This window comes from Pelmatolapia mariae, linkage group LG1 (assembly GCF_036321145.2).
Source record: "Pelmatolapia mariae isolate MD_Pm_ZW linkage group LG1, Pm_UMD_F_2, whole genome shotgun sequence".
Taxonomy (NCBI): Eukaryota; Metazoa; Chordata; class Actinopteri; order Cichliformes; family Cichlidae; genus Pelmatolapia; species Pelmatolapia mariae.
The window spans coordinates 7,850,995-7,995,173 of NC_086227.1; the positions used below are offsets into that span (position 1 = coordinate 7,850,995).

General features: G+C 41.8%; 3 protein-coding genes across 5 annotated transcripts in view; 2 read left to right on the plus strand and 1 right to left on the minus strand.

Moving 5' to 3' along the window:
• The first annotated feature begins 8,478 nt into the window (after window positions 1-8,478).
• On the plus strand, window positions 8,479-108,234 carry nav2a (neuron navigator 2a). Of its 3 annotated transcripts, XM_063471029.1 has the most exons (40): window positions 8,479-9,030; window positions 34,554-34,671; window positions 38,263-38,315; window positions 46,663-46,735; window positions 47,748-47,991; window positions 48,180-48,236; window positions 50,909-51,042; window positions 58,788-60,018; window positions 62,050-62,159; window positions 62,260-62,368; window positions 63,043-63,465; window positions 70,150-70,272; window positions 81,970-82,099; window positions 83,842-84,160; window positions 84,351-85,074; window positions 86,387-86,606; window positions 88,131-88,414; window positions 89,457-89,522; window positions 90,232-90,276; window positions 90,844-91,004; window positions 91,135-91,317; window positions 93,635-93,687; window positions 95,600-95,623; window positions 96,011-96,085; window positions 97,659-97,742; window positions 97,856-97,979; window positions 98,168-98,349; window positions 99,813-99,985; window positions 100,088-100,241; window positions 100,468-100,654; window positions 100,828-100,925; window positions 101,025-101,120; window positions 101,309-101,483; window positions 102,010-102,245; window positions 102,641-102,792; window positions 103,078-103,149; window positions 104,324-104,520; window positions 104,601-104,719; window positions 104,997-105,197; window positions 105,338-108,234. In XM_063471029.1, exons 1-40 carry the CDS (start codon window positions 8,812-8,814, stop codon window positions 105,461-105,463), a joined length of 7,554 nt encoding a protein of 2,517 aa, XP_063327099.1. In that variant the 5' UTR covers window positions 8,479-8,811; the 3' UTR covers window positions 105,464-108,234. The 3 variants fall into 3 exon arrangements, with proteins under 3 accessions (XP_063327099.1, XP_063327108.1, XP_063327118.1); XM_063471038.1 differs by lacking the exons at window positions 8,479-9,030; window positions 34,554-34,671; window positions 38,263-38,315; ... (2 more) ...; window positions 48,180-48,236; window positions 50,909-51,042 and adding an exon at window positions 54,172-54,251; XM_063471048.1 differs by lacking the exons at window positions 8,479-9,030; window positions 34,554-34,671; window positions 38,263-38,315; ... (7 more) ...; window positions 63,043-63,465; window positions 70,150-70,272 and adding an exon at window positions 79,918-80,334.
• A 468-nt stretch (window positions 108,235-108,702) lies between these two features.
• On the minus strand, window positions 108,703-111,471 carry dbx1a (developing brain homeobox 1a). The gene is made up of 4 exons (XM_063481095.2): window positions 111,108-111,471; window positions 110,889-110,990; window positions 109,122-109,324; window positions 108,703-108,996 (listed from the first exon to the last, which is right to left on the minus strand). The coding sequence occupies exons 1-4, from the start codon at window positions 111,469-111,471 to the stop codon at window positions 108,703-108,705; spliced, it is 963 nt and encodes a 320-aa protein (XP_063337165.1).
• A 31,571-nt stretch (window positions 111,472-143,042) lies between these two features.
• Window positions 143,043-144,179, plus strand: part of htatip2 (HIV-1 Tat interactive protein 2) — a 3,641-nt gene continuing 2,504 nt past the window's right edge. The window contains exons 1-4 of the mRNA XM_063481213.1: window positions 143,043-143,079; window positions 143,184-143,407; window positions 143,758-143,947; window positions 144,034-144,141. Coding sequence (XP_063337283.1) covers window positions 143,283-143,407; window positions 143,758-143,947; window positions 144,034-144,141 — 423 coding nt within the window. The 5' untranslated portion in view covers window positions 143,043-143,079; window positions 143,184-143,282. The remainder of the gene's footprint in view (window positions 143,080-143,183; window positions 143,408-143,757; window positions 143,948-144,033; window positions 144,142-144,179) is intronic.

The following is a 144,179-nucleotide window of genomic DNA, read 5'->3' on the forward strand; positions in this document are numbered from 1 at the left end:
CATAAAAGGTTAAACATGGTCAACAACAACTATGGTGTTTTAATGATGCTCATTTGATACTAAGGGATAGGGGCAGGGCAATATGGCCAAAAATATTTATCACAATATATGTTTGAAAATCTGCGAGAACAATATAACTGATGATATAATTAACGCAAGACAAAATACTTTACAACTCCACAACCTTATTAGTGCAAACCCCCCCCCCCCCCACACACACACACACAAATAAAATGTATTTTCCCTTAAACAAGCAGCTGTTTTTTATGTGCATTAAAGTTATATAAAAATTTACAGTGCAAATGCAAATTCCTTGCTGACAGTTTAACCAAAAGGCATTTCCAGTGGAAATTGGCCGACATATCCTCAGCATAACCATGTATAATATCCACAAAACTTAAAAAGAGGTTATACACACACAATACGGTAATATTATGTTGAAGCACAGTACGTATTACTCCGCGAGGCTCCTGACTACGGTAGCCGTAATGCTCCGACAATCCATCAAGTGGTGCGGCTTTGTAGCTTACGGAAGTTGTACTAAAACATTTTTTGACAGACTTTTGAGCGCCGTGTACCACATAAGATCGGTTCGGGGTCAGTAAGCACAACCAGAATTCATACATAAAGTGCACCGGATTATAAGGGGCACTGTCAATTTTTCAGAAAAATCAAAGGATTGATTTTAAGTGTGCCTTATTTTCCAAAAAACACGGTAATAATGACGGCCCGCTAGTATGTTCTACCAAAAATAGTGCTTTGTTGTGTATCTGATGGACGAAAGCCAAACCAGTTCCACACCACTGAAGTTGCAGCATTTTTACAAACCAATTCTGGTTCATCTGTTTCATACAACGATCCGCTTTCGCCCTTCTCATTCTCCCTCGCCGTATGAAAACAAAGGCACTGCGCATGCGCGTTTTACCCATATTCTATCGCAATATTTCATTTTCTTATCATTGCCTAACATTATACCGGTATTACCGTGAATGGTATGATATGGCCCAGCCCTACTAAGGGGACCAAATGAGTCAAGAAAATAACTGAATTCTAGATACAAGGCAGGATGGATCCATGCTTTCATGCTGTTTACACCAAATTCTGAACCTACCGACTGAGTGTTGCAACAAAAATCCAGACTCATCAGCTCAGGCAACCTTTTTCCTGTCTTCTCTTGTCCACTTTTGGTGATCCCCTGCAAATTGTAGCCTGAGTTTCCAGTTCTTAGTATGGTCTCCTGTTGCTGTAGTCTATTTACTTCAAAGTTCAAATTGTTGTATGTTCAGATATGCTCTTCTGCATCGGATGTTCTAACAACTGCTTGTTTGGGTTACTGTTGGCTTCCTTTTCACTCTAACACGTTTGGCCATTCTCCTCTGACCTCTGGCATTTTCACCCAAAAAACTGCAGCTCACTGGATATTTTCTCTTTTTCAGACCTTTTTCTGTACACTCTAGAGATGTTGTGTGGGAAAATCGCAGTAGATCAGCAGTTTCTGAAATACTCAGACCAGTCCATCAAGACCAACAACCATACCACATTCAAAGCTACAGAAGTACAACCTAAGTTAAAATATGTAGGACTTTTTCTTTTAACTTATTGAACTTGACTTGAGGCCAGATGACTTGTTAAGAGTACAAGTGTGTGTGCGTATGTTTGAAGCTCCTTCTGAATAGACAGAATCCTGCTCAGAGTGATGATTTGTGTAGGTGTCATGTGACAGGAAAGTGACAGGATGCCCCAAAGACACATACATACAAAGATTTACATACACACCACCACATGCGTGCATGAACACACACATGTTTTCACACACGTGTTACAGCTGTAGCTGGGCAAGGGCACAAACACACTCAGCAGGATCCGGACTGATGCACACACCCTTCCCTGTCAGGTGACTCTTTATTGCATTATCTGTGCTGTGTATCCTGGACTTGTTTCATGTTTCCAAAGCAAACAGTGCTTCTCTCTCCTCTTCCGAGCTGGCTTAGCTCATTCTCTTAAACAAATTTGTATAAATAGGTTTGATATTCTGAGTGTTGTTTATTTGTGTGTGATTGGCCTGACGCTGTGTGTTGTGTCACTCGAGACATGCCAGGACCCTGCTGGGCTTCATGGAGTCAGCTCCTCTTACCCCTGTGATCCGACCTTACAGAACTGCCACTGTTCATTATTGTAACTAACTCTGTGTGTGTGTGTGTGTGTGTGTGTGTGTGTGTGTGTGTGTGTGTGTGTGTGTGTGTGTGTGTGAGAGAGAGAGAGAGAGAGAGAGGAAATAGTCCAGTGTGTAGGTCAAGTTGTAGATTGTGTGCTGTCATGGTGGAAATGTCAGGCCGTTGCTCCAGTTAGTGCAGCTCCTGTCAGTGAGAGCCTACTGTACTTGTTCTGCTCTGCTAACTCTGCTAATGAAAAATAAAATCAGCAAAGGACGGGTATAAAGTGTGTGTGTGTGTGTCAATGCGTGTGTGCAATTTTCTTTCATTTACAATGCAGAAATATTTAAATAGATATGAAGTTGTTTGGTTGGAGATTCTGGGAGTGGATTGCTGCCAGTCTGTGACTTAAATTTGTTATACTTCACTATAGAATGATGGGTGCAGCACCCTTTCAAGAATAGCCTGCTCAGTAAGGCCAACCGAAGTGACAGGAGGAATGGGGTGTGTTCAGCAAACAGACAGCTGTTTCTAGTCAACATTTCACTGCAGCAATTCAAAAGCAGTGGTCTATGACTCCAATCCAGACAAATTAGATTATTTGGAGTGATACATAGTAACATTAATTTTGCACAGTTTGTACTGTGGGTGTGTAATGCACTAATAAGCAAAAGTTGAATAACAGAATGCACTGATATTGAGGGGAGCATGTTTGTAATTCCTTATAAGATCTGCAGTGAGCGTGAGGAGCAGATCAAAGTTAACCCATGGTAGCCATTGCTAGCAAAAAATTTGGTACGTTTGTCAAAACCATGACTGTGGGATAGCAGAAATTGTAGTTGTGTACAGTTTGAGTTTAAAATGAGATGGTGTTGTCTATCATGTAGCCCATTTATAAACTGAATACCAATACACAGGAAAATGTGCAACACCATTTTGATGAATGAAAGGGGGGAATGCATGATTAGGAGACTTAAAAAAATTTGTAAAAAGTTAAAGATTAGGTCAATAGTGGCTTGTACAAATGCATTCAGGTACAACTGTGTTTATTTCCTGTGATTTTGGTGGTTTCTATCTATTTGCTGGTAGAGTTTTCACAGCTTCAGTCTACAAACAAATAACACTTTGGAGACACAAATAATTGTGTTAACCTGTTACATTAACACTGTCCAATAATGTTAGACCAAGGCTGATAGCATTTGCTGCCTAGCTCCCAAATTAACATTACTATTACTATAAAAAGAAAGTTGACACTTGTGAGACTTTATCAAAGGTGTAAGCATCACAGCAGATGCCTTTGTGTCAAAGTAGCTGAGGATAAAACACAGAAAAACATGAAGGCGATTTTCCTGGCCTGAGATTTTATAAAAAATATTCTGTAGTAGATCAAAAATGCTGCTGAAGTGAAGCAGAGCAAACTTATAGAGGTTTTATTAGAGACGCAGCTAAGCGTTTTGCAATTTTGCATAATTTTAAAAAGTTTAAATTTGTTCAGTAGCCTATTGAACAGAAATGAGGCTTTCTTTTCAGAAGTAAGTAAAAGGGAAAAAAAACAGCGGCCGACAGCGCTATAAACAACGGTAGACTTGTGCGTAATAAGCAAGTTAATAATGCAGAAAACAGAGTTTTAGACGGGAAACTGTTCTTGAAGTACAGAGAGAGAGAGAGCTGTGCATGAAGTGTGATTTTTATCGCTGGGAAGCAAAACAGCAAAAGTAAGAGGGAATTCATGACGATGTTTATGTGAAGCGTAGTTTGGATCTTCTTTTGCTGCTGGTTCAGTCAATATTGTTTGGAGAGAGATAAAACCTGCAGCTTCAGAATCTAGTGCAAAAAGGACGTAAACACAAAGCGCGGACCCGCCAACGGATCAGAATCAGTGAGCTGTCGGCTTTCAGCCGTGTCCGTGCCGTCGGGTGAGAAAGGCGACTTCTTACTGATTCTGATCTGTCGGCGGGTCCACACTTTGCGTTTATGTCTTTGTGCAGAATCCGTGTACCTGCTCTCATTTCCTGTTTTAGCTCTTTGGTTGTTGTTGAAATTTTGTGAGGTTTAACTTGAGATTCTGGCATTTCGGGCAAAATAAATTTATATTAAAAAATCGATTCAGGATTTTAATGAATCGATATCACGTTATCCAAGCTAGAATCGATTTTAATCGATAAATCGATAAGCAAAACCCACCCCTACATGTAACTACGACGGTGTTTGCTAATTCACCTTACGTGCATTAATTTAATAACGTGGTTAGCCTACTCAACGTAAATTACACACGAACAACATTAAGCTACTGACTCAGAGAAGAACGGCTGCTGCTACCATCATCATCCGTCATCATTTCTGCTACCTTGGCAGGGCTAGGGGCCAGGACTCCACTCTTCGGGTTCTTGGGGGATGTTGCTAACTCCGGGTCCGATAACAGGCACCACACCCACAGTAGATGTGCTCAGTGTGAGCCCTTGCAGGAAGCTATCAAATACGGTGCATTTCTCGGCTTTTGAAAAAACGCTATGCGTCGCCAGGTGTTTCATCAGATTCGAGGTGTTACCTCCTTTGACAGTATCACAGTATCAGCTTAAAGCACTTGTTGCAGGCTGCTGAGTTTGCATCTTTTGCTGTGATGTACAGCCAGACTTTTGACCGCTTCGCTTTGGGCGTTTTTAATCTGTAGCTCTGCTCTAAAAGAACGTACGTATCTGGGCCCGCCTACTATCCTTGGAAATGTCATACACTTTGATTGGCTAGAATCCAAAGTGTATGACATCTCAAGAAAAAAAAAAAAAGCACCGAAATAAAGCACAGAAATGTGCGCTGCTTTTCGGTCTGGTTACTACTGTTAGAACCGGTGCCATAATGGCACCGGATACCGGTACCCATCCCTACTAAAGAGTGGAGCGGCTGTATGCCTGCTGCCTTCGGTATTGAAAAACAGGTTCCTTCACATTTTCAGAATTTTGGCATAGAAAGGTAATGTTTCGGTTGTGGCGACATCCCTAGTTAGAATTTCATTACGTGTTTGGTAGGTTTACTCTTTTGTCAACTTGACAGAGAATATTCATTGGATACTAACTGATTCATCTCTAAACTAAAACACTAGAGCCAACTTTAAATCTTGTTTTTTCCAACTGGAGCATAAACACAACTACTGGAATAACACAACATTTGCAGAGAAAGAGGTCATTATTTGTAACAATAGGCTTTGTTTAGACAGACAATAGCTCAGGTATATAAAAAAAATGCTGCCTCCTTATCTATGTCAGTGAAACCATTAAAATAAGAGTGAATGTTCCGGCACACAGTGGTTTGATAGAAAAATACATGTTCATAGCAATAAAGTTGGGCGTGTGCCAGATTTTGCTGCAATCTACCTGCTGATTACCAGGACAGAGGTTAGCATCATTTGTCCTGTGACACAATTTCAAATGTCTGTGCTGCTTTTTGGGATGTGGTAAGGTAACATGTCCTGATTAAATGTATACCCTTTAAATTCCTTTAAAACGCTGTGCATTGAGTGTGAACAAGTCATTGTGGATTTGCACAGAGCTACAAACAGCGTATTCTTGGAATTATAACTGTCAGATATTGATGATTTACATCACGCATGAGTTCATAGATGATCTCTGACATTAAACTCTCTCAGCTATAGGGCTCTCAGCAAATGCCCACCATCTACCCCACACAACTGTTTATTATTCTAAGAAGAAATACTGTATAAACACACAGCAGAGCAATGCAGTGGGTGTCCTAGTTATTACTGTCAATACCGCCCATTTACTGCCAAACGGGCTCTATTATTAGACTCCACTGGACTGTCATCAGGTATCTTCAAAGGTTGTTGCATAAATCAAATATGACTCCTTTTTTGTTTCTCCTCTGCGAAGTGCTGCAGTGTGATCTGTGAGGGACTGGAACGTGTTTAGTATCACAGAGGATAGTAGGAAAATAATGGAAGTTTCCCCTCTAACTCTACATGCTGTATGTTTTTCTTCTTTCCTCATTTTCCAATTGAGTGGATGACGTGAGACAAGCAGGGTGGAGTAAATGTATTTTCCTTTATGTTTCAAAGAAGTCCTGTGATGTCCGGATATGGTTGTTTTTAATCATGGAGGCCCTCTGCATTTTCACTCACCACCACTTACAGCTGTAGTTGACAAGGTAGGGTAACTGAGACCTGCGGGTAGTGATTGCAAGGCTACATACAAATGGGTGAAACTCACTGAAGCCAGTTAGAAACATTCAAGACAAATACAGTGTACAGGGTTTCAGGTTTCACGGGGTATAAAAAAATAAATAATAATTTCACCTACAACCGCACCCCTCTCTACGTACACCACCATGACACAAATTTATAATCTGATATTGGTATTTGCATAATTTAGAATTAATGTAACAGGATTAAGATTAACATACTAAGCACACCCTTCCTTTGGATTAAATCGTGCTCTTGCAAAAGTCCAGTATGTGTGTGTGTGTGTGCGCATGTGTGTGGCAGGGGTGTTACTGTTCTGAGAGTTACTAGAAATGAGAGAGTGTATAGTTAATGTCTGACCCTTTCACATCCGAATGGAATAGAGGTGCGCTCAATTTAGAGACATAAACTTTCACATGTTTCTAATGTTGGTCAGTCTATTTTATTTATTTTTATTTAGATTGTTTATTTTAAGTAATTACTGCATTAGACTATTATTTAAAGTAAACAGTGGTTTCAAACTAAAAGACCTGGGAAGCTGTAGAGTAGACCTGGGGCAAGATTTTTGGCTTTTTTTTGTTTTAGTCAGAAATAGTTGAACAACCACTGAAAAGATTTCCATGGGATCATGTGGAGACATTAACAGTTCATAAAGGATGGCTGGTTCCTGATGGTGCCATCAGTAGTCAGGGAAATCTTGCCACTGCTAGTTTTTTGTTGGAGAGAAAATATTTTTCCATCAAAACATAGTTGAGAATACAGTTATATACAACTCTTGATTCAAATACAGATTACTCTGTACATTCTTAAATTAACTACGGTAGTTATAGGTGACTGGGGAGGGGCGTAAATCCTTCTCTTGAGTAAATCTCTTTTTTCCCCTCCTTACTGTAGCAGGATCTCAGCAGCTTGACTAAGCCTGCTGGGAGTTAGGCTGATCTGACACTAGTCCACTAATTGGCCATCCTCATATTTAAAAAGTGGAAGCTTAACAGACAGAAGAGGGAAAGAATACAGAAAAGAGAGTCTGTTAATCAGTACAACATTATATAGGAATGTCTATACCAAAATTAATGACTGTGTATTGATTTGTTGTCAAGATATTTCACTCAGTATCAAAAATTCAACCTGATGGTGGCACTAGAGATAAAATCTGCATCACCAAAGCCATTAATTTGGATGACAACTCCTGAAATGACCAGAACAAGCAGGCTTACATTCATGTGGAACACAAACGTGTGCAAAAAACTGAGTCCATGTAATATTTGTTGCTGGAAATTCTACTTTTCATGAAATAGCGTCAAAGCAGGTTAATAGTATTGTTGTTTTCCATTAAAACCACATGATTTTATGCAACCCGTGTTGAGTGGGCTGGGATGATTTGCCACATTTTAAGACCATGGGCATACCTTATCCCGCATATTAAAATGCAAGTGGAACTAGCAAGTTATTATTTTTAATGAATATTATTTTGTATCAGTGGTTAACATGTAGCATCGTGGTGGAATCTTTATGTGAGAGGCAGACTCGCTGTGTGAGAGAAACCCACTGTGTAGATATGTTGAGCTTTTCACATATGTCAGTCCTGATCTAAGCCACACCTGCTGCTAACCACGGACTTACCAGTGAGGGAGAGAGAGAGAGAGGCAGTAGAGGAAAGCGCAGTTTGTTTCAGGCTGTGTAGTCACAGGCTGAGCAGTCGCTGAAGTGAGCGGTCGATGTGTCGCTGCTGCCTTTTGCTTTCCCCCCCCCCTTCCTCTCCATCTCCTCGTTTCTACTACTCTCTCTGCTCTTCCTCAAAAAAGGGGTTTCTTGCTGTCTTCCTGAAGCCACGGTGTAATTAATTACCAGGGCTCTGTGGGAGTGGAGCTGCTCTGCTTCCAATTGGATCCTTGGCCATTTGCTGACTCTCACTCATTGCTGGAAATAAATGGAAGGGAACACTCACTCTACCACGAGGCAACTGGGGATTCCTTTTGGTGTGAAGTGGGATTTTTGATCTTCTTTCTTGGACTTTGCAGAGTGAATTTTCATCAGGATACCTTTTTTTTTTTTTTTTTTTTTTTTGTAACCAAAAAACTCTGAGGCCAAATTATTCTTGCATGAAATGACAAGCTGATCCAACTTAGTAACAGGTGCAGGTGGGATTCTGTGGGTTTTAAACCATTCCACTGCATGTTGGGGAGCTCAGGTCAACCCCCACCCCACCTCCTGCTAAGAATCAGTAGGAGAAGCTAAGACTGGGACATGAACAGACTGCACACTTCAATCAGGCGTTGGATCAGGTGCAACCTCAATATGTGTGCCGTGTTTTTTTTCCTTTCTTTTTTTTTTTTCCTCCAGTCTGGTAACCCATTCACAAACAGAAAAGTAGCTTGATTGCAGAGAATTCCTGCTTACCGGTGACAGGATTTCCATCTCAGTGTGACGGGGAGGGGAGCTTGCAGTCATCTGGTCGCTGGGGAAAAGATGCCAGCCATCCTAGTGGCCTCAAATATGAAGTCGGGACTCCCCAAACCCAAACCTGTGCACAGTGCCCTACCTATCCCCCAGACCCCCAGCAGGACGTCACCTCTAGCTCTACCTCCGGCACCTCTCAAGACACACATTCCCTCATTGGGCCAGCAGGTGGGCTCAAGACCCCCAAGAAACAACGCAGCAGAGTCAGAGGTTGGCAGAAACACTCAGGTCAGGATGTAAAACAGTCATCTCCAAACCCAGATCCTAAGTGTTATTCTGCTAATACTGCTTTATAATGAATTTTATAGCAATGTTGTGGAGATGAGCTGCAAGGAGAATACATGGTTGATTATTTGTGTAGAATATTTTTTTAATTATTAATTCTTATTAGTACTCACTGATTTAAAACTCTAAAAGAAAAAAAATCCCAAGTAATTATAGTTTATAAGCAGTTTGAGGGCCTTTTTTCCCCGTGGAGGACAATAAAGCATTTATAAAAGAAATATAATAGAAAGATATTCTGTTCTTCAGTTGTCAGCTGTAAATCGACAAACTCAGTATCATCACTTTATTTGGCTCAGTGTAGCATAACAGAAACACAGAGCCAGATTCAGTGAGTTCCTGGAAGGACATGGAGCAGGCTGTGTCTCTGCTGTCCAGGATGGCAGCGTAGCAGGATATCAGGGTGGCTGTTTTGCTGTGTTTGTGAAATATTGGCTGCGCTTAGCAACCCCACGCAACGCAAAGGGCTGCAACGGCAAGAGGGATCGCTCCAGCACCATGTAAGGCAGTGAGGGGAAGAAGGTGTCTGTGTGGGTTTGTGTGTATTGGTGAGGCAGCAAGTCCATGCTTGCCAGTCTGTCTGTACAGTGTGGGCTCAGTAAGCTTTAGCAGTTATTTGGGAAATCTGAATCCAGCGTGAGGAACTGATACAGTACACCACTTCTCTCGCACATGGCACGAGTTTGCTGCTGGTGTCATTTGTGTAGTGGCTAATCATGTTTTCTGACTGACCTACTTTCTGTGACTTTCTTGCTCTCTCCTGTCTGCCCTCCTTTCTCTTCCTCTCTTTATCCCCGTGGTGCTGATGATGCAGCCATCTTCACTCTCAGCTGGGTTAACCCTTGACCTCCATGACCAGGAGCAATGTTATTGCACTCATATCCTGAAATCTTTCAAATCCATGTGTATGTAGGTGACAGAGAGATGGGGGATTTCTATCTAAAGCCATGTTTGGTAGAATACCCTTATTAGTCCAGCAAAGTAGTGTTTGTTCATACATTAGCTTTATTGCCCTTATTTCAGCCTTGTGTCTGCTGGGCTTCACCCAGGGAAATGACTGAACAGATCGGAGGGCTCCGAGGCAGAATTCCTGATGAGGTTTTTGATGAGTCTTCCACATGCAGGTCAAAGCCTCAGTGGAGTACCTGCACAGAGTCCAATGGTCCTTAGCATGAACTCAATCTGCTCTGATGGCAGGGTGAGATGAGACGAGGCTGTCTGGAGACGTGGTGGCTGCCTCACCAGACACAACAGTGAGAACTTGTCTTTTGCCTAATAGTCACAAAGGATTCCAGTCATCCTAAACATTCACTCCACTGTCATTTGGTGACATTCATTTTTCTTCCTCTGGTTATGTATAAATTAAAATATGCTATGTCCAGAGCTTTGCAGCAGCTTTCATAGCAAGAAATGCTTGTGAGGTAGGGTAAGAGCTTTTTCTCCGGAGGGTCCATTTTTCACCAGATTTCATCAATACAAATGGGTGAAAAATCATCTTTAGAGAGTCAGGAGCAGATTTCAGTGCCCACAGAAGATGTAAATAGACTAGTCATAAGGGTGGGTTGAAGTTTGAGTCATTTCTCAACCATGAATACTTGCCCTTTTGCTTGTACTGTCTCTGTCATCTCTATGACTGCTGCTGCTTCTTTTTATTTGAGCATGAAGATCTCCTGAAATTCAAATCTAATTTCAAGGAAAAAAGCCCCTCCCATAACAGGTCACATCATTGCTGACCCCCCCCCCCCCCCCAATCCTTTTTATAAACGGTTGGAAATATAGGAAAAATCATAAGCAGAACCAGATGTGTTTGAATGGCAAACACCAAACACAGCATGCCCTGAACATAATGGGTACTAGCAGAGTATGCCAGTAGTTATCTGACGGATTAGTGAAGTCATACCAGAGTGTGTCTGTGGCTGTGCTCCTCCCATGCATCCAGCTTGGATGGCCCAGTTGGCACTAAACACACAAACATGTTGTGTACACCTGTAACAAAGAGTTAATCCATAATGCAGCAGGAGGCAGAGGGAGACAGGCAGGCTGTATTTACAGGCAGGGAAGAGGATAGTCCTGGATAGTACTAAGGATAGTGCTTAGTCTGTGTGTGTGCTGTGTGTGAGTGGAGTCTGGCACAATCTGCTGAATCTGATGTGAAGGTGATAGTCTGGAAATGTGTGAATGGTATTTGAAGCTGTTTTCTCTGTGTGTGTGTGTGTGTGTGTGTGTACTGTCTTTGCTTCTAATGTGTGACATCATAAGAAATGACTGCTGTTCAGCTGTTGTGACCTTTAACTTTTTCCCATACTGTTATTCCTGAGCGCCTTGCCTTGAACAGATACTCTACTGCCCTCTGGTGTTTGAGTTTTCTCCTGCGCCTTCTTCCATCCGCAGACGCTATGAATTGTGTGGGTGTGAATGTGTGTTATTCCTGTCATTGAAGGCATCTGTCATTGCTTCTCTTTTCATTATAAATGCCTCAGTTTTGACCCTGAGCACCTTCGCTCTCTACCTTCTTTGCCCCCCACCCCCATTCCCTCTTTTCCCTCTTTGCAATCTAATTGTTCATTATTGCCAGCTCATTAATTCTTAGCTACAGCTTTCAAAGGGTAAAGGTTCAAACCAAGAATTTTTGAAAGTCACACTGGCCGCAGGAGACCCTGAAAAATACAGTCTGGTACAATGTGCAGCATACGTAGTCCTTTTATAAGGCATTAAAAACACATACTCACAAACACACACAGTCACACGCTCGCTCACACAGAGAGATTTGTCTGTGTGCCAGTGTGATAAGGAGCTACTATCTTAATAAGCATCTCTCCAGATACAGGCATAAGGCAGACTGTCTGTAAAGACTGGCTTTATTAGACTCATTACAAAAGCTCATTTCAGCCTGTGAGCTGAATCCCAATCACTTCAAAACACAGTGTGGAAACAAACAACGAACTACTATTAAGACAGGCCCTCATTTTATAGGGCTGGTAATAAAGAGCTTCGTTTGGATATTAAATCATCACGGTAATAGATACATTACTAACACAGGACTCTGTTAATGTAATTCCTTCCATTCATAAAAATTTATAAATCCCTGAGATTATGATTTTCTCCAGTTTCAAAATTTAAATTGAGTCTGAGTCCATTGCATGACTGACAAACATATGTATCAAGTAAAATGTGTGTAGCAATTTAATTATTCAAAGCTAATTAAATGACCTTTAAAGGGGAGGTACTGACTGATGGTGATGAAAGTGTAGAGATTATATATGCAAGCGCACACAGACACACACACACACACACACACACACACACACACACACACACACACACACACACACACACACACATATATATATATCATCTGATTTGACTATCAGTTGTTTGTTTTCCAGATATAAAGAGTTATGCTGTTCAATTATGCTGTGTAAATGTTATTTTAGAAGATTTTCAAGCTCTTTGATTCTAAAGAAGCAACAATACTACACAGAGCTTTAAGCATGAGACAGGACAAGTGAAAGCAATCGAACAAAAGCAGAAAATATTTAATAAAAGCATTATTGGCCTGTAAATGTCAGCATCAACCTTTAAAGCCCATTTCACTTGACCCCTCTCGTACGCTGGGTCTCTCATCAGCATCCTGTGAAAGGCAGTAATGACTTTTTTTTTATGGTGCTTACATCCAACCTAAGCCTCTTTAACACACAGCCCAGCAGGTGAGAGTGAAAGGCAGAAAACTGTCATCCTGCATTGGATTGCTAATGTCTTCCTGACTGCCTGGAGCAGGTCAGATTGGGTGGGGGTGCTGGGTGACTATATTGCTTCTTTTTTATTACCATGACAAAGGGTCACACATACACATATGTCTCTACAGAAGGCACTGCAAGTGGAAGTTAAATTTAATGGATGTTTGAGTGACTCTTTGTTGTAGATTTCATTGTTCAAAAGGAATAACAGAGAATTCAACACACTGCAGGATTCAGACAATGAGTCCAGGAGAAAGGGCCATGTCTTGTTAGGTGTTGTGAGTGATCCTCATGAATTCAGGTTATACACTTTAGTTTCAGATGTCACTGTTGTCAGTCTGGAAACCGAGGTGGATTTCTTTAATTCCTGGCAGCTGACACTTTTGAGATAAGAGGTTTTCACCCAGTAGCCAATCACACATTTCATTATCACCGTGAGGGAGGAGGAAGCCAGTGTAAGAGCGGCATCACCACCTGTGTGTGTCCTGTGTCAGACAACACAGAGGCGGTCATCCTGCAGATTTATCAGGTTGAGCTGAAACAACCCAGGAGCTGTGATACCAGCAGATGCTTTAGGCACAGACTGAAAACGGTCAGATATATTGAGACTGGGATGTGTGGCTTTTATCTGAAATGAGGAGGCAGCTTGTCCTCCAATAGGTCCCTGAGCACCTTGTCAGTGTGAAATGGTGCAAAGATAAAGAACCGTGCAGTGTATGTGTTTAGGTTAAGTGCTGATTTCATTTATAATTTCATGAATATTAAATATTGTTGTCTTAATCAGAGTTTGTTTTATCTAAAAATGTTGCTTGTGGTAGCTTTTCAGGCCTGGTTTACTTGTTAGAATAAATGTGCTCATGCTTATGTACTGTATGAGAGTAAGAAGTAGAACTGTTCAGGTAAAAATCAGGAACTAAATAATCAAAAAGTCGCATTTGATGTAGAGTGTGGGAAAATGACAGACAAGACAGCAAGAAGCTGTAAAATCATCGAGCAGTTTTTGTTATCGATAAATGACCATGATGCTTTTTCAAAGCAGTTCTGTGTTTTCTTTGCAGTATTTTTTCTTAACCATATATGTGATCATGTGACAGTTGGCTACAGTTGTAATGACTTCATCTCTGCCTAATGCATCTCGATCAGATTCCACTTCCTGTGTGGTCGACCCCTGTCCTTCCTGTGTGAGGTCATGGCTGAGGACATAACCATATTAATTAAGACTGGGCATCTGCTTCTCCTGAGTCAACATCCTTCCATTGATCTCCCTCCAAGGTGCCCTCCTCACTTTGGTTTCTCTCCTTCTCTGCTTTCCTTGTGTTAGTTGTCACAAGGACCCCATTTGTGCAGACAAGCGGGTTATGGTGGGTGGCGCCGCATGGGGAATCTGCACGGCAGAGTGCTCAGACTAACACAATCAGCTTCATGTCAGTCTGGAAGCAGAAGGCGACGTAGAAAACGAAGGTAGAGGTCAGCAGGGCTGATCCAGGCCAGGCATCTTCAATGATGTTTAAAAAAACAAGAATGAGGCACAGAAGTTTGAATTTATTTTGAATTTTCTCTAATCCCCAGAGGGTCAAAGTGTTTTTGGTAACTGATTAGGTGTGTAAGTATGATTGTGAGGTGAGTGTTTCAAATGAAATGTAAAAAATGGTAGTGTACATTAAATCTCCACAAGCTCTTTTTAATCCATGCTCCTCCAGCTCTACACTGTTGGTTAAGAAAAGCTTAGAATGAATGAAGAAGGTTGCTAATAGGTTGCTTCTTTTCACATTTAGAGTCTTATGTTTGTGTTTAAGGCTGTTTTCCCCTTCAGCTCTGACTCTTCTTTCACAATCTTCACTTTTGAGATCTGGTGCTATAGTAGCGTTTGGTGCCGTTAAATGATCAAGCAAGTGGCAAACAAACAGAAAGTTTAATGTTCTATCTAACGCACTTATTTGGAAGGGATAGTTACATTTTTTGGCCAAATATTTAGATATGTAATTGTATATACTGTATTTCCTAAATGTTAAGCGTATCACCATCTGTCTGTGTGGTTCTCAGCTGTGCTCTGGGTTTGATGTGATTGTTGAGTGTAAATAGGCATAAAACAACTATGAAATATTGCCTGGCTTTCTGTAGATACCGCCTGCTTGAGAAAAGACGATAGCGTGGATTTCTCCACCCAGCTTCAGGGAGTTTCTCATGCCGTTTTATTGCTCTGATTACAACCTGGCTAGAATCACAATGAAAGTGTGAGTGTGTATGCGCTGTACTGTGTTTGTGTGTGTTGTACTGCATGTCTGGGCTCACTCAGTTGGACTGGTTTAGGCTTGCTGATAAATGCTGAATCCAAGAGCTGGGCTGTAAATCTGCCATTCAAGAAGCCTCTCCCAGATCCTTAACACTTTAAGTACCGTAACTTTGAAGACACCAGCTTCACCTGCTCCGAAGCATGCATGAATAAACCAATCTATTTTACTTAAACAGTTAACCTCCTTTCAGGGATTACATATTATTTAAGAAGATCAAATGACTTATGAACAGTTTGTGCTTTTTTTGCTGGATTGGATAACCTTTTCCAGTCTGTGAGAGGGCTGTCTGGTGTGTTTAGATGCTGTTTCATCAATAAGACATCACTAAGGTGGCCTCAGCTGGTAGCTGTGGTAGATGGGCCCAGATGGCATCCTTGGATCCAAACTGTTCTAATCAGGTTTGTAATGGGACACCAGACAACTGTAATAGCATTTTCTTTGCTTTATACGAACAGAACAAACTGAAGGTGAGTTTAACATTATGTTGAGTGCTGCACTGCGCCCAGTTAATATGTTATAAATGTAATTTTCTTATGCTTGCGTCATACACTTAAATTCAACTATTGAAAGTAGTAAATGTGTAAGATACTGTAGTTAATACTCATTTAAAGCTCGGCAGATATTACATCTGTCTGCCTGTATGGTGTCTTACTGTGGGGAGACATGGTAAATGGACTGGTTCTTATATAGATTTTCTACTCAAGCACTCAGACCACTTCACACAACATGCCTCATTCATCCATTCCTATAAACACTTTTTTCTAGTGTTTTCTATTTATCATTCATGCTGTGATGAAATCATCAGAATGTGAATCATCATAGAGCAACATGTTCAGTGTCTTTCCCAAGGATAGTTTGACATGCAAGCCGGAGCAGCCAAGGTTCGAACCTTCTGATTAATAGATGACCTGCTCCACTTCCTGAGCTACAGCCGCCCCAGCACACATGCATGCCATTTTCTGCCATCAAAGAGTTAATCTGTCCACATGACAGTGCTTTAAAAGCTGAATCTAGGTTAAAAAAAATTTTTTTAAAAAGACATTTTACTTCCTCAAATACCTTTGCTTCTGATTATATTAAGGACTTTGTTTTTGTAGCATAGGCAACTGTCTCACTGTCTTCACTTCTGAGATTTAACATTTCCAGGTGTCAAGTTGTCCACCACTCTTAGGTTGTAGTGTCCTATCTTACTCACTTATTTGCAGAAGAAGAAGAAAAAATGAATGATGAGTGATTACCTAATTTTTGGACCTGCAATAACCTTTAGGTATTTAGTTTGTTTAGACACAAGACAATGTCAAAGCTATAGAGAGAGAAAGGATATAATCTGCTGTTACTTCCACAGCTGCCTCTCCAGTAAGTCCATATGTCCCTCAATCCCTCCCACCCCCAAATCACCTCCATCCAGAACAGCACAGCCAGGCAGCAGGTCCATTCCACCCCTTCACCCCCATTATTATTGCAGTCTTCCTCCCCAGGCTTTGAAAACACAGAGGTTTGGGTCCCCCAAAACAAAGACCCTTCCATGATGGGGTTACCCCCATTGTCCCCGACACACTAAGGTTTATCTGGGACTGTGAAAGGAACCATACTCAGCCCATTCACTGTGACTTCACTTAATGAGCTTGTTGAAGACTTGGACTAAAACAGTTAAACAGAAGCACTAAATGCTGACACATTCTCCGCTTGTAGAGAATATCATTAAATCAATGCCAGTTACGTGTAGTGGGAGACTGATGTTTCAGTGGTGTGGGAGGCTGTGTTGATTGGCTTTTCTTTTGTGGTGGTTATCACTTGAACCGTAGCATAGAAAAGGCAGGATGCCTGCAGTGTTTTTGCCTGTTTAAAGAATAGGAACCATCTGATAATCAGCACTGTAGTGGTGTCATAAAAGTGCACCTTTTAGAGATGCTCAGAAAACCTCCTGGATAGAAAAAAGGAAATGCATCATCAAGCTAAAAAGCTACAAATCCAACATGAACATTTTTAACATGTTGGTGCAGCTACTTGCTAAAGTACTGTCAGTGTGTGTCCATATCCCCTAAATTCAGTTTCTTTTCTTTCATGAACAACATAAAAGCAATCAGCAACTTTCTAACAATTTGTTAGAGAAGCAACAATTCCATTTTTTTTTCGATATTCAGTTTTCTTTCTAAGAGCTAAAATTGACAGCTTTTTCTGATACAAAATTTTATTTTCATAATAAAAGAAAGTATGAAAGTTGATAATTTCCCCCAAACTGCAGTGTATTACAGGTTCTTCAGTCACTAAAATACTGAAAACAAAGTGCTCTGCTACTATTATTTTCATTGATAAATAATCAAATGAAAATGAGCCGTTGTACACCCACCTTTACCTGACATATTTGAACTTACCAAAGAAAATCTGCTACAAGTTATTAATGTAATTTTCAGTAGCTTCAGAAGACGGGACATAGACTCTGTTCAATTTTTCATTCACCTCTATAATTTTCCTCCTAAGTACTTTGACCCTTTGCTTATACCGCGGCTGCTTGCTTTTGGTTGACTCTGGATTCAAGATAGCTTTAGCGTTAGCCATTTTGCCTTTGTTAGCTAACCCATTAAGCCGGACGAGGGGATATAGATAGCTATCCTTATAGAAATACATATATTTATATGTATCTCGAGCCTTTTACTTCTATAGTAGTGGCATCATTGTGCTGCAGGCTGACTTTTGGTTTGTGAAGTCACAGTTTTAATGGCTGTTAGCATCTATATTTCTGCCTTCAAATGGTAAATATTAGCATGCTAACGCACTAAAATAAGATCATTAACTTTGTGATTTGAATAACATATTGATATTTAACTCAGTCTTTAGCTACCCTCAGGTTTATTGTCATGATTTTTCAGTTGTTGTTTTTCTTTTTTCTTTATGCACAACACTTGTGATGGGTGTCACTATCACTAGCAAGGAACAAACACAATTACAAGGTCAAGTCCAAACTTGAATCTCAATCATGTACAGAGTAATATATTTTAACTGAAAGCCACTGACAGTTGATTGTGTTGACTTAGAGTTTATGGCGCATTTGAGCTCTGAATATGAAAACATAAAATGCACATTTCCTCTCAGTCACAGAGTAGGAAACCTGCCTTGGACGGCTCTAAGTTGCATCTCTGTTCTTTTTTGGCAGTATAAAATGCTGTTGAAAAGCAAACCCTTTCTTTCATTACTTTCTACTGTCTTCATGGTTTCAGTGTTATTGTTGTTTCATAAAGCTTAAAGCATTTTGTTCCGCCTGCTGGAAGCGATCAGGCATCCCCCTACTGTGGGAACTTTCTGTAAATCTTGGGCCTTTCCCAAAATTCAAATTCAGCTTGTAATTTGTGGTCGGTGGTTGCGGCGTGTGTGCACAGGGGGTTGGAACGCGCTCAAACGCAGGGCATCCTGTACTGTGGACTCTTACATACACACTCACACATACATAAATGCTTAGGTTATGAACCCACTGTACGCATGCACATAAATAAACACATGCAGCTGCTGCAGTGTGTTGCGGGTGACGGCTGATCAGAGAGCGGACTGTTCCTTCTATGGTTGGGAAAAATAAAACTTGGCTTTAAAAAAAAAAAAATTAACAGGCAGCAGAGGAGCCGGTTAAAGAAATAATAAATAGAAAACTTACGGTTAGCATTGAGCTTTACGTGGTTTGGACTTTGGCTCTGCACTTCTCACTATTTATTCTCTCCACTGCTATCAAGGGTGCACCGATCATCCCTTTTTTGTCTTTTGTGCTCACTTTTTTGTCATGTATGGGGTAGACTGTCGGGGGAGGGGTGGTAGAAAGGTTAAGAGGTCTGTCCCTTTCTCTTGCTGTCTCCTCCCCATATGACCAATAGTCCATTGAAGAGGAATAGCACAATGTGTTGCTGTGGGCCAAGCATGAGGGGGATCCTCTCCTGCTTCTTCACCACCGCGTTTGGTTTGGCTGCCTCTCAGAGCGGCAGCAGAAGCCGCGGAGCGCCTCTTGCCTTTCACCTCCTGCCTTTATTTTTCCCTCCTCCTATGTCCCAGAGTGGGTGGAGAGAAACTGGAGGGACTGAGCTCCTTCCCCCCCCCTCAGGCATACAGAGACCTGCTGGGGCTCCAGCAAGCAGTAGCTCTTCTGTTTTCCCTGGATCTCCAACGGTGCACCCAGTCGGGATTCAAACTTGCAATTGGATTCTTTTTTAATTTGTGGATTTTTCTGTATTTTGCTACAGCTCTGCTCAGTGCAGGTTGTTCTAGACCTGCTACAAATGGCTTATATTTTGGTTTGGCTGGGCAAGCAACAGTCTTCCTCGGTGTGAGGCAGGTGTCTCTGAGGAAGGAAGCTGCACGACGTAACATGAGTGTGATGTTTTGCCGCTGGGAGCAGAACAATTTCACCATGAAACTGGTAGGGTGAACACTTCCAGATCATCACAAAGGTCAACCACCCATATGAAATCAGAAAACCATGCATTTCAGTTCTTGACTGTGCATATAGAAAAGTATGTAGGCTTCTCTCTGTTGTTGACAGCTCTTTCTATTCACGTCCTTCCCTGAAGCTGTAACATCAGAACATTTTTTTCTTCACTTTGTGTTTATGTGTCAGTAAAAGTGCTTGTCTCATCAGTCCAAAACCTTACCGCAGCTACAGTGTTAGCTTGCACGCACACAGTGGATTAGTGGCGGTCGTTTTAATATCAGAAGAAAGTGCTGAAGGCATGCATCTTGATTTCCCCTCACCTGATACTAGCTTCACTTTGATCTCTGCATGGAAAGTTAAAACAGGCTTATCTAAGGCTTTAAACTGAGTTGTGTAGCACATTTGTGTGCGCATGTGTGTGTGTGTGTGTGGTGTTTCTTCCCCTTTAAAGCATTTGGGGGGGGGGGGGAAATCAGGTTTGCTTGCTGCTTTGTTATCCTAGTGTTTGGTGTCATATAAGTATGATGGCACAGAGATGGTAAATATTCAACAGCATCTGGGACACTGAGATAAAACACAGGGCCGGTCAGGTGCAGGTGGGTCATGTGGTGCAAACAAATGGGGGGAAAAAGGGTCTGTGTAATGACTGATGTATATGATAAAAGTAGGAAGCAGCAGATTTAATAAAAGTCTGTTAGGATAATAGGCATCCTGTTGAGTTTACACGTAACTGAAGCGGACAGAACACACTCTCTTTTTCTTTTCTCTGTCTTTCTCCACGTCTCTCTCTTTTTCAGCCTTGTTCCTTATCTGGATCTCCTGTGAGCCCAGAGAGGAAGGGGAGATGGAAGCAGAGGAGGTTATTGCCAAAGCCTTGAGATGAGCTGATAAGAGGGCTAGCTTAATTACACACTGCTAACCTACACACAACTCAAATGAGGAGGGGGACTGTGTGTTTTCCATGTGCCTGTGTGAAATGGAGTGGGGCTGACAAAGGCACGCACAGCCCAACATGTGCACACACTTAGAGAAATTAAAATGACCTTTCTTTTTATTATGAAGTGTAGTCGATGTCCATAGTTCTCTCTGTTATAGAACAGGTCTATTGATTATTTGATTGTCAAGATTCTTTTGTCGATGTGTGACCCATGCAGCATAAATCAAAATGCGTGAATGATGTGCTTAATACTGATCCTGAGTCATGCCAGCATATGCAGAGGAGTAAAACCATGTTTTTGTTTTCAGTTACGCAAATAGTTGTGATGTTCTACACCGTCAAGGCTATACCCATGCATGACACACTCAAGCTCTCAATAGCACACCGCACCCATGGCATGCCATAACTACCCTTTAGTAAATTATTCTTCTCTGAAAATTCATCTAAGTAAACTCAAAGCACATCTGTCTTTTCCTTTTAAAAACTGATGTACTTAGTTGCATTTGATAAAGTCAAGTGGCTGATCCTAAGAAATCACAGGTACATGGCATGCACTGTAACCATAATGCACCCAAACATTTGGTTGAATAGAAGGATGTGAAAGCCGCAGCAATCTTTGGCCAATTTTGAACTGAAAAAGCTGTGGAATTCAACATCTGACTCAAAGGTAAAAAGATTGAAGGTTGAATATACATTATACAGGGCTTAAAAAGTCATCTTATGGTGGATAAGTGCTTTTCCAAATGCAGGAGAGTTAAAACAACAGCAGTGGTATTGTAGATTTCTGGAGCTCACACCTCAGATGCTGCATATATCTGCTGATTTTCAAGGACCACGATGAAGCTGTTTCGCTCTAACATCACTACCAAAATTGTCTTTATAACAGCTGCTGTGCCCTCATGTGCATCAGGCTGCATTTCTCAAAATTGATGTTGATTACATGTTGCGTAGCAGACACTGCTGTGCCGTCTCAGCTGTGCACGACTTTGGGGAATTTTGACGTACTCATGATTCACTTCTCTCATATCCTGGAAGAACCTTTCTGTACATTCACAGATCTCGCTGCTGGATGCAAATGCTCTTTTCTTTTTATCGATTACTGGATGATGTTTTTCAGCCCGTGGTCTTCAGATCACTTTTGACAAGTACAGGTGCCAGCACATACTCACTCCATCTCTTGGCCCTGTTTCCTATCCTCTTAACAGCACAGCTCTGGCAAAGTCGTTTGTCTACATGTGCCTAGTATGGCCTCCATGCCTCACAAAGCCACATGTCTTTCATATGCCAAACAGAGAGTAAGCAAAGACACGAGGGCTTATTTAAAGCTGGCCTGGTTCAGTTTTCTGTGGGCTAAAGCCACTTGAGAGGACAGTGTGAGTACACTGGCATGGAGTGGATCGCTGCCAAGGGCCTTACAGACCATGAACTAACCATGGTGTATCCTGCTCATGACACCAAAGAAAAAGCTGCAGCCACAGATACACTTTTAATGAAGAGGAGAGAAAAAGAAAGCAGCACAAATGCTTTTGTGCTGTTTTTGTTTGTTTTTGGTTTGGTGGGATTACTTTATGAAGAACATGCACCTCGTACTCCTTCTTTAAAACATTTATGTTTGGTTTGTCAGGACGGATGATGGGAAAGACACCCAGTAAACTTTTTCCACTGTAGCAAAGGAATGTTTAGACATTTAGAAGGCTTGTGTTTGATTGGCTTGTGTTCGGAAAGGGGAAAACTTACTGCTATTTCCAGGTAATTTTAGGGGTTGTTCATAGTATTGTCACTGCAACATGTCTGGTATATACGAATAATTCTTTTAAAAAGAAGAAATAAGATAAAGATAAATACATATAAAACTATTTGTAATATTCTAGTATTATATACTTTTTTTCTTGATTTTTCTTGAATTGCTTCACTGACTCAAGCTTGCATTCGCCTCTAGTTTTGTAGTTATAGTACATCCTAAAGTGTTGCTATGGAAAGTCTGTTTGACCACCCACTGGTCAAGCATTGAAAATCTCAGTGTTAGAGCGCAGGGCATGGCACAGCAGCTGGTAGAGCAGACTGTTGTCATTTCTGTCAGACCAGGACACCTTTGTGATGCTTGTTTTCTCAGAAGCCATCTGTTTGTGTCTGCTAGTGCTCACTGAGAGCTGTGCAGAGAATTCCCTTTGCCCAGTGCTGTGTTTCTGTTTTTTTTTAAGATGAGCAAGTTTCCTGCATTCACAGTGAATGTTGTTGAGACTGTGTGTCAGAAGTGGCAGAAAAATATGCCACTGTTGGGTAAGTAGGATGCCCCTATGTACCACTCCCACCCCTCACTTCTTGATTGCTGTGTAAGTGACTCAGTCCATCCATCATCTCCCACCAGCCATCTGCTAGCCAGCCCAGCCTGGGTCAGAGGGGATGTGTTGCCACATGTCACCCTCAGCCTGCAGCAGCACGGAGGGATGCTGAGTCCTCATCGATATGGCTCAGCATGTCTAGGCAGCATGAGGGGTCACCCACAAAAATACGTTTTCTAAGTAGCTTTTCAGGGTGTTAAAGAGGTCATCCTTTACTTTGGAAAAAGTGGGAAAGAAAAATCTTAAATGCATGTATTCATCCATGTTCTATCACTAGAGCATAATCCAGCTGCCACGGGCCAAGAGGTGGGGTACACCCTGGACAGGTCGTCTGTCTTTTGCAGGACTAACACAGAGAGACAGACGACCATTCTCACTCACATTCACACCTATGGGCAATTTAGAATACTAAGTTAACCTAACCCCACATGTATTTGGAAGAAGAATTGGCCAGATGGATGTGGATTCAAGTGCCCGACCTTCTTGCTGTGAGGCAATAGTGCTAACCACCGCGCCACCGTGCTGTCCCACAAAAAGTCTTTAATGTTAGAGAAAACTGGAGGATGTATTTGTCTTTATTTATTTTAATACAATCTAGAAGTCATCAGATTAAAAGCCCATAGGAGGCAGCACATTGCAGTGCAGATATGTGTTTTCTTGAGTAAAGCATGGAGAGTTTCTTTAGTGAAGCTGCTCTGAGACCCACACTTGAAGTTTGTATTTGTTTTAGTGACACTGTAAGGTGTGAGGTCCCTTTGTGAATGTGAAGCAGCACACTGCTGATGACATAAGATGATGGCTGGATTTAGGAAGTAGTGCAGCCCACCCCTGACACATGAGACCAACCGTATTTTTGTGTTTGTTTTTGAGTGTGTGTCTGTGTGTGTGTGTATACGCGCCTGCTGTAAAGTACAGCACCAGGTGTGCATGAGGGTCACTAAAGTGTCCTGTCATTAAGTGTGAGGAGCAAAGACATCCATCATATTTATATAATCTGTCTTCGACACAGGGAGCAACGGTGTGCTGTGAAGCACCACGTACAGTAGGAAACTTCAAAATCTGATTTCTTTCTCATTGCCTGAATCAGCACCAATTATGTTCCCCTAGTACAACAGAAGACACGGCTTAGTTGAAGAACTGTTACATGCAGGTTGGGCCACCGATAATGTAGGTAACTTATGTAGGGAAAGCCTGACAGTTAACGGTCTTTCACGCTGGAGTTTTGGGTTTTTGTCTTGTTTGTCTTTTCCAAACACAGCAATCCTCCCTAACACAGTTCTCAAGTATTAAACATAAAAGGTTCCATTTCTAAGTTAGTTTTCTTTTGACAGTCTCTCCACTCGTAGCAGAAGAAGGAACTGAGTCAAGGTGTCTGACTCAGTGAATGACAGACAGTGAGGGAGGGAGAGAGGGAGAAGGAGAGGAAGATTAAAAGAGTGTCAGACTGTCTGAGGCTTCACTATGAAGCTGACTAAAACACGGTGAGATAAGAGAGAAGTACATTTATGGAGGAATAAAGCATGCCCCTTTCCTACAAGCAAGCCAGACAGACGTTGTCACAGAGATGTGTGTGTGAGGGGGGGCACACAGCATGACCAGTTATCTGTTCCAGTGCGCACGAAGTGCTCTTATCTTTTGGTCTTTTTGAAGCTAAGGGATCTTCAAAATCTGAAGTTATCTTCACCCAGATATTCGTGTTTATCGACCTGGTGGCCCCACATGGCGGGCTACAGCGGGCTCAGGGTGCCAGCCAGAAGCTACAGCCGCTTCTCCTGTGAAGCCTACAAAGTGGTAAGAAACCAGGGAGTACTTAATGCAGTGAGACTGTCAGGGTGTTATGAATGCTTTTTTTAATACTTATCTACCTTTTGGTGAAGATAAAATAACATAAGAAATGATAGAGAGTATGCATTTACTTCGGGATTTAAGAAGGGAGACTGGGGAGAGAGTGCAAGAGGAAAGGTCAGCTTGAAATAGACATGTCAGGGGTAGAAACTGATCTCCAGGAACAGCATGGAATTATTATAGATTCCTCCTTACCGAAATGGGTATGCTACAAGTTTAATAAATGAATGGAGTCTCAGTGCTGGGATTTAGTTTTACCTTATAAACCCCTAAATAGTCGCAGGAAGAGGCCTTCAACTTAGGTTGGTCTGCGTTTGACGAGGTAGATTTCTTTTGAAAAGGTAGAAGAAAGCATTGTTATCAGAGCATGTCTTTTGTAGACTCAGCACTCAGGGCCATTACCTGAATTATAACAAGAGCTGTTTAAGTCCTGGCTCCCTATGAAAGCTTTTTGTGAGAGATAGCACTTTATGGCAGCTTTGGTCCTGCTGCGTTCTCCTTAAAGTTCTTGCTCATGTTGGTAGATTAGTTCATAATGGCGTGTTAAGCGCAGCGCTTTTTAGGTTGCTTACTGAACCCTGAAAGTAATAAGGGTAATAGTCCTGAAGTTATCAACATAATTGTTGCTGCGCCATCGACGTATGTGAGAACTGTGCTTCGAAGGACAGACCTCAGGTGTTGTGGTTTAATGCCGTGTGAAAATGTGAGAAATATTGCGGCTGGTTTGTGATTTTTACGCTTGAACTTCAGTGGAAAGACTAAATGGTCCTCGACAAGTGGAGAAAATTAACACACCTCTCGGTTATGAAACAATTCGAAAACCTTTGCGGTTGGAAAAAAAGGAAACACATCATTATCACCAAACTAAAAATATACAAATCCAAAATGCCAGGAAAACATTTTGAGCATATTGCTGAACCCATGTGGTAAAATTAGACGCTTCTGTTTTTGGAATGCGCAAATTAAACAAAAGGTACTGACAGCAAGTTTTTTAGTATGTGTGTAGGGGAAGACTGATAGCTGTGTGGTTATTTTAGTATGTTTACTGTAATTCCATTAACTCTAATATAACAATAATTTGGTATAGAATTTCGTTGATGATTGTCCATTGCTCGCTAAAATTTCCCACTGTCCTTAAACATGCAAAGACTAGAAACAAAGTTACGCTGCAACAGGCCCAGGCTACTGACAGCTTCCAATGATGCACTGAGTGTTTCTTCTTCTTCTCTCTGCATTTATACATTTATACATCACTTGCATTTACGGATGTCTGCCCCTTCCTGAGGCTGGTTCTGATGGAGAGTTTCTTGTTAAAAGGGAGTTTTTCCTTTCCACTCTTGCCAAGTGCTTGCTCAGACGGTGTTGTCTGATTGTTATGTTTTCTCTGTATTATTGTAGGGTCTTTACGTTACAGTATGTGTAGTAAAGTATGCTGAGGAGGCTGCTGTTGTAATTTGGTGCTATATAAATAAAACTGAATTCAGTTCAATTGAATATGATCAAAAAACGGTCGATAACCAAGTTTTAGGTACTTAAAAAAGTCACTTGCAGCAGAGTGAGGACAAGCATCGGAGTAGATAGAGTGCAGTGTTTGCTTTAGTGAACAAGTTATCATTTCTCAAGTGAGTGTCAGTGCAAACAACAGAGATAAAAGAGCAAAAGAAATAAAAAGTGTTTGCTCCAGCTGCGTGAGAGTTTGAAATAAGCAAACATGCCCGTACGAAGTACACAAACACATCAGTCTGTCTCCTCCTTCTGTCCTCAGCCGAGTGACATTTGCCAAACTTATGCATCTGAACTATTCAGTTTTCAGAAAGTGCCCTTCAAATTGAGGGCACACTTCCCAGTGTGAGGCTCTGGCTGCCCTCAACTTCTATTTGACAGGGCCAACTGAGCACTGCAGGGATGGCCTGTGTGCGTCATGCCCTTCTGTAGGCATCCCACACCAGCTTGGTGACTCAGCAAGCTGAGGCAGCAGGGATGCTGGATGTGAAGCAGATCTGTGCGTTTCTGTAAGAAAAAAAAGGAAAGATGCATCAGTCTGAATGACTCATCAATGTTTGTTAGAGGCTTTGAAGAACTGATGCTTTTCCAATTTTAAGCCTTAAATGGGACATTATTATTATGTGAACACGATGATGCAGTTAGGTCCAGGCTTTCATGCGGTGTGTGCTTGTGACTTGACAAAGCATGGCTCACTGTTGAAAGAATCTTTTGACTAAATGGCAAGCGATGGAGAGAAAATCTACTGTAGAAGCCATACAATTGCACACTCATACCAGACTGACTGTATAATGGCAGCATTATGTCAGGTTTCAGTGTTGGTGTGCTTTAAATGCTTTCAGTGTTGCAGCAGAAAACAAATAACTGAAGTGAGATAACTTAATCTTATTGAGTCTTATTAAAACAAATATTGACAATGCTTAACCAAGTTGAAAAAGGTGATAAATCACAGTTTGTTATTCCAATACTCAGCATGTCACAAAATGTTAAAAATTGCAATAATATCTAGAATGAAGTATCATGATAATATCGTAACATGGGGCGTCTGGTGATTACCACTTCTACGTGATGGATGGGCACAGTGTCTAAATGATTCTGACGGTTAACACTCCAACTCCAATCTCAATGCCTTTCTGTAGTTTCAAATCCAGGGTCCTTAAGCCCAGGGCAAAAACAGTAGATATCTGTAACTCTCCAAATACCATCAGACTGCACTGCTAATTGTTACTTTTATATCAAAGAAAGATGCAAACTACCGGTAGGCCCAGATTTGGTTTATGGAGGTGACATATTCCCAAAGCAAAATGTCAGTAGAATTGATAGACCACATTTTACAGTTTCTGTAAGTCCGTGACATTGTGAATGAGTCAGTGTCATGTTGCTTTCTCTGATGATGGGAACATCCCTTACCACAGCTCCAACTTACAACTCCTAAAACGACCCCCATTACCATCAGGGGGTAATGGGGGGATTTTCCATCTTAGAAGATGCAGCTGCACGTTATAATATAAGATAAGATAAGATAACCTTTATTAGTCCCACACGTGGGAAATTTGTTTTGTCACAGCAGGAAGTGGACAGTGCAAATGTTATGAAGCAAAAATTAGAATAAAATAAAATAAGAATAAATAAAGTACACAACTGTACAGAATAGAATAAAATAGAATACTATATACACTAGAATAAAATAGAATAAAATATACAATAAGATAAAAATGCTATATACAACTGAGTAAAAATACAACGATGCCAGAAAAGATTATTGCACTTAGTGTTATTGCACATTTGTGGATGTGTGTGTTTGATCAGTTAAAGTCTTTGTTGTGGAGTCTGACAGCAGTGGGGAGGAAAGACCTGCGAAATCTCTCCGTCCCACACCGTGGGTGCCGCAGTCTCCCACTGAAGGAGCTGCTCAGTGCTGTCACAGTCTCATGCATGGGGTGGGAGATGTTGTCCAGCAGGGATGACAGCTTAGCCACCATTCTCCTGTCACTCACCACCTCCACTGGGTCCAGAGGGCATCCTAGAACAGAGCTGGCCCTTCGGATCAGCCTGTCCAGTCTCTTCCTGTCCCCAGAAGAGATGCTGCCGCCCCAGCAGACCACACCATAAAAGATGGCTGAGGCCACCACAGAGTCATAGAAGGTCTTCAGGAGTGGGCCCTCCACTCCAAACGACCTGAGTCTCCGCAGCAGGTACAGCCTGCTCTGCCCTTTCCTGTAGAGGGCGTCTGAGTTATGAGTCCAGTCCAGTTTGCTGTTCAGATGAACACCAAGGTACCTGTAGCTGTCCACAGCCTCAATGTCCATACCTTGGATGTTCAGTGGTTGCAGTGGAGGATGTTTGTGCCTGCAGAAGTCTACCACCAGCTCCTTTGTTTTACTGGCATTGATCTGGAGGTAGTTCAGCTGGCACCAGTCCACAAAGTCCTGAGTCAGTCCTCTGTACTCCTTGTCGTCCCCATCAGTGATGAGGCCGACTATAGCAGAGTCATCAGAGAACTTCTGCAGGAAGCACTGGGTGGAGTTGTGGGAGAAGTCTGCAGTGTAGATGGTGAAGAGGAACGGAGCCAGAACCGTTCCCTGTGGGGCCCCCGTACTGCAGACGACACACAGCCCTGAGTCCTCACATACTGTGGTCGGTCGGTGAGGTAGTCCAAAATCCAGGTAGTGAGGTGATGGTCCACTCCTGAGTTCTCCAGCTTGTCCTTCAGAACCGAGGGAAGAATAGTGTTGAAGGCACTGGAGAAATCAAAGAACATGATTCTCACAGTGCTTCCAGCGGTCTCCAGGTGAGCGAGGGAGCGATGTAGGAGGTGAATGACGGCATCATCCGCTCCAATGCCAGGCTGGTAGGCAAACTGAAGTGGGTCCAGTGATGAGCTCACAAGGCGCCGAAACTGAGCCAGGACCAGCCGCTCCAGGGTCTTCATCAGGTGGGATGTCAGAGCCACCGGCCTGTAGCTGTTGAGGTCCTTGGGGCGTGAAGTCTTTGGCACTGGTACAACACAGGAGGTTTTCCACAGCTGTGGGACTCTTCCCAGCCTCAGGCTCAGGTTGAAGAGGTGCTCCATCACCCCACACAGTTGGTCCGCGCAGGACCTGACGACCCTCGAGCTGATGCCATCTGGGCCCGCTGCCTTCTTGCCATTAATCCTCCTCAGTTCCCTCCTAACCTGGGTGGTTGAGAGAGTCAGGTTGGAGCCTTGTGTTGATTGTGTATTGGATGCTATTGTTGGGGGTGGGGAGGAGTGAGCAGGGTGAATAGAGGAGGTGTGAAGTGTCTGAGGTGTCAGAGGTGGAACAGCAGCAGTGGGGGTGGGTGAGTCTGCAGCCGATGTTGGAGACTGCCTCATGGCTGAATCAAATCTGTTGAAGAAATGATTCAGTTCATTTGCCCACCTCACATCCCTCCCAGGCAGAGAGTTCTGATGTTTGTGGCCTGAGATGGTTCTGAGGCCTCTCCAGACTTCACCAACGTTGTTTTGCTGAAGCTGGTTCTCCATCTTCTGCCTGTAGCTGTCCTTCCCATTCCTTATCAGTCCCCTCAACTCTCTCTGCACCCTTTTCAACTCCTCTTTGTCTTTGGATTTGAAGGCCCTCCTCTTCTGCTTGAGGACGGCTTTAATTTCTGGGGTAATCCAAGGTTTGTTGTTGGAGAAACACCGTACAGTCCTGGTAGGTACGGTGTTATCCACACAGAAATCAATATAGTCAGTAATGCATGTGGTAAGGCTGTCGATGTCCTCTCCGTGGTCGTCACAGATCACCTCCCACACAGTCGACTCAAAACAATCCTTAAGAGCCTCCTCGCTCTCCTCCGACCATCTCTGCACTGTGCGGGTGGCTGGTGGCTCCCTGCGCACTAAGGGCTCATACACAGGGACAAGGTGCACCAGGTTGTGATCAGATCTGCCCAGTGGAGGGAGAGGTGATGAACTGTATGCCTCTTCAGCATTGGCATACAGTAAGTCCAGTGTTTTATTGTCTCTGGTTGGGCAGGTCACATACTGGGTGAAGGTGGGCAGTGTGGAGTCCAGTGAGGCATGATTGAAGTCCCCTGATATTATGAGGAGGGCTCTCGGAGATTGTGTTTGCAGTCTGCTGACCACTGAGTGGAGAGTGTCACAGGCTGCATCCGCGTTGGCCGAGGGGGGGGACATACGCTGTTATCGCGATAACATGCGAGAATTCCCGGGGCAGGTAGTACGGACGCATGCTAACGGCTAACAGCTCAATGTCTCTGCTGCAGAGTTGTTCTTTCACAGTGATGTGCCCAGGGTTACACCATCTGTCATTCACAAACACTGCCAGTCCCCCTCCTTTCCTCTTACCGCTCTCTCTCGTCCTGTCCGCTCGCAGCAGCTGGAATCCCGGTAGTGTCACGCTCGTGTCCGGAGTTAGCGGTGTTAGCCACGACTCCGTTAGCATCATGATGCTACATTGCCGGTACTCCCTCTGTGACCAGGTTAGCGACGTGAGCTCATCCATTTTATTGGGCAAAGACCGTACATTTCCAATAATTACAGAAGGAAGAGATGGTCGATAACGTCTCCTTCTCGGCCGACGGCGCTCCTTCCCAGCACGACACCCCCGTCTTTTCCTCCTCAGCTCGCTGGGAATGTCGAGTCTGTCCGCCGGCAGTACAGCTGCTGGACGCAGCGCTAACAGCTGATCCTTACTGTAAACAAAGGATCCCTGCTCTGGGTCCCCAGACACGGGTGAAAAAAGTAGAAAAAAAACTAAGAAAAACGACCAGAACTAGCACAAAACGGTAGAACATGGTTGGAGAGTCTAATTACTAATACGTTAGTTATAAAAAATTTACGAGAAGAAAAGATAAGAAAGAAATAAACTCAGAATGAGCAGAGCTGCTGTAACAGGCTGCCGCACACGGGGGGCGCCGGAAGTAGATGAATCCCTGTCTGCCACAGTGTTGTTGACATATGGCTGCGACGGTACTGGTGAAGAAGATAAGAGAAGTATGTTCTCCCAAGGGAAGTAAAGTTATTAACAGGATCATTTTCATCATATTAGCAGATACATGTACCAGAGATACAGAACATATAAGTCATTATGTTGGTGTAAATCCTTTCAGATTTATGGAACAGTCTCATTTGTATTTTATTTCATGATAAGTTCCTGTTTCAAGTATTATAAATGATGTATCCAGAGGACACCCAGATGAACAAGTATGAGTCATGTGGAGGTTGGTAGTAAAATAAGTGTCTTTGTTTGTACTGGCAGCATTGGGAATGATACTGGTATATGGGGATTCTAAATATCACATTATAGCTTGCATCCAAATATCATGTCATATTTGACCCCTGACCTTACAGAAGATTTTACAAGTAAAATAAAAAACATAAATGTTTAAAAATGAGAAATCAATAGTTTAGCAGATTGTTGATACTTGAAATGTTTTGTTTTCAGGTACGGTATGTGTACTGTGTGTTCAGTAACCAGCTACACACAGAAATGCCAATAATGCCACGGGACTGTCCCGTGTAATAATGTTAACTTCTTATCTTTTTATCTGCTTAGTGATTAAATTGTCTATATATTATTAACAGTGGTTTAAATTAAAGACTGAACCGGAATCTGTTGTATCTCATCTGTGTTTGATAGATGGATATTGAATCAATATGGAATTAATACTTCTCTTCACTAAGTATTCAGCCTGTTAAATTGCCTCCCAGATCTGATGTCTGCCTCTCATCACCCATCACTTTTTCTTTAAGCAACTTCCAGATCACAGAAGCTCCAATAAATGTGTGGTTTACCACACATGATTCCCATTATTGCATTCTTTCTTTTTCCTGTTTATTTCAAAGTTCCAGTTATGAGTGAGGTCTTTGATGTAGATGCATCTGAATTATGTTGACTGATTCAGTTGGACAGCAGCGGGGTGAAACTTGAAGCAAATGATGCATCACTGTGGATGGCCCTGTTATTAATGCTTAATTGAGTTTCTGTTGACATGGTGAATGTAAGTTCAGTATTCGCTATCCTTTTATCTCTGTTTTGGTCTCTCCCAGGTGGTGTTTTTGTGAAGTTGTACTGCAAGTTAGACCTTTCACATATATATTAAAATATTTATTTGCTTCAGTTCAAAATGTTCATTTTTGATCAAAATCCCTGTGGTCACTGTGAAGTTTGCTTCTTGAACGCAGCACTAAGTTGCATCAAGCCTTTCTTTAAAATGAAAATTTTTACCTGACGCATTTGAAGCTTGAGCTGCCCGAGTTGGAAACATCAGAGAAATAAAGTGTGTTTTGAAAAGTTGCCTCTTTCGGGACTTAAAAGGAACCTGTTGCTAACTTATCTCTACCCTTGCGACAAGCCCATACCCCCTTCTCCACTTGCCCTCGGGCCATTTGACCTCCCCTGTGGTTTTCAGCTCCGTGAATGACAGCTACCCATTTCACCTCGTTTTTAATTGCAATCCAAGCCCTCCATTTACCTGCCCGAAACTACTTCAAAGAGCGTTTGCACATTCACACAAAAGCGCTTCAAGATTGCACTTCCTTTTTTCCACAACCAGCTGAGAGTGTGAATGGATCGTCTAATCCGGCAGCTTAAAGGCTTTTTTTAGTTCAGCCTGTCACTCAGAACTTTTTGTTACAACTTTTTGTTGTAACTGTGCATTTGTGTTTGGGAATGCAGCCCGTGTAATTTCAAAATGTCGCTCCGAGGCGCTTTGTATTTAATGTGTGGTCGTGTGTTTGCATCGTAAACCTTTTGCGTTTGAGCTTGTGCGTGATGATGAGTGTACGGATGTGCGTGTTTATGAATCTTTTTGAAGTGCTCGCACCTGTTGTAAGACTTCATGAGGACAGTGATTCATCTGTTGAGGCAGAAAAGCTTCAGGTTTGTTTACAGTGCAAATTCAAAGAAAGAAGGGTCACAACTGTGCCACACACGTCACCTCAAGCATGTGCTTTTAGGCTTGACCTTTACAATGCCATGCACTCACTGAGGACTGACAGATAGACTTGAATTTCACAGTGAAGTGTGTACTGATGAAGTTCGCTTGCTTGTGTGTCTGGATTTTGTAAATTAATCAGTTTTGGAATTTGACATTTATGCCAGCAGAAACTGCTTTGTGTTTGAGTTGCATCCCATTATCTTAATACAAGAATCTGTCAGCCTGACTAATCATTATTTTCTTCTGTGTAAAAGAAAGATTAATCAAAAGCATAAACTTTGTACAAAGCAGAGAAGGATCATCTCTCTGAAAATCAATTTGAGGGGTACACCAAGCTGAGTTTAAGAGATGGAGGATCCAATCACTGAAGATGGATTTCTAGTTTACTTGGCAACGAAGAGTTGGAGATAAAGTGCCTGAATTTCAGGACCTGCACCACGCCTCCAAACACGCCCCTTCCGGTTCTTAGCTATATATGGATACCCCAGTTCTACAAGCTGTTTGTTCTGCCAGGCCTGGGAGTCGCCGCCAGTTCCCTCTGAGGCCTTCCCCAAACCCCAGCTCAGTTAATGTTTAAGCCATTCACCTTTATCCACTAAAAACGCTGTCAAGCCAGCTAGTGAAATGAGATTACTGCAGAAAGCTGACAGTTACTTAAACATGCTGATTGCCACTTTCCTGTCATGTCTTAGTGGACTGCAGGTCTCTGAGTTTGTATGAATGCAAGAGTGAGACATGGAGTGAGAGGTGTCTTTATTTAGAAGTACATATTTCAGATCCCTTTGGGCTCCTCTGATGTTGCACTTGTCACACAGAGACTGCGCAGTTTACAGACAAGCTGGACATTGCTGCATATCAAGATGGATTGATGACACATCCATTTCTTAAAAAAACATCTCCTTCATTTTTAGGAATAGCCTTCTGCACAACTTCCCTTCAGCCACTTCATTTTTTTTACCTCCTCAGAAAGAGAGACTCACTTCTTATGATCACAGAGTTAAAAAAGAGAGTTTGCAGCTAATTATGAGGGAAGCTATTCAGATTATTCAGATGCGTTCTCTACCAACACCCCCCTCCTCCCCCCGTGTCCTCTCCTCCCCCCCAGGCAGTGAAGGGTCTTTTCTGTCCCCAGAGAGTGATGTCAGCATGGCCCATTGAAAACAGCCGCCGTGTGCTCCGAGATGAATGCCCTGGCTGAGCACAATGGCCCCAATTTGAATACCACGCGGATATATGCCAGATCGGAGCCCCCAACAAAAGAAAAGAGGGCTACTCTGCTCCCATTCAAGCATGCTGTTATTTTATTAGTCGTAAATTTGCTTCATCCATTTATAGCTTTTGTAGTTTTTCAAGTGTTTATGGAGTTTGAAACACACGGGCGACCTGACGGGGTCGGCCCCTTTTTTTGGACAGAATTTTATTTTTGTTGGCACATAACTGAAACACCGTGCTCGTGTTTGTGTCTGACCGCAGATTTACACGGACTGGGCCAACCACTACCTCGCCAAGTCAGGACACAAGCGTCTGATCAAGGACCTGCAAACAGACGTCACGGACGGAGTGCTGCTGGCTGAGATCATACAGGTCGTAGGTAAGGAAACCAACTTCTGATTCCAGGCCCTGCTGGAAGAAGCCAGCTCTGATCAAGTGACTGCTGGAGAAAAATGCGAGCCACATCATTACTTGTTTAGATACGGGTGACCTTTACCAAATAAATGGTCGTTTGCAAACATCATCATTAACTACAAACTCTTCTTTTGTTGAGGTGATAAGATTAAACCATTTTACTCTATTATCTAATGTAATATTGAACTATAAAGTAGATTTTGCAGCTGAAGTAATTACTTCCACAAAGGGCAATAGTCAGGAGAAAAACACTATTGTTGAGGAAAACTTTTATGAATTTATAGACAGTCAGTGAACTACAGTCTGTAGACAGGGAGAATGTATAGAAGAGAAAGGAGAACAGTTAGAAGAGTGAATATAAATATAAATCAAATAAATTTAAACTTTCTGAAGTTTGTGCTTTGCTATGTCTCTACTCTTTACAAACCAATGTCTTGTATCGTGTTTGTATTGTTAAGCATGTTTTTGATTCAGTTATGTTCTCAAAGAGTCTTATGATCCTAAATCAAATTAAGAAAGCTTATAACTCAACAACAGCAGTTATACACAGTATGCAGCTGTTCAACCCACTGCTGATCGTCTGTGTTTTTGACCCATGCTCTCGTCTGTAAAATCATCATCATCATCATCATCAGTCTTGTCATCTTGTCTGGCCGTCCTCAGCCTGTCATTTCATCTGCCGGCAGCCTTGCAGCTAAAACAGGCAAACACCAGCTGACCGGTGATTCAGCATGTCAGTGACTCTGTCTGCTCCCTGCTCCTCCCCCCGTGTCTCTGACCCAGATTCTGTACATTTTATGCTATGAAGACATTTACTGTTCTCACACTACATCAGTTGTTGCATGTGATTGTGTTTTGAGTTAGGTCATGAAGTTCATGCCTTCGTCCCTGAGCCTGGTTCTGCCGGAGGTTTCATTCTGTTAAAATTTAGTTTTTCCTTCCTGCTGTCGCCCAGTGCTTGATTATAAGGCCTTGTCTGATTGTTGGGGGGGGGGTTTCTCTATTTTTCTAGGGTCTCTTACAATATTAAGCACCTTGAGGCGACTGTTGTTTTAATTTGGCACTATATAAAGCTGAATGAGCATTATAGGTCTTTTTGGGTTATACGAATCTTCGTCTGTTAGAAGGGTTCCAGCAAAATCCAGTTGTTTTCACACCTGTATGGTGACTAAAGAGCAAGGTTGGCATTATATTGCTTTGGGGATATGCACAAGCGTAAATGCTGACACAAGAATGTGGAACTGTTCTAATGCTACTTTCCAGCCTGGATGTGGTTGTGTTTTTTATGATTTATTCTTATGAAAGTTTGATGTTTTGACTGGGTAACATGGGACCATGTTGAACAGGGTCTGTCTTGCTCCTCTGTGTTTGTTCAGTTAGTATTAAATAATTCATTAGCAGTGAACCTGATTAGTCAGACTATTTTGGAGCTCAAGAAATGAAAGTTTTGCTGAATTTTATAAGTGAAAGGTGGCTCCTGAGTTTCTGCATTGTGGAAAAAGTACCTGATGTTAATGCAATCCAGGTGACAGCTGGCCACAGCTTTGCTCTCAGATTAAATCATTTCCAACCAGAGCCATCCATTCACCTGTTTTGTACCTCCTTTCTGCCTGCTGCTTCTTGTCTCCTGGGAAAACCTCATACCCACATAGTGTGATGAAACCAGAGCAGCTTGCTGGTGTTGGAACAGCCGTACAAGTTCAGAGGCCTGGCCGGATTGACACCTGTTTAGCTATTTGACCTGCTTAGATTCAAGGTCAGGGTTGACTTTCACACAAGCCTCCAGATCGATTTCATCATCAGTTGTTTTTATGAATATTTCAGAGGGTAATCTGTCTGGTTAAATTCAACCAAAATTAAGATATGGCTTTGTCCTCTGTTTCTAGTCTTCTCCAGTAATATAGCTGTTGTATAGCCCAGCTGCAGGAATGTGAGCTGTTCATTTATTTGCTCAGTATTCACAAGATAAACTGTGTGAGTATGTTTTTTATTTTTAGTTTTAAGTGTGTCCCAAAATCACACAGTACGTGTCTCTTGTGGGTGTTGGTGTCTACAGTGTGCAATTTTTAGGTAGCACACAAACCAAAGCCAACAGTAGTAGTGTTAAATCACTGATAGTCTTGTTAGCACTAAACTATTTTGGAATCGCTTCATGCCAAATTTCAATTCTCAGTATGAAAATGACGTGCTTTAAATGCACATAGAGAGAGGTAGTATCCAAATACATGCTGCAATACCAAGTTCATAAAAGTGAAAAACCCCTCGCCTTGAAGGTCATCTTGACCTCTCGAGCTCTTCCTGAGCTGCTGCTATTTCTAGATCACTTCCTATAAGTCTCCTCCTGACCACTTGTATGAGCACCCTGTGATTTCACCACAGACCTCAGACTTGGGCAGGAAACGAACATCAACTGCTCTTTAAACCTGACCAGACTTGCGGGATCGGTGTCCATCCACAAAGATCAGTAGGGCCACCAGGAGCATGCTTGCTCTTTTGGGTTTTACAACATTCATTTATCTTGCACCATGAATTTGTCCTTCAAGGTCAGACTGTCCTGGTGCTTCAGCGTGAGAACAGAAACCACGAGACCTGCAGTGGATCCTGTTGTGCGCCATTGTGTGTACAAAATATACAACATGTTAAAAACAATTTTTTTCATCACCTGCTTCTTTTCCAAAGTTAAAATTCAGGCTTAAGGGTCATCATCTTAAGAAACAGTGAAGGAGATCCATAGACCTTCAGTAAAAGGAGTCAAAGCTTGACTTCTGTGGAGCGAATAACAGCAGCACTACAAGTATAGCAGTGTTGCCCAAGGAGGACTTTAAAACGAGTATGGTTTTACATTTTTATGGGTGGACTTGTTGAAATTTCTAATTGCATGTTGACCTAATTGACCTGATAACACCACCAATTAACTAACATAAACTGAAAATTAAATCAGTTTTAATTCACAGTCCAAAGTGTATGGGAACTATTTATAAAAGCCCAGTAATCCCAGGAGTCTTCGTCATTTCCACTAAAACTGACCACATTTCTTTCATATGTGAATTGTAAAACAAAACCATCCACTTCACTGGAAGAACAGTGTTTTGTGCTGCTGTAGGGTGTAAAGGATGTGGTCCTGACATGTAGCTGCCCTCTAGTCTCCACCGTGCCTCCTGATGCAGGAGTCTGTGCTGTTAGCACAGTTGTCAGCTGTGAGCTGAGGGCTGTGTCTCAGCTGCTGTGGGCTGGGCCTTCTAATGGACGGGAGGGATTCTCGACACCACACACACACAGCAGCGCAACACTCCTGTTTGGGCCCCCAGCGGCCCCGTTCCCATTTGCTATGACCAGATAGCATTTCATGTGTCAGCGGGAGGGGATAGGAAAGGAGGAGGGGGGGGGGGGGGGATCCCAGTCACTGGCATGAACACCTCTGCTCTCTGCACTCAGCCTGTCACTGTCTGGGACACACACATCGGGATAAAGGAGAGGATTACATTAAGTGAACACGCCTGAAAAGAGGTCTCATTATCTCTTCTTTTGTCTCTCTGTCTCTTCTGTCTCTCCTCAGCCAATGAGAAGATTGGTGATATCAATGGATGTCCCAAGAGCCGTTCTCAGATGGTAAGTGACCTACCAAGTTTGTTTTGGCAGAATGTTGAGAAATTTACCTGCGTGTTTGTGTGAAACAAACCCAGCTCTTTGAAGTCCCATCTGATCAACTTAAGTGGCCCTCGCTAGAAACTGCGGCACAGAAGTCCCTGGTAAATAGTTGTAGATGTGAATAGTTAGCCCATTTATTTTTACTTTTGTGGTATGGTGTGCAGTCATCTGTGAAACCTCTGGCTCAGACTTCTGGATTTGGCTCTCAGTTAAAAGCATCGCAGGCTTTGGTTTTGGGGCCAGTTTTGCCTCTTCATGTTACACATGATACACATCCAAAGAAGTCAGCATTCCTCACATCTTCAGGGGTAAAAGCAGATGGAGAATATCAGCACTGATTTAAAAAAAAAGAAGTGTTTAGAGCCAGTTACGATGTGTTTTTGTCTGCAGTGATAGTTAGAAGGTACATAGGTGGGATTGCCTTCTTGACACTGCTGGTGGCATTTTAGCGGTTTTACAGTTTAGTGCTCTCTGTGGGAAATGAACTGAGCATCCCGAAGCAGGTCTGCCCTCCACTAAATGCGATGGGTCATAAATTGGGACAGTGTGCCAGCTGAGGGGACTATTTCTGGCCACCAGCCAGACTACTGAAGCCTACCAAAGCACCAGAGAGAGAATGATGGAGACACCCATACACACCCATATTTAACAACTGAGAAGGAGGTGGAAGCACAGCTGATCCCTGAGCGTCACTGCACACACATGCCCACAGTGGAGCCATATTACTGTACTTATGAGGGCATTCTGCTCTGACTGATTGTAGTTCTTCTTTAGCATTTGATGGTGTTTTCATTTCATTCGTTTTTTGATGGAGGTCACCTATGTCCTGCCATGTTATTACATTTATTTCAGAATTAATTATATATTAGAGAGCTTCTGTAAAATTCTGACCTTTAGTAGAGAGTGAGGTTTCACACTATGATGCTCATGGTACGCTCTGAATTTATCATTCCTGAAAACGCAGAGAAGGGGTTTGTCCACGCAAGAGCCAATTATTATTCTTCTCTTGGGGTTGCTGATCATCACTGATTTGAACGTGTTTTTCTGTCCGGCTGTGTTTGTGTGAGACAGTAAGTTCACTAGAACCAGAATCAGTGAAACACTTTATATTAAATATAATGACCTAAGAAAAACATACATTAATTGCACATTGTTTGTTGCAGTGTTTATCCTGGACAAGCATTATGGTGATGATGTAGGAACAACACCAACACAGAGTATACAAACTTTTTACATTTTTACAAGCGTTTGAAAACATTTATTAACTCCCACTGAAAATGGTCTCGACTCCATCTCCACTTCGCTATCAGTTAGGGCTTTCCCATTAGCCGTGATTACACCCCCAGTTCTCCTGTAACTGAGCATCTTGAAATTTTGGTCGCCATGGTCTGGATGTCTCTGTGGGTTTCTTATCAACATCCTGTTTAGAGCTCTTTCACATCCAGCTCATGTGACACAGCAGCTTTTTCTTTTTCAAGGCGAGAGGATTGTAGCTTACCTCTGAGACAGAACAAGTGGTTCCAAATGGATGGTGTATCTTTTACGGTGTTGTGATTCTTCATAGACTCTGTTTGCGTCAAAGGAAATGGTTTGTTTCTCTGTTTTTATAGTGTTCATTCAGTCAGTGGGAATTGTTTAATGGAAAGCAGTTGTCAAAATCTCGCTTTAACTTTGCACGCAGACCCGCAGATGTTGCAGTATGTGCGCATGTTTGTCTATGTATGTGAATGTGATTGATTCTCTGTGTATAGTCTCAGTATTTGTGTCAGCTTTAGAACCGAATCTGAAGCATTCAAACAGCGCTAAGGGTAGGCATAACCGCAGCAATTATGCAGAATGTCTGCTTTGTGTATTGTAGTGCTGTCAAAACAAACACACACAGAGGTTCTGAGAGTTTATTTAACAGAAGAGTGTTTAGAGGAGTGAGAGAGCTCTTTTTTTTAACCACACTTGATTTCATTGTTTTCAAACTCTGTTGAAAAAAAATCTGCTGCCATTCACTAGTGCTTGACTCAAGCTCGGCTTCTGAATGAATAAAAATGGAAATAAGCTCCATCAGTGGGATAAACTGTAGTGCATTCACCTCACTCACCTGCTGCCTATCCGCGCAAGTACCTGTTTTTGTAACTGTCACATTCTTGTTGAAAGAAACCCCACTGGCAGATCATCCCTTTGCCACCCAGTCAGGCTCTGTGTGTGTGTGTGTGTGTGTGTGTGTGTGTGTGTGTGTGTGTGTGTGTGCGCGTGTGTGTCGTCTGCCTGCCTGTCTGTGCAGGTTTAGTCCAGACTGAGGGTGTTGATTTGACAGTGAGCTGTTAAAACATCCCAGGATGGCCCATCACATAGGGAGACACACAGACAAGCTTACATGGGGTGTCTCATTCAGGCGCCCACCTGAATGGGACACCCCCCCTCCCCCCTCTGGTTGAAAGTAGTTTAAATTAAAAAGTAAACTGTTAGCAATTTTCAAAAGCCAGAATCACCGTATGAGATTCAAGATTCACGCGGCATGTTTCAAAACACAGATAAACCCATTTCATCCACATGATGTGTCCAAGATGTGAACACAGAGGGAGTGAAGGTGCGCTTGTGCTGTGAAAGGGTTTCTGTCTTGATTTTATCTTTTAGGGAGCTGTTCATTTCCCCCCGTCCCTCTGTTCTTCTTACTCTGTGTGCTGGACTGATTGGTTCTCACCAATCTGCCATAAAATAAAGAGGGTGAATTGAGGAAGTAGACTGACAGACAGCCACACAGGTGGTTAGAAACCAGCAGGACCAGGTGTTTAATGGACTTGATGAAGCATAGAGTGAATGTTTATGTGCTGAACTGTCTGCACAATTGAGCTTTTCTTTATAATTCACTGCGTGTTTCACCTTCAGGTGTGGTTTAAGATTGGATTGTAGCAGGCAAGAAAGCACCTTACCCTGCAGTGTCTTTATTATGTTTTATTCAATTTAAAAATGTACACAGAATTGTGCTGGTGTGTCCATGGATGCTTATTTTTGATGTTTTAGCTGGTGGAGCTTTACACAGGTACACAGGGCAAGAACCAGAAGGTGTTGGATTAATGCTTAAACAGGCTGGTTAATGTTTGATCATAAGGCGTTACACTTTCTATGTGCATTTGAGAGAGAAATCCCCGAGTGTGTCAGCTGGTCAGAGCTCAGGTGATCACATGGTGGATTGGAGAGAATGAGCAATCAGAGTTGCTGTTGCTAAGATACCAAATATACCAGAAGCCAAATAATATTTTTCAGGCAGCACAGGCTTATTCACCCTGGAGATGTTGTGTCTTCCACATGACTTCTGCTGACCCGTGGGCTGCAAAAGAAAGAGCACCTATAGCGGTGGGATAAAATAAGAGCGACGTTACCTTGAATAATGCAGTTCAGTTCAACTGTTCTCAATCAAAAGCTGCCTCCATATAATATTAACACTTTTTTCTGGTGCTGTGATAGAGAGGTAATCTTGTAATGTTCCACAAGGTATTTGTATTATATTGTCCAGCCTTTGTATATACACTGTGTTCATTTGTGGCTTAACAATTAGTCTATTCATGGGAGATATGACACAGCAGTTTTTAATGGCTTTTTTTCCCAGGAACATTTAAACTTTGAAAAATGTGGCCTTTTAAGATGAAAGCCTGGGGGAATTTCAGTTTGTGTTAGTGCAAGCCGATGTTAGCCTGAATCAAAACTGTTTCAAAGGAACAATTAAAACATAACAGTCAACTAACAATAGCACAGATATCCTGATATGACTGCCTCAACTCTCAAACACAACAGTGAGTATGTAAAAATGAATTTTCAGATGGAAGAGGGCTCAGTGTGCTCCCTGTTACACCGACGTGTGTGAAGTTGCATCATGGTGTGTCTATTCATGCTGCTGCTGCACCAGAACATTTCTGTTAAAAACTTGAGCGTACGTGGTTTTCTGTCAGAATAGAAAGAATTGCTCAGGTACGTGTCAAAGTTCTGCAAGTGGGTGGCTAGATGCAATCCATGAAATATCCTGAGTGGGTGAAAGTGTGTGTGTGTGCGCGCGTGAGGGCACACACTGATGGATTTAACAACGCACAGATACACACACATGCTGACGCAACGTGTTGGCTCACAGTCTTAACACGCAGCCAGACTCTACAAGAACCAACAGTCAAAAGGTCAAATGACACGGAGCCGTCCGGAAACAAAGCTTGTGTCATCACATAATAGGAAAAAGGTCCAATGCCTCAAGCCAATAAGGTGTTTCTCTGAAATATAACATTTTAGCCAAAAAAAAGGTTCCTGCCTAATTGAAGCAGAAAAATTTAATTTGTTAACTGCTGTTTTGCAAAAAAAATATGTGATTTCAGTTTGTTACAATTTTTTTTTTCTTTTTGTGGGAAACTGCAATGTACCCAAAAGACCAGCTTCTGGATTAACTTCGACCGTTCATAGTTAGGGGTAAAGTAGGGTATTTTATTGTATCGGGATTTTGATGCTCATAATTTCAGTTTTACTTCCAAATGAAGTGATGAAGTGTTTCAGATGAAACCGCAGCTTTAACGGCTTACGGTCTCACAGTTTCTTGCTGTAGTGATGTTGTGCTTTGTTCCCAGATCACCGCAAATAGAAAAGCATACAGGTAAATGCAGAAGCAAGACTCAAATTGTGGTAAACTATAATCCTCATCAGAAGGCAGGTGTCAGTCTTAGAGTTCTCACATTTACTGTAGTACATCAATCTGGTTAAATCTTATAGTCTAGTTTTGGTCACTCTGATCTGCTGGTGCTCTGCTTTTATTCTGACTGGAAGACTGACATGTAAACAGTAAATGTAAGAGCCATTTTGCTGCTTGTCAGTGAAATCCTGCTTCACACTCATAATACTCTTGCTCAAGCATACTCCTTCCCCTCTCTCTCTCTGTCTCTCTCTTTCTCACTCACTTGCTCTCTCTCTTGCTCTCTCACTTGCTCTCTCTCTCTGTCACTCACACACACACGCAAAAACACACACACACAATAGCAGCCCTGTGATGGGAGGAAATGTTTGTTCAGAGCACTGTTGGCCGGCTAGCCTGCACTAACGCTGCCAGGAGCCGAGCAGAGCAGGGAGGTGACAGGGGCTCGGATCGAGGTGTGAAGCTGGGCAGAGGCAAACTGCAGGAACATGTCACACCTTCAGACAGGTATGGGGCTTCCCTGCAGATTTGTTGTCTTATGCTGACAGTGAACGCTTTCTTGTTTAGAGGTGGATTTTTTTCTGGTTGTCAGTAGATTCTCTTCTGTACCATATTAAATTTTGAGGCTATAGCTTACTGCCCTTTGGCAGCGTGGGCGCTTCGTTTACACTTTTCCTTTCACTTCAGTGTGTCTGCAATCATTTATCAGCCGGTTATCTTGGTACAAAGTTTGCACAGGGCAGATTCATGAGAGCAGTGACCCAAAAAATAAAGTGGTGACAGACACAGACATTGCATTCCTCTTTCCTGTTGTTGGCAAAGTTTTGCTAATCCTGTCAACAGTACTAATGTGATCATCCATATCAGTCATCCTTTAACCAGTGCTGTTTCAGTCATTTTCTTTTAAGCTGGATGATCATGTAGTATTTAGATTCCTGGCCAGCCTTAAACTAAGTTGAACTTCTATGACATTGGAACACCCTGCCTTACAAGTGTTACAACCTTTGATCCGATTCTAACTCATGAAATATCCTGAATGGACTAATCAGTGATATACAGTAATTAGAAAATATATTTAGTGGAAGTGAGTGGTCTGAGTAGGATTTCAGGCTACAGCTGATGTTCCGCCGGCTTTACTAAATTGTTATTCCTACACGTTTTAAATAGCGGTAGAGGTTTCAGCATATTTACCCTGACCATGACACTTATGACGGGGTGTCTCACTGAAGTATACATTCTGAGGGTTACTGCTATTTAAGCTTCAACTATAAAAGGCTGCTTACAAGTTTAGGCCCAAGGTATTAAAGAAGGTTTTCAACAGGTTTATTTTTAAGGACCCTGCAGTATTCAGAGAGGACCATAACCTGCATTCCTACTGTTCCTTAGTTTACTGCTGTATTACGTTGAAGGACAGCATGTGCCAGGCCTGCTAACAGCTGTTTCCCAGGTCAGAGGTCATGGAAATGACAGCAGGGGCAGTGGTGCATTTTCAGTTAAGCCGATGACCTGAAGTCAGATGAACTCTTCACACACTGGCATGGCTCAGATATTTTTGGAGCTTGTTTCAAACACTGAAAGCAATGAAGAAATTGTTATCAAGCCAGTATTATTGAAATAATACATCCAATATTGTGTTAGAGGTTGTAACATTATTGTGAAATTCATAGTATCATAGTAGCAGGTCTATCTGCTAATAACTAATAACGTGGCTCTAAGAGCAGTATGACTGTGGGGTTAACTGATAAAGGAGTGCTAGCAAGTCCTTCAGCAAGGAGTACTTCCTGCTCAAGTCTTTTGCTGCTGACTGACAATTACAGTAGCCTGGACATTCCACCTTGATGATGTTGCCCTTGTTCACATGCAAATTGAGTGTAATGCTGATACTTTAATGACGTAAATGCTGTCCTCTACACCGTCTTTGCTATCTGAGCTACACTATTGCACTGCGTAAAACACAAGAGAAGGTAAGAAAAGAAGTGAAGTACACCACAAAAGGGAATCCAAGTATTCAAACAAGTTACTTTGTAACATGTCCCCCCAACTGCTGGTGGATGTAACTAAATGTGACATAGTACAGGATGGCAGCAATATTAGTAGTAATTCTGTGGCTTCTGTGGTTCAGTAGTGCACTCATGGATTTACCTACAACATTTGCTGTCAGACATTTTTATATTTTTACAGAGGCAGATGTAAATGAGTTCGTCACCTCATAGCCGGAGACTTCCTAGCAGGAGAAGCACAGTGGGAGCTGTAGGTCAGGTTATATTTAGTTGGTGCATATTAAGTGTAATCATGTCATTAATCATTACTGTACAGGACCCTTCTGCTTGCAGCCCACACCCAGGCTCATTTACAAAGAACACAGTTCATATGTATTTAGGTTTGAAACCACTTGCGGTATCATTGCTGTGTATCTGTGCTCCCACCCTCTGCTGTAAAGTTCTATTGAAGCTTTCAGAATGAGTTTTTTGTCAATACAGTGTTGCAGTGTTGCAGATTAGGCTCAGTGCATTAGAAATCTACTCTGTGAATAAATAGCATTCTGAAAAGATTCGGCCCCTCCCTAACCTTTGTGTACAGTTTAAAATTTCCACTTCTCAAACAGTTTTTATTGTTGATTAGTTGCTCTGCAGAGACTTCTACACAGCTAGTAACTCTGTGTGTAATATGAGAGATCAATGACTGTATAATACTGATATATCTTTTGTTGTACCCTGTTTGTTTGCTCCCCACCAACAACAACAGTTGGTACACTTTGATCGCACAGTCATTCATCAGATCTACCCTGCTTGATGACTTGTTTTATGCAGTTTACCTTACGATAAGGTGCGCCAGCCACCAGATTCTGTGTATAATGGGTCACATGGTCTCTAAACAAAGCCTGTCTGCCTATCAAATCCTCTCACAGTCCAGTGACAGCTCAGCAGTCTGCTCAGGTTGCCAAGGCTGCTGTCATAGCAACTGAGTGACTATAGATGTTTGCTTCCCCATAGATCAAGTGATGTAAGTGTGCCTGGTTTGAATTCTGCTTTGGCTATGTCACTACGTGGTCCAAATTACTTCTCTAGTATGGCACAGCAATCTCTGTACATACAGACTCTCTCTTCTCTTCTTCAGCAGCAGTTCATACTTTTATATGTGCCAGAAATCTGTGGTTTTAGTTAGTTTATTTGTTTGTTATAAATGGTGATATCCCAAATGCCACAAAACGCCTTTAAATGCAGTGCCGTGTAAACACTTAACACTCAGGTCTCATCACATAAAACTTGCCAAAAAATTGTCATGATGACTTTTTTGCACGAATCCGAAGTTGGATACAACACATTATTGAAAGATCAAAAAAAGCTTATTTCCCATCTTAACTGTTTTTGGAGTCATCCTACCTGTCAGATCAGTGATTATTAAATGATAAACGATCTGCAGTCCCAAGAGTTCTATCATTGTCATTGATATTCAGCACCTCTTTTTACTGCTTAAGATGTTATCATGCCAACCTTTGCCTTATGTTGACTCCCCCAGATTTGTTATTGTTGTGAGAGCCATGCAAAAAGCTAATCAGTGTGGGTTCTCATATTTCACCATGATGCAAATTTCAATGTAAATGTACAGTATGAAGAATCATGCAGCTGTGACTCTCTCTCTCTGTAGATTGAGAACATAGATGCCTGCCTCAGTTTCCTGGCAGCCAAAGGAGTCAACATCCAGGGTCTGTCTGCAGAAGGTAAGCTGGAACCACAGATTTATTCTTTCACATGGAACATGAGAGTTCATCCTGAATCAAGCTCAGGCTTAGTTACTAAATAGAACTGATGCCGCGAGAAAGATAAACCTCAGGATTGGTACACTGATTTTTTTTTCTTTTTTTTTTTTTTTATTAGCAAGCTCTCTCCAGGAAACTCTGTATTAATGCAAATGAAAACATTCAGGGCTGATTTCACAACACATATAACTAATGTACCAGAAAGCTTACAATGGTACATAATGATGTTTAAATGTAGCTGTTGTAAAAAAAAAAAGAAAAAAGGAAAAAAAAAAAGAAAGAAATTCACACAGGGAACTGAGAGACAATATTATTACTGGTGCTAATGCAAAGCCGAATCAAACAGCAGCATCCTATTACAGCAAGAAAGACATGGGGTCCATTCACTGTTCCGTTAGGAGAACTTTGAGGTGTATCATTTTGCAGTTCAAGAACAATCCAGAAGGAGAGCTAAAGGCAGCAGAATTAGACAGAGGAATTAGACAGAGTGTGACATATTTGAAATGCCAGTTTCAGATGGGGCTGACCATCTAAATAAGGCCCAGGGCCCAGAATCGGGCTGGCAAAGACACGCCAATGTGCCTCACTGGACAACTTTGGAAAGGAGGGCATAAATTTGGACTTTTAAATGGATTAATGCATTGTACAGCTTTATACAGCTACTGATTCATGCTACACTAAAGTAATGAAGTACTAGATAAACAATTAAATTACAAAAATGTTGCTGTTTTTCACTATCTACAGTAGAATAGAATATATGGTTTGATAAGCAATAGAGATGATCTCCATATAAGAAAACAATCAAAATGCCATGAAATCATAAAAAACCCCAGTAGCTTATTTTCCAAGCCCTAGTATGGTAAATGTGAAAAATTGTTGCAAACTTCATCCTCTATTTTCTTTTCATCTCCCCACTTTTTTTCTACTTTTCTTCTTTTAAATCATTCACCCCATCCTTGTTTCTGACCTTCAGAGATTCGGAATGGCAATCTGAAAGCCATCCTTGGCCTCTTCTTCAGCTTGTCCCGCTACAAACAGCAGCAGCAGCAGGCCCAGCGGCAAAACTCCCAGCCCACCCTCCCACTTGCTGCCCAGTCCCAGAGCACACACCCTCCACTGAGTCAGCAGATCAGCGCCCCGGCCCAGCTCAGCCACTCTCTGCATGGGACTCCTGCCATCACATCCCAGAAAGCAGCGCAGGCCGAGATGCAGTCCAGGTGAGGCTAACTGGAGTGAACAAATGTGTCCCTGTGGTGTTTACTTTCTTCACGTGCCTGCTGTTGTAATCCATCATTTTGACATTTCTATCTTCCTGTTCGCACTTTTTGTCATTTATAACTCTAAACCTGACCTGTCACTGTCTCTGTCCTCTTCCATATCTTTCCTCTCTTTTCTTCTCCTCTAGGGATGGGTGTCAAAGTAAACTACTCAAGTTTTCCCTTGGTCAGAAAAAGACCTCTAGGTCAGCTCTTGTGCCTTTCTAATTTCTTTCTCCTTCCCTTCTTTCCTCCACCACACCTCCTATTCCGTTCCATTCCTGGAAATAGGTTGAGATTGCCCCTAATCAAGGATAGCATTTCTTTCGCGCTGTAATGAGTTTAATGTTGTTTCTTTGTCTGTGATTAAGGGCAATCTCTACTACAAGCACTATCTATTATGCATGAGTGGTAGTGTTGGAGCAGATAGGAACAAAAGCTCCAGGCTCCATTTTCAGAAGGCCCTGTCTCTCTGGCAGCGTGCCTCATTTGGCAGGCCTGCTTAATGGGCTGTAGAAGACCTTTAGATAACCCTTAAGTAAATGTGTGCGTGCTTGTGTGTGTGTGCGTGTGTGCTCCTGCAATCCCCCATATAATATGACATTAATAATTAACACAGAGGAATCTGTGGCAGGTCTGTAATGAGACATGTTATATTTATCTTTGGTCTTACTAATTTTCTTTTTCAGTTACATTAGCCTCCTTATAGCATGCAGCATCATATGATGTGATAACGCACCTTGAAATTTAATGTACCATTTAGTTTTGCATGCTGCCCCATCCCAGAATTTGTTTGCATTGCACCTGCCCGGATACAGCACCTGACCAAACTAAAGAAATGCCCCCCTCTTCTGGTCAGCATGTGCAACTACAATTATTCTACATCATTTATCAAAACACTTTTTAAACTCTTTTTTAAAAAATTGATTGATCTTAATTAAGATTTAAATGACTCTCTGGCAGCATCTGATAGAAAATTTTAAAAGATTTTAAAGATGTGAATTGTTTATATTAATGCTAGCTGCTAATATTGCGGTGAGAGGTCTATTTTTCTTTGTTTTGGAATAAAAATTATTGTTAACTCAGTGTTAACATACTGAGTTAACAGCAAAACTTGGTGCTTTTGAACATAATGAGTGTGGAAGAATATAAGTGAAGAGAAGAATTGCTGTACAATTTAGTGTAAGCAGACTGTTTTTTGAAGGGTTTTCTTTTGGTAAGTTGGTTGTATCCAAGTAATGATGTGCTGTTAGCACTAGTACTTCATTTTGAGAAATATTTAAGTACTTTTCTTTGTCTGCATTGCACTTTTAAAAGTGTAGAAAGAGAAAGATTTGCGAAGTAGATTTATTCTGGAATTTCTTTTCACACTATAGCCCATATTAAAATTTAAATTTAAGAAAAAAGTGTTGCTTGTTTTTGTTTTTTTAATGTAACCACTAGATTGAATTACTTCCTGACAGACTCAGTCCAGTGGGGGAAGGTAGTAGACTTGCTGGCCCTGCTATAATTGAAATGATTTTAGACTACTCTAGCCTAAATAATGTGGTTAAAGCTATTACCTTGCCACGGCTGGATAAATAGTGGTCACTCAAAGTGAATGGCAAGACGGAAATGAGAGTTTCTATAATGCACACGAGAGCTGAGTGAGACTGCTGTAATCTGCTTATCAAGTATCCGCCTCAGTCCCAAGATGGTGATGATGTCGCCAATGGTCAATTAGCATTTCATTAGCAGTCTGTGTGCCACAGCCTGTTAGATTCCAACTCACCTTATAGATTGGCTTGCAAAATGAAATCAAGGTGTCATAACTTCCACCAAAGCTTATCTACAGTCTAATCCATGTGGGGAAAATAAGGAGGAGCACATGTAATCTGAGCTCATAGTTCTCCCAGGACCCGCTCTCAGTCTGACTGTCCACTCTGCTGCAAGCTTATCTGTCTCCATTAGCCTGGTGTAGGTGTACCCTGGGGGTGGGTCGCCGCAACGCTGCAAGAAAAGCAAACAAAAGCTAAGTTTAAAACTAAAGCTGCAATTTTAAATAGAAAACTACACATGTCAGGAATAGGTTTGGAAAAATGCCTTGTTAGAAAGGAGCCTAAAATAGTATGAAGCATTTAGAAAGACATGAAGAGGAGGGCAGTCCTATTGTGGTTACTGTAGCAATGAGGTTGAGGTATATTTGACCTTCTGGAAAGCAAACAGAGACCACTTCCCCCAGGAAATCAATACATTAGGTCAACAAGTTCATATTACAAATTAACCATGGATGTTGAGGTCCTCTACAGCCTATTGAGGGTGGTACATCAGCTTCAGTGCACATCATCACAGAGGCACGGTATAGAAAACAAAGCACGCTTGTGCAGATTTCTTTTTAAAACTCATCCTTTGTGGCAAATTGCACTCCCCTAAACAGTGAAGCATGTTTGTGTAGCACTTTCCTTTATTAAACTATTAACTATACTTAATTAATTTTGAAACTATATTAATTTTATCACTAGTTTCAAAACAAACAGAAGAAGTATGCTACTAGGATATTTTGGTATTTGCAGAATGTGGTTTTCTCTTTCAGAAATGTGATTTGTTCTACAACTGCCACTTACCCTTCTAATGTGTTTGGTTTAATCACATAAAATGCTTGGTCTAATAAATCTAATTATATTATACCCTCCCATCTTAGTTTACAGTCTGTTGCCTAGTTGTGTGCTTGTGTTATAGGCTTGCATTGACATAATGTGTCTCGGTAATGTGTGGGGGAAAATAAAACTGCTTTAGATTCATAAACTCGTGTTTGTCATAAAGCAGCTAACTTTTTTGGCCTGTTTATTCCCTCTTTTTTCTGCCTTGCTTTCTTCCTTTTCTTCTATCTATTCATCAGACTTCCTGGCCCCACAACAAGGGTGTCCACTGCTGGCAGTGACATCCCGCCGAGAGGCTCGGTCAGTGCTGCTGGGAACAGACGGAGCCAGGGCTTCAGTGACAAAACCAAAGCCAACTCACACCTGAACAAAGGTAAGCCAGAGATACAGATACAAATGGGTGCACACTGACATCTTCAGGTTGAATCTTGGATGTTGGCAAATCCCGTTAGCATGTCATCATGACATGTGTGCAAGTTTAGAGGAAGAGAAAGTAAAATTAGAGGACAGGCAGTAGCCTTGCAGCTGTAAAAAGTCTTAATGCTGTGTTTAGGATGATTTTATGGTGAATCCTTTGGGTGCTTTTTTGTTTTTGTGGGGAAAATGCAAGTTAGCTGTGCTGCTTTGAGGCTAATAGAGGATTAAAAACCATGCCAGTAATGCTTGGCCCTCAGCACGCAGTGCAGCACAGAAACAACTGTGTCTTTTAAAGAGAACAGCAACAAAGAACATAAAATCCAGAATCACATAATGACTATATGCTCACCACCTTTGGAATCAGTCTGAACATTAATGTTGCATTTTTAAAGGATGTGGAGGTTGTTCTCAGTTTGCTGTTGTTGATGCTGAATTGAATCTCAGGCTGTCCTGTGTAGTGTCTTTAAGGAAACGTGTCTTTGAAACTCTGTTCCATTACTCTTAATGTGTGGTTTCATGTAATATGAGTTAAATGTCATTGTGACCTCCATTTGCACAGACTGTATTCATCCTCACAAATGGAAAGGTCACTCAAGGTGTGGACCATTTAGAGCACTGCTCTCTACCTTTTTCCAACCTGCACAACTCAAGTGCAACAGCACAGTGAACCCTTTAGGACTTGCGAGAGGTGTTCGCCTCAGCACAAGAAGGTCCTGGCTTTGAATGGACCAGTCAGCTGGGTGGTGTGGAGGTTACATGTTCCCTGTGACTGTGTGGGTTCCGTATGGGTTCTCTGGATTCCTCTCACAGTCGCAGACGCTGTGAATGTAACAGTGTGAATAGTTGTCTGTCTTTTTGTGATGGCCCTGCGATAGACTGGCGACCCAGTCAGGGTGTGCCTCGGCTTTTGTCCTATCACAGTTGGGCTCCAGCACCTAACACCCCCCCCCCCCCCCCAACCCTCCCCCCCAACAGCTGCAGCACTGAGCTAAAAAGATCTTCGTCTCGATGCATTCTCAATCATCCAGGAAAGTAAATCTCCAAAAGTTGATTCTGTTCATCTGGACGTAGCGTTTTGTGGGAGAAACGTTTCGTCACTCATCCAAGTGACTTCTTCAGTCTCAGCTGACTGCAGGTTTCCCCAAATCTTATAAACAGTACATTTGCTAAAAAGAGTTATGAAGGGATGGATCCAAGTATTATTTTAGAGAAATAAAGTTCTGAATGAGAACGTTGGCAAACAGTTCAGTTGCTCTTCGTAAATCATTGTGCCTTTTCTTGTTTAGGAACATCAGGACCAGCTCATCATCACTTTATGTCAACTTCAATTTTTTCAGTGTGTTTTCGGTTTTTGTTTGTTTGTTTTTTAAAACATTTTTTTTTTTACAAAATCATAACACATGTGACGTGTATGTTTGCTACACAATAACATCCAAAAAATGTGTTTTTCGGGACACATTTAATGTATGAAGGTCTGAAGAACAGTGCAGGTATTCTAGGCAAAACAGTGTCATGTGTCCTCCACTCATGAGGCCTACGCTCTTGCCTAATCCAGATGGAGTGTTTCCACTAGTGGGACCCCATTTGATGGGGACTGTCTTCTTTTGTCTGCTTTATGTGAGAAAGAGAAGCAGTGGACAATGCCCCAATCAGATCCTCTCAGCATTGCATGGAGTGCTACTGTGAAGAATATGGATGGACATGAAGATCTCTGGACACCTGGAATACCTCCTCCCACCTGATTCCTTTAAGATTAAGCGGTTATGTTGAACACTGTAATTCAAACAAGGTGGGAAAGTACAAGCAGTGTGGGAGTTTAGTAGATCCAAGAACAGAGTTGTTCACTGTGATAATTTTCCTTTGGAGTCAGAACTGTATTCACACCATATTCTTCCACGGTGCTCTGACCCAGTTTAACCGCTCTACACTGTTCTGAAGCTTACAAACTCTGGGTGTTTGGCAGTACGTTTGGTTAGACCAGTGTGGAAATAGTTTCTGTCACCACTCAATGGGCCAGAGCTTTATATAGACTTTGTTAGTGTTCACAGTCTAAACTCATTACCCTGCATTAGACAGAGAATTCTGACTGCCCAGAGAAAGACAGGGCAGAAGAGTAAGGGGAGAAAAAAAAGTGTGTGTGTGTGTGTGTGTGTGTGAGAGAGAGAGAGAGGGAGCTGGAGAGGGACTGTTGTCTGTTTAAACAGTCACAAATTAACTGGGACCAACGCTGTGAGAAGCACTGTGGGGCATTTATTCTGATGCTCGGCTCCATTCGAGATGAGTGAGTTTATTAGTGTAGACTGCAGGGAGATTTGTCGGTTTGTGTGAGTGTAAAATTACCATGATTTGGAAAAAAACAACAACAGAATTTTGGGGAAATGTCCTTAAATTTGTTGATTAAATACACTTCATAACATGAAATCCTATTAGTGCTCATAGTGGGATTTCCAGTAGACACATTTGTCAATGACTTCATTGGAAGTATTTCCAAATAGCTGGATTTGGTGGAAAGAGTGTAATTTTTTTAGGCATCTTCAAAGGGACTTGAGCACCAACAGCAATTCTGCTAGAAGGCACAATCCAACCCATAGCTAATGAAAAAGCACGTGAAGATTAGATTTTATAAAAATCATCAGATACAGGGAGGTCAGGATGATCGGGGGGAGCTACGTTGGCACACAGCATTGACTTGAAAGTAACTGCAAGATGTGTGAAGTAGCTGTGATAATTTGCATGAAAACAATTGGCTCTTAATGCTCAGCTGGTATCCTGACAGCTGATATATAAAGCTCTGAGTCTGAAGCATAGATGCGTCAGCTGATGCCAGATATAAGCTATTTGCAGTATACTCTGGGTGAAATAAATGAGCACTGAAACCAGAAAAAGTACGAGCTTGCATGTCTTTCTAGGTTTGTGTGTTTGGGGCAGCAGGCCATATGATTGTCAGCAGGTAGCATGAGAAATACTGGTCAACCCCCTTCCAGGTTCCTCTTGGCCTGTTGTTGCTAAGCCCCTCCTCCTGCTGGAGGACCCACCACACTCCTCCTCCCCTCCTCCCCTCTAGATCTGTGGCCATGGTTTAGAACTCTTCCCTGATCTCTCATCCATCTCTTCCTCTCCTCTACTTCTTTCTCTGATGTCCTGGATGTCTGCAGCACCAGTGAGGTTTGTCATCTTTCACTTGTCGATTACGTCTAATAGGCTAGAGTTACAGAGGAAGAATTCGAGTTTTGCATTGAATCTTTGATTGTTGCTGCCTAAAATGTATTTCTTTTCAATAGCGCAGAAAGCAAAGGGTTTTCCTACTGTTTAATAAGCCAATTTCTTGCTCCTTTAATGTGAAATTATTGTAGATTACCTTTCCTCTTCTTACCAATTTGTCATTGAACTAAAAGCTGCTAGTAAGTATACTACACATGAAGTTATTTGTGCTTATTGCTCCTCGAGGTTCAGATAGTTACAGAAACACCTGCAGCTTCTTTTCAGAGGCCAGATCTGGTCTGTGTCAAAGGCTCTGATGCCAAAATAGAATTATGTTACTGGATGGCTGTACAATAAGCAAACACAAGTGCCTTAATATAAGGTGACAGAGTCTGGGTGTTCGCCGAGTGACACATAGCAGAGAGACAGAAAGAGTGTGGGACACCTATGGTTGTGTGTTTCTGTATGTGTGTGTTTCTGTTGCCCATGTGTCTCTTGGATTGTGTGTTGTATATGTGGCTGGTGCCCCTGCTGAATGAATAGCCTGCTGATGAGCTGTAGCGTCACTGTTTGAGTGTATTCATGTGGAGAAACTTTAAAAAGTTTCAGTCACCACACAAAAGCCGGCTGTCCCTCTCACTTTTTTGAGCACAATGACTGAGGAGCAAGAGAGAGCAGGCTTCTCAAATGTGAACACGATGAGCAGCCAAACACCTGCAGCCTCAAACTCTGTGCCAGATTTTTACATATTAAATGTCTCTGAAGGTGTCAGTGCATTGAATAAATCTAACCAGTCAGGGAGAACTGACACCGCAGGTTTGGTTCAGCACAAAGATGGTTTTACTCTGGCTACATGTGAGGGTAACTTGTGCATAAGTGTGACATTTTCAGGTCAGTAATATGGTTGTTGACCGATTGAGAGCTTAATGTCTTGTTATCAGGGCAACCGCAAGGAGCAAGGAGGGTTTGTGATGTCTAAACATTGTTAGCTGATGTACACTTTTATACATTTTGTGCATGAAATCTATCTTACATCCATGCGGACTGTGCATTGTCATAGGCTCAGTGATTTCACTGTTTATAGATGCTTAGCAGAACACAGCTAGATCAGGTGGCTCAAGCGCTTGCTCCTAGGGGCCTGCCTGGGGCTCATCTGATTGTTGGGGCTTCTCTGGATTATTGTAGGGTCTTTACTAGGGCAGGGCAATATGGCCATAAATATTTATCAGGTTATACATACACAATGCAGCACAGTACGTATTACTCCGTGAGACTCCTGACTACGGTAGCCGTAATGCTCTGACAATCCATCAAGGGGTGTGGCTTTCGTACTTTAGCAAAGTCGTACTAAAAGATTTTTTGACAGATTTTTGAGTGCCGTGTACCACATAAAATCAGTTCGGTAATAACGGTAATAAAAACGGCCCGCTAGCATGCTCTACCAAAAAATGTGCTTTGGTGTGTATCTGACGGACGAAAGCCAAACCAGTTCCACACCACTGAAGTTGGACCATTTTGACAAACCAGTTCTGGTTCATCTGTTTCATACAACGATCCGCTTTCGCCTTTCTCATTCTCCATCACCACCATGCTTTTTCCGCCATGTGCGTATGAAAACAAAGGTACTGCGGATGCGCGTTTTACCTATATTTTATCGCGATATTTAATTTTCTTGCCTAACATTATACTGGTATTACCGTGAACGGTATGATATGGCCCAGCCCTAGTCTTTGCCTTGCAAAGGCAAGGACTACAAAGGCCTTTTTTTTCTATTTTAAATCATGCTTTTTATTTGTTTTTGTTTTTTAATGTCTCTGTAAAGCACTTTGAATCACCTTGCTGTTGAATTGTGCTATATAAATAAACTTGCCTTGCCTTGCCTTGCCTTACAATATAAAGCACCTTGAGGTAGGTAAATTGAATTCTAATATATACACACACAGACATGAGTGTGGCACTCCATGAAATAAAAACTGAATTTGAAAATTACCACTTCAGCTCATTCCCGAAATTATTTGATGTAATCAAGATGCTGACCCAGAAACAGACTCGTAGAGACCGAGGCAGATTTTTTTGGCAGACAGGAAGTAGGAGGGTGGTCTGTGATCCTTGTCCCTTTGGGCTGTGCTCTTCTGTCATTTTCTGCTTTTTATTTTAACCACCAATGCTTGCAGTAATTAAGCAGTTAAGCCATGAGTACTCAAATTCTTTCAACATGTTTCCTCAAGTAGTCAGCTCAGCCAGAACAGTAAAGGGACGGCAATGAGAAGATTTAATTCCTGGACTTGGCCGGAGGCTACACAGGGGTCATAGGGTCAGTGACCCACACAGTGGGCCACGTTAAAACAATTATGTGATTATTTTTGAGGTGAAACTGCTTCCTCAAGTGCAAAAACTCCACCGCTACATGAGAACAACATAATTTGCATGTCTTCCTGTTAATTTATCATGATTGGTTCAGATTTGGACCAATTGAAAGTGATGCATACAGAACATAAAAGTCATCAGCGTTCGCTTACACATGAAGATGACATTTGCAGACATTTCTAGATTAATGGAAAGCTGTGTAGGTGTGACAGAGGATGAGGTCTTTACACCCTCTTGTGGTCACTTCATTAAGTATACAAGTGGCAGTTTTGATTTTTATTCATAGAGGAAACTCTTTATTCTTTCACTGGTATTTATTTTGCGTGTGACTGATTTATGTTTTTAATTTCAACAGCCTTTCCAGGAATTGGGTCCCAAGCTTCTTTTAAGTTGAGATTGTGTTGCAACAGTGTCTAAGTTCATCACGCTAGTGTCACGTCTGACCCAACCCGTTGAAGATTGACTGCTTTCCTTCACCCCTGACAACCTAACTGGAGCGTGTAAGCCCCGGTCACTGGGTCCAATCTTGTCAGTGACCAGCTGACCCATTGTCCAGAGCCTTTCCTTTCTTTTTTTTTTCCCCAACAAAAATCCGAGCTGACCCCATTCTTGGATACTACCGACCCTCCTGCTGGCCTATATCAAAGCTCCACTCATCTCAAACCTGCAGTGTCAATCCCCTTTATTCTCTTTGCAGTCCCCGTAATCACAGCAGGTCCCCCTCTCATTCAGCCGCTACCAATTGGAAGCCAGCTATTAGCAACCTGACCCACTTTGCTGATTGCTAACTACTAGCACATCTAATTGGGCCCTAATCACTTCCTAATGGCTGCATTGTTTCAGGCTGCTCTCACTAAATGCTAAATAGGGGTAGAAAGAAGAAGCAGTGAGTGGCCGCCTATTTGCATTTAGGGCATGAAAGGTGCTATAAAATGAAATAATCACACAGGACTAGTGTTTAATAAATTCTGACATAATGAGACCATAAGAATAACTTATGTAGTAAGTGAGTTAACATAGCTGTGTGAATTGATCAGAATACCAAGTTATCTGTATTGATTTTCATGTGTAATTGTTCCTCTGAATAGAAAAAAAATGTATTGGCATGCATTTGGAGTTTGAAATGTGTTTTCTCTTGTCTCGTCTAATGAAAAACACTTGTAATAAAAAGTAAACTCAGGAGGTTTTAGGGGTTTGTAGATGAAGAAGGACAACAGAGCAGCTGCACTATCTTTGAATTAATGTGTCACTTTTTGTGTTTGTGTCTAAGAAGTAAGCGGAGTGTGTTACAGCTAAAGTGCGATGATTCATTGCACCCAGTGCTCCCTGCACTGGCCCTCTCTCTCTCTCTCTCTCGCTGGCCGTTGGTGTTTGAATATTCAAATGTTGCTGGTCTGAGCTCCATGCTGTTAGTAGCCCTGCTGTGCGTACACACTGAGATCTTGAGCAGCACTCAGAATACTTGGGGGTTTTTTTTGTTTATTTTTATATGGGTGGTGACTTATACCTGAATTTTCAGCTCTTGCGTTGCTTCTCCAGCTCTTGGTAAGTTTGCTTGTTGAGAGTCACGTGCTGCAGATTTTCTCAGACAACTCCTTAATGAATGATGGATCTGTAGCAGGAACATGTTTGTAAAAAAAGTACTTTCTGTTCTGTTCATTTCTAATTCAAACCATATTTTTTCGTCTTGTTTCTCAGTTTAATATACAGGGGAGTGGTGTAACTAGACAGTGTTTTCTTTGTTAAGCATAGGGACCATGACCAAAATAAGTCCATATAAGTCCATGCCTTATAAGTGCAGCAGCACTGCTTCTTGACTAGGCCTTCTTGGCAAGACTTAAAAGCACTTGAGTATGGCCCTCATTGTTTTTATAAACAGTTTGTGATGGGTTCCTCTCGTTGTTAGTGCTAAGGGGTTTTTAACAGTTTTGGTGGTTAGTCCAGAGAAAAGTAATGGCATGTTTGGTTATATCAACACAGGCCACCTTCAGGGCTTATAAGGTAACTCTGTGTGGGGTCAAAGAAGCTTCTGTTTTTCCTTGTGTCCTTCAGATTCTTCGTCTGCCTGAATTTAGTATCTAAGCTTTACCTCCCTTCTTTATTGTTTAATAAATTGTCTCTTTTCTGGTACAGATTCCTCAGAGGGCCTGACCTCACAACCTTCGGTGATGACTGAGCATGCTCCATCATCTGCAGTGTCTGTCAGCTCCTCCACCAGCATCCCTGCCACTACCTCTACCCTGATTCCTCCCTTGTCCTCATCCTCCTCTTCCACAGCTATTCCCCAGCCCAACAGCAAGCCCTGGAGGGGCAAGTCAGCAAGCTCCAAGCACACCTCTTCTAATTCCTCCTCCTCGACGAGCCCCCCCTCATCTGCCATGCAGTCTGTCAAGCAGGAGAAGGACACTTCCTGTAAGACTGCTCTGACGAATGAAACTCCTCCTAAGGTGGTAACTCAAAAGTCAATGCTGGAGAAGCTTAAACTCTTCAACAGTAAAGGAGGCTCCAAGTCGTCCTCCATCTCTTCCTCCAATGGGGTAGGGCCCCAGACTGATAATGCTGCACCAACCAGGCAGCTTGGAGCGGGGCAGGTGGAGAGAGCTGAGACAGGCTCCAACACCGACCCCTTAGAGGAGAATGATGGCAATGTTCGGCCGGGACTCAACGGAACCAGCAATGGGAATTCTTGTGGAGCGGCTCCCTCTTCGGGAACTACGGTTTCTACCACCGCAAGCAGCCCCAAAATAGCTCTGAGGGGCATTGCCCAGCGAACTTTCAGCAGAGCTTTGACTGCCAAGAAAGGCTCAGTCAAAGGACCTGAAAAAGATAAGGAAAAGGGGAAGGAGAAGGAGAAAGGGAAGGAGGTAGGGAAGCGCACCTCCGTCCCCGATAAAACAGAGCTGAGGGGAGAGGAGCACAAGGAGGAAGTAGTACCTGTTGCTCTGGATGCTGACACAAATAAAAGAACCTCTAAAATTGCCAGTTTCATTCCCAAGGGAGGTAAAGTGGCCAAAAAAGAGAGTTCCACCCCTGCACAAAGCGGAATACCAAAGCCAGGAGGCAAACCCACAGGAGCTGGTGGTAAAGCTTCTTCAGTGAAGGAAGCAGGGGAGAGGCCTCGGAGCATGCGGTTAGGAGGGGGTCTCGCCATGCACCGTGGCCCCCTGGACAGAGACAGGGACAGCAGACACTCCAGCTCTACCTCCAGCCTGGCCTCCACAGAAGGAAAGACCAGCACCGCCCCTGTGGCAGGTGGTGGCACTACGCAGAGCACAGCCAGCAACACGGTCAGCGTGCAGCTACCTCAGACGCAACAGCACCATAGCCACCCCAACACAGCCACTGTTGCACCTTTCATGTACAGGTAAGATTGCACTTTCTTGGAGTAGCTTGTCTAAAGTATGTGGTAGTGAATCTCAGTTTCACCTGCCTATATCACCTATATGCAATAATGAAAGCAAGTAATGATAATTTATAGTCAAACACTATATATATAAAAAAAAATATCTCTCTCTCTCTATATATATATATATAGATATGTATATATGTATGTGTGTGTGTGTCTGTGTGTATATATGTATATATATATATATATATATATATATATATACATACACACACACATACATACATATATGTTACACTGTTAGAAAAGTAAAAAGAAACAAAATGAAGCTAGGCCTCATAAAACAATAGTATTAAAACACTGCTCATACAGTATGTTGCATATTCATTCTGTTGTATATGTGATCATGTTTCAGAACTTATTCCACATGTTTGAATGAATATGAATCGGTGTATAACCTGGCTCTATGTTTCCAGGGCTGTGTAAGATTATAAAAAAATGGAGTGTAGCCTGCAAGCTAGTTCAGACAGGCAGCTTGAGTTGCATTGCGTCATACACTCTAACATGCCTCACTTTGATTACATCGTGTACCAGATACGCCTTCACAATTTGGCGATCCATTTAAGCTGCAAACTTTCCAATCTTCCCCCCCGACAGAAAGCGCTGTCCTGTATTACACATGCTGTTTGAACCTCTCCACCACTCTAGCGTCCACATGTAGGTTCTCAGAGTGATGTTTACTTAGCCCTCCTCAGTTTTATGTGTAACATATTTGCAGGGGGGCTTGAAACCAAACTATTAACTGGACAGCGTGTGTGTACTATGTCCTGTCTGCCATCCCTTCACCCCAATTGGTCGTGGCAGATGGAAACCCCTGCCTGAGCCTGGTTCTCCTGGAGGTTTCTTTCTGTTAAAAGGGAGATTTCCTTCTCACTGTTACCAAATGCTTGTTCACAGGCGGTCATCTGATTGTTGGGTTTTTTTTTTTTGTATTATCATAGGGCCTTTACTTTATTCAGGCAATTCTCGTTGTGATTTGGCGCTATATAAATAAAATTGGATTGGATTGGATTGGTTTTTTTCACCAAATACCTGTTATGGAAAGTGCAAAGTTGTGTTTGAGTATTTGTCCATCTCTAAATTGTTAACCAGTAATCTTTAATATGTTCAGGTTCTTATATATTGCCTGCCTGTTTGTACACGTGCATCTGGGCAAATATGTGTAGATGTTGTGCGCCCCTGACCTCTGTCCTTGTCGCAGTGTGATAAGGAAGGAGGTCCCTCATGCGCTCAATAAGTCTTTTCTAACAACCACTCATTAACTTCCTGATGCTTCCTGTGCTGCTGCCCTTTCTCCCTGTGTACATTCTGACCTATAGTTAACAACCCCACCTCCAAAAAAATGCCTCCATTATCAGCACTTTGAAACTTCCTCTTTTGCTGTCAGGTACCATTACCAGCAGGATTATACCGCCTCCACCTGTCAGAAAGATTATGTTTGAAAGTAAATTAGAAGAATTAAAAACATACGATCAATGCAGATGACCATTAACTTAAAACAAAGCACACTCTGTAGAAATTAGTTCAAGGAAAAGATATGGAAATAAGCTAAAGTTTAACCCTGTATTAGGTTGGTTAGTCAGAAGGTCGAGAAGAGTTTCCATGCTGCCATTCTCTGTACAACAGTGTGAGTCTGAAGCAGTCAGTGGTTTTCATTGTCTGGTACACAGAGCGAGTAGTCAACAAGGACAAAGTCTGGAATCGGGCAAAGACCGCAGGCTGCATATGAGCGAAGCTTTCGAATGTCATCATTTCAAAACACTACCAGTGGTTCAGCTGTATCGATTTATCCTTCAAAGGCAAACTTTTCTGGTGTGTGGGGATTAGCAGGCATTCATTTCGGACTACAGTCACAAGACTTGAAACACAGCAGATTTAAATCTTAATCGGGTTTATCCCTCTTTCGTGACAATTTGCTCAATATTAGGTTCCCACTAAGTGCACAATAATTCAGAATCGATTTGATCTGTTGCACAATTTATTTTCCAGATCCCAAACAGACAGCGAGGGAACAGTGACTACTGAGACCGATTCAGGAGGCAGAGGTGGAGACATTTCCTTCACCAAGACCAGCCAGACATCCATCGAGGACCTTTCAGGTCGGCGATCAATGGAAAAATGTAATCTTTCTGGTTCAGCATAGAGAAATTATGTTCTTTAAATTTTTTTTGTTTTTTGTTTTTTTATTGTGCTACTCAGGTGAAGACCCAGAGACAAGGCGGCTGCGTACTGTCAAAAACATAGCTGACCTGCGGCAAAACTTAGAGGAGACCATGTCCAGCCTCCGAGGAACTCAGGTCTCACACAGGTACAGTGCGCTCTGGCTCATCCCACATAGTGTTTTTCTTGATATTGAGCAATTCATTTTTACTGAGCTTGTTAGGAAAACAGTGCTCGGAGGGAAGTTTATATGTGAACAAACACTTACTATCTGAACAGCAACTGAAGTTTCTTACAATGCTGTTATGGAATATACCTCCATTTTTTTGGTGGATTTGAATCAGTCACTTAACTGTCTCATGGTCAGTAGACTGTGTCTGTCTGTGTTTAACAGGTATTACCTCCTTTTTTTCTTATAGCAGTCTCATCCTTCTTTTTAGGGATCTTTTACTTTGATCGTTGGGCATGTCTTTGATGCTTCTGGCTTAGCTTTAATCACGTTCCCTCCTACAGAGTTGTGATCTGTGCTCTGGTGTTATGTGTCAGTGCTGACCCAACTGTCTACATAGTTTATACTCTGCTCTAAGGTCAATAAATCTGTTGTTCATAAATGAAATTGTGCAATTTGATGCTTTTTTTTTCTCCAGTACTTCTCTCTGTTCTATATTTCCAGATCCTAGGAAAATAATTCTTGACATTTGGTGTAGTGATTGGCCACTTGCTTACTGCTACAAAAGGCACATTTTGAATGAAATCAGAAAACATTAATGTGTGCTCTCAACTTGTCTTGCCTTTAATTATCGTTCATTGTATTCCGCTCAGCACCTTGGAAACCACCTTTGACAGCAGCATTACCACAGATATCAGCGGCGGTGGCGGCACAGGCAGTGGCAGCAGCAATAGCGGAGGTGGTCGAAGCATCCTCAGCCTTACATCTTCCCGCCCCTCACTATCCTCGTGGCGACTGGGCCAGTCTAGCCCTCGTCTTCAGGCGGGTGATGCCCCCTCTATGGGGAATGGTTACGGTGGCCGTGTGGTTGGTGGCCAGGGAGGACGCTACCTTTACCCCGGGAACCTGCGGCGACAGTTGGCTGGCAGGGGAGGAGCCCTGTGCAGCGTGGACCTGGGAGACAGAGCCGGGGAAGACGTCGACCTTGATGGAATCCCAATGGAAGTCACGGGATACATGAGCGATGGAGATGTGCTGAGCAAGAATGCTGTGCGCACTGATGATGTGACCAGTGGGTAAGTGAGTCTTTTTTAATCAGACACATGTGTTATCAATACAGAAACTTTTCGCCAATAAATCCATTAATATCCACATTGGTTAACAAGAGTATCTAGAAACTTTCACTGGTTCTAACATCTTCACCGGGAGGATTTTCAGCATTTCTCTGTTCTGTCATTGTCCATGCATCATCTTTTGTTTCTGTATTGTTGTTGGATTAAACAGGAAAAACATGAAAACCTGTTAGAAAGATTTTGCAGCATTTACTAATACTGCATTACAGTTCACAAAAAGTTGAGTTACAGTGAATCTGGGTAAGCGCAGTATTTATGTGACAATAACATATTTGCAATCTTTCCCAACCCCAAAAGATTACTGGTAAATATTCTAATAACTCTGATGTGCTCAAACATAAAAAACATATGAAAATGGATGCCATGCTTATATAATATGACTTTTATGGCTGAGATGTGACAGTTTGGTCTCTCAACAATGAGAGACTTGTCTTTAATGTAGGCTTACCACAGGAGGGCAGTAGTGTTTCTTGACTGTATGTGTGCAACCCAGCTGACAGATGGTATCTCATAGTTTAGTCTCTATAGCACAAGTATCATTTATTCTGTACAGTGAAAATCCCACAAGTTTGCAGTCTTTCAGTGTTTCGATGCTGGTTATTTTTCTCTTTGAAAGCCAGTGACCGTGTTGTAGCAGGCCCCTTGCATACCTTGGCTGACACACAATTTAAAGTACTGTTGTCATCATTATTATCAGATGAAGCCATAAAAGGCACCAAATCATCTTCAGATGGAATAGAAAGTTGGAAAACAAGAGATCAGGGTATTTGTTCAAATTCTGTGTAATGTTAATATGAATGAGATTTCATAAAAGCAGTGAAGGTGTTTTAAAAACAAAACAAAAAAAACATGCCTCTTAAAAGCTGTGTGGAAATTACTTCATCTAGCCTGCATATATCTGGGACTGAGTCACCAGCCCCGAGGCACCTTTAGAAAGCCAGAGAGCAAAGTACTGTTGAACTACTTGATATATCTGAATCTGTGACTAAGCAAACCAAGCCAGGCCACAGCCACACCTGGACAGACGAGTGACGTGTACATGTGAGCCGAGACATTATCTTATTCAAAACACTTTATATCGGTAAGAACTATGAATAAGACAAAAATTATATACCACGTTTACATTTATAATTAATAAATTATACTTTTTTTGGACAAACTGATTCATCAGTTTAGTCTTTAAACAAAGGAAATCAACATCATCCTCACGTTTTAGAAGCTGGTGCTTTTTTTATTTAGACTGGTAAATGATCATATATCCATCATTTCAAAAAACCTTTTTGTCATTTGCAAGCTAGATTGGATCAAACAGATTATGTAGACAGTAAATTGAGCTGGATTTGCTGTTTAAATGGTGCCTTTTTGTCTGTGTGAGAAACATGCTTGTGGTGTGTATTTGGTCTCAGCTGTCTGATCTCTATGGATGATGTGACGGATGACTGGCAAAATGAGCTTTTATTCAAATGAGAACATGCTGACTAGATTATATTCTTTGTGTTGGGGCGAAGGGGGTGGTGGGGATTGCAGTGTGTGTGTGTGTGTGTGTGTGTGTGTGTGTGTGTGTGTGTGTTTGTAAGAAAGGAACTGTGTAGGTACAGCCATGTGGGTGTGTGGGCAGTCTTCCTCTGGGTTAACCATTATTCTCGACATCCTCAGGCTATTTAACGATTAGCTCCATTCCAAGCATGTTAGCGTCCACAAAATAACAGGTTCTTCTGCACAAAAGTGGTATGTTTACCCAGAGAGGAGGAGCTGGCTCTTGGATTAGAGCAGTAAACTCTCACACCTCAAGTCTTTGTTACCTCTTAAATGTTAATTAAATCTGAAATCACACTTATTACAAAAGGTGCTTTTTTCCCTGTCTTATCTGTATGGCACGCAGACTCTTGGGGTTGATATTTCTCTGAGCTCCTGGCTTCCAACACAATGTCATTAAGGCTTATGGAATTTAATTTGTGGCCTTCGTGGTGGAAAAATTATTGTTTGTCCCTGTAAGAGTGAACAATCCACAAAGATCTCTCTGTAAAGTTGCCCCTAATTAATTCTATGAAGTGAGATGTTCATAGCTATGAACAACTCTGATACAATTTCTACTTCTGCAGCCAAGACAGTTAGAAACATTACTTGAACTAATTCTTTAACGCCTGTAACAATATTCAGTAGCATAAAATAGCTGTTAAATAGCAATATATAATAATTTATAACATGTTTTAATTTTCTCTTGCGTTTTTAATTAAAACATTTGTAGTGTTGGGGGAGTATGAACCAGTATAATATTCTGCAGCTGCTCTTTAGAGCTGTCCACGTCTCACATGCAGGCCAGTTAGTTTTTGGGACACCAATAACATTCCTGCTTTGAAAGGGATACCTTCACTGAACACGTGTCCCTGCTAATGAACACAAAACACATGAAGTGAACCAGAGCAGGTGAGCTAATGCTAATCCAGACATTTGCTAAGTAAGCACAGTGAAAGTCACCTTGAATTTATTATATCAATAAGTCCCCACAAACATACAAATATTTGGGGCAACCCCTAATTCTGCTAGAAGTCTCTGCTGGTTAAAAGGGAGTTCTTCCTTCCCACTGTTGCCAAAGGCTCTCTTGGTGGTCAAGAGCAATCAATGGTAAATAGCCATAACAGTAAAACAACTTATAGCGAAAATATAAAAAATAATTATTTAAAAGACATCAACCTCCACACTATATTTACTGGGGTCCAGTGACTGTATTTGTCTTTTATTTGTTTTCAAAGCCTCAGGTATTTTTTTTTCTTGCTGTTTTACATTTTATGGAAAAAATATTGCAATAATGTTGAGAGGTAAGTCAATAATGAAAACAAGTTGCAGCTCTAGAAATGTCTAAGGAATCTACATTCTTGATTGCTTAGAAACGTCTAGAGACATAACGGGTAATTTATTTAGCATACACTAAATCCTAGTAGACAGGCAGTGTGACTGACGGCACCACTTTTACTATTTACAGTGGGGGGGTTTTATCAGTCACCGATCACCCCCACCCCCTTCTTTTTTTTCCCTTTCGCTATCTCTGGTCATGGAAATGTGGGGATCTGTCTCCCCACCTCCTTGGCTCAGGGGTATGTGGCTGATATACCACTCCCCCCACTCCAATTCTTCCCTCCTCCTCCACCCTTTGCAGACAGACCCAACCTCCAGTCAGGAGAGAAAAACATGTGGAGCAGGGGAGCCAGACTGCATATCAACACTGAGTTTTCACAGAGCAGGACACACTAACAAACAGTCAGGCTGCACCTTAGTATATACATGGAGAGTTGCTGGGTGCTTTGCATTTATCTCTGATATCACCAAACAGGTTTTCACCTGGTGATACCACAGCAGATCTCACACACGCACAGGACCAGACTTAGTAACAGCAGACAGAAGAAGCCAGACAGTAAAAGACAGTTGACATTTCTTTGGAGATTTTCATCAGCAAAGATCAACACACACCTGGACTTGTTTATTTTTCTTCGGACTAACTGTTTAACCATGTTCAAGGCAGACAGGTACGTCTGAGTGGAGTAGGAGCTGTAACTCCTGTTTGTTTGTTTTTTCCGTAGTGTGACAATATGGGAGTTAACTCCTGTCTGTACCATAGTGCATGCATTGTTAGTGAGTCAAATATATCTGCAATGTCATTTACCCATGACTCTCTCTTTCTGTTAGTTGCTTGACTGTGTAAACTGTACCTGGCTGTTCAGTGTCAGCCCATAAAGTGTCTTGTTTGGACACGTTTCTCCTGCTGCAGAAGGTTACAGGTTAACAGGCATCTGAAACAAGAGGAGAGGCCCTCAGTTAGTTATTAGTGTCAAGGAGTAACTTGTCAATCAGGAGTTTTGCTTATGTATGTGAGTGATTGTGTGTCTCACCGTCAAGGTGACTTTGTGTTGTGATGACGGATGCTTCCCATAAAGGGTAGCAAATCCCCCCATCCAAGTTGGTCCTTTGTCAAAAGAGAATCCCAGTGCCTTCAGTGTCTGTCTTTTGTTGTTATGAAAATCTATTGCACTCAAATCATATCTGGGCTATGTTGTCTCTATGATTTTTTTTTTTATTCTTAAACATATCCCATTAATTTGTTTGATATTTAGTAGTCCATGGGTCATTTGGTTTAATGTTGACAGTTTTATTTATTTATTGCTCAAAAATGTTGATAGGCACCAGTTGATTTTAAATCAGTAGCATCAGCATTTTGGCCATTACCATGTTGTTGTTGTTGTTTTTTTTATCCAGGGTTAGTGCATCTGGACAAAGGGATGAAGCGCTAATTTATGAATTATGGGTAGCAAGTCTTGTTAGCAAGCAGCAGCAGGATTTGTGTGGGTGCAACTGCTAATTAACACTAATTTAAAGACTAGGAAAATACTACAATTCTACATCTTGGATAATCTTTTCCACACAGCAGACCGTTTTATTTGTCAGCTGTTATTAAAAACCAACAGAAATTAGAAGAGGTTAGACCTAGCAGCCAACAGCTCCCTTTTGGCACACCTGTCAGTTAAAGCAGTCGAACACCCAACTTTAAGCCTAAGTAGTGGATTGGATAGTAAGTACAGATGGACTGGAAATCAGAGTGAAAGAGAGAGGAAGACATGCAGCAAAGGGCCACAGGTGGGATTCAAACCTTGGCCGCTGTGTTCTAGCTATGCAGCATGTAGTTGCCTGCTCACGCACTGATCTACTTAAAAAAAAAAAAAATCCAGTTTATACCCAATAATATAATATCAGTATGTTCTCTGTGAATACTTTATGTATGTTTTTGTTTTTTAACCAGGCAGCCTTTTAATGCTGTTTAGCTGGACATGTTGACATTTGTGGCCTGCTTAGAGTGGCTCTTGAAGGAAATGCAGTTTTTGGACTTTCTGAGTTAGCTTTATTTCTCAGACCTGAAGGCTACTGCTGCATATCACTGCATTATAGCTCAAAAGGCACGGGATTTACCAATACCAGTGTTTCATGGTTACAAAATCTGATATATAGGCCAATATTTTTTTTTCTTTTATACACATGAAACATGAACAGTTTTCCTTAACATTTATGATGTGTGATTTGATTCATTACTAAGATAATATGACATTGCAGTAAAAAAAAACAAATTGTAGACAAATACTAAATGCTATTAAAGTAATAACTGATAAACACTTGGTCTATAAAGATGCATTGTCCATATCAGTGCAATTCTTCCTCTGGAAGTCTGTGGTTAAAAAATGCTAAAATTTAAGTCCCCCAACCAATGCCTGCAGATGCCGGCTGCCCTTCCCTGGGTCTGGTTCTTGTAGAGGTTTCTTCCTGTTAGAAGGGGCTTTTCCTTCCCACTGTTACCAAATTCTTGCTTGTAGGCGGGGTCGTCTGATTGTTGGTTTTCTCTGTATTAATGTACAATATGAAGTGCCTTGAGTGTTAAATACATTGAATTAGTGTATATTCAGTTTAGTTTTATCACTTGGCAATGCATAATACATTACTACCAGACAACTTTAAAAAAAGTATCCAGAGCTTGTATAATTCTCTCTTCTGGTTCAGAAAGTATAACATTTGATACTTTTCAGGTTGGTTACTTAGACACAGTTACATTTTCATGCTGCTGGGGTACAGCACACAGAATCTGCTTTCATGCTGATTCCATTTGAGTCACATACAAAGAAGCTCTGTCTGTACGAAACACTGTACTGTGTGTATACTGTATACACATTTAAGTACAAATGCGCGTTTGTCTGTGCGTGCAGGGTTTCCTCTCACCGAGATCCACATTGAGATAACGCATAACTGTTTTAGTGGTCGCACTTTTGCTAGGCTTCTTTCTCTACTCACATCACTGCATACACAGAATCATCAAAACTTCAACGTTAAACCAGCAAACATCTCATTAAATTACACCTGGGTCAAAGGAGTCAATATTTAGTTCCATTAGGAAGCTCCTCCACAGGTAAATATTTGGGGAATTAGTTAGTGTTGTTTTAGTTTGAATGGGAATGTTTATGTAAGAGCTCATGGCCTCAGCGTTAGCCACAGGCTGTAACTGCTGCTAACTGAGCCTCCGAGGCCAGCAAGCAATAAATTGAGTCCTTTCAAATATAATTTTCCGTTACGAAATGAAGTGAATGCCCTACTTAGCCTGCACATATAAATACAGTACAAGTATTTTTAGCTTCTTCTAATGCTTAGTTACTCAGTCAATCATAATATTCCAGTCTGGTGCACTGATGGTCTCAGTATTGGTGATGAAAAATTTGCAATGTGCTTCCTGTAGACATAAAGAGCAAACTGTCTTCTGAGCAGTTTTTTCTTTTAAAGGCCACTGTTGTTGAACACTAGCCACATGAGAGAAATGTCCCCTTAGTTAGTTTGCTGTCTCCAGTGTTGATGTGGGAGGTTTTTGCTCCATTTAAGCCTGACTGATGAGAGCTTCACCTCAGCCAGAGAACTACATGGATGTGGCTTCCTGCTCAGTAAGACATTTATAACAAAAGCAGCCCCAGCAAGAAGACAAGTGTCTGTTAACTCGTCCCACTATCTCAAACAAAGTGACCTCAAATCATCCTCTTTGAGGTCTGTAATTATATATGTCAGAGTTACTTATTTCTAATACATTTTGGTTGTCTCTTGCAGCTACATGACTGATGGAGGTTTGGGATTGTACACTCGGCGCCTTAACCGCCTTCCCGACAGCATGGCTGCCGTTCGAGAGACGCTCCATCGAAACGCGTCATCGGGACAGGGAGATGCTGACAGGTAGGTCTGAAATATCTTTAAATCTTGCCTGCTTCTTCTCTTAAACTGGAACAGTTTCATTTGAGGAGATTTTTTTTTGGTGCTGTGTTGCAGCTTAATATCTTCAAGTGATCAGTTCAACTGAGTTTCCAATCTATAGGCTCCATTTCTCAGGAGGCCTTTATACACCTACTATCGAATGCACTGAGCTTGATGTGTTTGTCCAAATGAAAGACACATAAATATAACTAGCCAGTCACTTGGCTCATGTCTCTGGTTGCAATGCTTTTTGCTTGTTTCCTGCTGTCACTGTAGAAAATGTAAATTTATCATCCTGCAAGTGAAGGTGGCATGTAGAGATATTGTGTTGTTCTGGGACAGGGAAATATTCAATGAGGTCATCCTGAGGTGTGGCACAAAAACAGTGCGTGTGAATGAAATTGCGAAACTTCTTGACCATGGGCTAAACAAGGTATTTTTACAGATGCAGGTAGAAAATGTCTGCTTTTACCCATATTAATGATAAATAAAAACACACAGAGTGATGCACATTTTCGGGTGGATTTGATTATACTCGTTCAACTACACAGGACATAATGCAGCGAGCTTTGCGGACACCACACCGCTAATGTACGTAAACTCATCCTAAACGCAAGTTTCTGTGTTATTGGGATATGTGGGCCACAACATGTAGTAAAATGAGAATATCGCTTGAATATTTTTATATCTGCGGGACTTTCTGAAGCGTCTCGTTTCAGTGCAAGTAATTTGGTGAGACGTTGCCGTCTTTGTCCTGTCATCGAGCCGGAGAAGGATTTTTGTTTTCTGGCAAGTTGACAGAAGGAAATGAATGAAGGCTGAGCTGAAACCATGTTACCAGATAGTGATGGGGGTGGTGGAAAGAAAGAGAAATAGGTTGGGGGGATGGAATGAGCTTGTTATGAAGATGAACTGCAGAATGGATGAAGGTGGTAATGAGAGTAAGGGATAAATCGTGTGTGACAAAGGGGACTATACTATAGCTTAAGATGCGGCATTGGTCTTCTCAACAGTATCCCTTTGTCAACTTGTGAGGAAAATGTCTATATTTGTGCTTCGGTGAAGTGTAGAAAACAAAAGCTTTTAAACCTTTTTAATTTCTTCACTCTTAAGTGGATGTGTTGTGTTGCTTTGAGGGTTTCAAGTAGTCTTTGTCCATAAATCCTCAGGTGTGGCTAATTTCCTGTCTGCCAGACTTTTGACCTTCGCCCCCTTGCTACCTTTTACTCTGTATACACACACACACACACACACACACACACACACACACACACACACACACACACACACACACACACACACACAAATACACTGTCCTTCACATTAAACTGCTCCAGCCCTCAGGTGGGCCTTAAAACAAACTGTCCTCCTTCTCACCTTTCATCTGTCCTCTCCCTATCATCCTCCTCCTTCTCTCTTTACTCCATCTCTCCTCTCACCTCTTATTTTTCCTCTTCTAAGTTGTTTTGATTAGAGTGCAGCAATGAGAAGAAACTTAAAAGCAATAAAAAAGATAAGTCAGGGGGTTTCCCTTTTGTTTCCATTTGATTTTGCGCTTTAATGTTTCCAGCCTAATTTTTAGGTTCAAAAGATTAGAGAAAAATTCAGATGGTGGGCTTTCAAGAGGAGATGAGGTGACTGCACTCCTCCCAACCACACCTCCTCGCCCCTGAAGCTTTGCCTGATAAATGTGCTTACCACTTTTACTTTGAGATTAATTAAGAGAGCTGAAGAAGCAGCTCATGAAATATATTAGCATAATAAACAGAAACTAGTGGAGCTGCAGGATAAAGAAGGGTGACTGGTTTTCTCTTGTATAAGATAAAGCCAGTTTAATTCACAAAAGGAGGGTTAACAGTGCAATTTGGGGCTGGTGAAGGAGAACCAGCACCTTACTGTCTCTGCGTGTGCTTTGTACAGTTTATTTGCGAGCGTCATAGTTGAACATGTGATCTTAGAGGTATGTTTATCTATATTTATTTACTGGGTATGGTTGCCACCAGGCTGTAGTTGCCTTTAATGCATTTTCTGGTTTACAATGCAGCCGAGCCTCCCAGAGGAAGTCGGGCTGGGGGTAGGTGTCTAGTGTTGTTGTGGCACCGGGGCAAAATGCTTGTGACCCCAGAACGAAGAGGTCACAAGCTTCAAAGGCCCGAGGTTCACAGTTAAGAGCGTTCCAAACGTCTTTAAGCTTTTGCGCTAAAACCCTCCAGATCAGGCCAGTGCCGGGCTAATAAGAAGTGAAGGATGCTGGAAAACACGGTATTGAACCGCATATTCTGACAACAGGGAAACCACACAAAGTAATTATGAGAGCGTCAGTTGTGGTCTGGCTGTTGGAAGTGCAAAAACTAGTTTGACCAACTGTCAGATGTATGCAAAGGAGAACATGGAAACAAAATGACTCATGGGAGAACGGGGCCTACTATCCTGAGTGTATAGACAAAGAAAATAGAGGCTAGAAGGTGTGTGTGTGTGTGTCAATGTGTGTGTCAATGTGTGTGTGTGCGCGCGCGCGCGCGTGCGTGTGTGTGTGTGTGTGTGTGTGTGTGTCTGAGCATGCTTATCCCTGTCATTTATCTCTGTGGCCGGAGAAAGAGGAAGCTATCCATAATGGCCTGTCTTCTGCTTTGGCTTCTCTTTGTTAAAGCAGACAAAGGGATGAGGTCTTTGTGGTGTGAAAATGCTGTAGCAGTGAGTGTTACAGAGACTAACCCTGTGATTCCTGCATACAGGCGTTGGGGATATCATTACTCTATCCCAAATGAGGACGTGACAAAAAGAAAAAAAAACAAAGGATCACCACACATAACTCAGTTTGAGACAGTTTTCACACGAATCAGTATAATGTGGAGTCAGAATCCTGTTAATGATTTAGGGTTCTGCGAATAGGCTCTATATTTGTCTTGATGGTGTCTACACAAATCGCCGTGGAAAACAGACACGATAATACATAAAGTCTCCATTTTTATTGATATATTATTTGTTTGATAGCTGAGAAAAATGAATTTATATTGAAATAGACCAAAGTATGTCAAAAACTAAAACATTGCTTGTAAGTACAAGCACAAGTGCTGTTTCTTGGCTGGGTCAGATCACTCAGATCATCATTGTCAAAGTGTCTTTCAATAAGCGCCTTTCCTAAAAGGTTTTAAATCAAGATCAGCGACTTGGTAGACTTCCAAAGACTTCAGAGAGTATGTGTATATGAGTTATAGATACAAGTACTTACAGGGAAAAGCAAACAGGGTTGTCTTGTGATGAAATATAATTTGGATTACAGACTATTCCAACGACAAAGACGCTGTAGTCCCGAGGTAACATAAAGAACAGGAACAAAGAAAGTACTTGTTTTTTTTTTAAATGTCTGTGTATGTTTTACAGGCTTTGTGTGATGCTTCTTAAGAGAAGGATTACACTCATGTTTCAGAAGCTGTTTCTCAGTCTGTTATCTTTCATTGTAGATTTGTTTCCTTAGTAAAGTATTTTGCATTACCCTAATAAACTAAAATAAACTTACCATCTTTGACTAAGCCTTTATGCCTTTCAAGATATTCAGATCATTGTTAGAAGTACATCTAAATACTCCGCATTTATTGCAGTAATGCTTCAATAGGGCTCAATAATGCAAAGAAACACAGGAAGGCCTTGGTTCAATTTTTAGCACAGACTATGATGGACTGGATTGGCAAATTCCCACATTCCTGGAACATCACTCTGCAGCGTGAATTGTGTAAGTCCACTGTGATAACTTGCCAGAGCTGTAAAATCCCTTCTCTTGTTAAGCTATTGTGCAGTCTCTCAACATCTGTAACCCAGCCCGGTTGTTAAATGTTGCTGTTCTAGTTTCTGTCAGTATAGACTACCTGCAGCTACCTGGTCATTGGTAGCTCCTCTGATTTGCTCTTAATTGTTTATCCAGGGGGCCGAAGCTCATGTCAGCTCTCACAGGGTGAGAAGCAGGACACACCCTGGACAGGTCACCAATCTATTACAGTGGTAGCACAGAAGAACTCAGCAGTTCATATTTGTCTTGAAAGTGTGGGAGGAAGCTGGAGTAACTGGAGAGAACACATGAGAGCTCTCTGGGCTTGAGCAGGTTCCCTGTTGGCCTGCTGAGCACAGTTGTGAGGCAACCACTGCTGCCTCTTCCAAAGTCTTGTTTAATTCAATATTTAAATTATTATGATGCGTTTTCAAATGACTTTATCTGCAACCCTATCATGCAAAAACAAATGTGCGTATCATGGACTTTGATACTTAGGAAATCTCTGATGATTTTATTTGTCAGAAAATTGGTGCCTATGTTTATTGAAAGCACATTTGCTGGTTTCCAGTTTGTCTCACTGCGCTTCAGTCCCACCTGCATGAGAGCTGAAGTTGTTTAGAACATGCCCCGAGCCCCAATATCTTATCTCTCCTGTCTAGACTTGAGTAGGTTCCCTGTTGGCCTGAGGTAGGGGAAGAAAGAGCTTCGACTTATACCTCATAAGCTCCTTTCCTCAGCTACCAACAGCTGGCATGCCATGTGTCTCACGCTTTACCTGTCTATCTCTGTCTGCCCTCTGTAACCCCACCTCCACCTGCTCTCACTGGCTTAGCTAAGTGAATGTGTGTGGAAGATTTCCAAGCTCTGACTAAAATAATTGCTAGATCAGTTTTTACCTTTCCTTTATGACCCATGTTCCCTGAAACCAGGAGTATATGTTAACAGACATACATGGGCACAACTGCATCTGGTCATACTCTATACTGTCCTTTCTTGGTCCTGCTTGTTGGCGTCATCAGCCTGTCACTGCTGAACACAGCTGCTGTTTATCAAGACTTAACTAACAGTAACCCATTAGTTTTTGTGTGTTTGTGTGTATGTTGGACCTCAGCTCCACTCTAGATTATCAGAAGGCCTTGGTTAATGATGGCAAACGGGTGCAGGTTGCAGCAGTGATAGATTATCAGGATTAGGGAGAAAATGCTGCATGATTTTTTTTTTATGCCATTATGTAAAATGTTGTGTTTGGAATTAAGTTAAAGTGCATTTTTTGTGAAAACAGTCTGCTTTGAGAGCTGAATTTGAGCTGCAAAGCTTATATAAAGAATTATACATGAATTCCACCAATTCCAACGTTATTAGAGCTTTTTCATCTTCATCCTTCTCATTCTTTGTTTCTGTTGATCGTGCAAGATTTTCATGCACCGCTTAACCCTGTAATGCCAGGTGTTACAGGGTTCCAGGTGTACAGGGTTAAGCTATCATGTTTGTTACCTCTGCATCATCAGTGTGATTTTTTTTTTTTTTAAACCTAATGGTTTTATTTGTTTAAGGTAAAGATACTGTGAGCAATAAATTGAACAAAAAACCCAGATGTAGCAGAAATGATTCAAATAAAAACTCATATATGCAAATTAATATTTAATTTCTCAACACACAAAACACTTCAGGTTTTTTTTTGGTTTTTGGTTTTCAATTTTCTCCTTCAGGCCTTACAGGGTTAACATCTTTGACCCATTGGTGGTGCTAAAGTGCCCCAAGTGCCGAACATGAACCTTGGAGAAAAGAATCAGGAATGTCCCCAGTGAGATTTTTTTTTACTGTATGGTTCTAGACTGTAATTAAACAAAAGAATGAAAAGGTATCTGTAACTGCACACATTCACCCCGTGAGTTAAAAAGCCTCTCCTTTGTCTGCTCTATCCTTCTACAAACGCTCACTCATAGCACACAATAAGCAGCCAAATATTTTTCTCTCCAAATGTCCAGACTCTCACAAAGCCTTCGACTCCCCCTCGATTGCTAAATGCTATAACTGCCTCCCAGCTACAGTCATGCTAAAAGCTGTGCCCTCCCAAGGGGGCAGGGGCTGCTCAAACCATGCAGGCCAGGCATTGCGAGGCTTCTGGGAGCCGTCTGAATCTGAAGCTGTTCGATGGAAGATGTGAGGTCAACTGTGTTTCCAAGTTAATGATACTCCCACACACATGCTGCAGCTGGCATAAGATGCTCTTCCGCCCACATGAAAAAAAAAAATCTCTATTTTAGTCAGTTCAGTTGCATGTTCTTTTTTTCCCTAAAAGTAAGACCTCTTCTTGACAGTTATTGTAGCTCACATCCTTAATTTTTAGTTTGTGTTAGGGGGTGAAATTGATAAATGTTGAGGGTCAATCGATGGGGAAGAGCAACATAATATGAGAAGAAAGAAACCCACAGAGACAGAGTCTTAAGAGAACTGATGTTTTTGTTGCTATGGATACTGCATCAGTAGAACACCAAACACCTACCTGCTGGGCACACTGACAAACACTAAAGAGGGCGGGGCTGCTACTCAGGTAAATTTAAGTGTTCTCTTTTTGTCAAACATTGCAGCTCTAACAGCCACAATCGTTCTTTCCCCATCCTTCCACCCACTTTTTTTTAAAGTACTAATGACCCATAGAGGGCAAAACAAAAAGTTTAATATGGGATAAAAGTTGCTGCCACAGGCAGCTGAACAAGCTACAAGTCCAGTCGTGGTTTTTTTTAAGGAAAACAAAGAAGCCAGAGATGGTCCCTTGTCTCTGGTCCAATATGGAATCTGACCCAGACCAGGAGGTGATAATAGATGGGGAATGCAGATCAAAGGAGCATTAACTAATCTACAGCGAGTGGTTTGTGGAATCACCAACACAGAGTAAGTTTGAACTCTCCATACCTTCCCTGAATCATATATTTCCCATGTTAGCTTGAATTCAGATGGGGAGTAAGGGAGTGGGGTTCGTGCAGGTTGCAGCTTTAAAGTATTAAGCTGATTATCCACGTTTCACCATGTGAGCTCAGGAAAAGCTCTGGGGACACGAGTGTGTTTCAGGTCTGCAGACCTGAAACAGACAGCATATTTTGTCCCATGATTCCCAAATGTTATCCTTCATTTATCCCAGTTGTATATTTATATAATAGATATACAGCTGATACATGTTAAACAGGAATGGTTTTGTTTTTTTTGTTTTTTTAACATCAGCAGTTGTATTTACTGCACAGTTTTGCACTGCATGACTAATCGTTAGCTTAGATGGAAACCCAACCAAGAGCATCTGTCGAAAAACTAGAAAAGTGGAAGAAAAACACAAATGGTTCAAGAGTAAGAGAGAAGCCTCTTGAAAATGTTTTATTTCCTTAAAGTGGGTTATCATCTGTCATCTGGGGACTCTTTTAAAGATTTCAAACCAGATGAGTATTAAAAAAAGGGGACAGCTTAGGAAAAATCTGTTTTTATGTTGTAGCCGTCTTTTCTCTTCTTTTATTTATTTATTTATCCCAGCGATCCCAGGAGCCTGTTTCCTTAACCAGTGGTCTACAGGCAGGAGTCACAGTTCTGTGCTTCATTCTAGCATTGAGGTGACAGTAGGTTAGTTTTGAGTGCGGTGTGTGTTTATGCAGTGTGCCTGCAGACATGAGGAATTCCAAGTTTGTCACAGTAGTCTTTTAAATTTAGGTTTTTTTTTTTGTCGCATGTGCAGATGCAGCATGGTGGAGTCATGTGCGTGAGTTCAGAGATGCGTGTCACGTGTGTGAAAAGTTTGTTGAGTTTTTACCGCGGATCCGGGTCAGTCTGTCGAATCTAAAGGAGTCTGTGTTTACACATCAAATAGAAAGAGAGAGAGGGGGAAGTCAAAGAGAAGCTAAGTGAAAGAGCGGCAGCCAGAGGGATCTACATGCTTTGATAAATTCTCAGAGTATAGATAGCAAATGTTTTCCCAGGACAGAAGACAATAGGACTAGACACCAAAGAGAGAGATGGAGAAAAAAATGGAGAGAGAGAGAGAGAGAGACATTCCTCAGTGTGTTGTCCAGTCCAGTCCTGTCTTGCAGGGACAGCTGTGTCATTTTCGTACCACAGGGCTCCTGGGCTCCAGCCCAGAATGTGCCGTTCTCCACCGCCTTCATCTTCACACTGTTCGCACTTAGTCCTCCTATCATTTGTTTTGTTTGTTTGTTTTAAGCTTTAAGTGTATTCAAATATATGGTCTTTTTTCAGACTTTCAACTTTTTCTTATACCATAATAATACTTTTTGAAGTACCTCAAACACAGGAAACACTTCCTCCTGGGCTTCAAGGCAATGAGCACCTGCAGGTGTAAATGCTGTTGTGAGGCAGCGTTGGCTTAGAGAAATTGATATCTTTCATGGTGTACCATTTAGTGATAGGAATAAATTGTTTTGCATGGTTATGATGGCACTGATTTGTGTGGAGGTGAAGTCTAGACACTCCTTCTGTCCCGATGCTTCCACAGGACTCACCTGTCAAGTTGTCCATGCTCTTATCTGCGTGCATCAAACCCTGAGGGCTGGAAGTCAGAGAGACCGTCAGTTAAAGCCACTCCCTCTTCCTCTCCCATCTGTCTGTCTGTATAGTGAGCAGAGCAGCAGTTTGGGGTTATGTGATACAGCTGCAACGTGAGGACCAGTAGTCACCCCTCAAACACAGGAAATCCCCTTACTTCTGCTTCGCAGCTCTGTTGTGGCCGCACGTCTGTGTGTACATTTCTGCGGCACAGATCCTGTGTGCATGTGCCAGAGTCGGACTGGACTTTTCAGGAAGGGGGGATACAGTACAGCAGACCAACCCACCACAGCCTCAAGGGACACACAAGAAAAGTTAAAACAAACACAACTTCTGCCCTTTTCTCAGGACACTTTTAGACACTTCTATTGGCTGACCCGAGCAGGAGCCCATTTTTTTCATTCATCCTCTTGCCTCCCCCTCTCTGCTTTTCTCTTTAAGGAATTTTGGAGGTTTGACTTCTGAACTCTGACCCCTTCGGGAAAGCAGCAAGTTTTCTAAAGGGACCTGGTTTGAGACGAGGGTTCTCGCTCTCTCTTGATTTAGGTCACTTTCTTTCTTCACTTCTGTCCTGTTTGACTGGTTTGCAGAGTGACACAGTGTAGCCGCATGTCATCCCGATGAATGACAAACTTGCACATACAGTTTGACTGCAAACTCCACTACATGTAAGAGTCACTTTTCCATTCATTTCCATAGCCTATCCCGCTTGCTTCTGTTATATTATGTTAGAGGAAGAAATCTAAAAATCCCGAAATTTTCTACATGACTTGATCCTGTAAAAGGTTAAGAGGAGAAAATATATAATTTTGTGATTTGGGTAAACTGGAAGAGTTAGGAGTACATCGCATCATCCCCTCAGTGTGATGATCTATTAAATGCCGACCTCATTGGCCTGTGTTTGGCACCGGTTCCCCCTGTCTCTGTCTCCTGTGATTGGCTGTAAAGGGCTCAGTGGTTGTTAACTGGCAGGTTGCTTTGCCAGCGGGAGGCTGTGGGCTGAGCCACGCCGCTTGGCCTGATCTCTAATTAGCACTGGCTTGTCAGCTGGTCAGGGTGGATCTGTCTGGGAAATTGCAGTCTTACAAACACACACACACACACACACACACACACACACACACACACACACACACACACACACACACACACACACACACACACACACACACACACAGGCATAAGCCATGGCTGGGAAAGACACAAAAAAGCAGCAGCGGGATGCGGATTGTCCTTTAGTTTTAGAGACTTTGTCTGTGATCATGCAGCTTTGACTTTTGTTGCCTCTTGATTCTCGTCAGGCTGAAGTGGCTTATTTAGGGCTTGGGGTGTGTTTCAGTGTGCACTCTTTAGTGGTGCGGCTGCAGCAGTGAAGTGGTTAAAAGTCCCGGGGGAAGCTCATGTTACCAGCAGTAGGGCAGGCCCTTCTCCCCCCCTCCTTACAGGTTTCTCTCTCTGTTAGTCCAGAGAGAGACGAAGAGTGCCCGAGGGGTGAAGCATCAGCGCAACGAGTGACAAAGGAGCTCAATCTAGGAACTTTGCCAGGGCAAGAGAGGGAGCGAGAGACATTGAGGAAGCTCAGAGTGAGAGAGCGACAGACAGAGAGGGAGTGGGACAGATATTTGGCTGCGTGAACTCTCTCAGCGGCATGGAGTCATGAAGCTCTCTGTCCAGCTCGGCATTTTCCCGCAGCGCTCTGCTTCCCACAGCAACCAAGGCACCCTGAGCAGGTAGATACCTATGTGTGTTCTTATCTTTGTGTGCGCACACAAACGCATAAAAGAAAGTAGAAAGTTTGTCCTTTAGCACTGACAGCTATGATTTGTTGAGAATCTGCAAAGGCCATTGCAGATTACATATGTTATCTTTATTTCCTTTTTGGGGTTTTTTTTCTTGCATTGATGTGTGTGGGAATTTCCCCTGTGGCTGTGTGGATGAGCTGAACCGGTTGCGGTCACTCTCAATCTCTCTGCACCTCACAGCTCGTTTGCTTTACGGATGCTTTCAACTCTGAAAGCCAATGCCTCCATCACTCTGCTTGTGCCGGTGATCCCAGAAGGAAGTTGTGTTTTCCCCTGTCTCTGTTTGTCAGGTTGTTAGCAAGGTTGCTCCAAAAGCAGCAGATGTATTTTGTTTAGAGTCTGCCAAGAAACAGCTGATTAGGTTTCGGTGGCAATCTGAGTCTGGGATTTTTGCCATAGGAAATGCTTTGTTTTTGTTTAGTTTTCTCTTTTTTTAAGGCCATAATTATATGTTTTCATGCAGACTTCCAAGTTAGCCACTGAGCAGTAATGTTGTATAAAAATCAAGACTGCAAGATAAATGAGGAATTGGAGCAGTTAGAAAATAAACGATGGGATATTTGAGTTTAGGTTTTTGGTGATCTTTCAAACACGTACCCTTAATGAAACAAAGCTCTTGTGTTGGTGCTTATGTTCAGACACTATTGTTGATTTGAGGAGTTTTGCTCATTTTGTTATGGGAAAGCTGCAGAAAAACACAAACTCCTCAAAGAAATCCAAATTCAACCTTTATTGTTTCAAATCACATACAGCACAGCCTTCATAGTTTACAAATTCTCTGGTTTTACTTCATTTTAGAAATAGAACATTTTAGGTAATAACAGATTTATCTGACAGACTAACTTATAAAGAGTATTTGGAGATGAAATGTACACTATACTGAGACAAGCATGTGTCCTCGATGAGTCTTAAAAATGCAAGTGACAACTTGACAAGAGTTGTGCGCGTGTGTGTTCTGATGCAGCCAACCCTGTACCGGCCATCACCATTTGCCTCCCCCTGGTCCTTTCAGAGTGATCTTTGCCAACTGGCTGGGTTTCCTGTCCCCCACAGATTCTAAGCAACACACACACACACACACACACACACACACACACACACACACACACACACACACACACACACACGCATATTTACAAATATCCTGTTCAGATGGGTCTGTTTGAACAGTTCAGACACACACAAGCACACCATGATGTCACCCCTCCATTGCGCCTTTGTTCGTGTGATAGACAACCCCATTCAGCCTGTTTGTGTGTGTGTACCCACACTGAATTCAGTTCAGTTTCAATGAATATAAATCACGAGGCAGCTCTGAACGTTTATTTCCGTTTAGCAGTGCTCAAAGTTCTGTGCGTCTGTGCCTGAAAAGAAATATGGAAATGGGGGAAAAGGGAACAGAATAATTACTTTTAGGTAGTGCAGTGTTGTATTCATAGGATAAGAAGCATCACAATTCAGTCTGGTGTCTCCAAGCTCTGCTGTCTTCCTTTTTGTCTTCACTCTGAAAGAAGCACTATTTAAAATGAGGGTTTCCTCCTGTACTGGTGTGTGTGTGTCTAGTTGGGACGACAGCAGCTCTGTGAGCAGTGGCATCAGCGACAACATCGACACAGATGACATCAACACCAGCTCCTCCATCTCTTCATACGCCAACACCCCCGCAGCACAGCGCAAGGGCCTCAGTACACAGGTGAGACTACACACTCAAGAATACTGCAGTCTTTTTAAGAGTGTTTAGAGCTTCTCGTCAAAGATGATCATTTTTGTTTTATCATTCGTTTTGATTTATTTCGCCAAAATAGAGCAGGCATTTTCTTTGTGCCCACATGAAAACTCAAGGGTACCAGTCAAGAAAAATGTTAGCTGTTATTATTTAGGACATGTTTTCTGATTATGGTTGTGTAAGAGGTCCACCGTCCGGGCACCTCACACCAACCAGTTTCATGACATTTTAATTTGACAGCTGAAAATATGGGGCGCTTGATAAAACCATAGTCTTTATTTGAAAATAGAAATAATAAATCTTTATTGTTGTTGCTGCACACATGTCTACAAGTCTTAACAAACCTGTAATCTATAGCCTAACCTTCTGTCTTGACGCTAGTTATAAATATGAAACCATCTGTATCTGAGGTTGGAAACATTCTGCTGTAGTTGCATGCCTGCTTTGAGTTTAACAACTTTCTGAAGCCTTTGTTTCCATCTGTGGCTCCATATCTTTGTTGCTTTGTGGATTCAAAATGACGGCAAGGCATTAATGTTTTTTTAATTTAGAAACTGTCTGATAGCCAGTGGACATACAGGCCTCTCTGTACACTCTATAAAAACATACTCAGTCTCCCACCTGAGTTGAAATGATCTGCCTTCAAAATGAACTTTGCTTTTTTCTTGTGTTCTTTAATCTTCAGGTGCAGTGGAGACGTGCCTGTCCGTTTAGTTTGGCATTTGCAGGGAGTGTATCTAACTCTCTGGGCCAAAATTAACATATTCTATCTTTTAAAATGTGAGCCAGATGAAAATTTGTGAAGGGCCTCATATGGCCTGGATTTTTTTTTTAAATTTAGATTGATTTGAATGAGCGTACGTCTGCTCTACTTCAATTTTTTTTTCTAACTGTGTCTGTCCCAGCATTCCTCGGCACATCTCTGAACTCTCAAAGCTAAAGCTGGTGTTGACACTAGCTTTAAACCATTAAATAGTGATTTTGAGCCACTAAAGGTTCAGGAAGTTGAGAGGTGAAATGAGAATATTAACAGCTGACTCACATGTTTATGTCACACACACACATTGTGTTGTGGCTGACGCGTGTCTGTTATTGCTTCAGAGGCAGAGGTGGAGAAGAAAAACAAAGGTGTGCACAAAGAGGTCTTTCTCTTAGTGCAGCAGCCAGATTCATTAAGTGTGTGTCATCTGTCCTCGTGGAATCCTATATTGGCTGGATTTTTTAAGGTCTGTGAGCAGAGCTGCGTTTTTGTACTGTTGTCTGGAAAGCTGCAGAATCTACTTAAAAGCTGCTGTCATCTTTCCTGTAGCTGAAATCTACTAATTTACAAATTAAGGCTGAGCTGTAACAGCAAATTGAAAATGGTAAAACCTAAACAGTCAGCATGATTTCAATGATCACCTATCAGAGTTTTAAAAGGCTTACATCTTGCTTCAGAAAATTTTGAAATGAAGTACCTTCCTTAAAAACATGAACTGCTTGACAAAGCAAAGGTAGAAAAGCGTATAAGCTGTATTTCAGCTGTTAGTGCTTGAGATGCTCGAGTCTACTCAAGCCCCGATGTTCTCAGACAGCTGCACAGGTGGTGATGACGGCGTAAATGCTGGTAGCTTTAACCAGTATGATGGCTTTGGTCATAAAAGGGGGCTTTTTAGAGCCACATTCTCTACAACTGCAGTAAATCTGACTATCTTTGTATGTCTTCCCAGCCTGTAACGGATGCAGAGAAGCACTCAGCCTCAACACCGGCACACCAGACTTGGTCTGGAGACGAGGTCAAGAGGTCAGACGGACGTTCAGACAGCGGGGTTAGGATGGAAGCAGGTTCCAGGTGGAGTCGTCGGAACCCCTCCGACATTTCTGATGAGTCAGACAAGGGTGGCTCAGGAAGAAAGACTCCCTCCGTGTCCCACACTGGCTCCTGGAGGAGAGGCATGAGCACTCAGGTGGGGGTGACGTCACCCCGGACTAAAAGCACCAGTAGCACAGGCTCCACTGGTTCAGTGAGCCACAAGACCCACAGTTCAGGTAACATGATCATCCAGCACTGATAATAAAAAAAAATGATCATTAAAGTCAAGTGTGACGAATAAACTTTTAGACATAAGGACAAATTGTCACATTTTATAGATACAGGTGTCACTGTATTGAGAAAAATGAGATGTCAAGTCAGAGTTTGAAAGCCTGTGTTTCTGATGTCTCATTCTGTGTCCTGCAGGTAAGACAGATGATGTTAAGGTGTCAGAAAAAGGACGTCTCTCTCCTCGTTCCAACGGCCTTCATCGCTCACCCTCGGATGCTGGGCGCAGCAGTGGTGATGAGGCCAAAAAACAGACGATCCCCACCAGCCGCACACCGACAACACACACACTCACAAACACCGTCTCAGAGCCCCACACACAGACGCACGCACTGACCTCACGCACCCCAACCAGCACCTTTGGCTTCAAGAAGCAAGGCCATGGGATGGTAACAATGGTTACCGCCAGTGGTGCCACCATCACCAGCGGCTCGGCTACACTGGGGAAGATGCCTAAATCTGGGGCGCGCTCACTGTCCGGAGGGTTGAAGGCTGGCGGGCAGGATGGAGGCACAGTGTTAGGACACCATGATGACGGTTTCCTCCCGATGAGCGCCCGCTCCACCCTGCAGTACCGTAGCCTGCCGAGACCCAGCCGCTCCGGAACAGCCACCCGCAATGGGAACCGCTCCTCCACCAGCAGCATTGAAGCCGCTGTGCTTTCCGTCACCTCTCACGGGAAAAACTCAATCAGCATAGCCAAGGCCAACGGCTCAGCAAGCCTGCTGGCCAATCAGACAGATCGGGAAAAAGGTGTCTCTGAGATTGACAACCTCAGGAGTGGGGTCGCGATGCAGAGCGGAGGAGCAGCAACTGTTCCTCTGACAGGAAGACAGCAGGTTTCTTCACCTACATTACGCAGGTGAACACACACACAAACACACACACTTAGAAACCATCGTTTTGTATGCTGAGTAATCCTGCAGACACACTGACAGCTAAGTGATGAGCCACCCTCTGTGGGGGCCCTCTTGTATGGGCTTGACTTCACCCGCATGCAGTACACACACACACACTTACACTGAAGACCATTTTAAAGGCAGTAATCATGCACTCACAGTAAATGATAAGTAGTGGTGAGTAAGGAACACATGTGTAGACTTGTTACAGTCTTTGAGAGGTTAAATCAGGCCATTGTGAATCAGACCTTGAGCTCGGCTGATCAGCTGCCAAGCCTCAGCCTTGGTGGTGTGGGGTGTAGGGTGTGGCACAGGGTAATGGAAGCTGAGTCTTACCTCAGCTCTCTGCCCTCATTAATGTGAGGGAGTGATAACTCTTCAAAGAGACTGTGCTGCTATTATCGCCTACCACGGCTCCAGTCACCGCTGCCTGCCATTTAAATCTAACCAGAGATTAGCGTAGAAAGAGGAGAGAGTTGTGTGTGTTCTGGCCTTGTCTCAGATTCGAACACTGACTCTATACTGGCTACGGTTTTGCTACTGTCCTCTTTGTTACAGAGTTGAAATGAATACAGTTGAATTGTTGGCAAAAAAAAAGCACTTTTAAATCACTTTGCTGCTCCATTTAACACTTTAATCCTGCCACAGCTCCAAACTAGGCTGTCCAGGTAATCTAATTTTAGTTTTCTATTTCAGCTTTCAGTGATTATAAAACTAAGGTATTGATGAAAGACAAAAAAACAACAACAAAAAAAGTTGTTCTGTCATATTTTAGACGTTTTATCTTCTATTATAAATATGGTGCTCTGAAGTACAACACAGCTTTTTGTCCTTACCTGTAAGATCAAACTGACTTCTTTTCTAGCTTTGGCAGCTTTAGTTCAGTGTATTGATTTATTCGTATGTTTATTAAGGTTTTTATTTTTAAATTCAGCGAATGCCCGATGCTTCCAGAGTAAATTTCAGAGTAATAACATGAAATGATCAACACAAACGTAATAGAATGATGGTACTCTCTAAACATTTTACTCCTTTTCTATTTTCTATTAATATTAATATGCTACTTTTTTTAATTGGTTCTGCTAGAAGTTTCCTCCTGTTAAAAGGGAGTTTTTCCTTCCCACTCTCACCAAGTACTTGCTCATAGGGGCTTGTATAATTGTTAGTTTTTTTCTGTATTATTGTAGGCTCTCTATCTCACAATATACAAGATTGCACACTTCCTGCTCTACTACAAGCACTTTAGCTTTTCTGTCTCTTCCGCATTTACCACAGATTATTTGGTGGAAAGCCCAGTAAACAGGCGCCAGTGACCACAGCTGAAAGCATGAAGAACTCTACTGTTATCTCCAACCCCCATGCTACCATGAACCACGTGGCTACAGTGCTGGAGTCTCCCGATGGAGGACTAAGTTGCTTGGACAACGAAACCAGCAGTCACCTGTTTGGAGGCCGGGCACTTGGATCGGGGACAGGCACACTGGGCAGTGAGCAGGTGAGCAGGATGTAAATAATGGAGAGACTGGATTAGAATATCAGTCAAATAAAAAATATTACATCTATCAAGAAGGTTCTTAAGGTTCTTTATCCTCTACAGAAAGAATTTCATTTATACACTATAGGTGCTATCAGTCCAAAGGTTAACTTTTAAAATTGCTGAACTAGACTGGATATTAGTTGATTTTAGTAGATGTCGAGTCATTAGCTGTACTTTTACATGTAGCTGTACAGTTCTCCAACTGCTCACCACCTGTTAGTTACCATAAAAATAGCCAAAGTATCTACTTGGTTTGTTTTGTGGTTTAAAGGCAACTATACAAAAATAAGAAACATGTTTGCAGCATGACAAGAAGGTATTAATTAATGAATTCATGGAGTACAAAGGATGAATTTAAAGAGTTCCCAACTTTATTTATTAGGCCTTTTGAGAAGTACCATCTGGTTTTAAAGGCAGTTCCAAAATCAGAAGACGTGCCTATTCCTCTGTGCTTGGTCAGGGATTACATGAACTAAAGTTAAATGGGTTGCCATGAAATTTGGCACAGACTTCCATCTGGTCTTTAGAGTTAATGCTACAGTGACTGCACGTGTTAGCTTTGCGATTTCTGGTCGAAAGCCAAACAAGAAGGTCAGGTTTGGCTTTTAGATTCAAAATGGTTATGCGCCTCTGAGCTCAGCAATGATCCAGATGTGTGTTAAGCACGTGAGATATGTTTGTAGAACTACTACAAGGCTTTGGCAGGGACACGGAGATGATTTTTGTTCTCACCTTACTAATGCCACAAATGTGGTAATTTCCTCGAACTGCTGTTAGGTGTGTTCAGTTGAAGTAGAACCTGGCAGCATGTGTACTTGTTGGACTGACTGTAGGCTACGTATTGCAGCACAGCACAAATGTGTGAGCATGCTGGATCATGAACTTTCCATCATGTTCACACATGATTCATTAGGCTTAACCAGATTAGTTATGAATCATGAAGTGTCACACTTTGTCATTTTTTACAAAGTAGCAGTCGTGTCTTTTTAAACAGTGGGCACGAAGATATCCAAATAGTCAGTTATCCTAATGAATATACATCCTCTGAGAAAACTAGAACATCTTGTATACTTGTGAGGGTGCATGTTTAAAAATATATCTGTTTGCTTTTATAATAGGGTTAGCATTGTCCTCGGCCAAAACAAGCCACTCAGTAAAAACACGGCTAACACAGTCGATCTTTTGGCAGTTAAAGAGCCAGATGCTAGTTTGTAGGGATAAAATATAGACCTAGAAGAAGGTCAATATCAATATATTTTTCCCTCATCAGCTCAGGGTTAACTAAGGTTAACCCATTAGGCCAGAAACATGTCTCCCAATATGATAATCTTACTCTGTGACTGCGAGATGTGTAAATCAGCAAGTGTTTAATTGGACTGTGTCAGTGCTCTATCTTATTGCTGCACATCACAAAATAATCACTTAAAAAGATAGGCTGATTTTTTTTTTTTTATGTCAGTCTAATTTTTGATCATCCTCCAGGCCTCCAGCCCTGGCTCTGTGTACTCCTCCACCGGACCCTCCAACAGCCTGACGTGGGGAACCACCCTGAGCAGCTCCTCTGTGCAGAGCAGGGAGAGCACCCTGGGTGGACACGGTGGAACTGGAAGCGTGGGTTTCCCTTCTGTCAGCAGCATGCACACGAGCAGCGAGTCCATCGACATGAGCCTAGGCAGCGCCGGAGGTGGCGGCCACGGGACCCACAGGGAGGACACGCTGTCCGCTCTGGGTCGCACCGGCAGTGTCAAGACCGGCATGTCTGAAAGGTTAGAACACACATTTCCTAAGAATGATCAAACATTGAGCTCTTTAATATTTTACATTCATCAGTTTGATTTTTGCAGAAGATTTCACATTAATGACAGTTAACCTGAGGAGAAAAAAAGTCGGATTGTGTAGAAGTCCTCTTAACTGTTACCTCTGTAAGCACTTTACTAATGTTTATGGTGTTAACTAGTTTTGAGTTGTAATGTTCTTTTGGTACATTATGTTAAAAAAGACAGTAAAGCAGGTTAGTTATCTCATAACCTTGCAGTGTGCCTCAGTTTCTCAGTCAGATCAGTGCCTCATTATAACATTGTGTTTCTAAAAGCTAAGATGGCAACAGCTAAAAAGAGTTGAGTTAGTTAAAAGGACAAATAAGACAGTAATTGTAGTAAAATAATACAATCCAGCTGAATCCAGCTATTAATGAATGACCACTGTAGCTGCAAACAGCAGTTGAAGGGTAATAAGAAATGCATGCCTCATGTAAAATGGTTATGGCCTAATGAAGCAAATAAAAAGCTCCTTACATATGAAAGCGTAGGTTAAGTAAAAAATGGTTTGTATAATGCTTAATTCTAGTGAGCACTTGAAGTCTTCTTTTATTCTAAGATCTATTGTGTCCAACATTCTGTTGACTTGACATCAGCTACCTTTTAAAGAACTCAGAATCAAAATGATGTATAAAGCATCCACCATGGTGAGGTGTCACTTCTTGTTTGTCATTCTGTCTGCACTCGAGCAGAAACATAATCCCGTGGCGCCCTCAGCTGATTATACAGTAATTGTGGTCATTGTAGCAGATTCCATCCTGACAGGTTGACTTTGTAATGTGACAGGAACGACATAGAGGAAACTTAATAGCATCTGAAGTCCAAGCTTTAAGGAGGTGACATCACTCTCGCTGAGTTTTCTTATTAGCTTCGCTGGTGAAGAGTCATGGACTTGATCTGTTCTTAAACATTTCTTCATTTGCGTTATTTTCTAAAAACTTTCTTTCTCTGTGTCTGTTGTGCGTTTTTTTTCCTTCCTGTCTTCCATCAGTCCCCTCTCCTCCCCCTCTGCTAGCCCTATATTCAGCCGAAACACCCTACCTCGGAGGCAGGACAGGTAAAATGTGCCTGTATGCAAATGCTAGGCTTCTGGTGAAACAGCTGTGGATTTAGCTACTAAACCACCACCTGCTGTCACACAGAGAGCACCACCAATAACCTCAGAGAGTCCCTCTGTGCGGTAGTTAGTTAGTATTTTGTGGTTTTAGTTTGAAATGTGTCGCTCTGTGTGGTGGTTTGTGTGGATATTGTTTTTATGACCTTTTTTTTTTTAGCTACTGTGTGAATGGTTGTGTGTCAGAGTGCATTTGTGAGGGTGTCTGTGTGGATGTTGGCAGCTTCAGTGTTTTTGTTTGGCGGACAGCTTCTAGTCTGTTATGACTGTTCACTTATCGCCACCTTGTGGTTGAGTACAGAGATGCCAGCATGAGCTTAGGTTGTGTTTGAGTTTTCACTGCAAAAATATCAATCTCAGATTATTATTTTTATTTATCTTTCTGAGTCTTTAAACTCTTTTTCACAGAAAAACTGAAAAATGAAATTTAAATGGATTCAAATGAAAGTTTTTAGATTTTTCTGTGGTAAAAAAATGATCATATTGTGTCCAAAAAAAAAAAAAAAAAAAGATGACTCAACATGTAAAGATGGATGTTTTTTGCAGTCTAGAAATAATATAATTTGGTAGTTGTTGAGAGATGCAGCCACACATGTTTCCTTGCCTCCTTGCTTCCTTTGTTTTCCTCTTCTGAAGTGTTTCTCTCCCACAGCGGGCCACACTGTGGTAGAAACACTCTGCCTAAGAAGGGACTCAGGTACTGAATTCACTCCCCCGCTGGTCACGTTGCACTTTTGCATACTGGTTCACTAAATTGTCCTCCGCCTTTCTTTTTGTTGTTCTGCGTCCACATTCAGTCTTTGAGGCTTGTTGTCACGCTTTCAAGAATGCTTTTCTTTTTAATTTAGCACTTGGCACATTTGTTGTTGTGTTGTGCTTCTGTGCAGAGGCATGTCGCGTTGTCCCCCGTACAGATCTGTCACTGTGCTTCGATGCAGCACACTTGATTGTGGGCCTCAAATTTTCTTTGGCTTCTGTTCTGCTTTTTTTTTCCTGCTAGTTTATGTTTCTCACAGCTGGAAGTCGGTCAGTGTTGGCACATTGTTGTCTTAAATTGTTTCAGCATCTGATTCATCTGTTGCTAAATTCAAGCCATTAATCAGTTTGCTTCAGCAAAAAAAAAGAAAAGAAATCATCTCACTGATTGTGAAATATCTGGGAAAAAAAATCCAAATCGAGATCAACTCATCCGTAAAAACAGAGACCTGTTCTGCTCTGTGTCCTCACTTCTGGTTTGACCTTTTTTGTCTTTGATGTCCTGTAGGTATGGTCCCACACCACAGCTGCGAGGCCACGAGGAGGCCCGTGATTGGCTGCGCTCCCACTCCACCAGTGGCCTACAGGACTCGGCCAGCAATTCTCCGTTCTCTCCCGGCTCCAGCCTCACCTCCCCCTCTGGAACACGCTTCAACTTTGGACAACTCGGTATGTCTCCACATCTGACAATGTTTTCTTAGAGTCCTTTGTCACAATTTTATAACATTTTGTAAACATATGAGTAACAAAGAAATGTAATGCTTGCCAACTTTTACATCGCCGTATATCATTTTCACAGCATCAAGCCCGACCTCATCAGCTCAGATTAACCTTGGTGGTCTGCGCAACAACAGCCTGACCAATCAGGATGCCCCTATCGACCCTTGCTGTGACAACCGTCTGAGAAACTCCTGCATGTCGCTTGACGAGAAGACCCGCACCATGAGCAGATCGGGATCCTTCAGGGATGGCTTCGAAGAAGGTAGGAGGAGACGGGAGAAAGCTGGATGTGGTGGTTTGGTGAATATTCGGTGGCTCCGTGTGAGTCCTGGCCACGTTTTCCTCAGATGTTTGGTGAAATCTGTAATTAGGTGTAATCCTTTTCTAAGAACTGCATGCCCCCCCGTCCCTCTGTGACTGTGAAGCCTCAGCTTCCTTATTTCACGTCCTCATGCCAAAAGAATTATTATTCCATTTGTTTAGAGAACATTAGGGCAGATTACAACCCCTCCTCAAAGAAAAGCCCTTTATCCCCCTTAGAAATCCATAATCAGCTTTAGTTTGGCTTTGTTTTTTTCATAAGCTTGTTTATTGGGAAAAGTACCCACCAGTTCTTTTCCCACCAGCGGGCAGACTCCCCACTCAGGAGAGGTTTCTCTGCTGGAGCCATCCCAATCCTCTGAGCCACAGAAACAGCACTTTGATTTAGAGGGGGGGAAAAAAGAAGAAGGGAGAGTGAAGGAAGCGCAGTATTTTGTTCTCTCAATGGGGAAAAACCCAGCATTCAGTGATGTTAAAACAGTAGTTTGCTGTGAACTTGGATTTCAGTAAACCATAATAAACACATAACCTATTATAATGCAGCTGAAAGACATGCTAGGAGGTAAAGTGAAATATTTTATAGTTTAAAAAAAAGTGCAGAAATTTCTACTCCTCTCAAATTTGTCACAGTCATCCTGGTTGGTTTTAGGTTATAGGATGCTGACGTAAAACTTGAAAGCACAGATGAACATCACAGGCGGGTTTCACACCCAAAAGTGTAAAGGAATACAAAGGCATGTGTGTCCTCCACAGTGAAGGCGGTGTGTAAATATAGAGGACAAAGCCATGAGCAAAGACATCAAATCTGCTAACACATTTTGTGAAACAGCTGATTGTATGTGTTCTTCAGGAAATGTAAATCTAAATTCCACATTGAAACCTTTTTTTCTTATTTTTTTTAAATATCAAACTCTGATAAACATCCTTTGTCAGCCATACCAGACATGTTCATGATTTCACCTTTTGCCATCCGTTTTCTTCCTCCAGAACACGGTTACATTTCTAAGCAAACACGTGTTTGAGGCTTTCTTTTGCAAAGAGACTAAGGTCACCGTCAGTTAGTCGTGTCCTCTCTCGTGTACACAGTTTCAAAGCTGCCTTAATTTTGAAAGTCACGCACACCTGATTGTTCTTTTTTTAAGAGTTTGGTGGAATGTACACGCACAGTTACATCGCTGCAAACTTATTATTAAGACACCGCCATTCCTGATAGCATATCTGCCTCAGTTCTTTCCAGCTCCACGAGTCTGTCCTCTCTTTTACTAGTGGAGATAATGACAGAGTTCACAGTGAGGTGTGAGGGATATGTGGTGACATTCAAGATTACTCAGACATAACTTTCTCCATCTCACACACTCTTGCTTTGTGTTTGTGTGTTGGTTCGCAGTGTGCAGGCCTGTGAGGATATGAGTGTGTGTGTGTGTACATGTGCATATTACCCAAGTGTAGAGTTACCCGACTGTTCTTTGAGTGACAGGACAAAAGTCACATTATACTCAAAACACTTTGTCGGACCTGTCCTTTTTTAAGAGCGACACCATTATACAGTTTCACTCCATCCCCTCCACCCAAAAGCCTCCCCATTTTATCATTGTATGTTCTGATCCTCTTCCTGCATCTGCAGGCTAAAAGAGACTTACTGGGAATTTGCACTCATAAAACCTTCAGCGCTACCGGCGTCCTGTATCAAACAACTTCTGTGAATAATAATGGATATTAGTAGTTAGAAAAAGATGTAAACTAATAATGATGATCTAAAACTAAAGTGCAGTTCTCCTTTTCATGTGGCTTCCAGCACATGATTCTGTCTAGACCAAATCAAGATAAAAGTGAGTCCTCTGTGAGCTCACATCTCATACTTACAAGGCTATTTATGAACTAATAAATCAGCTGGGATCGGCACAACCTCTTGGTGCGGTTGATGACATCACACTGCTGATCCTTTCTGATCTGCTCACAGCCAGGAAACAGTGCTGGCGTTGTTTCCCTGCCTCTGATGTGTTATTACCAGTTGAGTCATTAGTTGCGCCACAGTCTGACTGCTGCATGTAGGAGTTCTTTATCTCAGCAGTCATTATGTCATTTATGAGGAGGTGGGCAGGAGCTGGGAAGACTGGGAGGAACCGTGCTGGGTGGGCAGTGTTGGAAAAGAGTGGGTGGTTAGTGAGGGGAGTGTGGGAGGTCTGCTGATAATGAAGGTAGTGCTTGTGTCTACAGATGTAATTTCTAATCACTGCTTTCACATTTTGTCTTTTCAGTTCACGGATCATCTCTGTCTCTGGTCTCCAGCACTTCTTCCATTTACTCCACGGTGAGTTCAGAAACTGCCAAGTTAAACAGAGTTAATCAGGGCTGAATATGACTGAGGTTCTGAATAAAAACTACATTTTTAAAGTGATGCAAAAGAGAAGCGGTGCATTTTTTCTGGATACATTATTTTTGGGTAAATAAAGAATAAGAAAAACATTTCAATATAACTGCTACTGAAAAAGCGTGCACTTTTGTGATGGTATCTAAAAGGCAAAATCTCATTTAAGGCAGTCTTTGCAAAGCAGCAGGTATTGTGGTATTGCAGCAGCACCACAATTCACATGGAAACTGGAGAAACCAGTTTGTTCTTTTGTCAGTGCAGTTATGATATACTGACTACATGAATTGGTGAATTTACCCCCTAATCCACGCAGATATGTAACTCAAAGATCCTGTGAGAAATCGGCTGTTTGAAGTCACACAGGACAGCCCACGAGTATGCACTGTAGCCAGTCACAGGTTTGTGCTTCACAGTGTGGCTCCTCCTCCCTGTGTGAGTTTCCTCACCTGGGCAGGTGTAGCAGAGAAACTCTCAGACACTGGCTGGTTCTTTTTGAGATAAAGAGTCGCAGGTTCAAAATCACAGAGGGGAAGAGACTGGAAGCAAAATGATGGCAACTTTATCCTTGACAGGCGCTGTCGCATCGTGGCAACTAACGGTAGGGACGAGACGGAGCAGGGCCGTAGGGTGCAGAAAGTCTTTGTTGTTTTTCTTGTGGTCTGAGTGTTGAATACAGCCGTTAAATATCTGATTATGTGGAACTCTTTTTTTTTTTCTGAGTGTAGATTGCGAGGTAATGGTGCTTGATTGATTTCAGAGATTCAGATTCATGTGCAGTTTAGTTTAAAGGTCTCCAGGTTAGAAATCACACTGATATGAAATTTCTTTTATCCTATTTATTGCTTGTCCTTAATAAAAGCACGCAAACATTTTGCCTAACTAAATGATATTCACATTTGAAGAGCTTATGTGTCACCACAGAGAAAATACATGATGTGTTTTGTCTGCGTTTCCAAGACAGACTGCTGTTTGCGTATCTAGGATAAGCCTTTCGTGTGTGTGTGTGTTAGTGTTTGCGTGCAATTGACAGCTCCGTTTGCGTATGTGGACAGATGCCACGTGCCACAACACAGATGTGCTCACACACCTCTGTGCACAGATTAGATGATAAAAGCTGTTGCGTGCTGCTGCTCCGATCAGCAGCTGGAAAGTGGACAGATGGAAAAATCGTGGCTTATCAGCTCTTCTGCTCAAGTTCAGGAGCTATGCTGAAAGACTGTTGATCACACTGCAAAGTTCTATAAATGTAATTTCGTATTTAAAAGCTTCATATTAAATCTTATATCTAATCTTCATCAGAAGATGCAAGATTCATGGAAAACTGAGGCATTTGCTACGTTGCTGTCATTGGTTGGAAATGGCGTAAGAAGGCTTCATAGTTGTATTAAGTTTTAGCCTCGGGGAGGCCAGTTTTGATCCAACAATACACTGACCTCTTGCTAAGAAATATCTTTCCGTTGCAGCGTGTTTACACATAAATGTGGGTGTTGCGTGTTTCGCTGTTTTGGTGAACAGCAGCAGGGTGTGTTGTGTTCGTGCGAGCGTTTGTTTTGCATGCTCTCACTCTGTACATATTTGACTACCTGTCTTTTCTTACTATTGTTCCATTTGCAGCCTGTCAAGACAATGAATCTCTCAGTGAAATGCCTTTAGGAGGATTTCTCTACTTTCCAGACATATTACGCCAGACAATATCTTCCACAGTTTATAAAGCTCATCTCCATGGAGCTAACGAATCAGACGAGAGTGTGCTCCAACCTCCACTCTGCTCTGCTTTTTAATTAAAGTCTGTCTCAATTCAGTCAGTGGTGCCCTCTAATGGTTTTCTTATCTTCTGGTGTTTGTTTTACAGAATGAGGAAAAGTCTCAGTCGGAGGTAAGGATCAGCCCGCCCACAGCACTTCTCTCCTCTTTAATTTTCCGCACGCAGCCACTCGACTTGTTGGAACACGGGGATGTTTTTACAGTTGGATCCAGATACACGTGTAGCTGTATTGTGACTGACCCTGTAACAAGCTCTTGTTCCTGTGAACACCTGCGTGTGCTCTTTTATGCTTTTTGCCATTTCATCGCTGAACCTGAACTTCAATCACAGCTTCAGAGCTTCAATCTGGGAGCCTGACTCTTTTGATGCTGGATGCATTTATGTGCTTAGCGTTACATACATGCTCCATGAAGGCATGCATGTATTTAAATCTATGTGTGTATGCTTTTGTTTTGGCGCCTTTTGATGTCATGCCGTTTTTTTCTTTTAAATCCTCAGATTCGCAAGCTTCGGCGGGAGTTGGATGCCTCCCAGGAAAAAGTTTCAGCCTTGACAACACAACTGAGTGCAAATGTAAGGCCTCAAGCACTTAAGAACATGCAAACCCAAACTGTTGAAGAACATCTGTCAAAACTATCAAAGGGGATAAAAATACCCTTTTATTATATATAGTATATAGTTTTTATTTTCCAAAGATTAAGCTAAATAAGCCATTATATGTCAAATAATTTCATATATGCTCATTTCTAACTGCTAATTAGAGAAGTATTAACAAACGTATTGAGCTCTTTAGAATGCCAGCGTTTTCTCAAATTCTTGAACATTTCCCAAATACAGGCAGAAACACTTATTCAGACTGAGGGGATAGCTCTTACAGGTATCATTTTACAACTGGCAGCACGATCAGAACATCTCTTCAAGCATCTCTAGACACGATCATTTCTGCCAACCCTGCTCCTGTATTGCACAAGTCCTGCCACGCTCAGCTGGTAATCTTCAGCCTGAGTGGGCGCTTGCTAGTAGTTTCACTGTGGATTAGAGATATGGAAGCAAGGCAGAGGTGTTACATTACAGCAGTGTCAAGTCCCAGCACAATGCCGAGGGTTTGTCCCAGATGTGGAGTAAAGATTTGTTGTCGATGACGCCTGGATACACAAAGTGCGGACGAGTGTTGAAAGATAAGCACAGACTGAGCAGACAGGAGCTGGTATTGGGGAGGTGGGCTTTGTTGAAATGTAATTATATGCGTGATGAATTATCTGAACACACCTTAAAGCCCTGGAGGCTGACAACATTTTTCTGCTCTAAAAAGTCACGACTTGAATCACATGTCAGTCAGCACTGTGCTCAACTCTCACACACATTTCTACAGGCGTCCGCGGAACATTTATATTCACAGCCCAGAACATAATAGTGAAGGATGAGCAAGTTCACCCATGTCTAACTGTTTAAATCACCATAATGATCCATGTCACTCATAAGGAAAAGTTCAAGTCTTTTGTTGTAAATTCGTCTCCAGTTTTAATCCTTGGCACTCACATTATTTTTCTTTGACATGTCATGTCTGTGTCTGTGTATTTCTCTTGAACTGTGAATACATACCCAAGTTACCTCTTTCTCAGAAGGTCGTGTAAAAAAACAAAACAAAAAAAACCCACCTAGAGTTAAACTAGGTCTGACCAATCGTTGACTGTCTGTGGCCTTGAATGAGCCAAGGATCCAAGGATTGTTTTTGGAACAGTTTTGTCATAGTTGTACTCGTAATGTGCCCTCTCCAGAAGATAATAATTTTTCCCAGGACATTATTGTGTAGTATATTATTTGGGTTTGGTTATGTTTTCATTTTGGTGTGAAGATAGATTGACTAACATGTTTGGGCTTTAGGCTCAAGGTTAACATGTCTCACTTTTTTCCTTTCATCTAGTTGTTCAGAAAAAGTAGGCTGTTCATTTTCTTATTGTCTCTGTTTTTTAAATCAAGATTGTTTCATACACTTACAGAATATTATAAAACAGACTTGGGATACAATTCTTTATACACGAACCATTCACTTAGCTCTCTGAAGTTAGCTAAAATTTGTGTATTTGTATATTTGCCATGTTATGTAAGGAGTTGTTAAGATGTAATTTGATTGTTTCTCGTGAAGGCTCACCTGGTGGCAGCGTTTGAACAGTCTCTGGGTAACATGACCATAAGGCTGAAGAGTCTCACCTTGACGGCCGAGCAGAAGGTGAAAAGAAAAAACAAAAGAAATGTTTGGCTTCTGATGTTTGAAAGAAAACTACTGTGCACAAAGTCTCTGTAGATGATTGTTAGGTTGATCATCATATTTCTTCTGTACAGGACTCCGAGCTGAATGAGTTGAGGAAGACCATCGAGCTTCTGAAAAAGCAGAACGCTGTTGCTCAGGCTGCCATCAATGGAGTCATTAACACACCTGAACTTACACCTAAAGGGGATCGCACAGGTACAGAAAATAACAGTAACGCCTCAGTACAGCAATTTGAATTTGTGCCAATAATATCAGGATTATTAATTGGGAATCATGCAAAGGCACTCTAGTATAGAGGCTCTGTATAGACATGTCTGGGAGAAAGGTCATTATGGGACACATTGTAATGACATACATCTTTTCCCCATCCTCTGTCTCCCCAGCTGGCAGTAATGGCAGTCCACAGCAGCAGCAGCAACAACAGAACCAGCAGCCAGATCTGCGCATCAAGAGACAGCACTCCTCCGACAGCGTCAGCAGTGTTGCCAGCGCGACCAGCCACTCGAGTGTGGGCTCCAACATGGATGCTGACGCTAAAAACAAAAAGAAGAACAAAAAGAACTGGGTAAGAAGCTAGCAGTTTAAATAGATTATGTACAAGGAGGTGATTGCACTGTGTGACTTAACCAACAAGCAGCCATTTTTTTTCTTTTTTTTGTCTTGTGTATGCATTTTCATATTTGTGTGGGTGACACATCTTTGTGTTTCTCTTCTTTAGCGTTCTTTGACTGGGGAGAAGGTGATTACAAACAGTATTTTCATAGGCTCAGTGTTGTTGAAAAGCAAGTAATGATGGATTTGACTGGTTATTTTAGAGATCAGAAAACATCAGCGATTTACCTTGATATTTAGCTAAATGTAGTAGTTGTCTTTTGACCTGCAAATTATGTAGTCATTGCTTTCTGGATAGAGTGTTGTCCCACTGTTGAGTCATTAGTGTTTTTTTATTAGTGATCATACAACAAATATGACACTTAAAAAAATTTTGTTGTTGTTGTTGAAAGACTTTTTTGTGCACCGGAGGACAAGTCAGAGATGATGAAGTACGAAACTTTTCTTCCTCCCTCTCTTCCTCCTGGTTGACTGAAACAATGTGTTTGGCCACCTGTGCTTGTCAATCCAGATGTTGTCAAATGTCAGGAAGAGCAATGTAGCACTTTTAGACATCAGATCCTCTAGAGTTTCCTGCCTTAGGTCACAGTGATAATAAAATACCACTGCTTGGATAGATGAGACCCCACAGGAGCCTCCTCCATGCAGGTGCTGCTCATACAGTGAGTGATGTGTTAAGTGCATGGGGGCAGCGTGTGTTGGAGAGTATATAATGGATCATGAAAGCCCCCTTCATGGTGGCTGTGATGTAGAATTAGCTTGCAGCTGCCTGGAAGTCAAATAAAATCTCTAGTCCTGTAGGCATCTCTAGTTTAATCTGTTTGTCCCACCATAACACATTATCACCCCCAAACCCATATGAACATGTGCTGTTTTGTCTCTCTGTCTTCCTGTGCTTCGCTTCATGTGGCAGGTGTATGAGGTAAGAATGGTACGCTATGTGAAATGAAAGGAAAGAAGCCTAACCCCTGCACTTTTTATAGGTTACTAACATCGGCCCTCTTCTTCCTTTCCTGCACTTTGCTGTCACTGTAGTGCCTTTCTGCTCCTTTCTAACACTACTTCTCCCTGAAAGCTGCTCTCATGACGCTTGAGCTGGCTCTTTAAGGAAAAATTCACCTGAAAATGTCAGAAGAACCATAATGCTTGTGGTTCTTGTAGGAGATTGCCAAAACACCTTAAAGAAATTACTAACATGAAGAAGAAGAAAACAAATATGTTTACATAAGAGTGTAAACATAACACATTGCACTGTGTTTGGAGCTGTAGCTCTGAGTCCGTCATAAGACAGTTTTCCCCTATTTCTTCTCCCTGTGACTCACTTGCTGTTTTCCCACTACTTCCCCTCTCAACAGCTTTTCTAATAACCTCACCTGTTCATCGCCTCGCTTTCTTTCTTCTATTTGTTTCCTGCAGTTGCGAAGTTCCTTCAAACAAGCATTCAGCAAGAAGAAATCTCCAAAGTCGGCCTCCTCTCACTCTGACATCGAGGAGATGACGGACTCTTCATTGCCATCCTCCCCCAAGCTGCCTCACAATGGCACCTCGGCCACAGGCCACATGCTCAGGAACACGCACTCCAACACACTGTGTGTACAAGCTCAACATCTGCATGTGACAAAAAACAACCAAACTGCTCAAATTGCACTATGTTAATGCTTCAAACTGCATTGCCTTGTGTGCACATACAGATTGTCGGAGTGTTTGGACAGCGAGGCCGAGACGGTGATGCAGCTGCGCAGTGAGCTCAGAGAGAAGGAGATGAAACTAACTGACATCCGCCTGGAGGCTCTTAGCTCTGCACATCAGCTGGATCAACTCCGCGAGGCCATGAACCGCATGCAGGTCTGCAAATTTCAGACTGAGCTTACTGAGTATGCTTCACATTGAGATGGATGTAAACATTGAATCTCTGATTGCATATAATTGTTGCAGTACTCATGTGACTGAAGCGTTATTGATCTCTGGTGTTAAGTTTAAAACATTTTTAATGCTAACAGTTTAATTGACATGAAGGAAGGATGAATACATACATGTACATAAAAGATTATTTTCGGATGTTTGTCTGCAGGTGGAGATCGAGAAGCTCAAGGCGGAGAATGACCGTCTGAAGCTGGAGAACCAGGGCAGCAGGACGGGCTCCCAGGCCTCCATCTCATCTTCTCCTCCCCCTCATACACACGGCCACACCCCAGGGCCTGGACCAGGGCTCTCCCAACATGGCCTCAACCTCACGACCAGTGAGTCCACCAGCCTGGGTAAGACAGGACCTGCACAGTTCAGGATAGATTTACATTAAATACCGACCAGGGTTTATCCAAGACGAAAGTTGGTTCATGTGATACATCACTCCAGTGTATTTAACAATGAAATGTTTTAATGTGTAACACTGACAATGGAGAAATCACATGTAACGTTGTCTTCCGGTCAGACATGTTGCTGGATGACACGGGCGGAGAAGGAGGGAGGAAGGAGGGGCGGCACGTGAGGATTGTCGTTAGCTTGGATGAAGACAGCAAGTGGGGAGAGGTGAGACTGATGTAACAAATGCTTTTCTGGTTGTTTTTAGGTTTTAATTTTATCTGTAGGCTTTTGGTATATTCAACTTTTTAAATTTTTCCATCACAGGAGGCTCGACCTCGACATTTTCTTATTGGTTGCATCGGCGTTAGTGGCAAAACTAAGTGGGATGTCCTGGATGGAGTAGTCCGACGCCTTTTCAAGGTAAAGACAGGAAAATGGTTAAGAATCAGATAGAGACAAAACATGGTTGGCTGTATTTGACACATTTATACTTCCTATATTATATAAACATCGTTTCCTTCCATTCACTTTCATGTTTTTGGACAAAACATTCTCATTCAGAAACATTTCAGTCCTTAGAAAGCTGCTAAATGCTTTATTTCTGACAGGAGTACATCACCCATGTGGATCCAGTGAGCCAGCTAGGCTTGAGCTCAGACAGCGTGCAGGGATACAACATTGGAGAAATCCATCGGCCCAGCAGCCCCAGTGCCGCCAACACGCCTGAGCTACTGCCGTGCGGCTACCTTGTGGGAGACAACACTATCAACATCCAGCTCAAAGGTACCAACCTCTCAGCATGCTCATTGGTCCCAATGAGTTGGCAGCCTTCAGTTTCCATGAGCTCGATGGAAATGTGGCTGATCGCCAGCATGTTAAATTCATCATGGGAACTTCACAAAGTTATATATTTATATTTATATATATATATATTATAGAGAGTAGTTTTTAAGAAAAAGGTTTCCCACAGTAATAAATCAAAACAAAACACCTTGTGCTAAAACTTAAAATATGTCTTGGGTTCAATAAATGAATAAAACATTTTAATTCACTGTAAAAAACAAAAAAACAAAAACAAACAATGAATAAAGCTGTCAAAAGAAAGGATTTTTAATTGTGATACATTGAATTATCTGAATTTAAACAAACTATTGATTGATAAAAAATCTAATTAATGCACTTTGGTTATGAAAGGTAGAGGATTTTAGCTAACTGAACTAAAGAAAATAACATTAAGATATTTGACAAACTCAGTCATCTTCTGCAAACTGCTAACCTCCCATGACATGAATATATGTGTCGTGTACAGGTGCAGGCAGTGAAAACGTGGACTCGCTGGTGTTCGACACGCTCATCCCCAAGCCGATGCTGCAGCGCTACGTCTCCCTGCTGAAGGAGCACAGGCGCGTCATCCTGTCAGGCCCCAGCGGTACAGGAAAGACCTACCTGGCCAATCAGCTATCGCGTCACCTGCTGCTGCTGGAGGGCCGACCGCTAACTCCAAATGCTGTTGTCACTTTCAACGTGGATCACAAGTCCAGCAAAGTAAACATGCACACAGATTCTCTACATGCTGGTTGTTAAACCCAGTCTGCAAAATGTAACAAGCAGAGGAATTCCTCTTTAGTGGGTCGTAGGAGGTAACAGCTGAATTTATCACCTCTAAGAGCTCCGATATTTAATTTTTCTAGGGTTAAGTAAGTGTTGGGTTGACTCTTGAATATATTGAATTTAATTCTTAATGTTTAGTTTGCAAAACTGTAAACAACAGCTACAAATATAAAAATGTAATATTAGGGCAACAATTATTTCAATATGTCAGAGCAGTTTGTACCCCAAAAAAACATGGTTGTTTTCTAAAGCTTCTGGTCAGACGGGTTTTTGAGAAACAACTTGTTCCCTGGCTTAAGAAATGTAAAACATAATCTATGTGTTTGTAGGAGCTGCGTCAGTACTTATCAGGTTTGGCCGAGCAGTGCAGCAGTGTCTCAGGGGCAGAGAGCCCTCTAGTGGTCATCTTGGACAACCTCCACCATGTCAGCTCCCTGGGAGAAATCTTCAATGGTCTGTTCAACTGCAACTACCAGCACAGGTCAGTTCACTACACATTCCATCTGCACAGTCCTCCTAAAGCTTGAATGGATTTGTATACATGCTTAGTGTTATTACTCAATAAAGACTAGAAGTATCACATTTATTTGAAAATGTGTACAGTTGTTCTGTAGAGCAGGTTAGCTTCACTTTACCTCAAATGAAGTGAGCTGAAAGAAAACCCCTGTTAGAACAGCTCAGGGAGTTATGTCAGATTAAACCAGAGTAAATCCCTCTCAACGTGTTCAGTAACTTCATGAAATGATGTACTTTTCTTGCCTTTCAGCCCTTACATTATCGGCACCATGAGCCAAGCCACTTCATCTGCCCCCAACCTGCAGCTTCACCACAACTTCAGGTAAACTGGGGATTTATGCCATAGCTACGTAAACCCTACAGCTTAACCTGACATGCACCTCCCTAGAAATGTGACTACAGGTTGGCTCCATGCAACCCACAGCTACAGTGACAGGCCTGTTCAGCACAGTTGATTCTTCTTCTGTATTTCTGGCTACTTTTCACCCCGGTTTTTGAATTTATCAGTGAGAGAGTAACAATCATCCCCTCAGTATAAAGAATAAATGTCATAGCATCAATATAAGAACTTGGAAATGTCAGCAAATACCTGGAGGAAGCCTGCTGAAACTGCCAGAATGGACCTGAAGGAATGTAAAAAGAATTGGAACAGCTAGACGGACAAATATGTGTGCACCCGAAAACAAAATGAGCACAACAAAGAGCAAAGACCCGGGGGGGGAGAAACCCCAGCATTTTATTTGTTTCTATCGGCTGGCACTGCTTATAAAACACAGAGACCCAACCACACAGTAATTAAAACATAATGCACCAGCACAAGCATAAATACCAACAACTTATATAACGGTACAGGAAAGACCTACCTGGCCAATCAGCTATCGCGTCACCTGCTGCTGCCGGAGGGCCGACCGCTAACTCCAAATGCTGTCGTCACTTTCAATGTGGATCACAAGTCCAGCAAAGTAAACATGCACACAGATTCTCTACATGCTGGTTGTTAAACCCAGTCTGCAAAATGTAACAAGCACAAAAAGCTACATTGCAGAGGAATTCCTCTTTAGTGGGTCGTAGGAGGTAACAGCTGAATTTATCACCTCTAAGAGCTCCGATATTTAATTTTTCTAGGGTTAAGTAAGTGTTGGGTTGACGCTTGAATATATTGAATTTAATTCTTTATGTTTTGTAGTTTGCAAAACTGTAAACAACCTCTACAACTTTAAAAATGTAATATTAGGGCAACAATTATTTATATATGTCAGAGCAGTTTGCACCCCCCCCCCAAAAATGGTTGTTTTCTAAAGCTTCTGGTCAGACGGGTTTTTGAGAAAACCCTGGTTCCCTGGCTTGAGAAATAGATTATGTTGTAGGCTGTCGTTGTAGAGCCTGGCAACTGAATGCTTAGATTCACATGATCTTAGTTACAGCTTCTCCCTTCAGGACAGGCAGTAGGATGTTATATTTCTGAGTCCTGATATACCTGTGTGATCTCTGATCAGGTGGGTGCTGTGTGTCAACCACATGGAGCCAGTGAAAGGTTTCCTTGGCCGCTACCTGAGAAGGAAGCTGATCGAGATGGAGATCAGCAGCCGAACACGCAATGTAGAGCTGGTGAAGATTATTGACTGGGTCCCGCGGGTCTGGCACCACCTCAACCGCTTCCTGGAGACACACAGCTCCTCTGATGTCACCATTGGTGAGAGCATGCCGAAGAACAGGGAGTGCATAGATGCCAGTGTGGAAGCAGTATTTATACCTCTGCTCTGTGGTTTGCAGGACCCCGTCTCTTCTTGTCATGTCCCATGGATGTGGAAGGCTCCAGGGTTTGGTTCACTGATCTCTGGAATTACTCCATCATCCCCTACATGCTGGAGGCAGTGCGTGAGGGACTGCAGGTTGGGCTTAGTTTTTGTTTGGTAATATGTTTAATAACTCTACATTCTTCTCTTTCACATTTTTCACATTTCATCCAAGAATCAGAAGCTGTGTCTTCTTTCATTTCTGTTCACATATGTTCCAGCTTTCACTCTTGTCTGCTGTAACTTTTAGTTATTATTCATAAACCTGAACCTCAGGCAACAGACTTGTTTTTCAAAACTGTTGTCCTAAATTCTTTGTCTACCTCGAAGCTTCTCTGGGTCACAGTTCTGATGTTCGTCTCTCTCTCTGTAGCTGTATGGCCGCAGAGCTGCATGGGAAGACCCAGCTGCCTGGGTGATTGACACCTACCCGTGGTCAGCAACCCCCCCTCCAGGTGACTGGCCCCCGCTGCTGCAGCTCCGGCCAGAGGATGTCGGGTTCGATGGCTACTCAGCCCCGAGAGAAGGAGTCAGAAAAGAGCCGCCACAGAGTGACAGTGACGCAGACCCACTGGTGAGTAAAGAGCAGACTGTGATGCCTGTTTCTGTTCTGAGCATTTAAACCAAATGCACAGTGTCTACTATAACCTGTGTGTGAAAGAAACTGCTTCGTGCATAAAGCTCAGTCAAACTGACACTTAGTTGTGCCGACAGATGAACATGCTGATGCGTCTGAAGGAGGCAGCGACCTCGTCGAGCCCACAGAGCTACGACAGCGACTCCAACAGCAACAGCCACCAGGATGACATCCTGGACTCATCGCTGGAGTCGACCTTGTGATGCTATCTAAAGGCAACACCAGCATCACTTTTAAAAATTCTTTTTTTTTTCTTTTAAATAATAAGAACTGTTCTCAGTGTGAGAACTTCCTTTTGAGGGTTGAATTTCATGCCACAAAATCCAGCCACCTTAATTTGGGTGCAGGTAACCCAAATACTTTAAAAAAGGAAAGAAAAAAAAGTGAAATTGCATTTCAGTAAACGGGCAACAGAAGTTTCTACTGCACTGCGCTGTTTGTCCTGTTTTTTTGTGTTTTTTTCCCTTCACCACTGTGGCCCGTGGCTCCTCTCTCTGGAGCCTGACATGTATTCCAGACAGACAGAAGAAAAGCACACAGCCTGTCGCTGTTGGCGAGGCTTCATCATTACCATCATCACCAGCCATCAGTGTACTTAAAACACCAGCCAGGAGTCCTCCATCCTCCACAGGGCTGCAGCATCGGTCCAAGGACATCAGGCTAAGACACTACGGGTCCTGCCAAGCTGTAGTGTGCCAGAGCTGCCTGCAGATGGTGATACAGGCCCTCAGCTCTGGAGCGTGAGTGAACCCTGTGCTTCAGCCTTCTGAAAACATTTATGCTGCTGTGGGTTGAATGGATGGAGGAACAGCCAGCCACTTTCTTGCTCCTCCTTCTCTTCCATTGCTGAAGTTGCCTGTGTGATCACTGGAGGATGAATCGAGCCAAAGTGAATGTTCAGTCTCATAGCATGCCTGATCTCACTCCAACAGACTTCTCAGAGAGATCATTAGTTGTCCATCCCAAACTAGCAAAGACAAAAAAAAAAAAGAGTCCATCGAAGGACATGTGTCCATTAAAACCAACTAAGCGATGAGTTCCTACCAGACAGACCTGAGCGTGTTTGTGAACATGAAGGGTGATGTTCACAACTGATGGCTTTCTATATGGTACCAGAGAAGTAAGCAAATACTGTAGCAAAGTTTTGTCTACACCGTGTTTTAAGAAAGAACCTTATGAAGGCAAGCTTAGTTAGTTGAATCAAAAGTTCTTATCACAAAACCTACTTACACTTTTTTTTGGTATTTTATTATATTGCACTTTTTCTTTAAGGTCCACAGAGGTTATAATATGGCATTATAGTTGAGAAATTATTATTCCAGTAAATCTAGAAGGATAACATGTAGGTTTTACAGGCTAAAGAGACAAATATAAACACTTACTTCCTGAGAAAAGCTTTTTGTTTCTTTTTTTAATCCACAGCATCTGTAAAGTAACTTTTAAAAAACTGCACAGATGAAAATCTCTTTTACAAAATCCCTTTAAAGTTCTCACAAAAAGATTTTTAAATGGAAAGGGCACTTAATGGGAAGTTATCATCCACCACAGCTAGATTTGTCCTTTTTGAGGCATTCTTCTCCTCTAGCTGTGTTACAACTTCACCGTGCAAGTCTGTGAGCTTATGCTTCAACCTCCTTAGTAAACGTTTGAGATCTCCATGCACATTAGCCCCAAGCAGGCGGTTGTAGCACAAAACCCTTTTGGTGCTGGACTGAATTCTAACAAACAATGCCTTACTATTTTCTACGTGCATTAGTGGATTCTTTATTCCTCTAAATGGCTGTAAACTTGACAGGGCTCTGAGTCGACTCTCACCTCGAGCGACTGCGGTTGTCGAGGAGTGATGCTGACCTCTCATCATATTAATCACCAATGCCGCATGATTGAATACACATGAAAGAGAAGTAGTGCTTTTGTATGCATGTGTGAACTGAGAAGATGGTGTAAATATTTGGACCACTATCAAGAAAAAGATTCGGATGTGTTGTGGTGCTCAATACCCGAACTTAACTTATTGGTGGTTGATCGGGTGAGGGGAACTTTAAGAAATAGTCTTTAATTTTTTTTTATACCTCATCCACATCCTTGAACTGTGCTTCTGCCACACTTATTGTCTGTTTTTATGTGATTTGTGATGAACAAAACTGTCATAACTACATATTGAGCTAATTATGGAAAACTAGTGCATACGCTGCTTTGTTTATATTAATATAATTAATCAGAGGTGAGATAAAAGTACTTGTGGTTGAATGATAATAAAAAGCGGTTTGCCATTTTTTCAGTAGCTTAAAGAATTACGAATATCGTACTTTTGTTTTAAGCCTCCCAGCCTGCCTTCTGGGAGGGGTGCTTAAAGCTGGGGTCATGGAGTCCAGCGCGACTTTCCATGTTTTTCTCACCTATCCTATGCAACATTCATTCTGATCTCCAAATGGAAGCCAAAAGCCGCATGCGTGTTTGTTTTCAGCACTGCCTCGAGATGTACAGCGTGGAACCAGATATGTGAAGACTTTTCAGATTTGTGGCCAACGTTCTTTGTCCATTAAGTGTGTCTGTGTATTTCATAAGGCCTCTCCTGCTACTGTCCTCGTAAGCACAAAGAGACTTAATTCTGTTTGCGTGTGTAAACCCGCTCTGAGAGGTGTGGATTTCTATCAAGCATTTGACTCGTCTGTTGATTTATTACTCACAAACTCAATGAATGTTTAGCCTTCTTAGCAATGTACTTTTTTTTTTTTTTACATGTAACATAATTTTGTAAATAGTTGATTATTGTGCAGCATTTTGATGACCTTTTTCTAGCCAATTTGTTACAGTACTTGAAAAGGAGTATTTTGTGTACAGTCTCTTTACATCAGAGCAGATTGGTGCAGTTTCTCATCACTGGTTTGTCCGGGGCTCAGAGAATTAAATTTGATATCACTGTACTAGTCTTAAGTTATTGTGATTCAATAAAATTAATAATTATTTATGATTGAATGGTCAAACTGTTATCTTAAAACTACACACACATACACGTGACTTGGAATTGTTTACAGTTTTATTTGATTTTTGTACAAAAGGTGAAATAAACATATATACAGCACATAATACAACATAGTTATTAAACAAATTGATATAAATTAACAAAATAGCTACATTTTTCAATAAACAACTCTATTCAGTGTCAATGTAAAGTAACGCAATATTCTTGGCATAAAACTTCCATACGAACTTGTACAAAATACTGTACAATTGAACAAAGCTGTGCAAAACAGCAAACTGTGTCTCAGTAGCAGATCCTGTCCAGTGCGCATGCACAGATGAAGCCACAAACATGGGTGCAACTTGTTTGAACGGCGACGTTGATGGTTTGTCACAGCGGCAGTTTCCTGCTTATCTGGTCACAGTCTCATAAAAACAGATCATGGGTTATAACTCTATACTCGCTTTTCAAAATAAATTAAGATACTGTTATCTCCTCTTCATCTGACTCCGAGAAATCCGAGTGCTTACTGGAGAGGGAGGGAGAGGAGATGGTGGAACCTGCCGCCCTCATTCTCTCTGTTCCGAACTCCTTTTCTTCTTCCTCTTCCTCTTCGTCCTCGGCTGAGGACTTCTTGCCCACATCGCTGAGGTCCGGGTGCGGGTTGGCTTTGGTGGGCAGCGTCTGCTCGCGGCATCCACCGGATGACAGCAGCTCTCGTTCCTTGGAATTTCTCCATTTCATCCGTCGGTTCTGAAACCAAATTTTTACCTGCAAGAAGGAGAAAATCATGAGTGGATAAAGTTGTTTGTCGATAATGGATTAGTCGTTAGAGGATTACGAAACTGGTTTTTACGCACGGCGTACTGAACATTTTGAGCACTTGCGAGTTTTACCTGCGAGTCTTTTAGGCCAAGTTTAGATGCCAGCTTCTTCCTGTCGGGCTTGCTGATGTATTTCTGTTTCTGAAACATTTTCTCCAAGGCTTTGCGCTGCACGTCGGAGAACACCGCCCTCCTCAGCATCCCTCTCCGGGGTTTTCCTCTGGCTGCCAAGGGCCACGAAAAAGTCCCCGGGATTGGAACAACGGATGAAGATGCTACAGTGCAGGAAAAACAAAACAGAAAATTAAGTGGAAGCAATTAGCATCGTTTTCAGTCATTAAAGACAACCACCATGCCACAAATGTACCGAATTGCTGTACTTAAAACTGCCTGGACATGAGACCATGACATGGCCGCATGAATATAACAATTCTGCGTTAGGACCAGCTTTCAGTGGATTATTATTTGAAGTTTCCCTTTTTGGAACTGTGCAATGCTCATGCGTCCTGAGTGAAATGGCACGAGGTGACTAATTAGCACATTGGCCGGTCCCCAACCGCATTGGTATGGTAAAGAGGTAGCATATCCTTTAAGGAACCCTGTGAGGGCGGATAGAGGAGTTAATAAACCGTGAACGGTAATTGTGTAGTAATGAACTAACGGTGAAAAGACTCTGGACAGGCGGCGAAGGCCATATATTATCGCAACAAAAGGAGATTTACACTTTCAAACTAAACACAACTGCATACCAGAATACTGATGCTTGGATGGGGGAGTGAAGAGTGGAGGGGAATGGTGCTTTTTTTTCGTGCCCTCAAATCATTTTCATTAAATGAACACGAAAAGCTATTCAGGACGCTGGAGTTGTTTTGTTGAGGCATTCAGCTGAGCCCATGAAAAGACTCCATCTCTATTATGATTTGTCTGAATGAAAGACTAGCGACTTTATAGACTTTTCTAAGAGATTATTCTTTATCTCAAGTCGATGATTGGCCCGCTCGGAGAAAAGAGAAACGTTTAAGGCACAGACAGAGTGGGGATTTGAGGTCAGCGGTAACCTATCCTATGAGTCGCCCAGCATGCAGAAAACTTTTCCCCGGCTGTGCCAATTGGAGCACAACTGGGATTTTTATTATTATTATTATTTAACGTTGGAAAATCCCTCTCTCCCGGCGAAGGACGCTGTTCCTGTCCGCACACTACTGCCTGGACTCCCCCTTGACTGCAGCTGCCCCGCGCTCGCAGCAGCACCAAGAACAACGACGCGCTATGTGGTCTTGTGAGAATATTGAAAACTCTCAATAGCGCCTAATAGGGAAATTAGTGCATGACTGGTTCACGCCTTTGGTCCGACTGGTAAAAGTCACTCTCCGGGTTGTGTGGGTGGTTCACCCGGTGGGAGCTGACCAAATTGGTCACGGTGGTGAGGGCTTTGTTGCCCGCCACAGTGGCCCGCTGGCCCCCCGGACGCTGTGGGAAAACGCGGTGCCGGGGAAATGCCAAAACGCCCCCCAATGGGAAGCAAGTGGGACTATAACTCGCCACCCCGCCTCAAATTTAGAGCGTGACGATTTGGGATAATTGGTTAATTAGGGGGTGGGTGTGTGGGTCCACGCAGAGGCCAGAGCCAGCGGTCCCCATTAATGAGACAGTGATTTCTTCTTTTCTGGCTGTTTGTTTCCCTTTCTGCTTCTGTTTTGGTTAAAATATATGACAGGAGGGGGTGAAAGTGTTTTACATTTAAATGCAATTAGTACAGACACAACTCTAAAGGCTAAAGAGAGTCATCGATAAGGAAGAAGCGAGTAAAAAAAACCCAAAAACAAATGTTGTGCCTACCTGGTAAATAAGGCGCCCTGAATATGGGATGAAAGGTTGCGTCAAAGCAGGGGATGGGGAAGGTCTTGGTGTTCAGACTGTGGACTGCAGGGGGTGAGGACGCTGTTGAAGAGCAGAGCATGTTAAAATCATTCCTTCATTTAGAATAGAAAAAAGTGGCTCTAAATCAAACGCATGCGCGTAAGGAGAAAGCAGAGCAATGGTGTGGTGTCTACTCACCCGTCTTTGGTGAGGGTGCGAGGATGGCGTTCACTCCAAACTTGAGAAAACTCGGGTCCTTGCTGTTCGGCACCGATGTTTTAGGTGAGCACGATTCGCGCGTCCCCGTACCCGCCGCTACCGTGCGCTCCGGCGCGCCGCCGGTGGACACGGTGGTGGTGGCTGTTGGCACGGAGGCGCTCGCTGACGGGACAGTCCGGTTTATAAAGGCGGCGGGACGGCTTATCCGCAGCAGATCCTCCACCAAGAAGCTGGAGTGGGTCTGGAAGGCCGACGGCAGGGTCTGGTGGAGCGGGAGAGCCGCGGCGGGCCGGTACAGCCCGGGGTAGAAGGCAGGAGGCGCAATAACGCTTGGGATCATCATGGTCCCGGCTTTACGAAAAATTCAAATACTCCTTGTGTCAGCTGGGAGAGAATCAGTCTCGTGAACGGTTGCTAACTCCTCTGGTTTCCTCACTCTGGGGAGAGAAGTTTTATAGCAGCCTGCCCCCCCTCGGCCCTCCACTCAGGGCTGACAGCCTCAACAATGGTGCTCAACAAAGTTCTCCACATGGGTCGCTTTCATGCAGCATCTCCCGGGCCGCTGATTGGCCGGAAGACGCAATTTATGATTGTATTAGACTTCATAAGCAAGTATCACACAATGTGGGGACCACAAAGGAGGCTCAGTCATCAATTTTGCATGTTGGCTACTTTCCTTTCAGTTTGTTTTCTTTGGCAGAGCCAAGCGCCCTAATTAAAGAGCAATCTTTGTATTCAGGTATTATATTGGGAGATTTAATGACTGCTTAAAAAGATATCATTCCTTTTTCGCTTTAACGCTCCCCTTCTGCTATGCGGGATTTAAAAGAAAAGCTTAGTTATTATTTTAATCTATTGTCAGTTATGCAAAAAATAAAAATCTTGGGGTGGATTTCTTTAAAAAAAAATCAGGTGAGATTTCTATTTGGCTGTCATTATTAGAATAAACTGTAGTCCGTTTTTATTGTTAAACCTACACCTTCTACATCAGTTGCAGACATGGGCTGCATCTCAGATGTAAATCACTTTTAGGGTTTCATAGGATTCTCAACACTCAATCTGGCCCTCGTCATGGAATAATGTCTTAAACGGATTTCTGCTATCAAAACGCTTTAACAGATGTGTTAAATATCACTCTTTTTTGCACAGGCTTCATTCATTGCGCACTGAGCTGCGGCTGTGCGCAGAGTAGAAGTGTGCGGCCTGAGCCGTGCGCTCATGATCCTGTTAACCATGAACTAACTGTCACCCTCAGCTGCGGAGGAGGCGCCCCTCGGCCTTTCTCCCCTTCCTTCTCTCGCCTTCAGAAAAAGCCCAGTGGAATTAAAAAAAGAAAAAAAAAAAAAAAAGAAAGAAAGAAAAAGAAAAAAAAGCCTTATTTCTAAAGACGGTTTTGTTCTGCTATTTTAACTGGCTGAATAAAAGTGCATCTGTGATTTGATTTAAAACGCATTCATATGAGCGGACACTGAGACCCCATATAAAACTCTTATTAAAGCGACTTGGAGCCTGATAGTCGTGTTCTGTCAGCTTTCCCCCCCAGAAAACCTGTTAAAGCAGCGCAATCAGGCGAAAATGCGTTACAGACTCAAAGAGAGGGGGGGGGGGATCCCAATTGTTGCCAGTATTAAACCCAATTAAAAAACAAACAAACAATTAAAATAAAACCAATCTGGAAGAAATATGTGGCTTTAAAATGTAAACAAAAGTTACAACTTGATTTTATTAAAATATGTCATTTAGCTCCAGATGTTTTTTCGTTTATATCTTTTCTTTGAGCTCAAGAGTCCAACGCTCAGCGCATTTTAGGCCTTAATTACGTTTCTTTATCAAAAATTCATTTTGATCACACTGATTATTTTCATTTACACATATGAAACTCATTGCGTGCAATTTTTCAGTCTCCTTTAAAAAAACAAAACAAAAAACAACAACAAAAAAATAGAATAGTTACACTCTTTAGACCATATTTTAGTTTGTTCTTGTTTTTGAAGAAAATAGGTTCACTGTTAAGTGGAAGATCGAGTTAAAATCTGACATAATTAAAAATCAGCCTTCCTTCCCTTCTCTGAGTTGCATTTCTGTGTGAAGCAAAGCTTCATTTGGGATCAGCTCAGATCATGATTAGCACTTCTACGTCAGTCTAATATAAAGTGGCCACAATCCGATAATTAAAAGGGAACGCCTCCGTGAAATGATTCTTTAAAGAGAGTCAGCGCTTATAAGAGGTGCGTCTGCGTTATTCACAAGCGCAGGACGCACAAACAGGCGTTAACACAGCGCTCCGTCCCGGCAGCTACACCTCCGCTAAGTAACGAGACCTTCAAAGCTTTTTTATGAGCCTATATTCCTTTACTTGGCCGCCCGAAATCCTTCTTTTGTGAGCGGTAAGCAGATGGTTAGCAGGAAGCATAGGCTTCTCTGGCTGACCGAGACTAATTTCTACGAGCTTTGCAAGCTTGCCACGTCCCCGCTCCTTTACCAGGCCGAGTAAAAACAGCTGGCTGCGGCTGAATTAAAAGCCATTAATAGCGCATCTCTCAAACATTAACACTAACGAACCTCCCTCCCTCCCTCTGTCAGAGCACGATGCAGTCCATCACTTTTATACAATCATCCCGCAGGGATTCAGATACTCACAAGTTAAAGTTTAGGCGGCACCACGTGATACTCTGTAGTACAAGCCCAGAAGTGTTTTATAAATCACTGCGAATGTGTGGATCCGCGGTGGTATTTACCGTTTAGTTTTTAATGCGTCAGTTTGACATAGCAATATTATTCATATTGCCAGTATTATTTATAGTACTCAGAATATCCTGATAGCCTTTGATAGGCCTGTCTGTATAGGGATTACCATTACAGAGTGGCAGCTGCAGGAGATGCAATTCATTTACACTCCCAGTTATACTGATTACATTAAACACTTTTCCTAAGAGTGTTATAGTTTTTTTTCCGGCTGGGCCATGCCAGTTTACCAAATAGATGAACTTAACCATTATCTTGGCTCTCTTTCTGCTTCGTTAAGTGAAAGGGGCTGAGTAAATATGTTACCCATGCATGAGAGGCTCTCTATGGGCCGTCCTATTGTGCTGCGGGTCCGACAGGTGGTTGACTGTTTATTATTCCCTCATTATTTATCAGTGACGTGGGCGCATCGAGGAAAGGGAACTCCCCGTCTTTTCACTTAACCGGGACGAACAGATTGTGCTGACTGGTTGCTGCCTGGTTTATGACACCGGCCACCAGTCCATCCATCTCCACCCTTTTAGCCGGCATCCACCTCCATCAGGGTCTGTTGACTCCGTTAAACGCTTTCTCTGGGTTAACAAATTCATCCCGACAACTTCTGTTGTGCCGATTTCAGTGTGGTTTTAGCAACACTGTTTAGCTTTGAATCATTACAACAAAACTGATAGCTTATTGTAAAATAAATAAATAAAAATCTGCACGTCGAAAGTTTAACAATTTGTAGCTCTACATACTGCAAAATTCAAATTTACGAGAAAAATGACGCAGTTTGTTTCATTATGTTAAAGAAAAGTCTAATTTTGCACATATGATCCTAAACACTGAAGCCATGTAAGTTTTGTTTCTGTGTAAAGAAGCAGTGGTTTTACTGCTTTGATTTATTTTATATATTTGTACTCGATATTTTCCATTTGAATACAACGCCATACTCGTTACCCACTAACATTTAAATACAAAAAATGGTGCACTCTGAAATATAAGTAGGCTTTAGTTAAGGGAAAAGGGTAAACTTGAAATGTAAGTTCCGTACTTTTTGTGTTGGGTGTCCAAAATATGAATCCTCAAACACTACATAGCTCCAGAAGATTTTTTTTTACATTTATTTTCACATGCATGAAAAAAAATAAACAGGTAAAAATAAAAATCTGGAAACAGATCATTTGTTTTTTGGATCATGTTTGCATCACTTATTATACTTGCAATAGAAAAAGGAGAAACTAGTTTTGGCTGATTACAAACAACATGATGGTGTGCTACACTTATAATCTAAAAAAACAAACAAACAAACAGACAAAAAAAAACCCCTGAGTCTTTTTTTACTTGCCAGTGTGGAAGTATTCATACAGTAAATCCAATTTTATTAAAAGAAACAAGTATGCAGGAAAGTAGACAAGCCAGTGGAAGCAAGTAGAAGATAAACAATTAAATGTACTTAATCAAATCAGGATATTCTTTGCATTTTCAATATGGCTGAAATGATCTAGTGGTACATACATTTATTGAAATCAACTACTTCAGTGAGATCATGGTAAATTGCAGCTTCTATAAAGCAATTACTAAAAAGAAACTTTAAACTCAAACTGTCTTTCTTTGATAACATTAAAATAATTTATGATAATCTTCATGCCCCCCATCCCCTCCAATTTTTAATGATTTTGGTACTACTTGTTGAAGTTTGTGAGTGCTTGTGCCCTCGCTGTATATCGTTTGTCAGATGACTCCGGCCTTTAGCCCATACAGTTCTTAAAATGTCCCAGTGTGTACAGGTTTCAAATGAAGCTGAAATGGGTCCTTGCTCCTGCCATGTGAAGTTAACCAAACATCTATTTCAATGGATTCAGTTTGTGACCGGGCTTCACCTCAGCAGCAGCTCCCACTTGGGGTGTTTTGGCCGCGGCTTCACCTCACCGCTCGCTGCAGCACTGAAGGTCCCTGTGGCATCTGGTGCAGGCCGTGCAAAAGCCCCGCTCAACACTGAGCGAATTAGCGATGCCACAAGATTCAGAAGAACAGTGACAAGCATTAAATTGATATTAACTTTGTATTAAACATGGGCCCCTCCCTCTTCCCCAAATGGACGGGAGCCATATCAGGACACAAAGCGCTCTGTATGAACTCTAGCTGCACCTGTTCCCTCTCACTTGGTCATGGGAGTTCAACTTCTTAGTTTCACCCCAGGCTCCCTTTTTTGTTTGCTTCGCCACACACTGAATTCTTTTAGTTTGGCCTTTTGTTATAATTTTTTTGATCTCATCTTCACAACCCCAAAGTTACATCTTATCAAATCGCGATCCTTAAGAACATCAATTTCACAGCAACCATCCAAACTTTAAATTGCAAGTTCTGCTCTCAGCCGCATAAAGTTTCCAAGCAGAATGGCTCTTTTCGGGCCAGACGGGGGACACTTGCCTCCCCTTTTTGCTGTTCATTTATTAGCAGTTGTTGGTATGGATGTCGAGTGGTGTCCTAATCCTTTTAAAACGCATGTTGGTACAGTTTGCATATCATTTTCTGATCTTGGAGAAAGGCCAGAACCCTCTCTATTCACAGGGATTCCCTGTCCTCTTTCAGTGGAGCCACTGCCAACAGCATTAGCATAATCTGACAACCAATACCATTGTCCGTGACCTTGTATGCAAAGTTAATTGCTCATTAATACCAGACAAAACAGAGGGGTGCAGAGGAAACATAGTAGTGCTTGAAATCCCAGTTTTAGAAGGGATAGGCAGGCAGGTGGAACATCCTTGACTGGGTTATTAAACTCTACCTGAAGTTACTGCAATTACATCATGTCTGAAATATTTTAATGCTGGCTCCTGGTAAAAAAAAAAAAAAAAATTAATAGACTCCAAAAAATTAAAATAAAAAACAAACAAACAAAAAAAATCACCTGGTATTTAGACACTTCATTTGAACTGCTTTTAAATAATTGTTGTTTAACTAACCTCTTTAGTTTTCTCAATAATCTGGTGCTGATATTGGAAACACGCACACAAAGGGTCATACACACTCTCTCAAAATTATATACAATTTGTCACAGTGGCTCAGTGCTAATCAATTGCAAATGTATCTCTGTGCATGTTTAATCTCATCTCGACATTAGTTTCACGGATTTGGGGCGATTTATGAGAGGAGACTCCACTCCACCACCCCCTCCCGAGCACCTGGCAGTCTTTTGGGGTAGCGTCATGTAAACACCCACTGCTTCAACGAGTGCCCTGTCTAAGGACCCAAGCGTCATTGCACAGCACGGAAAAGAAGACCGGGTTGTGTGGTTGTCAAGACCGGTTTAGCTTAGGAGACCCATGGTGACATTAGTGGTGACTCTCCTGGTCAGCCCGACCTGCAGAACTTGTCTGATATAGATATAGCTGCTAATATCTGATTATTATGGAATGAACAGGCTCTAGACAGGGCTCAGAAGGCCACTGAATGCAGCTGCCTAATGCTGTCTTTGTGCTCTGCAGAGCTGCACGAGAACAAGCTTGACACAATTAAAATAAAACCAAATGCTTGCTTGCATGTTTTCCAGTAATGTGCACAACAAGAAAGCTTGAAATAAGCAAAAAGCAACTGTTTAGAGTGAATGGAAGGTAGAAGAGTTTTCAGAGTTTTAATTAATTATTTTTTCCCCCATCTTTCCAACAAAGTTTTGGTCAGGTTTAAATTTGTCAGTTGAAAACTCTGTCCTGGAAGTTTGTTGTTTACTAAGGCCGGAGGCCTCAAGAAGTGTGTGTGAGAGTGTGTTTGGGAGGGGTAGCTGCACAGGGCAGTTGAAGAAGGTGCTATGAATGGGGAAAGAAGGAGCTTGGGTGGAGGAGGGGATGCTTGACGGACTTCACTGCCTGTTGGCCCTGTAGCATTGATGCCGTGTTGGCCATATAATCGGATTGCCAGTGAGTGAAAGTGAGCCTGGGTGCTTATGTCAGTTTGCGTCTCGTCAAGCTGAATAATACGCATGGCCGGGGAGTGAAGCGGACGCTTGCCATTGAGGGCTCTCAGTACTTGTGGCTAAGCATTTCTAAAAGAGAGAAAAAGCCTCATTGGATTCATATATAATTCTCACTCAAGCGTTTTGATGCATTTGCATAACAGGGGGAAACCAGTGATCTTTTCAGTGCTGCTACTGCTCCTGCTGCACAAGTGTGTTTGCATGTAATACTGTGTGTGTCTGTGGGTGTGTGTCGAGCTGAGCCTTGCATAAACAAGGCTGACATGGTTCTTGTACTTGGCTTCATGATTAATCGAAGATCAACAAGAAAACAACAGAACATTTAGCATTTTCCACTTATCTTCTTTTACATTGAGAGAAAAACATTGTCAGAACCAAAGGTTTGCTATCTTTTGTCATGAAAGAACATGTACAAAGATCTTAACATTCAGTTATTTTTCCCTGAAACGCTGTTCTATTTATTTATTTATTTAAATTTTCCGTTAAAGTCAATAATGGTACCGAAATGCTCTTTTTTCTCATTGCCTGGGCTGGTGTTGAATTTAGTCCACGATTATAATTTAAAAAAAATACACTGCTTTGTCCCCATTCTTAAGCCCAATTTATATGATTAAATTGTTAAAGTGCACACTTTCAGGATTTATTTGAAGTGGAATTCTTGAAAAATGAATGAAAAACAAAATAAAACCAATCTTTCTCCAAAGGCCAATTGAGGCTAGCTTTAAAAACAGCCTCTGTATATTCCCTATACTGAAATGTCAGACCTTACAGTGGAGATAATCACAAATACTAGCCAAAATACCAAAAAAAACCCCAAAAAACAAAAACTAATTTTATACAACTCAACAATTCAGATTATTAAGCCTTAAAGTTTTGCATTATTAGGGTTGTCACTACTTTGGCAGATGTTGGTAGCTGCTAACTAGGCCTCGTATCTGCTAATGAACAAATGAACAACCGATCAAAAAGTCTCCATTCCTTTTTTTAAGAGAAAATTTTGCATTATTTATAGATTACCACAAAAGAGGCATATATTAAAGTGGAATGATGGGATGACATTTGCTAAGCAAGCTAGCTAGCTAAAGTTAAGCTATATTTAAGTCATTTAAAGCTGGTTGCTCCTTTTATTTCATTCTTTTTTTCACTCATCTTTGGGTTTTTAACTGTTCACTGGGAAACAAAGTTAAAATGTCACATCTGAGAGCTTGTAATGAACAGAATCTAAGTCAAAAATAAACAATATGAAAAATACTAACTGAGGACTTTAGCAACATTTAGTTGCAACACAAACTTGGAGCCAAATATGTGTCAGTATTATTGTTTCTTTCTTATTCTGTACTGCCAAAACAAGACCATTTGTAACGGTACCTACCATACTGTATAATATTATCCAATGTCTAGTTTACACTGGTTAATACTCAAAGTATATCAAACATATCAGTATGTTGATATTTGAACCGCATGATTCTGTGGGACATGATACGAGGTGGTGGTTTGCTAACAAGGGAGCTGCAGTTCCCTTCAACCCGGATGTGAACCTCCCGTCGGTCCATTTAGCCTGTTGAAACTCTGTGAGGCATGATGACCATCGGGGCAGTCAGGGTCTTTAGGTATAACAGTTGGGAGTAATGTGGTCTTACTGACTTTCCACACAGCGGACCCCCCGCACCTCAGTCTGAGTCCTGGAGCAGTCAAAGTCTTGCATCTCAAAGTCACATGCAGCCATTTGGAACCACTGGCCTGTGCTGGTTCTTATTCTCAGTGTGACTGATAATTTATCCCATCATTGCATTATGGGGGAATCTAATAGGCTCTAGGTGAGCTGACCTCTGCTCCCGTAGCTCTTTAACTCCTCTTTTCTGCTTGTCAGTTCACCAAACCATCACTCTTCAGTTCCTTTCAAAATCTCCTTTCTTCTTCACGCTTCCTCTTTCTTCGGGTTTAGCAGCTACGTTGAGCTCTAAGCTATTTCAACTTAATGTGAAATAAAGTGCACAATATACCCAGATTCAAGGTTTTTGTTTTATGCAATTCTCACATCGATTTGTCAGAATTGCATTGTTTAAACTCATGACTAGGATGCGGGGTTAAACAGAGATGAGGTAGAGCTCCTTATTTCTTAAAGCTTTTGCAAACATTATGGGAGACTGCTGAAGTCTCTGGCTTTGTTGCGATTCCTCTGAATCTTCGACATTTCCATTCATCTCCTATTTCAAGCTGTTCAAAGCTGTATTGAGGTATATCTCAGAGTACTTTGTATATTATCTTTAGTTGAAGAGTCTTCCTACAGACCTCTTGTACGTCTTACACTCTTGTACAATAGTGGAATGACGGCAGCAGGGGGAAGGGTCACCTATTGCAGAGTGACCTCTGCTCTGCAGTCCCAAACGATAAGACGCTTGAGGTCAAGAAGAGAACAATGGACAGAGAGAGAGTCCACTCCAAAGACAACAAATTGCAGAGGAGGAATGTGAAACTTTTACTTGCCTTCAAAAATCTCTTGAGGTAAAGCTTGAAGAAGAGATGCCACCCTTTCAAAACTACGCAATAGGTCAAGGATGCAAGGAACTCGACCTGCTCTTACAACTCATCTTCATGTTTAGGCAGCACAGAAGACATAAAAACAGAGAGTGACCTATTGTTTGCCCTGCTCCACACAGGCACAGATTATAGCTTCAGTTGTTCTACTTGGTTTTCATGAGGCAGAGTGTGATTCCAGCTATTATCCATGACCACTGTGTCCTTGAACATTTTCCCACTGTCTTGTCTTTATGTCTACAGTTTGATGGATCTTTACAGACTTTTTACTATAGGGTTGATACAGTGGGACAAGGCAAGGATAATTGATCAAGGGAGCAGCAAATCTCAGTGTCACAGTCAGGGAATCCAGTCGCGTTAGCTTTATGACGTGTGTCCAAAAAGTTCAACCCAGCCTGATCTCCAATTATATCCAAGATCCAAGCACATGGATGGTAAATTATAGCTACCATTTGTTGTTAGAAGCAGATGCATAGTTTTATACTCATGCAACTCCTTGAATCAGAGCGGCAGTGATAATTCATGGAATCCGAGAAACTGAATTTTCTGCATGTTTGATGAAAAGAAGAAAAGACATTATTTGCAAATGATGACTACTGCGTGAGACATTTGCAGCTTGTGAGCGATGGCCTGTGAAAACAGGCTGGGATAAAACAACAGACTGGCAATCACAATATAATGAAAGATTTACAGAATAATGACACATATGTTCCAATTTTACACCATTCATTGAACTGGGGACAATAATTCAAGGATTAAAGATGACAGGCTATGATAGGCCATCTCCTGAGTCCAAGGATCACAGCTCTATTCACATGCAAAGAGACTACACACACACACACACACACACACACACACACACACACACACACACACACACACACACACACACACACACACACACACACACACACACTTTGAAATTTATTTTTAATGACCAGACAGCACAAAAATGTTCACAGTAAGAAACCGATTCCTTCCAAACATTTCACAAGCTACCAATGACAATGGCACCAATGGTGTGCAAAAAACTAATTAATAAAAGCACAATCAATTCATTCACTGTTGCAACATCAGACAATGACAGCAGAATGAAGAGAGCAAGAGACAGTTGCAAAGGCCAGTTGAGAGAAACTATTCAGTCTTTCCTATGTCCTCCATACTCACAGAGGAGATGACAAAGAGCACCAGTTAATTAGCAAGAAGTAGCATCTCAAGGACCAAAGGAAAAAAAACTCCATTCACTTTCTCCGCTCACCTCTTGCTTATGAGGGAGACTGAAGAGTTCGAAGGAGGGGGGCAATGAGACGAGAGCAGGCTAAGCTCAGACTGAGAGCTGAGCTTCTGGCATGGAGCTGCATTGCTTGATTTAATCTGGACAGTCATTCCTTTAATTTGCAAGGTCATTGTATCTAATGTGGGGGGGATTTCTATTGAGGCTGGTAAATAAGTGAAAGGCTTGGAGTGCGAGTCAACGATGTCCCCCTTCTGTCTGCTTGGTGAGACGCGGCTGTGGAGGAGGAAAGAGGATGAGAGGAGAAGAATAAAGCAGAGCGCGGGGATTTGGACATTTGGAGGATGAAGTTTTAATTAAGGCAATTCTCCTCTCCCTAAGCAGACTAATTTAGCCATACTTCCTCACAAGTGTATGAGACGATTGAAACAAGAAGCAAAGGAGAGGGCTGAAGGGCAGCCAATATTAGATCTATTGTAAAAGAAGATTTTGAAGTGCTTGAATGTGTCATTCAAGAGAAAAATAACTGTGAGAGGGGGGAAAAAAGACAGCCGGACAGTTGGTGTGCTTTCAGAAAAGAAAAAAGGAAATGAATACAATCCTTATTATCAATTTGGAAATATTACTCTTAAAGCACAAACTTTGGTGTTAAAATTTAAAAAGCAGGTAAACTGGATTTTCTTTTACATTCTTTAGTGGTAAACGTGCAGCTTAGGAAACAATCGAATGACCCAAGGAATTAACATTTGCCATCGCACCAGGAGCAGAAGGGTAACAGCTTGCAAATAAATCTTGGATTGAGGGAACCTGGTTGGATTAAATGTTGTTTTTGTTTAACTTGTTTAAATGGAGGCCTGATCAGAGCAAAGAACTCCCTGAGGTCCACAGGCTGAGGTGCAAACAAAGGTAGGCCTGCCTGGGCTAAAGTCTCTGAGGACTCAGGAATATGCAAAGCCCTGCACCTCCACCACCGAGGCTGAATTTGAATGGCTTAAACCAAGCAGCACCATAAGGAGGCAACAATCAGCTCCCCAAGCCACCGGGCTTTACATATAAAGGTTATAAAATGTAAATAGATGACAGTAGCTGGGATGTCAGGGGCTTAAGTAAGGAAATGCAAGTTTGTATAAAGTGTCAGCCAAACAAATAAAATGTATAAATAACTGTAAAGTTAGCCTCGGATGAAACCTGGGCATGGGAGGGGAGTTAAAAACAAAACAAAACAACTAGAGTAGAGTTCATTGCCCGTGATAGACAGTGTCAATCAAACCAGTGTGTGGAAAGCCTCACCGCCCAGGTCTTTGAGGACACACTGACTCCCTGTTCATCTTCACTGCACCATTCTACACTCCTGAGAGATGGCTACATGGGAACTGAGCAGTAGTTAAAATTATCCACTTGACCTTTTCTTCCATTGGACTCTGCCGAATACAATAACCTACACAATAATATCAATAATAGCAATAATTCCATTTCATGCCTTATCCCATAGCATTTCTTTCAGCAGCAGTGAAAGTGTACTTTATTAGAAGTAATGCTGAACCATCATCATCATTAACATTTTTCTCCAAAAAAGTCAATATATACTAATACATACTGGTTCATGTAGGCTGTTTCATGAGTTATTATTTACAACTACAGATAAATTATTTAAAAGTTAATAAAAAATGCAGATCAAATAATAGCTGATGGTTTTCAAATTGCATTTTGCCAAATGCGGTACCTCTGCTGATATCCACATCAACTTTTTGCATGCATGCATGCAAGTAACACCTGTTCAAATGCAACTGCCCACAAGGACTGTGACTAAAGATGGAAGCCTGAAAGGATCAAGTACCAAAAAATCTTGTCCTTTGCAGATAGAATCTGAATTTGAAGATATAAGTTTATAGAGAATAGAAAATCCACTTTTACGTGCTTGAACCAGTTAATTTAAGAAGGAAAAAAAGGATTCAGTCTTTCCACAAATTTGCATAAAACCCCCAAACATGATCTCTTCTTTTAGGAAAATGGATGAGCTAACAAAAATGACCAACAGTTTTTTTAATCTGACAACGTACTAATGTATTAAGTAAATTCCCACCTACCAGTTGGGGTAAATTAGCCAGCTAATCCTGCTGTGTCAGTAAATGTCAATGTGATACTTCCTGCAGCCAGGAACCTGCTGACAGACACCACAACAGTGCTAACTAGGGCCTTTTAGAGATGCAGGATAATGGTTAGCTTGCCAGTACAACCTCAGCATTTCAACATCTGTCTCTTTCAAAGGTCAACAGGAAGGAAGATGACAGCTATTTCCTGGTAATGCCAAACCAAGATGCCTGGCTATAGAGCTGCCTACCAGGTGTGATTATTTCATGTTATCAGCGATCTGAAGCTAGTTATGAATCTAAGAGCAATATAAAGTGGATGGTAACAGAATGCCAACAAGCACAACTATCAAAGGCCTAATTTGATATCATCTATATACATGTCAGAGATTAAAAACATAGCGGTTTTTGATATGTCTGATGAGTAATGAATATCCAAATAGCAGCATTGTGCTTGCAGTGGTCAATATGGAAATGATGACTTTCCAAACGGCTGTGACTCTTTGTGAGAGTCGTGAACATTTGTAAGCATGAGAAGGTCGGGAGAAAAGACTCTTTTTCTTGGAGAAGTGTGGAAACTTTTTGGAGGGAGGACGGTTTCAGGGGTTGTGCTCAAATCGCCGGAAAATTCAAAGTGGGAGAGTGGAGGGGGTGGATCTGCCAGAACAGAAGGGTGGAGGAGAGGTGGAGGGAGGGGTGATGTATGGATGCGTAAGAGTAAGAGTTTATTCACTGGCGTCTGAGGGAGCCTTTCAGAGCCACTGAGTGAGTGTCTATAGTGGAGCAATCAACCATAGGACTAGAAGGCTTTATCTCTAAAATACAACCCCACCTCCACCACCCCATCCCACCCCACCCTTCAAACACACACACACACACACACACACACACACACACACACACACACACAGACACAGAGTCTTTCTGGTACCTGTGAGAGTCTCTCATGTGCGGCTAAGGGTGCCATTGAGGGAGACAGCAGGGAGAATGGCCCATAAGCAACAAACAATTCAGAGGAGTCTATCATTCTGTGTGGTGTTGTCTTAGGGATTGAATAGAACCACTGTGACCCCACCACCACCACCACCACCACCACCACCTCCTCCTCTCTTCTATATCAACCCCTCCTATCTGCTGCCAACCACTCCGCTCTCTCTTCAGGCATAGGCTGTCATTTTTATGGAACTCGAGTAGCGTACGTTTTTAACACATCCCTATTTTATTTATTTATTTATTTTTAAATGTGTCAGATATATGCTCTAGTTTTTACTGTCTTGCAAGGCTAAGTTTAATGCCTTGATGCAGAAACATTCACTTGCCTCTGTTCCATATACTGTCTCTAAAAAGTGCACCATAGTTTACATAGCTCTCAGTTTGCATAGCTCTCAGAGTGCAGGTTTCCAGATGGTTCCTGTATAAGGTTGGGATTGGGGTATTAGGCAAAGCCTAAAATCAGGGCTTGGCTTATGATATACTGAACCATTCCTCTGGATGACAGTGGTCCAAAGGCTAACCGCTTTAGCTTTTTTACATTTTTCTTTACATTATTACTGACATTTAATTTTTAATTTTAATTTTTTTTAGAAGAAGAAACTAAAGTTACATTTCATGATCACACAAACAGTAGGGTAAACTATATATCAAGCCATTCAGCAAAAGTGTTCCCAATGTCACCAGACCTTGTATCTGCTAAAAAACATTTGGAAGTAAACAAACTGATGGATGACTGAAGCTCAGAAGTTAAGGACACTTGCTGTATATTCATTTTACAGTAATATGCTGTAATATTTAGCTACATACTTGCACCAGTTAAACAGTTAAATGAACAGCTTGACATGACAACGTTCATATTGTCATATATTTTTGTACAGCACATGCTTAGAATGCTCTTTTTTTCCTAATTACTGGACTAAAACTTTGGACATGCTTAGATGAGATCATTTGAAATGTGGTGGCAGATATGACTTGGAAAACTGATGAAGCAGTTGAACATTTTTCGGAATATTCTGAATTAGCTCATAGACCGAAAATTTAACACTTGATAATTCTACAAAACTTTGTTCTAATAAATATTTAAAAAATAGAAAGTTACACAGCAGAATAAATCAACTTCAATAAAACAAATATAGTATATGGAGTGCCCTGGCTTTTGTGACTTGGCGCTATATCATCTAAACTAAATTAAAATGAATACCGTACTGTGTGTTGTGCTGAGAGGCCAAAGTGTGACTTGAAAATTAGAAATGTTTGTCTTTACTGGACCTTTGACTCCTAAGTTGAAAAATGGAGTGGAATTACTTTTTAAAACCAAACTTGTTGTCATTTTTTCCTGGAATAGCTGTAAACTCTGTATGTTAGCTGTATGAATCAACCCCATGGGCCAAAATAGTACTGTTCAATATCAATGTTTTACAGTAATTCATGTAGTATTTCTGCAACAGTCACAGACATGGAAGAACCACTGAGGATAACTTTGGGGAATTATTACTCCTATGCTATGTTTAAAGGATGGTTAAGAGTATATGGCCCAAACATGAAGTAAGGAAAACTATCACAGTAATATTGCCCCTCACCGTATAATGTTAGTAGAAATGCTGCTTTGCACAAGCTTGGTGCCTGATAAGCTTTCACACTAGACTGGACTGTTTAAACATTGAAATCTGTTAGCTGTAGCACATCACCCACACAAAAACCCTGGCATCTAGACTTTAAGCTCATGGCTCCACACACATAGGAAACTGGGGAGTGAGGAGTAAGCCTTTCCCTGGAACCTACAGGTGGATGCCGGGGCTGAAATAGGCATCTGCACAGACATGTGATGGGGAGAGATGGGATCACCAGATTAGGAGGATATGTGGATCTATGGCATAAGTGAAGTGTGTAAGCATGTATGGTGCACTGCAGCTCAAGTCACCTGCCTAAAGTAGCTTTGCTCCATTTCTCCAACTTTCAGTTTATATTGATTGCCTGAATTAAATACAGGAAGAGGAATGCTCTTACCCTGAGAGGGTGAAAACAGCAGTGTATACCCAGAAAACAGGGCTGAAACCCCAGTGTCATCAAAGCTGGTCAGTTTTTGGTACAGTAGAAAGATGAGTATTGACATTGAGTAGAATAATTGATAAGCCAGATATTTGTTTAGTTGCCATTGTTTTTAATAAAAGAACTTTTAAATTTTGATTTATTTTGCTTAATTCTAATCAAAAAAAGAGATAGCAGAAAACATTTACCGAACACAAACTTTCTCTGTAATGTCTAAGATGTATGTCCAAGTACTGTTTACCTTGAACTGACATCCAGGTAACATGCATGGTGCCTGTTCAATTTTCACTTCAGAACCATTTTTCAGTTATGACTAGACACAGAGAAAAGGCCGCAAGCTGACAGAGTACCCTGATAGAGCAAAGATGCCAGTCAGTGATGTCCATGAAGTGACCTCATTCAAAGGAATTAGAAGGTTCATAACTAGGATAGGTAGTTCTAGTTAAGTATAACTAGCAAACCATGGCACTCACTTGCACTTAAATGTACTCTGTTAAGTTTTCACGTTCCATATACCAGAAAGTCCCACTTTCTCTAACACAGCCTCCTCTATCGAGCTCTGGGAAAAGCAGGAGGAGCAACACTTATCCCAACATATGGTCCCGTGATCCCTTCTCCCTGATCTGTCGACAGCATCTGTTGCCAAGTGCATAACACAGACAGAAATTACAAACATTGTGTAGATGACACCAGGAGAAGACCAGGGGAGCACTCAGAGTTGGAAGGAAAGGTACGGAGAGGGCACGGGGCTGGTGGCCACTGGGGTAAGGTGGGGGTGTGTGTGAGGGCACCAGGAGGGCGTAAATAGAAAGGCATAGAATACAGTCATTACCCACCCAGGGCTATTCCTCTCTGGCCCATTAGCTGCTGGCGGCCGTGACCAATTGGGTTTTGTCGCTCCTAGCAGGGTCATCCAGTGGTGGTCTGGGCCTTTTCTATAATGGACGCTCACTCAGCCGTCCTCACACAAAACCTTTAAGAGGGAAAGAAATTCTCTCCCTGACTCCCTCTCCTCTCCCTCTCAGTTTAAAAGGAGCCAGTCAGGCAAGAAAGCGAAAGAGTGAAAAGTGATCATGAAAGGAGATTTGTTGCAATGCGAGACGTGCAGGGAAGTGATCGTTTAGCCACACGTGGGTTGAAGGGGGACTCCATGGCGGTGGGTCTTGTTAACCCTCTTGACTTGTATGCCAGAAACCACATCAAATTGCTCTGCGCCTCAAAGTCTGCGGACGTGGTTCCTTGTGGGATAAGCTCACAACTTCACAACCTAGCGGCGTGTGTAATTTTCAAAGAGGAAAGGAGGACTTTGAATAGGTCATTGCAGATTATCCAGTGTGCATGAACACAGCACCTTGAACTTCGATGGTTAAAGCGAAGTTCGGTCTTTAAAAGAATCAGAAAAGATTACGAGTCAGTGGAAGAAACACAAATTCCTAGACATTGCCTTTACAGAATCATTGCCTTGAATTATCTTTATCATCGACACACTGCCATTTGAAAACCTGAAACATCTACTTTGTGGAAATCTGTATGAAACTCTCATCTTCATGGCTATAAAACCCCCAAAACATCATAAGCCTCTCCAGGCAAGATGTGGAAATGGGACATTCACACAGAGTGATATTTAATTGTGTGAACATAAATGCATATTGCATCTTATGGGATGTGCATCTGTCTGTGTGTGGGTGTTTTGTTTTTTTTTGTTTTGTTTTTTGTCCAGTCCCAAGCTGAATAAAAGGCCAGTTAGCCACCTAGCGGGCTGCTAATTCTCCATGTCAAATACAATAGCTGCAATTATATGGTAATCAGTGTTGGTGGTTCATACCTTTCTGCTGCTTTTCTGCGAGTGTGTGTCTGGTCGAGCTGCTCCTCAGGGAGACGGTTAGTCACGGCTTATTATTGACCCATTAGACACCCGTCCCACTGCCAGAAAGAAACCAGTCAGCTCACAGGCCGTGCTGCATTTGCGGAACAATAACAGAGGGGAGAGTGAAAATAAAGTTAATCATTTTGTTATCTGTGGACAAATTGAACACGTCGCTGCCAAAGATGATTCCTTTAGAGGCACCATATCCAAAGTTTTGCATGCTTTCATTAAAAACTAACAAACGAATGACTTTAGAAGCCATAATGCTAGACTTTAGGCTCTTTTCCAGCCTGCACTAATGCATAATGAATTATTTGTGCTGGTAAAGAACAGAGGAGACCTTTCAAATCAGAACATACTAAAACTCCATGACCATCTAGTAATAATGTAGCTTGATAAATCCCTAAATATATTAGCGGTCTAAAACTTTAGGAACTTTATGAAAAATATTCCCATGAAACATCTTAGTTATAGTTACATTTTACGCACACACCAGTCCCCCCAACTCACAGTGTTGCTGCAAATAAAAATGAGCAGTTACTCCGTTTTATTTTGGCACCACCGAGTACTTTTTTGCTGCTTTTTTTTTTTTTTTTGCATACACTGGAGAACAAACTTTACAAGTCAAAAAGAGATTATTATACAAAGGAGACTCATAACATGACACAAGCTTGTGAAGATATTCTCTCTCAAAACACATCCTCGTGTCTTTGTTGCTTCTTCTCTTCGTCCCATAATCGGCAACTGTGTTGTTTTGATATAATCCTCCAGATCTGTCAACTCAAAAGCTTGCCCTCTGCCCCACCCATCCGTCCATCCCCTCACCCCGCAACACACCCACACAGACCCCTCTGCCACCTCCTCAGCGGTCTCCACCCCTCCAAAGCAAAGCTCTCTTTGTTAACCTAATGTGCTTTTACCAGTTGCTTTCTGCCAGGGAGACATCTGCTGTGTGCAACCAGTCAATATTGTGAGGACAGTTCAAAGCAGCCAGTTCATTATCTGTGTCAGCTTAACAACCCGAAGGTAGCGGTCTAAGGGACACAAGGAGGAGGTGGTGGTGGAGGGGGAGGAGGGTGAAGGGGGGGTACAATGTGTGAGGACACAATAGACTCCTCATTAACCAGTGATTTATCATGATGGGATGCCCGGTTCAACCTTTGCCCCCCCTCCCTCTTCGTGCACACACCTCTAGCACCCCTAGAAAAAGATTCCTATTGTTGGAAAAGGGGAAAAGAGGACTGTGAAAGTTGGGCTGAAAGCAAAATGATACAGTTAAAAAGTCAAATGAAAAGTTAAGGTGGGAAAGCATCCTGCATTGCTAAACTGTGCTCTTTTGAGCATGTCTAAGGTTAAAGAGTCAGCGAAGACCAACAGTCTAACTTATGAGCTTATCACATTTTTTTAAACAAATAAAAACAGACAAAGCCGATAGTTTCTCTGTTACATTTCTCAATCTTCCCACTTAGATCTGAAACATTTAAACACACTTTAAAGTTTGAGACTTCTTTGATTGCCAAATGCTCTAATCCTGACAACTTAAGAGAGAGCCCAGAGGCCTGAAAAGTCAGCTTTATTAAACACCACATGCTATATAACTCACACCGTAAAAAATTTGCCTTGCAACATACACACCCCTCCCTTTTCTGATTTCAGGCTATATGAAAGTCAAATCTCTCGGTCATGATGATATCATACATGTCAGAAAGCCTCTAAAGATGCTCCATGCATGCATATGCAGAGAGATCATAGTCCATCCTCGGCCGCTCTGCCCTCACACAGACGGAGCCTCCCTTTGCACATAAAGGCTGTATAATGAGCGTTTAATGTATGGCTTCTCAAAACGCGAGAGAAAAAGAATATTTAGCGTGGCCCATGTGGTGGTTTTGTAAAGCTGCTGCATGAAGGAACACACCCCTTTTCACTTTCTACTTTTCCATCCTTTCCATGCAAACCCCCTCTCTCTCCACCCCTCCCTCCCTTTCTGAATCCATTTGCCTAAATCAATCCCGCAGGAGGCGGTCGTGGATAATGTACCAGCCAGGGTTTGTAAACCGTTTTGTTAACAATGCATTTTGAAAAGAAAAGAAAAAGGAGGAGAGAGATAAAGCGAGACGGAGAGAGTGAGAGAAGGAGACAGGGGGAAATGGGCAGAAGGGTGCTGAAAAAGGAACAGTTGGGTGGGTGTGGTGCACTGGGCTGCTTCGGCCAGGCCCTGCCGACTGGTGACACCCCTGTCCCATCTCCTCCTCCCTCAGCTAAAGCCTGCATCCGCCTAATTCGGCCCCAGTCCTCGCTTTAGTCACACCACCTGCTTTCACCATTCTTCACTAACTACACATCCACCCATCGGCTGACGCGTTGAACACACAGAATAAACTCCTGTGAGTCAGCCTAAACCTCCTTTTTTATGTATTTATAACACATGTTACACAAGCAGCAGACTGATAGGCCCAGTGTAATAATAGTGATAAAAATAAGCTGTGAAAGGTGATTCAATTCCAGTGCATCATTTTTTGTTTGTTTTTTAGAGGGAACAAGGGAACACCTGAATACTCTGGAAAGTTTCATGTGCTCATGCAGACAGTGAGAGGACAATCATACTTTTAAACTCAGCATCTTTTCCATTTTTATATTATCATTTGTGTATTTTTATTTATTAAGCCTGCCACATCAAAACTGTCAAGATATTTGACATCCATAATTGAAAGCTTTCAAACTTTCCTTGCAAAAAGCACATGATCTAAACAGTCTGGTTTTGTGTGTGAGATTGTATGTGAGCCACTTTGTCACTTTTTAATGTTGTCTCTGTTCACTGCCACACTGGATTGTAACATCAAGAAGCCATGGACATCACAAAACATTGCGTTTCCCCCTTGAGTTGCTCTCTTAGGCCTTCACTGCAGCCACCTTCAGTTGCTGCTTGTTTGTGGGTCTCTCTGCATTTGGTTTTATCCTTACTGACTGACTTGACAGCTGAAGAAAAACACATTTCTTTGCCCTAAGAAACTGTTGGGTTACTTTTGCCGTATGCTTAGGGTCAATGACTGGCAGTGGCTCAGGTGCTAGGGTGGGTCATCTGCTAATCAGAAGGTGGGTCGAGCTCACCCCAGCTTCTCCTGTGCATGTGTTGACATATCCTTGGGCAAGATACTGAATGCCATGTTGCCCCTGATGCATCCATCGGACTGTGAGTCAGAATGTTAGGTAAAACTGCTTAGGTATAGGCAAAAGCATGTTATGACTCTGTGTGTGATTGGGTGAATGAGACTGTAGTAGAAAGGCACTACATAAGTACCAGTTCATCATTATCCATTTGCACTGTAAATAATGGCAGAATATCGTAATAATATCAAAGTAACATCAAATGAACTGCTAATTAGGATGAAAACAAACTGATCAACACATTTAAGCCCAATCACAAAAGCATCTTGCAAACAAACAGACAAACCAGAAAGGGAGGCACAATTGTCCTCAAAACTGTACCAGTTATATATTTTTGGCAACCGATCAGTACTATTATAGGCTTTGCAACAGTTGAGAGGGGAATGTGGACAAAGCTGCTGAAGCTTTTTCAGTCCCTGCCGCATCAATTTACATATTAGTTTCAGTTAATTAAAATCTGTCCAAATATCATGCAAAGCAGATCAGAGTTTTAATTCAGATAACTCCAGGTTTGGCAAACATTCAACATATTATCACTGACAAGACTGAAAGGGTTGTCTCTGTGAGCTGTGTTAGCAAGGGGTCATCTGCTTCAGTACAAGTTAGTAGTGACATATCCTATCAGCTGGGACCTGTTTCTCAATGTTCTCTTTGCCCAACTACTTTGCCTATCAAAGAGCCTTTCAGCCTGAGGACGCCTGAGCCAGTTTAACATCATATTCCCTTAGGATCCCTCAGATATCCACCAAAGCACCCATTACTGGATCATAAGCTTCAGAATCAGGCAACACTGGACAGGAATCCCCAGCAGAGTCCTGCGGATCTGTGCTGATTTGCAACATAAGCCCCCCTGTGATTGCCCATTAGCCCCTGTCCCCACTGACAGTGGCTAGTAGGGTAGCATGTGTAGGTCCAACCAGCTACTGTGCTTTCCCATTGAAGGATTGCTACCATTACTTCCCCTAATTGGCTGTGAGGGGTATTAGTAGAGGTTGTGCCTTTGGGGAATTGATACTGACATCTGAACTGATGTCCACTTAAAATGAAGATGATGTTGAGTCATAGTGTGCTAACAGAAGAATATTCCCTTGGGATGCAGCTTAGGGTCTGATGATTGATGGGATATTCTAATACAAGCCCCCTTTGTCAAAACTGATTTTATGTTTGCTTCATTTTCTGTGTTCCTTACAAGAGCTAAAATCTTCACTTTTTTCTTAGATTACCTCTAACCATATAAAGGTAACCCAGGTGTGTGAGAAATTCTGGACAGATTTAAAAATGTTTCTGCTTATTAAACAGCCATTTGATAAGCTCAATACCTATTATGATGGATACAAATCTGCACCCAGCATTTGGAACATTTTTTGTGTTTGTGTAGGGACAGCTTTGTTGCAGGAACCAACTATGATGTGTGACATTGCATGCTGGGATACTATGCTAAATTTTACAAACTAGCATAATGTCCTTTTCTTGTGACATTCAAAATAAGCTCCCTAAATTCAGTGGTAAACAGCTTTAGGATGTCATTTCCTATTGCCTCTCTGTTTGCTTGGGAAACTCACATTTTTAAGCAATTAGGTAAAAATAAATACTCCATTCCATCTGATATAAGCAAACTTTTAGATTATTTTCTTCTTTCTTCTTTTTGATTTGCACAAACATTTTACAGTCCAAAGTTTGAACATATATAATAAATGCTGTGATTTTTTTTTTTTTTTTTAATTGGCCGTCGACCCATCTTTGGGTCATTTTTTCACACATTGAAATCTGAAGTAATGGTTGAACATGAACATCTCAAAAACTAAAAGCCAGAAATTTTCACCGGCCCTTTGTACCATCAAAAGTAGCATCTGAAAACTCCAGAATTTGGTTTAATTTAAATTAGACTATCTGTTAATATTTCCGTTTGCTCAATTCAACATGAAAGTTGAGCAACAATAGCATTTTTTTTCCTTCTGTGTTAGAAGAATTTCATGTTAAAAATATTGTGTTTTATTTCAGCATTTTTGTGAAATATAATGATTCAGAAATTGTCACTAGTTGTCTTTTGTAATGTGGATTATTTTATTAGTGTATGGTCAAACATGGGATTTTATATGAGTGCTGAAAATTATTTTATATTTTAACCTCGGCGGGAGACAGACAAGGTTAGACCAGGTTTACAGATGCCTTTTTACAATGAAGGAGAGTTCTACAACAAAAAAGCTGGACAAGTTGTACAAAAAACTCCACTGTCTCAGTATTACTACATGGAAAAGTGTCTGGTTTCCTATGCACACACAGGTTAGGGGATGCACATGATGGTATTGTCCAAAACAGATTTCTCACAATAATCTTACCCCTGCTTTCTTACAAACTGAAAAGCATGCAAGGCACATATTCTTTTTTTTCTTTTTTTTAAAAAAAGGACTTTGGGAGAAGCGTCAGATACCTGATCTGCTAACACTTTGTAAGCGCACCAGAGGCCACAACAGGCCCACTTGGAGCCACCCACAGTCAGAACTAGTGTGACACATGAGCCAAGGGGCTCATAGTTTTTCTGCATGATGTCTGCAGATCAGAGCACACCAACACTGAGTGTGGTCCATCAACAGGTCTTCCTAATCAACCTCAGAGACCCCAGTCTTTTAGCCGCCAACTCTCAACATGTCTCGCTGTGTTTACACACACTGATTAGTTTGGTAAGTGCACAGAATGTCCCAAGGATGGTGATCTCTGAATCAATGTGCCCCTCAGTCCCATCCTTTATCTTTGCATCCCTCTGTCACAAAAGCTAGAGATCCTCTTGGAATCGGTGAGAGAAATTAGGGGATCAGAGTCGGCCTACTCTTGGGCAAACAGAGTGAACTAATGGACCAGCCGCTTTCTCCTCCCCTCAAATTATTAGTGCAGCGAGGGAATGTAGCCAGTCCAGTCATGATGTTAATGCTAAAGCTCACTAATCCCTTACACACACATTGGCTTCGCACTCGCCTTGATACACACATGGCTACTGGGTAATCAGCCCACCACCCATGCAGTGGGAGAGGATGGGAGAGTGCAAGACAGCCAAGGAAGCCAAGCGCCTGAAAAATGTAGGTTTGAGAGATGTGGGGGAAATTCCAAAAAAAAGGGGGATAACTTGTGGTCCACAGCAATTTGGGGGTGGGGGACGTCCACAGGAATGCTAAGGTAACCCGTTATTGACCATTTAACATCTTTCCCCTCCTCTTTAGCAACACATCACTGCTGATGGTATCTCTTTTGGGTTCAGGTTAGCAACAGCTGGCTTGAGAAGTATATGTTAATGCCACTGTTTGGGAGGAGTACTTTGGGCTTATGAGGGATTAGCACTTGTTGGCCAGCCCTTACTCCCTGCCGAGCGAGCACGCTAATACAGGTGTTAGTAAACTGGCATTAGATTCCAGCTAATTAGCTTCCATTCAGCAAGTGATTGTCCAGCTAGCTCTGCCATTTGTCGTGGTGTTTGCTCATCGGCAGGGAGGTCTCTGTGCTGTGGTGGGTCTGCCATGATCCAGCATGATCTCCCTTTTTCCCTTTTTCACTCCCTGTAAACCACCACAAGACAGCATGGCCCATCCAAAGGAGAAATTCAGGCAGTTTTATAATATGCTAAGATAGAGAAACAGAGGGGAGGACAGAGAGACTATGTCCGTGGCAAAGCATGAGTTTGACAATGCTTCTTTTTCTTCACTTTTTACCTTCCCTTCACACTATGCCAGCATATCCTACCAGTAAAAACAGAGCATATGAAAATGTATATGAGCCACTTTAGTTGAAGACAACTCTGAAGTGAGTGCACCTGGAAAAACCACCAATCACATAGTTTATGCACACTACAGTAACTGCAGTAGGTTAAAGCTGAAACAGGGAAAACGATGGATGCATAGAATTTGGATCATATTTGTAACTTTTACTCTTCTAACTTTTTATTTCCAATTAAGTTTTGTCTAACCTGGAGATTTCTATCATCTTACTACATGACCAGACCCTTCATTTAAATTACAGTACTGATATGTAAAGGAATATATATGCATATAGTCTAGCCTATGAATATAAATGTATGGGAGCAGCCCATTACACATAGTTTTAAATTGTTGTGAATTGTGATTTCGACCCTGAATTGGACAAGCGGAATTTTGGGGATGAATGGATTTTTGGATGTACGACAGTGTGCAAATACAAGGTTGAATTTCATTCATGGCGCTACTTTTAAAAGCATGACTATGTCAAGATAACATGTTTTATTAGTTGAAAATCACATCACCTGCAACTATTTGGCGACTTTGTATTTTCTCTTCCAAAATAAAGTTGTAATTTGTACAAAACATTAAAAATGTGGTAGGCTAGCTCAATAGGCTTATTACCATAAAAGCCTCATGTCTGCGTGTGTGATATACAAAATAATTAACTGATTATGAATACAGGAGAGGGACAGGAATCGAAAGATAGGTATTACGTGCCCTTCACTGTTGCTTCATGTGGGAAAGAGACTAAAGGTTAGTTGGCTGACATTCCCGAATCCAATCTGCCGGGGACGTCGGCAGTTCAAAGGAGTCATTAGGCTTCATCCGTCCTGCCACAAAAGGGAGATTTAAGACAGCAAATAGATCTGATAGTGAAAACTCAAAGCCAAACACAGATATCCTCTAAGAGGCTTTGGTGTATTATGCTATTATTACTACATACAAGACCATATAGATTTAACAGTTTCAAGTTTAATTTTCTCCTGGGAAAAATCCCATCCTATGATCATCTGTCTTTTTCATGTTAACTAATATTGAGAAAAAAAAAGGCAAGGAGAAAATGTCAGTGACAGCCAATTACAATTAATTTGCTATTTCAGTGAGTTCTGGAGGTTAGACACTCAAATAAATCCACATCTCAATTAATTATACATTTGGAATGCATTAAATATTGGAAAAAGGTTAGTAAACCCTAGCTAATATACGCGCAACAAGGGAAAAGGAAGGCCCTACCAGTTAGCTGTCTGACTTTAACAAAGCCAGACTCGCGAAATGGGCTCAAAGGCCAATACACATCCATTCAGACAAAGGCAGCAGAAAACATTTGGTAAGGAAACAACTTTTAGTAAATGGGAATGGAAATGTTGACCAAAAGGCACAATACAGCATATCAGCAGATTACTGACAAAAAAATCTGAAATAAATAATATAACCTGAAAATAAAATTGGAAATAAAAATTAAAGTGCATTTGGTATCAGCCTTACTCTTTAAAGTATCAAAAATTATGTCTTTAAAAAAAATCATAGGACTGTCTTTCTGCACCTTTCTGCCTTTTTATGTCTCTTTATCACGTCTCAATCCCAGCATATGGCAATAGCACCATTTGTTTATTATTTGAAAAATGTTATTATTAATTATTAGCTAAATGAATGCTTACTATATATACTATATTGTTTCAACTGTATTGTTGAAACAATACAATATAGGCTAAAAACATTATGAAAATGACTGCAATCGCTGCTCATGGTTCTGTTTATGCTACACGCATGCATGCATACAGTCCACTATTTGTTATTTCTTTCCAGCAAACCCTGACAGACAGGCAGATGCAAAACCTCTCAGGTTAATTAGCCAAAAGCTCAGACCCTTTTGGCAGTTACCTCATAACTTTGCTGTTAACATTCAGTTTCAGCACTGGCAGACTTGGAAACATGGCCTCGTGCTTCAAGCAATGTGAGACACTTTGATGTTCAAAGGTCCAGATAAATCATGTTCTTTATGTCACAGCATCTTGTTTAAACCTAGATTTCATACTGTAAAGTCTGTTTTCAGAGAAGATAATAGACTTTGCGATTTGTCTTATTTAAGTGCAAAAAGATGCAAAGTAAAGATATACAGTTTTAAGACAGCAGAAACCAGCAGGTCAGCCAGATGTGCATGGGCAATCTTAACTCTACCTGCTGGGAGCTGCTAGGTCCCCCAGACTCCTCAGGATCATCTATTGAAAAACACAGATAATCTGTTTGCTCTTCTAATGAGCTCATTGTTCCGTAAAGAAGGAAAAAGCAGGTGTCATTGCTGCTTAGCTGTGGCTCTTTGAGCAGGAAAGCTCCTCTGAGTCCAGCTGATACCTTGATTTGGCTCAAACATATTGCTAAAGTCTGAGCCTGCAACAAAGCCAAGCCTGAAGAAGACTGGGCCTTTATCTTACTATGCCATTATTTTTAAAACTTAAAACTGATCAGATGATTTGATGGCAGGTCCGACCTTTGAAGCCTTTAAAGTTAAACCTTCTCTTTTTTAATTTCGATGCACTCTGTAAAATTTGTAAAACATAGGCCGGCTGTTTTTGTGTGACTTGATTTTTGTTATATTTTATATCTTCTCTACATATTTACAGGGATTTTAGTTCAGAAAACACACGCTTTTCTTGCTTAGATGGAACTGCAAAGGGAAAACTTTTTTGCATTGCGCAGAATAACTTCTGCACAATGAATTCTCTGTACTACATATATGTTTTTATGTTTTTATATATAGTGCAGTGAAGTGTATATGTCTTTATCATGCCAAAAGTGCAAAACATGTGTAGTGACAAAACACTGTCAATTAATAAAATCAATGAATCAAGTGGGGAAAAACAAAATCCATATGATTTTTTAAACTAATGACACTGACCAGTAACAAGGTCACTTTAGGCATCCTAAAATATTCATGGATATATTATCATTTGGACCACAGAACACAGTGGAGATGATTTCCCATTGAAATGTATGGCAACAAATGAACGTAAGGTCAGCAAAAAGACAAAAGACACATTTTTTCACTACTGTTAACATTATTAGACGCCGCAACATCTGATGGCAACAGTCGGCTTTAATGATGGAGCTTCGCTCACATCTCTCCCTCACAGACGCACCATATATATCACTGAACCCTCCATCTTGATTAGACAGTGCCTTTCTAATTGAGCTAATCCCCCACTTCAGTTTGAGCGCTGTCCCCTGAGGTCTGACCCTCCACTCTGGCTGCCTCCTGCTCTCACTGTCTCAGCTCTCAGCTTAAAACTCCCAGCCCCTCTGAGGCTCATGTGGACTGTAAAGCTGTTTATTGAGAGACAATGGGCAGCAGATTGTGCTGTCAGGCTCCATTAATTACCATCATTAGCATCACACTCCAGAGTCTGTGGATCTCGGGCCTTAAGCCTTAAGCCGTGTTGGTGTACAGATTGTGTGTATGTGTGTCTGTATGTGACGTGTATATGCAGGCATGCATGTATGCGCTTCTTATTTGTCTTAATTGGTCGTATCACTCGTTTTATTTGCTTCAAAGAAATATACATTTCAGAAAATACACACGCACACAAAATCTTATCTATAATTAGATATGTTCATTTTAGTTTGGTGTCCAGGGGTTCAATCATATGTCAGCAGTTAACACTTTGAAATGAAACTTTTAAAACATTGTATTTTCTGCAGAAGATTACTTTTTAAGATGTTTAAATTGTACTCTGAAGCTGAAGTGTTGGCAGACTTCAGCTAAGTTCAGTTTGATGTAAACATTGCAGATGTTTTATGTGACACCTGCAGGCTCAAACAGTTATATTATATCTCATTTTGAACACAAATAAAATGTATATGAGGTGAAAACTGTAGTTTCCTAACTGCATAAGCCAAAAAGCCTTTAAATATTTCTGGCCAACCAAATTTTCCACCTTCATCTAAAGTCAAAATAAAAAACTGAGAATTTGGGTATTAATTTAAGTACTGACATCAATGGCTAGGGGCCATTATATAACATAGAGCATAATAAATCATGATGCTTACCCACCAACTATTGTAAAAGTTAGTCTTGCATGAAAATGTTTTTGTTAACATTGCATAACAAACCTGTTACGCACTGTTGGGTAAATGCTATAACTGAAGTGTAAAGTAAAACAAACGACTGATGGAAAACCAACTCTTTATGATCCATATGTCCTTTTAGAGACTAATCAATGGTCAAATGCAATTGACCACTGACCACCATTGGTATTTTCACCTCCAACGGCGGAGTTCTAAAAGGAAATTGAACCACGTTTCTGCCACGCACCCACCGAGGCATAAGCCTTCTTACTCCAACTTCCTGTCTGATCAATGTGAGAGACAATGACTCAACAGGTGCGACAGACAGGAGCCCAGCAGCAGCTTTCTTCCCTGCCGCTAGCTCCAATTAGCACCCGTGGCTAAGGAACAAAGAGGCGACATTTCATTTCAGCAGAGTGCCAGTTTAAGGCCTCTTCTCTCAACCTCAGTCTCTTTTCTTTCTGTCTCTTACTGCTGACATCTTTAAAGGATCATCCCTGGCTCCATCATATTCTATTAGATTGGGTCGATGCCTTGTGTTCAAAGTGGCAGGAGTGCTAAAAACATGGGGTGTTGATGAATTCATTGCATGTGACTGGACTTGCTTTCTTTGTGTGGAGGTTTTGACTAATGAAACCCCCTGAAGATCTGACAAAAGGCAAAGACATTTTTTAAGGTTTGGTCCAACTCTGGAACCACGCTGGATTTCTTCACCAGCAGACTAAAGTGTTGCTTTTCCCTACAACTTCCACTTTTTGGAGAAGAGACCTGGTGTATTCTATTTCAATTACAATTCCCCCCCCAATACACAGCACTTGCTGTGTAAATACCTTTGACCGATGTAAGAATACACGTAGACGTGGAGAGCTGGTTTAGCTCTGATGGGTTGAGCAGGTGACCCATATGCTACAAGGCAAATGCAGAGCCTTATAGGTTCAAATCTACCCCAAGGCCCTTTACTGCATATCTTCCCCCTGCCCCTCTTCTTCTGCCTTAACCTCCTAAGACCCGAACTCTTTCTTGGCCTGCATTTTTAATTTCTCTTTACTATTTTGGCTGATTGGGAGCTGATGAATGTAAAAACAAAGAATTACCTGATTTTTTTTAACCTGATTTTTGTTTCTGAGAAAAATGAGATCCACATATGAGGACATTTATTTTAAATTTTGATAGAACAGTGGCAGTATAATATCCTTGTAAGTGGATATCAGGCCCTTGTAGAGCAAAATTTTGTATTTTGGTATAGACAACCCAAAATGTGATGTCCACATATGTTGATGCCAGGTCCTAGGAGGTGAAGGTTTCTTTTAACCTAATTTTCCTCTAAAGCACTGGCACGACATGAGGTTGAACATTTTATAAGCATATTTTCTATGTAACTTTCTATGTTTTTCAACAGCATGAGCTACTCTGACTGAGCAATTACAAGTGTGTTCAGCTCCAGTTAAATAGTCATTTACCTATGTATAGCTTACTGGTCTAGGGCTAATATAGGTCTAATTGACCATTTTTGGTCTTTTATGGTGTTCTGTTAATGGGTGGGATATTTTAGAGAGCAAATGAATATTTTGTGCTCAGAGTTGATGTGTTACAAGCATGAAAATGGGGAAGCTGAAGGATTTGAGTGAGTTTGACATGGCTAGCCGACTGAGTCAGAAACTAAATTAAACCTGGGTCTGGCTCAGAGGGATGGTGGGAGTGTCTAAGTGTTTCAAGAATCCCTCTTTGACTCTGAACTGCAACAAAACGATCTCATGTGTTTTACAATCCGGTGTAAAGTCTGGAATAACTTTTCCATTGTGATTGATCAGAGAGAAATCCAAAAAGTGGATGAGTTTAAATATCTGGGTGTCATCTTAGGTTCCCATCTTAATTTTAAAACTTTTAAAACAGGAAAGTATCCAGAACCATTAAGATCAACATAAACTGTTCCCGTTGTATAAGATCATGTTTATGTGGAAAAGCTGATCATTTGTATCTGCATGATTCTGTGTCATCTCTCGTACTGTGTCACTGTTTGGAGCCGAGCAACTCAGTCTGCTTTAAACCCCATGACGCTGATGTATAAACAAGCACTGAAAGTTTTAGACCAGAAGCCGTGAAGTGGCACCACTGTAAAATACTGGAGAAACACATTCTCTTAAGCTTTGATACAGTTTTGGGATTTCTCTTTTTTAAAACTAACTTTTAAATGCATCAATGGTCTTGTCCTAGAGTTAGTGACCAGAATGATTCTAAAGCCAGCAGAAACAAGAAGAGTAGCTCATGGAGACCGCAAACTACCAAAAGAAAACATCATTTGGTCAATCCTCATTCTCACTCAAAGGTCCTCAGATTATTGGAACAGTTTACCATCTGCAATAAAAATGTTTAACAGATCCTAGAGTTTTTAATTCCCAGGTAAAACCATAGCTGAAACAAAAACAAAATCTCTGGACACTGATGTAAACCAGCCTGCTTTGCTGTGGCTGAATAACACGATACATCACCATGCATCCCCTGTTATTAGGTATAGTAACTCTGAGTGCGTGTGTGTGTGTGTGTGTGTGTGTGCGTGTGCGTGTGCGTGTGTGTATGTATTTGTGGACAGATTAGTTTTATTTCTGCTGTATTTAAAAAAAAAAAAAAAGTCCAATCACGGACTGGGTTTTCTAGCCTTTAGCTAGAAGACCTTTGTACAGAACAACAGTTGGATTGTTTTATCATATAACATTGTCTTATGTGCTGTCCTTAATTAAATAAACCTAACTAACTAGCCGCAGACCAGTCCTTGTTCAGTACATAAAGCAGCAAAAATGGATACATGAGCATCAGAACTGGACCATGGAGCAAAAGAAGGTGGTGGCCTGGTCTGATGAATCATGTTTTCTTTAATGTCACGTGGATGGCCGCGTGCATGTGTGTCACTTAACTGGGAAACGCCTGGCACCAGGATGCACAATGGGAAGAAGGCATGTCGGCAGAGGCAGGGTGTTGCTTTGGGCAATGTTCTGCTGGGATACCTTGGGTACTGCCATCCATGTGGATGTACTTTGACACGTTGCATCTACCTAAGTCCTGCAGGGCATCTACACCCTTTCATGGAAGTGATATTCCTGCCCTTGGCTGTGGCCTCTTTCAGTAGGATACTTCCCTCTGCTACACAGCAAAAATATGATGCTGATGCGATTAACATCAGCATCAGCTAATTAACATTAGTTTACCAAGAGCTTGAAAACGTTGAATTTCACACCCTTAAACAGTACACCTCCAGTTTCTCCAGCATAAACCGCTTTACTGTGCGGGGCAATGCAAAGACACACTTACGCCGAGCCACGTTTGTCGCAAAACCAACAACAAAAACAAACAAACAAACAAACAAACACACACACACACACACACACACACATTCATGGGTTAGGGTTAGATGAAGATTGTGCACAAACTAACAGCTGGATGCATTACAAACCTCTAGAGCGCATGCGCTGTCCGTGGAGCGGAGCGAGGCGTGTTTATAGCATCCCTTTGGTTTGCTTATATATCATGCTACAGTTTAATACAAACATAAAGTTAGCAGTCTGCTGTGAGTTGGTTTCGTGTATTAACCTGCCAGCGGCACGCTGTCGTTTCAGATTTCTTCCTCGGCCTATCAACGAAGCAGGAAGACAGCCGTTTGTGTAAATATGAAGCAACCAGGAAGTGTTGCAGCACTTTAATCGTTGCTATCAGCGATGCCTGTTATTAAACTGCTGTGCACCACCCTGGGGAAGACGTTAGGATTTTTCACTGTCCTGGTTGTTTTCATCGCAGCGACCTTAAATTATTTCGAAGATTCCGAAACGGTTAAATACACGAGGTAATGACACGCACTCGTCTTTGTTAACGTTATCGAATTTATACTCAAAACCGAGCTGTACTTAGTAACATACATGCTAAATATGCCACTGTCAGATCGGTCAAGCCAGACTCCATTCACGAATACATGAATTTAAAGTGATCTTTCCTCTTGGTAGTCGCAGTCCCCTTAACACCGATTTCTGAATTTAGCACAAATAATCATAACTGGTAGTCACTATTAACCAGTATTTAATACTTTGTTTCACCCTCGATTATAGCTGCCCACCGAGGTGCTAAACGGTACTGTTCAGATTTACATGTGCATTAAACGCGTGATATTTACATGACAGGGCTGTCTGTTGTTAACAGTATGGCTGAGGACATCAAGACCCTAGAGGAAAACTTCAGGCAGCAGAACAAAAGCTGTTTCATCCTAGGCGCTTCAGGGGAAACTGGCAAGGTGTTGCTTCAAGAGCTGCTGGAGCATAATATCTTCTCTAAGATTACTCTTATTGGAAGGAGGCAGCTCACCTTTGAGGGCAAAACTTATGAAAACCTGGTTAGTGGGCTGATCAGTTGACCAAACCTGCAATAATAAGGCCCGTAAATTTTTTTTTTCTTAAGCACTGTTTTCTGTGGCCCCAGGTCCAAGAGGTGGTCGACTTTGAGAAGCTTGATGATTATGCTGCTGCCTTCCAGGGCCATGATGTTGGATACTGCTGTCTGGGAACAACCAGAGCTAAAGCAGGAGCTGTGAGTGGTCTCAATCCAGCACGGGAACTTGACAACCA

Coding starts and splice junctions, on each gene's coding strand:
- dbx1a (XM_063481095.2), bottom strand. CDS start 111,471: ATGATGATCCCAAGCGTTATTGCGCCTCCTGCCTTCTACCCCGGGCTG. Junction 109,325..110,888: donor CAGGGCGCCTTATTTACCAG/GTAGGCACAACA, acceptor CCTGCACTGTAG/CATCTTCATCCGTTGTTCCA. Junction 108,997..109,121: donor TTGGCCTAAAAGACTCGCAG/GTAAAACTCGCA, acceptor TCCTTCTTGCAG/GTAAAAATTTGGTTTCAGAA.
- nav2a (XM_063471029.1), top strand. CDS start 8,812: ATGCCAGCCATCCTAGTGGCCTCAAATATGAAGTCGGGACTCCCCAAA. Junction 101,484..102,009: donor TATCAACATCCAGCTCAAAG/GTACCAACCTCT, acceptor TGTCGTGTACAG/GTGCAGGCAGTGAAAACGTG. Junction 103,150..104,323: donor CAGCTTCACCACAACTTCAG/GTAAACTGGGGA, acceptor ATCTCTGATCAG/GTGGGTGCTGTGTGTCAACC.